Source organism: Rhipicephalus sanguineus, chromosome 1, assembly GCF_013339695.2.
Source record: "Rhipicephalus sanguineus isolate Rsan-2018 chromosome 1, BIME_Rsan_1.4, whole genome shotgun sequence".
Taxonomy (NCBI): domain Eukaryota; kingdom Metazoa; phylum Arthropoda; class Arachnida; order Ixodida; family Ixodidae; genus Rhipicephalus; species Rhipicephalus sanguineus.
Window position 1 is genome coordinate 171,882,679 of NC_051176.1, and position 144,179 is coordinate 172,026,857.

A 144,179-nucleotide genomic window follows, 5' to 3' on the forward strand; every position below is an offset into this window, starting at 1 on the left:
CGCGTTTGCTCTTGCCGAGGAGCAGTCCTCACGCCGCAACGCCAGCGAGCGGCACGATTCATCTATGAACTCAATCGCACAGACTGTGCACACACGCACGAAGAACTAAAGACCTAAAGGTTTTATCATCACGTGGCTGCGATGTCTCGCATTCAATTTCACCGCGCTCATGATGCACTACTCACAGCCATGAAGCAAGCGCTCCTGGTAGCATTTTCTGGGATAAATGTTACTATTTAATTGTTTGTGGAGACGTTGTTTCTACCGATTCGTTACTGCAGAAAAATCTTCAGACGTGTAATGTAAGTACCATGCAGTAACCTGTGCATTTATTCATCTGAAATATTCGAGAGAAGCGAAACGTGCCGCTAGCGCGCCGTAGTTGTCTTCGGAAGTGGAAATTTCCATGCTGCAGGTGGAACGAAAGAACTCGCCCGAAAGAGGGCAAACGTCCACGAACACGCCTGTGGGCGGCGCGATGTTCAGTTGGCAAAAATACAGCGCAACAATCACGCTGACGTCACTTCACTATTGAAATGTTGACTGAGTGGCCGCGCTGACGCATTCGCACCCGTTGTTTCTTTGAAAACCGCCGCAAATGCTGCACATGCGTTTGTGACGCCATGCTCGTTCTTGCAGCCGTTTTTATCAACGCTGCGATCGCGCGCTTCGCACTGTCTTCCTATCATGACCGCCGTAGTGTGAGCTCGGAGCAAACTCGTGTTCGCGAGAAGCTCGGGCCATCCTGTATAGCACTAAAGGAAGGTTACTTAAAGTAAGTATAAAAAGTAAGAAAGCGCACAAATTTTCCACCATGTCTTCGTTAACCTTGTTTCGTCCTGAAAGAATGGCTTGCGATGAAAGCGTAAGCTCGGCACCGGTGTCTGCGGAAATTCTGCTGTCATCTGAAAGTAAAGGTGATTTTTTTATTGTCTTGACCCCCTTTTGACTATTCTTATTTGAACACACCCTACTGTAAAATGACAATTTACTAATGCATTCCAAATTGTATTTCTTTTTATCATCTCTTAAGACAGGTCAAATTACATGCGTTAATATAGGCATACAGTTAAAAGTCGATCTAACGAAACCTGATTTTACGAAGCTCCCGGTCTAACGAAGAAATTTAGATTCCCCGGTAAGTACCCATAGGTTCAACGTTGTCATCAATCCGAATTAACGAAACTGATTCGACCACCAAACCTGATTTAACAAAGTTTTTCCTGAAATAAGTGAGTAATTAATTAACTGTTGGGGTTTAACATCCCAACAAAACTACTATTTGATTATGAGAGATGCCAGTGGAGGGCTCCGGAAATTTTGGCCATCTGTGTTTTTTAACATGCACCTAACTCTAAGTACACGGGCCTCAAGCATTTTCGCCTCCATGAGGCCGCCGCGGCCGGGATTCGATCCAAATTAGTGAGTTAAAAAAAATACGGTTTTCTTCGAGGGTGTGCTCTAACGCTGTCGCGTTAAAACATCTAGGCGCCCTAGACATGACCTTAATTTTCACGAGGCTTCACGCCGCACCCACGCACAGAACAATAGACTCAGCAGTAGGCAAGGCTCTTGCGTATCACGTGGTGCTAGGGACTGTCGTTGCTTACGTTATTTTATGGTTTATGCGACAGACGGCACTGGTCGTCTCCTCGCAACTTTCTTGCTCGGCCTTCTCGCACAATATATGCATTCGTTCTCTGCGTCTTGTCATATCGGCAACCTGTCACAGCTTCACGTGACCGTCTACCTAGCTTGACGACATCTTGATTTTAGCACTAAAAAAAAGGCGAACACAGGAGAGACCACAACACAAGCGCTACTAACAACTCATTTATTGCATTGGGTTGCGATGAGATGTATGTCATAGTAGTGTTCATACAAACCGCGAGCGCATATGTAGACAAAATGTTATCAAACTATGGATATGTTGCATGAACAATTCTTGCATCAAAACAACTTATATAAAGGGAGGCTGGAGTGTCGCTGACAAAATCAGTTCCTTTTTCTTTTCCTTATATGATACGCCTCATGAACGTTTGAGTGTGGTGGAGTCGTGCAGGGACCCAGGGGGCCTCGGAGATCCCAAATTCCCTCCCAATAAATTGTTTTGCGACTCGACCACAAGAGTTGGCGGTCTTATTTTCGTACAAATAAAAAAGGAAGTGAGTGCGTCAGTGACACGTCCGTCTCCCTTTATAACAGCGATATATAGGTTGTTTTGATGCAACACGTCCAGAACCTGATAAGGGGTCTTGTCAAGATACGGGCTCGGTTCGTCTACGCATTACTATACTATATATGTATTTGAAACCTAATGCAATAAACCAGTTGTTAGTAGCGCTTGTCCTGTCGTTTCTCATGTATTAGCCTTTTTTTTTTTTTTGGGGGGGGGGGGGCGCTAAAATCAAGATGTTGTCAAGTATGAACCAACTCGCCCAGCAACAAGTTCTTCCTGCATCGCCCGTACACGGAACCTCCCATGTTCGGGCGCACCCTGGGGCCGCTCCCGCGGACTTTTCGCGAGCGAAGACGTGGATTGGCGGCAAATACAATGCTCCGGTAGCGGTCACATAAGAAGGGGGGGGGGCACAAAGTTTGCCCCATACATTGATTTAATAGGGAGGGGGGCGCTGCGATGAACCTTCGCCCGCCTTCCTGAAGGGGAAGCCTGCGCACGCCTATGACTGTAGGTTAGCCGCGCGTTCAAATAAAAAAAGAAAAAAAGCTCAAGGTCATGACGCGCGCGTGACGTAACTTCCTTCCCCCCAGCCATCCCACCCTGCTTAGCTTCCAGCGCATTCGTCGGGATGGTCGGGACGATAGAAGAGAGAAAGCAATTACAGCGTGCGACAAATATTTGCATCTCCGCTCGTACTTGACGGATTCTAAAAATGTTTGCGGTGGTCGATTAGTGAGTCAATAAACTCCTTTAGTGAAGCCATTTGATGGTTACTTGGAAAAGTGTTGCAGGGCCCCTTTAAGTCGCAATTCTAGATTTCGAAGGACCGCAATATCAATTTCTTGGTTTTACGAACGAACTTCCCTATTTAACGAAATAATTCGAGCGCGGTCATCACTTCGTTAGATCATCGGCCTCTTTTATGTCCTCTGCAGGACGAAGGCCCCTCCCAATGACCTCCAATTTGCCTAGTCTTGCGCCTGCTGGCTCCATTTTTATTTTCTGCGAACTCCTTAATTTCATCACCCACGTAGCTTTCTGCCCGGCCTCGGCGGCGTTTCCCATCTCTCGGTATCCACTCCATCGTTCTCACTGACCATCGCTTATATAACTTACGCATTACGTAACCCCCCCTGTCTACTTCAACAAGGATATCAGCTAAGGATATCTTTCAGTTACGCGTATTTTTCGTTCGATCGCACGCTGCGTGGTCCTCAATTTTTTCTCGGGTTTACTTTGATCCTCAAAGTTTATGCCCCGCATATATTTGTAGTGGTAGAATGCAATGGCTGTAGACACTTACCGTTTTAGCGACAGCGTCAAGTTGTCGGTCATGGTTTCGGAATGTCTGCCATATGCGCTCCAGCCCATGCTTCGGTAAGTTTTCTTTGCATATGAGAAGGACCCCAAATATACGTATCAGGTAGATTAACCAAATATACACATACATTTTAGTACAGATTCTAGGGTCCAGTTGCCAATCGTGAACTCTAGTCTTGTCTTGTCTTGTCGCCTAGATCTTGGCTCATACCCACAAGGTGGATTGGCCACACTGTACTTTATAATGTAAATGGTTTACACAACGCTTGCTAAAAAATAAAAAAGAGAGAAATTAGATAAGAACTATAATAACATTCCTTTAAAAAAAGTGAAAGGGGCAGAAGCTTTCGATAAACCATAATATATAAACAAATTAGCAAAAATAAAGAAGGGGGTCAAAGAATTGGATGTAACTGGCGGTACCACTAGCAGCTACAGGTACCACTAGTTTTCTCGCAGCACCACCAAACATTATCTTCGTCTTCTGCACATTAATATTCAACCCTACCTTTTTCTGAAGAGCCCGACAATCGTCTGCAATGTTGCTGAGAAATTCTCTATTAATTTTTATTCCCATTTCTTTTCAATCTATTAGTAGTTTAAATACTTCTTCTGAGCATGCAATAAACTACATTGGAAAAATTGTGTCGCCTTGCAAACCCATTTCTGATCGCGATTTCCTTTTTTTTTTTCCTACTGGAGAAGCAGAGTAGCTGCGGACAGAAATCCGATAATGTACACAGCATGCGCAGTGAGAACACATTTCCTAACCTATACGTAATGCCTTTACCTTTGCTTGTATACGCTGTATACTCAAAGAAACTTAAATGGCCCCTCGTAAGGCCTAAATGCGCAGTTTCTTTTATTTGTAAAGCGCCATCTAGGGAATGTTTTACCGAAATAATTTTTCAATATGCTCATTATTCGAACAGTCACAAGAAATTGAACTGTTCTGCTATACCGTGCCGCCAGGAGGGATACAGCTACACTCTACCTCTTTGCCTCGACCAGAGTCCGCAAGTGCCGTGGGAGCACCTTCCCTGCGTTCTTCCATGTCAGTTGATTGGCCCTAGCCGGTTCGGAGCAGCTTTTAGAGCAGCTATAACTTCACTTTGGAGCAGAAAGTGAACCTCTTGGTGCAGATGCCACTCGTACATTTTCGAACGCAAATGCTTAGAGCTACAGCGCATTCGGTGTGTGTTCTCCAACAGTCGAAATCTGCGCACACGTGTACACATTACGCTTGTTCAGAACATCCCAGAGGATGATATTCACTTATTGGAAATACCTCCACTCTCCTGCGGAGAACGCCAACTTTAGCTCCGTGACAACAAGCCTTCTAAAGTACAGAACACAGTATTTGTGCATCGTTCAAGAACGCTTTCCCCGATGCTTTTGTTGCGAGGTCTGATAATAATAATTGTTGGTGTTGGGGTTTGACGTCACAAAACCACGATATGATTATGGGGGACGCCTAGTGGAGGGCTCCGCTATTTCGACCCCCTGGGGTTCTTTAACGTGCACTTAAATTAAGCACACGGGCCTCGAGTATTATCGCCTCCATCGAAAATGCGGCCGCCCCGACCTTCGGGTCAGCAGCGCGGAGCGCCGTAACCGCTAGACCACCGTGGCGGGTGTTGCAAGGTCCGAGACAAGACGTAAGCTGAAGTGATTCAGTATTGTGGCGGTCGCATTTTCGATGGAGGCGAAAATGCTTGAGGTCCGTGTACTTAGATTTAGGTGCAGCTTAAAAGAACACCAGGTGGTCGAAATTTCCGGAGCCCTCCACTACAGCGTCCCTCATAACCATACCTGTATAGTGGTTTTGGGACGTTGAACCCCCAACAATTATTATTGGAAGTGATCCGTAAATTTTTTATACATTATTTTTACTGTCGAACCCTGGTGACGTTCGGTCTTGTGATGCAAATATACAGGGTGCTCCAGCTAACTTTAGCCAGACCTTAAACATATGCGTACGCACTTGGCGACGGCGCTATGAAATGCATGTTGCTGACTATTGCACTGAGTAAGTCACATTATTTTTCGTGTTCTGCTTAACTGGGTTGTAAATCGGTTCGCAAAGCGTCCGCCTAGACAGTTCCCAACTTTCTATCAAGCCCGCGAAATACAAAAAATACCACGTGGCATGCCCGCTTGCGCGCTCACGCTCCGCCTGTAGACGACCATAGCTTTTGGCCACGTGTGCTGCGGCTTAAAAGGTCCTCCTATTACAGAAAGACACGCAGGCTTTCTGTAATAGGAGGTATAATTAGGTATTAAGATGTCTGATGGTCGAAATCAGTGTGGTGCCCTTCGCTACGAAACCGCTCATATGCATGTCGTGTCACGCGAGTTGCTTTTGGGCGTAAAAAGATATCATAATCTGACATGCAATATGACTTGACTACTGGCTTGGCTCACTTGGGGAAAATATTCTGATGCTCTGAAGTAAATTGCAAATCAGTAAAATTTTGTAGATTATTTGGTCACTAAGCATGACAGAAATGAGTGACGATTCGCCTAAGGCTGGCTATCTGACTAAAGTACTGCCTAATTCAAGCTTCGCGAAGCAACACGCACATATGTGGCGATGAAATTTAGTACTAACTCCTGTAACAGCGCTGCACCGCGACACCCTGTCTCAATACCGACGTTACCGCGATCTCTCGACACAACAATGCACGGGCCTGTCGAGATATTTTTTTTTTTCCTTCACCTGCAGGATAACGACCGACGCACTTCGATGATATGTGAGTGACAAGTCCTCGCCATGTTGGCATAGTTCGACTGGACAGCGAGCATTCTTCACCTCGCGCGCCAGTCGTTGCGCTTTTTAAATGCGAATGCATTTCTTAGTCGGGCTATGTGAGGCATCCGGCGTTGTCCGCGGCGCCCTCTCCCATAGCAACAGCTGCGGGCGCGCGCGCTTATCCTCGCCCCTAGCAATCGGAGCATATGGTGCGAGAGAGTGTAGCAGAGGGTAGGTGCAGCGCTTCACCGCTCCTTCTCTCGCCGTTCGCTCTCTCTGCTCCCTGCGCCCCACTCTCCCGTCCGCTCGCGCCTCACTCTCGACCGTTCGCTGGCTGGGCGCCTCTCAAGAACATCCGGAAATGTGTGCTCGAGACTCCGCTGTGAAACGCCAACGCCGAGCCGAGAACGCTGGCGCCCCACTCTCCCGTCCGCTCACGCCCACGGAGAAAGAAGTATTTGAGGAGGAGAATCTCTCGGCCGCGGCAGCGCGCGAGGGCGGCGCGATAGCGTCACGGCGGAATGCGGTTACGCCGAAGCACGACAGATGACGCTTTCGGCCTGTTGCCATCTTTTACATGCTCTTCTATGGGCGCGACGCATAAAAATCGTGACAGCGCCTCATACATTATAAAATTTCTAAGATTTCTGTCTGTAACATCAATAGGTAGATATGACAGATACTTTAGCGGCAGTTACTAATCGATATTGCCGGAATTATAGGCCGTACAGCGCTTGAAACGAACTGCTAGTAGCGGCCCATGAGCAGACGACGCCTGCCGCCGCATGCACACGCCCCTCGCTCCTCGCTCGCATGTTCTGCGCGCGCATGCGTATGTGGCCTTGGGAGGGAAAGTTCCCTTGGCGATTTGCTGGTTTTTTTTTTTTTTCTCTTTAGCGCTCTCAGTGGCTTCCGCGCGTTGCGCCAGCGGAGCCGACTCCTCGATGTTTGCCCGCGCTTTTCACGCCGCGAAAAAGGAGAGTGCTTTGCAGATTTCGACCAGTGCTACTTCAGGATGGGGCGGAAATGTGTCGTGCCGAACTGCAGCAGTGAGTACGCGTCCTGCAAGGAGAAGGTAATTACCTTCAAAGTTCCTAGAGACCCAGTGAGGTTGGAAGCGTGGGCTCGCGCCATACCAAGAAATGACCGACAGCTGACGCCTCGTGACTACGTTTTCGAGAAGCACTTCTCGGACAGTGACATAGACAGGCGGCGCTATTATGGAGAACTTGGTGGCGAAGTTCTCCTTGACAAACCGAAACGGCCAGTGTCGTTTCGAGACGCCGTGCCCTCAATCTTTCCGCGCGCTGTCCCAGATACTTGTCTCCTGTTCTAAGAAAAAAAAAAGACAATGTGAAATTTCAACCACCTGGGGTTTTGTAACGTGCACCTAAATGTAAGCACACGGGCTTTTAGCATTTCGCCTCCATCTAAATGCGGCCGCCGCAACAACCTAAATCTGAATTGATGGCATATAGGGTAAGTCCCATCATTCGTTGAAATAAATTATACCTAACTCATTGAGTTGACGTTATCAAAAATTATAGATTTTACGTTGTACAAAATATATCACGCTGGTAATTTTCCTGTATGTGACGCCATTTTTCTCGTTAATTTACCGAAAAAACTTGGAGTGCGCTTGAGCTTCGCCTTTGAGAGTAGAACGCGATAGCGTAATCGGGCCCTGTGCGCATCGCCTTCTCAATTGCTAGCCTCGCCGACACCGACGCCGACACCGGTATTTCTGCGAAACGGGCTCGTTAACGCTGTCGCGTTAAAACACATCCATTCGGGCGCGAACGGCGAATCGGTGACGAATGGCCTTGAACCGACGAGCTTCGTCGGAGAGCGCGGTGAGAGGGACGCGCGCATTTTTCCTTCTCCGCTGGCGGACTCTCACGACAGAGGGCGCGGGAGCGCTGTGCCCGATTTCGTGACTTTATTAGGGCGCCCGAGCGAGCGCAGTTTCGCCTCCTCAAGAATTCTTGCTCCGTGCTCACGCCTCACTCTCGACCGTTCGCTGGCTGGGCGCCTCTCAAGACGATGGCAGAAGACGGTGAAGGCGAATATCTGACGGCAACGGTACCCTCTCTCGGCGCAAGAAATGCATTCGCATTTCCTCACGATTCCCTTCGGGGAGGTGGGGGCATTTTAGGAGCTTGCTCGCCAAGTTTCTTATGCTCGCGCCTTGTCCTCACACGCGTGACCGTCGGCGGGACACACCACGCTCGGCGCAGCTGCGCTATCTCCGGTGATTTCAAGAATGCTCACTAGATGGCGCGCCGCCGCTCAAGGCGGCACACACCACGCTCGGCGCAAGCGCTAGTTAGGTGGCTAGGTGACTGCTCGAGGGCCGCACCTCTCGTTTGGCTCGCTTCCTTTCTCTTCGCCGGGAGCTCACTAAGTTAACACTCTTCGTTGCCGCTCCGCAGCATGAACGGCAGCAGCGCGACGTGCTCGCAACGCAGCAGCAGCTCGGGAAGATCTCGCCTTGCCAATAACCAGCCAACACATGATGTCACGTTACGCTCACCGATGCGTATCGTACGACTGCAAACGTCCCACCACCATCAGGGGCACCTGTCTCGATGTTGCCTTCTCGAACTTTCCATTGCGTCCCATCATCGGTGATCCCTTGGCAACATACTTTACTGATCATAAAGCAATCATCTTTAAAGGGAAACGAGTCCCAAAGCTCATCGAGGGACGCCCTTCTTGTACATTGTAAAAAAAAAAAAACATCTCTTGTGTATATGTAAAGCATATAGTTCATCCGCCATAAAGCAATCATCTTTAAAGGGAAACCAGTCCGCGAACTCATCGAGGGACGCCCTTCTTGAACTTGGTAAAACAACACCTCTTGTGTATATATAATGTTTATAATTCATCGAAATGCATATATAATTCATCAAAATGTATATAGTGCATCCAGCCTTACATTAATAAACATTGTGGATGTGATGTATGTATAACAACGTTGTCACGTCTATATATGATGGTAGAGGAATGTGCACGGAGCATTCGCGGGTTACCCGATCATCTCCGAGGAAGCTCCTCTAACGTCATTCACTTCGTGGATATGACGGTGAATTTTTTTGTTTTTAAATATCGTTGAAACTCGAGTTGAATGATAAAAGAATGCTTTAAAACTATTCTGTCATGCATAGTCTTACTGCTATCATGTTCCGCATCAATGTACCACGTTTAATGCGTAAAATATTTGTCCAGAAAAAAGTTTTCATTCGTCCGTGTGGTCCTTTTATTGCCGATTACCTGCTCATTGAATTCTGATTACAGAAACTAGACAAACAGTATCTGATTAGGCCGAGTTATTCATTTTGATGTGTACCGCTGCGAAGTACACACTACGCCATATTCTTTCTTTTCCGAATTGGCAACGTACCCACTACGCCTCCGTAAGGCAACACGCGCACCAGCACATTTTCTTGATGCTGTTTCTGCTGACGATGTTGATTAATTATAGCCGAGTTTGTAATCGATGGGCCCTGAAACCGTTTTAACGCTTCGACGCCTGGTGCGGTTCTACGCTTCTGCCACGCAAAACGCGATAGCGTAATCGGACCGTGTGCGTATCGCCTTCCCAATCGCTAGCCCGCCTTCGCTTCTCGGTGGATACCTAAACTGTCTCCTGCAAAAGCGACAACCTGCAAAAGCACGCAGACAAACAAAAAGAATTCGAGAATGATCACCGATAAGCGTAAACTCGGGAATGTGGTTGTGTCTTCAGGGGTGAAGTTACAGCCGCAGACACGTGGATCGTGGCGTTGAACGGATAGCGAAAGCGCGACGTTCATTGCAGCGACGAGCTGAAGGAATTCCCCTCGCTAGATGCCTCACAAACATTGCACGATGTCGCAGCTTTACAAGCCACCAATTGCTAGATATGTGGTACACAACACGGCTAGGGCAATTAATTATGTCCAAGAAAAGAAACCTTGAGATGAACACTGTCGCTCACCTCACGTCAGCACGGAGTACGTTGTAACAGAGGCAGACGACGCTCGCTGACCACATGAGGTTCAGTGACGTGTACTGGACATATCCAATCAGCCTGCGTGACGTCGCGCTTCCAATACGACGCGCTCTGGAAGTGGGCGGTTCGAAAACGCGTTTGGCTGAGCCGCTGTGATCGGTGGCGATTCGCAGCTTTAAAGCCTTGTGATAAATTACAGTTTACGCACAGAACTTAAATCGGTCTGTAAATGATCCAGGACTTGCTCTACCGGCCCAATGTCTTCTTACAATATCGTCAAAACCGTTTCAGGGTCCCTTTAATACGTCAGTCTGGTCCACCAGCGCAATCGCACTGTCATTGCAGTATTTATTTCATACGGTATCTACTATTCCATTTTTCGTTTTACTTATTTTTTATCATTCATTTTTCAAATTATCTTCTAAATTATACACAACTAATTCTTCGTCAATCCCTCAGAGTGGGTATGTGCCACAGTGTAGAAGAAAAAACAAAGCAACCAGGGGCGCCCTCCCCCTCCCCGTGCGCACGCCTATGAGTGCAACCATTATACGACAGCTGAAATACAACCACAAATCCCACCAAAAGTGGGCCGATTCTATAGGAGTTCTTAATCATTTTAGCGCGGAAGCATGCCAAGCTACCGAAAGCTGCGCCTGCTCGTCGTTCACAGCGACTGGCAAAATGACTGTAGAACAGGCGCGATGTGGGAGACTATACGCAGCAAAAGAAAGGAGCTTTAGCGGTACATCTTTTTATGATCCGCTTCACGCTCGAGGAAAAATAAGACATCATTCATGCCTTCGAACCTAGCAAAAAAGTACAAGCATACATACACCATTATCGGCTCGTCTCGCTGGCATTTAGGAAACGATACCTACGTTTCTTATTGCAGTGTTGTTCTGAAGAAATCTAAAGCTGGACAAGCGACCTATTTACGCAGAGGATGCTGTGGTTTCGTAATTAGATCGCGCACATCTGGACGCACGTCGTCACTTTTCATCAATATCGGACATGGCCACCCACAGTCTCGCACACAGGAAGACCACCTTGAATGATGACGCATTCAGTGATGCTACCGAGGACTTCTGATTTGGAGCAATTTTTGGAGCAGCAAAATTTCCGTTTTGGAGCACTTTGGAGCAGCAAAATTTTCATCTTGGAGCACTTTGGAGCAGATAATTTTGCATCTGGGAGCACTTTGGAGCAGCAAATTTTACATCCTGGAGTGCAATACAGAAGCATATTGCATTAACATTCAAGCACCTGAGTGTTATTATGGGGCTCTTATGAAGGCTAGAAATATTTCGATTCATTGCAAATCTCATGGAAAAAATCATCTCAGGAGCATAGGCGTGCGCACAAGGGGGGCAGGGGGGGCCGCCCCCCTTAATCACCTAAGAGGGGGGGGGGGGCGCAAAATTTGCCCCGTACATTGACCCTTGCGATAGCAATTATATGGACACTCTCGGCGGATTTTTGCCGTCGCCGTTACCGTAATTTTCCGTATAAAGTCCAAATTAATAACATCACCACGCGCATTCTGGCCGCGGGTAAAAACTCGCGAGCGCTGGCGACGAACGCGGCTGAAGCGGAGAATAAACTAGCCGGCCGTCTGTCTCCGCCGCACGGACAGCGCATGAGATAACATCTTCCCGCGTGCGGGCCTGCCGTCGATTGCTCATCAAACAGAGAGGAAACGCCCCGCCCGTCTTTCGTAAGAAGCATGAAGGGACGCCAGGGGAGCGGAAGGGGGGGGGGGGGGGGGGCGCATCTTTCGAAGGGCGCAGTCGCTTGCGCGCGCGCTATCTCGAGGCATCAGGAGGCGGCTCGTAAACTGGCTGTGCTCCCAACGCTTACTTCGCGTTTAGAGAACTCAGAGCAAGAAAACGCTTCGGTTCCTGGAGGGGCCATATTCCCTTAAACCAGCGTTTTGTTGAGTTACGCGAGATCGGATCCAAAACAGTTAGCTGCTAGTCTTACTTCGTTTCACAATACAATTTTTTGGTATCGCATTCATTGCTTCGCTCTTAAGCGAAACTGAGTTTTTTTAACCGTTAGCTATTGACCACCGAAAGCGAGGGGCGGACGTGTAACATGGCGTAGCCGCTTCACTGTGGGCCGTCAGCGACGGGCCCGCTACTGACAGCTGCGCATTTGCGGCTGCTCCGACCAGGAGATATGATTTTACTAATGAGATGACATTTTTAAAAAAGCAAGCAAAAAATTCTAATTGGAACCCTAGCACGTGAGCTCGAAAGGGCAGGGCCCTTAGGGGGTATTTACCGCAGAGTGATTACAAACTCGGACGTGCTGGCAGAAGGAATTACGAAAAAGCTGTTCTGGATGAAGATCCATGGATAAAGTATATCTGAGGAAAAGTGCCAACGCGTTTCCACCGTTCGCGTGCTCTTCCATACACGCGAAGCAAGGAAAATTCGATATTGTCCCATATATCTACTGCGAGCGATCCCAGATTTCATTCCGCGATGTCCGGTAACAGAAGTGACAGACATTTTAGCGGCACTCATGTAGTTATTACTGAACATTGCTTTCCTTACGTGCCGTGCGACGCTTGAAACGAGCTATCAGCAGCGTTTCTGGAACAGACGACGTCCGCTGATGAATCGCCGTCGCACTTTGTCGCTACCGATAGGCCTAGACGTCACGAGCCTCTGCGGAGAGCGCGTTTTGCTGTCGAGCCGACTAGCAGAACAGAAGCTGCATCGGCACCGTGCATGGCATCGTGGCTTACTCGGAACGCAAGCCCGAACGCTATTTATTCAACGGAATAATTCTTGGTCCATGATTGCGACTTTATTGGCAGCCCCAAGATCGAGCTGCACATGTTCTGACGCGCCGGCGGTGCGATTGCCGGTGATAGACGCCCCCAAACCCGAGACTTTGGCGCAGTTTGGCGCAAATTTCGTCGATATTATCAGGATGGCGCAGTAAATACAATTTGGCGCACTTTGGCGCAGTTGGCGCAGGAGTGGAATCACTGCGCATTCATTCCAACATATACTGAAGCTGACACATTTAAAGGAAAAGCTTCTGTTTATTTACACCGACAAAACAAAATCATGAACAAACCTGACCACCGAAGCTTGTGTGTGTGTGTGTGTGTGTGTGCGCGTCATCGTGAAGGTGCAAAAATCCGCACACCCGAGCATGAACAAGTACATACATGGCGCTTCAGCAGAGTGTCAAGGTTAAATAAAGAGAAAAAAAAAGTGAACGTGACATACACGTGTCCACAACCACGCTGGTACTTGCGGCCAATACTTGCGGCCGACCAATATTAAAAAAAAAAAATGAACGCGCTCTTTTTCTCGTAAACAAATTTTTACGTTCAATGGACTTCGGCGAATCCAATTTGATACTCGAAGGGAATTTACCACACAGCAGAAATGCATACACTACAGCTCATGCAAGTTGGCCGGCGCTAACGCACCGCGCTGCTGTGGCCAGAAAGTGCTCTACCGCCAAGTGCAGCAGTGGGAACTTCTCACAACAACCGCTCCTCGTCTACGCGCACAAGCCGCGGGTCAACGCCCTCGGGGCGATAAGCAAAGGCTGTCAGTCCCAGTGCCACACCGCTGCTGTACCGGCAAGAAGCGTTTGTATGGAGTGAAGCCGAAGCGGAAGCCGAAAAATTACGCGAGCAGTTAACTCGTCGGCAGTGTTCCCTTTCCGCGCAGTCTCAAAGTCACAGAAGGGTGTCGTGTTTTGCACCACAACCTGGGAGCTGAAAGACGCCTGCAAATGGCACTCGCGATGCGTTATGGCGCTCCCCGTTTCTACGACTGCAATGACCCAACGGAGTTCGCAGTTGAACCAATCATGTTGCTAACTTCGGCAGACGGCACCAGCGTGGTTGTGCCTGTCACTTTTCGTCAAAACAGGTACCTCCACTTGCCGTAGCAACACCCTGCATACTATTAAAACCTTGGCATCCCTGCAGAATGACACTTTTCACTTAAGTTCACCAAACGACACAAAACAAGAATACTGAATTTGGCTGCTTTGTTGCTATCTGTGTACAGAAAACCATCGAGCTTGACTTGTGCAGCATATTCTCCATGAAGCAATGCATTAACAGCTCAATGTTCATTCGTAAAATTCTCCATGCACACAATATGCAGTACCTGACCACCACCCCTGTGAAATTTCAGTATGGCAAAACAATACTGCTCGCTACATGCTGCTCCTACTTCTACAAAGCCACAGCATAAGCAGCTATTCTCATTAGCTTACTTACTACAAAGTTGTTTTCCACACCATAAATATTTTGATGACTCTAACATTGTAATTTACAACCAGTAGACCTGTCAGAATGGGTCACACAGAATTAGTCTTTAACTACTGCCGTAGTTTTCCTAACACCCAATTATTTTGCCATATCAAGAGGTTAACCTCCAGGACAAAACACGCCAAGAGTTCGCAGAAAAACCTTGCAAGTCAATTTGTTGGGAACCATTCAATTATGAGAATACAGAAAGCTGTCTACACAAAATAACACATGAACCTGGAATTTGCATACTTTCCATCTTACAATGTCGTCATTTTGTTTCTTGGAGAAATTATGCATCTGATATATCCATATATTGGAGCCTGATAATAGAGAGGCCAACCTTTCCTTATGTAGTATCAGGAGGGAATGCAGTAAACGTGTTAAGTACACCGAAACCTACCCAAGATGAAGACAAACATTTTAACAAAATTCTGTGTTTTCTCATTTCTCACTTTGCAATTTCTCCCCAAGGGCTTGAATAACAGACTTACTATAACAAATCTGTAGTTCCTCCCTGCTGATCCTAGCAAAGCTGTTCAGAAAGGAAGGCTTGATTATGCTTTAAAACGTAAAAAGGAACCCAAACTATTCTGCATATTCATGCCACTAACATGAAAGCCCTGTATTGTGTGCACTACTGATGAAAAATAGAAGAAATACATTCAGTTGAATGTGTTTCCAGTCTCAATCCCAGCTGCAGGAGCGGCACCAGGATTTTTTTTACTGGGGGGGGGGGGGGGGGGGCACCCGCGACAAGCAAGTTCTTTCAGGCGGGCAGGGAGGCTGGGAACATTCGCGCTGCGCTTTGAATGTGTTTGCTTTGGGGGGGGGGGGGGGGGCAAGGGGGCGGGGAGCAGGCGGAAATATTAGGGGGCATCTGCACCCCCCCCCCCCTTCACCCCCCGCTGGTGCCGCCCCTGCCCACCTGCCTGCTCATCCCCAAAAGAGAATGTCCAAATAACATAACAGGCCTAAATTTACAAATCCACACACTTGGACAAGATTTCTGTGCGTACTAGACAGAAATGTATATAGCTTCATGAACATGAATACGATGGAACACAACAACTCAGAATGAGGGAAATATAAACATAAACCGTGATGCATCACCATGCACTGAAACAGTGGACGTTGAAAAAAATGTGTAGTGTATATATAACATACTAACAGCAGCTATATTATAGCAGTATTTTCTACAGTGAACTCTGTAACATAACAGGGCTGCTACTTTAAGTTGTGCATGCATACACTGTAGCAGTCCCATAAAGTGAACAGTCATGTTCACTCTCTGCATCTCAATACAGTAAAATAGAACTAGTGTGCTTCACATAAATAAGTTGCTTCTAAGTGCATCTCAAAGTATCCTGTAAATAATTAATGTATCAAACAAAGTTAACACCAATTTTTTTTTAGCTACACATCATAACCTCTGAAAAATTAAATGCCATATAACCTCATGTTATTTTAGACACGAAGAGTAGCATATTGTCCACTGGTTTGGATAAAGCAAGCAATATAACCTTGCAAACAACTGCCGAAAAAAAAAAAACACGCAGAAAAAGAGCAGCTTACAAGTAAACAGGAAGTAGCTGCATGACTATGGATATGTCAAACATGTTCATCAAGAACTAGGCCACCTAAATGAAGCCATAACTTTGCATCGACTCAAAGCAAATGTGCCCATTTGCCTGTAATTCAAAAATAAATCTACCATATGCTGCTGTTACACTTCAGTAACAATGTTTAGGTTACACTTAGCTGCTTAAGGCATCACACAGATAATGTCTCCAGCATCTATGTACTTTATATTGTACTCAACTGCACAACCTTAAATTTGCAGCAAAACCGGAAAAAAAAAACCCTGACAGAAAGAGCTACCTTGGAATGAAAAATGCCTCTGGAAGCACACAAAGTGCCTTCTCAAGACAAGAAGCTGCTGCTGGGACAGTTACCAGTAAAGGCAGCATGTGGTGGGAATACCAATCTGCGCTCTCTGGCCAGATGTTTGCAACCAGCAACAAAGGCTCCACCAAAACTAATAAAATTAACAAGCAACAGCAGCCGCTTACAATGAATCTCAAAAAACCTCGTCTTTTTTTTTTTCTACAAAACAGAGCAGTACAGGCAATAAATTAAAAGTATGTTCTATGATCTGGCAAAATGCAGTGAAGCTAAGGCTGCAGTACTTTATTGCTGAATAATATACATACCCAGTGGTTGGCCAAATAATGCAACATGAAACATTTGGCCCATCCATAAAGACAGTGCCATAAAACCGTAATACAGTCCTTTAACACTGCACAATAGGCAAAACACTACAGTAGTTAATTCCCCTGAAGTACCAAGCACCCACGCACAACTGGCAAAGTGAATGCACATTTGGTGCCACTGGAGAAATTACTACAATAGCCAAATGCCCAAAAAGTCATTACGTTCAGTCATTCTATTCATAGCAATCCCTGCAACATGAACTTTGCAAATGGTCCAAATAAAAGGTGATGCAGATTGGCAGCTATGCCACTTATTATTTTTTTTAATCACCGCTCATACTAATATAAAGTGGAACTTCTTTGGCTGACACCAAACTGCAATGGTCCATATGTCAAGTTCAAGAACTTGTGAGCACATTATATTACAAAACCAAATTCGTGAATGAAACATAACGCCATGTTGAAATATAAATAAATCTAAAAAAGTAAAATATATAAACAGAAAGAGATGACCTCTAGAAAACACATCCCTGGGAACACATACACCATAGGCAGCTGAACTGGCACCAACTAAACTACTTATTAGCTTGCGAAAGTAGTTCCCAACTTGACTGAGACCTGCTAGGCAGGTGTGGCTTTGAACTGTGCAGCCGCAAAGCCTGTGTAATGTTGCTCAGGCTCTTGGACACATCCTCAATCTTGTCACGAAAAGCTGCATGGCACTGCAAAAAAATTATAATGCCAAATAATAAAATGTTGTGCAACACAACCATAGAAGTAAATGCTTCTTTGCTGCATTTCAGGATAATTATTAATTTTGAAATTCTTCTCAAAAAGAAGTGCAAGACTTTTTCAGCTCTTGCATTTTGATAAATAAGTATGCTCAACACTACTGCTTAAAAATATATTGCATATAATTTATGTTCACCCAAGACATTAAGAAGGTGAACTAGTTGAAAAAAATAGGTTTTTTAACCCTATAAGTATGCTATCATTACTTATATGACAGTAAAATTAACGTAAACTATCAAGCAAGACATACAGAGTATCTATACTGAACGACTCTCAATGAGTAAACAAGCGAGGTCTATTAACTGCATCTTAGTAATATACCACACAATGTACAGGATGACACTCCGATTGAACCACCCACCCCAACCCCCTCTCATGTGCCACCAGCATACAACACACTCCCTACAGCTATACTTTCCACTTATGAGGGCCAAATGCCTGGAATATTCGTTTTAGTAAACACTGCAACCTAAGCTTCTGTTCTTTTTAAAAACTTCAAAAGAAAAAAAAGTAAAAAAATCCTGCCCGTTCAGTTGCTTTTTTTGCAAAAAGACATCCTACATAATCACACTTCTTGATCTGGCTAATTCAGTATAACATTTAAACCATTGCTACATGTTCATCCATAAAAAATCAAAAAGTGCCATCATTTGGGCATAAGTAAGTTTTTCCATGGATGCAGACTGGTTTTAGCACCTGTCAACATGTAAAGAAAGTACTACGAATAACAATTGTGGATGGGCAACTTTGTGGGTTTGCGTTTTATGTAAAAATATCGTTTCATCTCACTTTGATTAAAATCACAAAACTGTCTTGCACTACTGAAACATGAAATACACGAGACGTTGCTACACCTGTTTCAGCAGAACCAGTCTACATTGGTGCGCCAGTTTGCTCATGCTCAGAACCAGGCAAGCTACAAAGCCGAGTGGCATATTGAATAATGTCAATCAAAAGATCATTTTTGCAGTAAAATTTCAGCACAAACAAGACAAGGGTAAATGCAATACCTTTCTCTAAAGTTGTTGGAATAAAAATGTTGGTCAAAGTATAGTCAAGTTGCGATTACTTCCTAATTTATGCGCCAATACATCACCTCGATGGCTCACACAAATTACAGGAGGCTTCCTTCCGATAATGACTCCCTACGCTAACAAAATTCAAGTCTCATATTCATACAGCACAAGAAAAAATAAAGCTTCCTTCAGAGGCAGCTCTGGCTAGGTGGATCCTACCTAAACACATGGGAAGAGACAAAGTGGTTTTCTTGGCAACCACTGCACCAAATTTTGATGAGGTTTGTTACATAAATAGTCACAGTTTCACCGCAAAGGCGAAACAATGAATGCGATGGAAACAAACTGGAATGTTATACAAAGTAAGGCTAGCTAACCCCTTTAGCATCCGACCTGGCGTAACTCAACAAAACGCTGGCATAAGGAAATGTGGCTGCTGCAAAGAGCGAAGCGACCGTGATGCTGTCTATTGCTTCAATGTAAACTGAGCGATGAGAACACAGCACATACAAAGGTATGAGCCATGTGCTGATCCATGTCAAGATAGGGTGCGCACAACCACGCCTGGCCACTGAAAGTACGCATTCCTGCTGGAGCCACGCTGCAGCCCCTCCTCCGGGAACCTCGATAGGTCATTCACGCAATGGAAGATGGCCAGTGCGTTTCCTCTCCACTTGAGCTGCAGTCATCAGCTACCCTCGTGCACTTTCAATCGTGCAAAGAACGTACAACGCGCGGGGCAACGTCATTACCTTTGGACTTTATACGAAACCTCACGGCGACGCTGATGGCGACAGCAAAAACGCACCTGGAGTGTTCATATAATTGCTATCGCAACACAAAAACAGCTTAAATCTAATTACTGTACAAAGCAGATCTTTTTTTTTTTTTCATTTGGACCATCAAATTTAAAATAAATATTGTTGAAAATTTCATAATTTTAATAATAATAATATCTGGGGTTTTACGTGCCAAAACCACGATGATTATGAGGTATGCCATAGGGGAGGACTCTGGAAATTTCGACCACCTGGTGTTCTTTAAAGTGCACCGACATTGCACAGTACACCGGCCTCTAGCATTTCGCCTCCATCGAAATGTGACTGCCACGGCTGGGGTCGCACCCGCGACCTTCGGGTCAGCAGCTGAGCACCGTAACCACTGTGCCATTGAGGCAGACAGCAAAATTTTGGAAACAGGACTACTATGAAGTTTACAACTCAGCAATTCGGCAATGAAAAAAATTACATAACTCTGTGAACGGCACCCAATAATACATCTAAAGCAGACAAAATTTATGTCTTTGAAATATACCACTCATATGCGAGTAGGACTTTACCACTCCCCCGTGTGCCCCCCTTTTGCAAAGGGGAGGTGCAATCCCCCCCTTCCCCAGGCCGCATACCTCAGAACATTGACGAAATGAAGGATGCATAAAGACCCTTCCAAATTTTGAGCCCAACAATGATGGATTTATTTTCAGTGCCTCCCTCAATGTGTACAGTTAGTTCAGCTTCCAAACACCCACCCCCTAATTCCTCCCCAGTACAGCCCTCATACTGCACAACAAATGTGTGCACAAGAGGAAGATTATATGACTTCTGAAAAAACTACTTACAATGGAACTCGACTTGAAATGCTCGTCAAGGGCGTTCTTCATATCAGAACTGAAAGACAATGTATTACACATTGACTGGGTGAGGAAAATAAAATCATGTAAACATAATACCTTTTACACATAAAACTAGCCCATTCTGAATATGGCAAGCAGATGTATAACAGTTTCATAACCACACTGCAATTTAAACGGCAGAGCTTCACATGAGCAAACTATGCATGCGGCCTGCTTTCTCTACACACACATATATGGTGACACAGCCAACTATAAAGAAAGTACCCCACCTTATAGTAACACATATGAAGTTAATTGTATGTTGTTTCCAGCTATGAAATGAACCCTACCTCTTGCATAGTACATGGGTCCAAAACAGGGATGGTGTACAACAATTCCAGATGCAATAGGTACAATCCCACCAGCAAATAGTTCTGTAATGCTGCAGAATGCTTAAAACTCAATTTCCACAGGACCTCTGGGCCAATGTAGATTTAGGGCCCATTTACCTGTAGCATGTTACACAGCAATGCTATCAAGGTGCAGAAGCAAGCAATCATGCAAGTGAGGAAGTTCTGTGGGCTCTTCTTTCAGAATGAAAAGATAGCAGCCCTACAGGTGGTAGTACTATAGACTACAAACAAGTGTAAAGCCTTCAAAATATATTTCAACAATGCTACTAGGAACACATACATATACAGTTTTCTGTAACTAAGGCACAAGTTTCTATATATCATATATCATTGATTGGTATGCTCAGACTACAACTGCTTGTAACCTACAAGCAGTTGTATTGCTATACTTTGGCGCTTTTTTTTTTTTTGAGCTTGGCACAAGTTGGTAGGTACACTCAACTGAGACAGCGCTTTTCTGCATAAACAGCAACTGAATTTTAAAACTGTCAAAGCACTTTCTCCAAATGAAGCCCATTACTAAATATACTGTTTTGCATTCTCCAAAGTTTCACCTGAAAAATATACTGGCACATTTTAAGAAAGTGTTGATACGTACACAAAAGGTGTGCAGCTACACACGTGATCCAGCAAGAGCATTACATGAATAAGGAAAAAAAAAAAAAGAGTTCAGCAATGAGCGATGAAATTGTAATGGCAATATTTAGGAGACAAACACAGGCAGGTGTATTCAGCAGCTAGGGCAAAGTGGTTGCATAGAAAAAGCACATCTTTCTCCTCTTTCACTACAAAATGCAGATATGACAAAGTAATGAGAAAGGCAAAATGGCTAAAGTGTAAACCTTGCTACCACATCAACATAACTCATGCTTCTTCTGTGGTGTGGTGGTATGTGTTCCCCTCTTCCCCATCCCTCACGCTTCCAGCATCTTCACATTTATTTGCTCATTTGTTTGTCTGTCTGCCTGTATGTCCGTCTGCTAGACAACCTCTTTATCCAGTCATGAGCAATTATGGATGCTAGAACATAAAACAGAAAATGTAGCATAAGCACACCTTACGAGAACGGATAACTGGGCTAGTTTGTGGGAACTCATGTTAAGGCAGGTAGCGCAAAGAGACACGGACACAAGCGAAGAATAAGTGCACAGGACAAGCGCCAACTTCAAACTAAAGTTTATTTCCTGAATCCTCGCCTATTTATCTGAGATCACACCATCACATTGTCACCATGGAGAGAACAGCTGATACTGCTGTGAATGTCATGACGCCAACTCATCTTGATCATCTCTTATACCTAAAAGTATAAGAGATGATGACGTTGACATTGTTTTCACTGCAAAAAACACGGCGGGCGCCATTTGTCCAAAGTTTCAGAGGCGCATGTGCAGCAAGGAAGATCACAGAACGGCGGTCTGCACCGTTAGGCACGGTATGCGGTTCGTTTCGTGCACTCGTAACGTTGTGTACTGCATTCCTTTTTTGTGCGGACGTAAATATATTGGCCAGACGGGCAGATGTTTGAACATCAGGCTCAGAGAACATTTCAGCTCTCTAAAAGGTTCGCCATACTCGCATCTCGCGATGCACTGTCGGCAGTGCGGGTGTGAACCACTTTTGTCTGACACGGCGGTGATGTACCGGAACCGGAACAAGCTGTCCAGAAAGATCGTAGAAGCGTTTTTAATTCTCAAGAGTGATTCCGTATGTGTTAGCCAGGCTTCACTGAGCCTACTCCCGTGTGAGATAGCTTTCCTTTCGGCCAACCTGCCTGCTACCCTTGCCGCGTGATAGGAACTTTCGATTCTGAGCATGCATGTTTTTATTGTGATGTTTTCGAGTGTATCAGTGTTTGACTGCGCGGTTTCGCGCGTTTTAGTGTTGTTATCATTTTAAGTATAAGAGATGATCAAGATGAGTCGGCGTCATGACATTCACAGCAGTATCAGCTGTTCTCTCCATGGTGACGATGTGGTGGTGTGATCCAAGATAAATAGGCGAGGATTCAGGAAATAAACTTTAGTTTGAAGTTGGCGCTTGTCCTGTGCACTTATTCTTCGCTAGTGTCTGTGTCTCTTTGCGCTACCTGCCTTAACATAAGCACACCTAATGCCCCCAACACGCATAGCATATTCCATAGTGACAACGTTCAGGGATAAGACTACTGCAATAATGATCAGGCCTTTGTCTGAGTTCCACAAGAAGGAGCTGCATGCCAGGGGCAAGCAAGCAAGCGAGCAAGCAAGCCAAATATAGTGCAAACAACTGTGCCACCCGTGCATCCATGTAATTATGTATACGCCTATGTTAGATAATTCACGTCAAGGACAGCTTTTACATTTCTAACTCCAAGCCAAAGGTACATTATCGGTGCAGCATGCCTTTGAATCAGTGAAGCTAACACAAAGCAATGTTAAAAAGGAGGAAGCTGCAAGGGCCAGACCCATCGCAAGATCTTTAGTCAGCCATGTGCATTCATGTAACATACAATAGGTGGCACACTGGAAAGCTCGCCTCAAAACAATATACACATTACAACACTGTCAAAAAACAAATAATGCTGAACTTTTCTCAAACATAATGCCTCCATACTCAAGTACCAAGAATAGATCCCCTGTTCTATTCAAATTAACGAGTGGCACATAAGCTGCCAATAGCTAATTGCCACAAACAGCAGTGCCACAAACAGCGACGCCCGTCCTGTGTCTTTCGTTCTAGTGAATGTCTGGTTTTGCGTTCTGATGTTCCCAAAGCTATGCACAATCTCACCGAATTTCAAGTTTTGTTGAACAGCAGTATGGGTACTGTCAGCCAATATATGGCACTAGCTGTCCGTGGTGGATGCAATGCCTAACAGTATACACAATGGGGAGAGGCTAATTAAATCTTGTAACTTATAGTTTCGCAAGCAGCACATGGAAGCTCATATATGTCAGATGAAGTGACAACAAAAAGCTCTAAAAACAATGTCTGCATGTACAATTATACTAGACACCAGCTTAGGAAACAGCTTGGTGGTCGTTTCCAAGTATATAGTACTGCAACTGCAGTAAAATACAAGAACTAAAATCCAGAATTGACTAGAAATAAATCATACAGTTTAAGCAAGTGAGCTTTTTGTTTTTCTGTTTAAACCAATGAACAGCAGCAAACTGCTTCACTCGCAGTTTGTTGGCCAAGGCACACATCACACCTAACAGCAACAATAAGCGAAGCCTCGCATGCTAAGGGTAGCCTCAAGGTGCATGTTAAATGTTGATTGTCCCCGAACACACTTGTGCATCTACAGTGAAAAGCAAAAAGTGAATGCTATCTCACCTTAAGGAACTGCTTATGCTTACAGCTCTAAAATGAGACAAAGTTGAACCAGTTGGTAAGGATCCTTTCAGCTGTGCCCACTTCTATGTAGGGCAGACAGGCCAGTGTGCTAATCAGATATTAACGGAACATCAGAGGTCATTAACTGGAGGCTCACCATCCACTCTATCTGTACATTGTCGAGAGTGTAAATGCACAACAAAATTCTATGAACGTCCAGTTTTATAGAGGCACAGGAATGAAGTGCGTCTAATGGTTGAAGCCTGGCGTATAGATACTAGTAGTGAAAGCACATGTGTGTGATTAACTTGCATAAACAAGAAATCAAATGCCAGAACAGTTATTTCTTCCTTAGACATCCACATGTGCCTGATGAATAGGTGGTAGCCAATGCCTGAGCAAGCACAGATAAGTTTTTGTGTCTACATTCTTTTCCACAGCTGTGCACTTTTTCAGTTGACAGTCGGCGTTTGTGTTGTCTTGACCTTTTCTCTTGTGTCCGTGTTTGTATGCCCACCATCTTTTATTAACGCTCTAAAACCACCACTGACTGCCCACAAACTGGTTATACTGGTAGGCCCTTGGAAAAAAGCAACAGCTGCAGCCTCATTCTGAAGTCATGATGCTGGGGCATGTCTGATGCTTATCAGCAACATAACCAAAACTTTCAGAATATAACAGAGAAAGAGAAAAAACAAACTTCAGCATTTCTACCAGCTCTGAACTCGTCTACTGCAACAGCAACGCGCATTAACAGAGGACACTGCCATCTTTTCAAAAACTTCTCAAAGCTTCTTTACAATGCGCACAATGACATCTTTGTCTTCTACAGTACTCCCAGTTTAAATCAGAAATTGGTCACAAAAAGTTAACTCTAACATTCCCAACAGCAATTATTCTAATTGAGAAGGATGAAGAACAAGCGGATGCATTAAAATAAACTTTTTTTTTTAACTAGGGGGTCTCCCTACTAAACAGCACGCCTTTTCAACTTCAGCATCTGTTACCACAGATTATATCAAGTTGCTGCCAGAAGCCAGTGTGCCATTTGGCCAATGGTTCAGTCCATACGAGTACCCCCTTGTGTGCCAAGCCCAGCTGTTTATAGGAACATGTTTGCATCTATGACAGGGTGGGCTTATGCAGTGATGCTACCGAGGACTTCTGATTTGGAGCAATTTTTGGAGCAGCAAAATTTCCGTTTTGGAGCACTTTGGAGCAGCAATATTTTCATCTTGGAGCACTTTGGAGCAGATAATTTTGCATCTGGGAGCACTCTGGAGCAGCGAATTTCACATCCTGGAGTGCACTACAGAAGCATATTGCAATAACATTCAAGCACCGGAATATTACTATGGGGCTCTTATGAAGGCTAGAAATATTTCGATTCATTGCAAATCTCATGGAAAAAATCATCTCAGGAGAACTCCATACTTCACTCGCTAATGAAAAAATAAGGGCTCATGCAGTTGAGTGTTCTGAATTAAACTCTTCGGCGATTATTTTCGACACTAGCAAATAAACAGAATACCAGATCAATAAAATTGCACTTTATGAAATAACACTCTAAATACATCTATGTGGTTATCAGCAGACAATGTAGACAAACGCCGTGATGTACAGCATTGCCTCAATGCCGAAGAGCCACACTGTCTCTAATGCATTCCCCTAAGAAAACTCCAAGGCGAATGCCAGGTTCTTTTTCTTCTCGATCGACGGGTTGATCCTCCTCCTCCTTCTTTGCAAGCTATCTGCACTTCACCTGGTTTTGCGCTAGCTCCATGATCGGCGCACCGATTACGGAAGCAGGGTAAAGCGACGATGTCGTGATGGCGTCATCACGTGACATCACGATATGACGCCATGATGACGTCACAAGTTTTGACGATCTATGACGTGATGATGACGCCATCACATGATTATTTTTTGCATCAATCGATTGACGCCACCGACGGTCAATTTTCTTGTTTGATAAAGCATCTGATGCTTTCGCATTAATATTGCGTATTGAACGTTAACAACCTGGCCTTACATACCAAACTGTCCTCCACCATGTCACCTCCTTGCCATGCGCGAAACAGCTTCGCTTATCATCCACTTCACAGAGTGAAATGGCTCAACTTTTTTTAAATGTTTATTGTGATAACAATTATATGGACGCTCTCCACGGATTCTTGCCGTCGCCACTGCCGTAATTTTCTGTATAAAGACCAAATTAATAACATCACCACGCGAATTCTAGCCGCGGGTAAAAGCTCGCGAGCGCTGGCAACGAACGCGGCTGAAGCGGAGATTAAGCTAGCCGGCCGTCTGTCTCCGTCGCACGGACAGCGCATGAGATAACATCTTCCCGCGTGCGGGCCTGCCGTCGATTGCTCATCAAACAGAGAGGAAACGCCCCGCCCGTCTTTCATAAGGAGCATGAAAGGACGCCAGAGGAGCGGGGGGGGGGGGGGGGGGACCGCATCGTTTGAAGGGCGCAGTCGCTTGCGCGCGCGCCATCTCGAGGCATCAGGAGACGGCTCGCAAACTTGCTGTGCTCTCAACGCTTACTTCGTGTTTAGAGAACTCAGAGCAAGAAAACGCTCCGGTTCCTGGAGCGGCCATATTCCCTTAAACCAGCGTTTTGTTGAGTTTTGTTGAGTTTTGTTGAGTTACGCGAGATCGAATCCAAAAGAGTTAGCTGCTAGCCTTACTTCGTTTAACAATACAATTTGTTGGTATCACATTCATTGCTTCGCTCTTAAGGGGGGACATGGGTCCTGAAATTTTTTTTTTAATTCTTTGTCGATTGAGATGAAACTTGCGGAGTTTATGCATATTTGTGTGCAGATTTCAAATATGCAATTATTTTTCTAGTATAACATGTAGTTTTTAAAATATCAAACATTTCATATGCTTTTTGGGAGCCCCAGTTTGCCTAAACTGAGAGAGTTACAAAGTAATTAGGCACATTAGAATCACCTGGAATGAGTACAGAGTGCAAGAAAACAAGAATGGATGTTCTAAACCCATTTGAACAAAAGTTATGGCACGATGAACATTCCAAATTAGTCTACTCCAAGCTGGGATTTCAGCCACAAATATTCAACATGCCACAACTTTTGTTCAAATGGGTTTAGAACATCCATTCTTGTTTTCTTGAGATAACTGATATTTATTCTCCAACCAAAGTTACGAAGACACGTAAAAACCCGACGTTTCGGAACCAGCTCGGTTCCTTCCTCAGGGGGGACTGCGGCGGCTTGGCAGCGGCCTCTTTAAGGCACTCTCGCGGCGGTTAACGACCCCACGCATTATCGAGGAGCGTAGCCCATGCGCATACACCGGGGGGAGAGTTCCGAGTGAACGGTTGATATTTGAGTGGTCCTCTGTATATGCCACGACTCCAGTAGTAACCTCCTCCTCCACTTGGTTTCACTTTCGAGGATGGCGGTTCCGTTGAAGTCTATTCTGTGGTCAAACGTCTCTGCGTGCTCGGCGACGGCGCTGCGTTCTTTGTTGAGTTTACGGACGTCGTTGACGTGTTGCCTAATCCGTTCGGGGAAGTTTTTGGTCTCGCCGATGTATGACGAGGGGCAGTCGGCACACGGTATTTTGTAAACGACGCCGGGCGCCCTGTCTTTTGTTGGTCGGTCTTTCGGGCGGGGGAAGGAAGCGGCCCAGCGTGCATGAAGGCACGTGCGCGATGTGCACGCCTTCTTTCCTAAAAATCCGAGCCAACGCCTCGCTGGCTCCCTGAACTCTCCCCCCGGTGTATGCGCATGGGCTACGCTCCTCGATAATGCGTGGGGTCGTTAACCGCCGCGAGAGTGCCTTAAAGAGGCCGCTGCCAAGCCGCCGCAGTCCCCCCTGAGGAAGGAACCGAGCTGGTTCCGAAACGTCGGGTTTTTACGTGTCTTCGTAACTTTGGTTGGAGAATAAATATCAGTTATCTCAGTTTACTTACCCAACCAGACAGACTTCTGTCTAATGTTTACCTTCAATTCTTGTTTTCTTGCACTCTGTACTCATTCCAGGTCATTCTAATGTGCCTAATTACTTTGTAACTCTCTCAGTTTAGGCAAACTGGGGCTCCCAAAATGGCACATGGAATTCAAAAACTACACATTGTACTAGAAAACAAATTGCATATTTGAAATCAGCACACAAATATACATAAACTCAGCGAGTTTGATTTAAATTGGTAAAGAATTGTAAAAAAAGTTTTCAGGCGCAGTGTCCCCCCTTAAGCGAAACTGAGTTTTTTTACCCGTCAGCTATTGACCCCCGAAAGCGAGGGGCGGACGTGTAACATGGGGTAGCTGCTTCACTGTGGGCCGTCAGCGACGGGCCCGCTACTGACAGCTGCGTATTTAAGGCTGCTCCGACCAGGATATATGCTTTTAATAATGAGATGACATTTTTCAAAAGCAAGCAAAAAATTCGAATTGGAACCCTAGCACGTGAGCTCGAAAGGGCAGGGCCTTTTAGGGGGTATTTACCGCAGAGTGATTAAACTCGGACGTGCTGGTATAAGCAATTACGAAAAAGCTCTTCCGAATGAAGATCCATGGATAAAGTATATCCAAGGAAAAGTGTGAACGCGTTTCCACCGTTCGCGTGCTCTTCCATAAACGCGAAGCAAGGAAAATTCGATACTGTTCCATATATATACTGCTAGCGATCCCAGATTTCATTCCGCGATGTCCGGAAACAGATGTGACAGACATTTTAGCAGCACACATATAGTTATTACTGAACATTGCTTTCCTTACGTGCCGTGCGACGCTTGAAACGAGCTATCAGCAGTGTTTCTAGAACAGACGACGTCCGCCGATGAATCGCCGTCGCACTTTCTCGCTACCGAGAGGCCTAGACGTCACGAGCCTCTGCGGAGAGCACGTTTGGCTGTCGAGCCGACTTGAGAACAGAAGCTGCGTCGGCACCGTGCATGGCATCGTGGCTTATTTGGGACGCACGCGTGAGCGCTATTTATTCAGCGGAATAATTCTTGGTCCATGGTTGCGACTTTGGCAGCCCCAAGATCAAGCTGCACATGTTCTGACGCGCCGGCCGTGCGATTGCCGGTGATAGACGCCCCCAAACCCGAGACTTTGGCACAGTATGGCGCAATTTTCGTCGATATTATCAGGATGGCGCAGTAAATACAATTTGGCGCACTTTAGCGCAGTTGGCGCAGGAGTGGAATCACTGGCTTATGAGAACCATCAAACAGACTTTGTCAAAATACTGCAGTGTTGTCAGTGTCGACACAATGTGGGTATGCATTCAGTCACAGTGTGGCACTTTGGTCACTGCAGCACTTAATCTCACTGTTCTTCTTACATGAAACAACCAGTCTGTGAAATAAGTCAATCTTAGATACTTTCAAAATTTTTCATTTACTCAGAATGATTTGGCAGACCGTAAACTTGAGCTCTCGCAGCTAATGACCCCATAAACCATGACACGCTCCTTACGTGACCCACTGTATTGAATGCTTCATATAAAAGAAACACCGCCAGTAGAGCCAATCATGGATGATTCAAGTGGGTCCTGACCCCCTTTGTGCTCAGCCTGTGGAGGGTCACCCCTGTTACAAAGCAGATACGAAGGTCCTGGGCCAGCTGTCTCCAAACGAGTTTTCCTGCTTCTTGGACTTCCCCCCCCCCCCTCATTTCGGAAAACGGATTAGACACCTACACCTGCTGTCTTTTCCCTGAACTGAGCGCTTCGGCAGAAAGCTGGCAGCTACGCGCGGGTCGCCTCCGTGGGACGCGTATTTGCATCGAGTGTGCTTTTGATTAAAGCTGGTGCCTTTGTTCGTAAAAGGATTATGAGTTCCCCGAGGTGGCATTGTTCCGCCCCTTTTTCTTCCAAACTGGTCGGACGTGGAGAGTGAGAGTGCAGTGGTCCCTGGCGTGCCATCCTAGGGGCGGTGACCTATGTGTCGAAGAGACGGACCCTCCAAAGGCATGCACGTTTGTGATTGGACATTTGCTAGTTATGCAGCTCCAAAGGCATGCACGTTTGTGATTGGACATTTGTCGATTAAGGAGTTTCCCTATATTGGGAAGGAAGCGTATTTAAGGAGCAGCAGAGCGTCTGCTCTGCACGGATCGATCGGACTAGATGTCGTTCTGACTATCCTGTCCTCTGTGATGTTGTAAATAAACGTCTGTTAAGTTTTCCTCAACGCCGGTCTCCCTGCCTCGGCTTCCTGCTGTTCTGGACATCCCTGGGCCTGCGGTACGACTGTCGCCGCTCAGCTCCACGCTACCCCCTGAGTCCGCGTCGGCCAACGACGCCGCTCGTAACAACTGGTTGAGGCGGTGGGATGGATCCGAATACCCACTCGTAAGAACTGGTGGCAGCGGTGGGATGGATCCAAATACTCCCCCGTAACACCCCTTGCAAGTGCAACCCCTTTCAAAGAGCAGAAACGAAGTACAAAAGTGAAAGGTGCTTGTCATTTCAAAAAGCACTGTAGAGCACAAGCTTCCTGAAATGCTATGGGTTACTTCTGATGTGCCACAAATGTTTATTATGCTGGGCTTTGAAATGCAAAGTAAATAAATAATCCCAGATCATCTGCCATTATTTATGTCGACAATTTGCTGGAAGCCATTCACTATGAAGTATAAGTGCAACTGCTCGACTATGATTGTGTTAATTTAAAAAATCACCAGTGAACATAAAAATGTTTTACAAGTTTCCAGGAGTAAATTGTGGGAGGCTATACACGATGGCAAATGGAGCTGAAGTTGAAAAAAAGCTGTGCCTTTATGTGTAATCACAAAAAAGTGGTAAAATTTTTATTTCATGCTTTAACCCGAATGACATAGCTGGAAATATGTTAGAGCATGCTTTTGAGTTATGATTAAAAACTAGCTTCGTCATGCAATGTCTGCTTATTGGCTGCTCAGTGCTGTTTTCCCCGACCCGGTGTCAATGCTCACAATCTTCTTTTTTTATGTGAAAGCACAATTATAATTTTTATATAATTAAAGATAAAGCATATTAATAAAAACAAAATGGCCACCATTGCAAGATGTGTGTCCCCCTGTGATTTTTCTGGATTTACGGCAGTGAACAACACTATCCAAAACTTCTTTACATGTGACTGACAAGTTCCAGGTTTTGAACGTTTTAACTTCAGACTTGTTCCTATATCTTAAGCAGACAAAAAAAGATAGAGGTGTTGGCATCGGATAAGAATACTTGTTTGTCTTTAAATTTTCTCTGTGTAAGAGCTTTCCTGGAGGCCGGTCTGACAATGGTCAGCAGACTATTTTTGCTGGTGCTGTCACACAAAAGCAGGCCAAACTAAGAATTCTTAAAGGGGTCCTGAACCACTTTTCCAAGTAATCATCAAATGATCTCAGTATCCGAGTTTACTGCCTCACGAATCGATTGCCACAAAAATTTCTTGAATACATCAAGAACGAGCTGAGTTACAGGGATTTGTCACATGCTTTACATGCTTTCTCTCTTCTCTCGCCCAGACGAGCATGCTGGAGGCTACAGAGAGAGGGATGGCCCGACAGAAAGTAACGTCAGCGTGTGTCATGACCTTGAGCGCACACAATGAAACGCAGTCGCTCTCTCTTGTAGCGATTCCTGTGCGCAAGTGTGGCTCACTGTGTAATGTTAGCAAACTATGCAGCACAGCGCTGACACGTGGCAGCACCCTGTGGCAAAAAGCGAATCTGAATCGAACGGTGCTCTTGGTTTATGTCAGATATCGGCAAATGGCAGTAATTTGCTCTATGATGACATACAGCAGGCGCCCTGCCCCACCTACCAAAGAGAGTGAGGACGGGCCTCTGTATGAAGAGAGCGTGCTTGAGAAAGTTGCAACTGCATGCTCTGCTTATAAATGCTCCTTGCCACGCATGACTGAAAGATTTGGCTGAGTTGTTCAGAGCAGCGCCTGCTTTTTGCAGGATGCGTTTTCTCAGCAAGTGCGAGGGGTGGTTCACGACCCCTTTAAACTTGTCAGTTGTGTCAGTGCAGTGTTGATGACTGCTGACAAGCTGCCATTCAACAATATGCCAGTGTCATGCTTGTCTGTGTCACTGATGCCCCAATGTAAGCAAAGTGTTAAAGTGGCACTTTGCAACTGATAAAAAAAAGTTGGTAATTGAGCTGAATTATAGCATTTGCTTAAATACAATTGCCAGCAGCTCAGTGTAGATGTACTATGAGTCCATGTGCTGCATGCATATGTGTTGCTTCATTCACACGTATTTTAGATAGGATCTACAAAGCTAAAGCTTCCTGTAAAGAATAAGATTGCACAGTGGCACATCTTTTCACAACAACGGTCTGTTCACAATGTGGCAAGACCAACACTGCCATCACTAAGCAATGAAACAATCTACCATTAAGAAAAATGACCCTTCTGCAGTGGAGATATTTTGTTCAAAGAATTTAACACCCTGCAGTCATTTAAATAATATATTTTAAGTACATGTATACTGTGCAACGTGCCCGTCACAATATCAATTTCCAGTCACAAGAAGCTGTTGTTACACATAAATAAATAGATATGCAATGTTAACCTTATCGAAAGAGGACTATTATGCACAAACGATAAGAATACTTAATCTTTCATTGAGGCATGAAAGTTATATCTTACTGCAAGACTAATTGCAACAATAAATGTTTTAATAGCAAGAAAGTAAATGCTAGCAAATCTATTTTTTTCACACAGAAGGTAAGTACTATTAGTCATATGTACAATGTCAGTGATCCTCACTGCATAAAAAGAATTAGACTTAATGCAGACGTTAGCAACAGAGAAACTTCTCTGCCACTAGCTAGCACATGAACTATTACGCTCATTGCTCCACTACACACAGATATCATATTATAGCAAATGCACAGAAAAAAAAAGCACACATTAAGTATACATAACATTGAAAAATGCCACATTTTACCACATTTCAGCATCAAAATGCCATGAACTTTTTGGAATGTGCACGTGCACCTAAAACAGGGCACAGAAATGGCTACACATTTTTAATCGGGCAAATTATATCTTTAAAATGACACACCTTCATCTTTGGCCCATCAGTGCAATATGACGCATTTTGAATATCCTTCATATCTGTGTGCATGTAACATTCTCAACAATGTGCACTACACCATGTTTAACCTCTCACCTCATGCGTGCAATACATAGAAAAGACACCATTAGAAAAAAAAACACAAAAGGAAAGACAGGAAAGAGGACACCAGCAAGGCTTGCAGAATAAAAATAAACATGCTCCTACAGCCCCTGACACCATACCTGTCCAATCCGGAAGCTGCTCAGAGGTAGCAGTAACAAATAAGAAAGAGAAGAGAAATGAAGTCACAGACAACTGGGTACGCTACCGTAAAGTAAAAAAGTTGCACAATAATGACTGGCAAGAATCAGTCTAAAAAGTACAAACGAACCCTGCAGCACTTCCTGCACATGGTAAGTATAAACCTGTCTAATAACTGTCATATTAAGAATACATGAGTGAGCCAAACGCCCAACACCCCTACACACAACAAGCTAAAAATGTTGTTAGTCATTCTTTACTAACATCAGAAATCCAGTCATCCGTTATATAAATTGCAAGATGACTTGACTAAATGGCTATATACCAGATTTAATAAGAAATTCAGCAGACTTCATCTACAATTGTACTACTATAAGACAAAGATATAAAGGCTGCATTTGTGAAGTTGCATACATAAAATGGATTGGTATCATTTCAAGCATGCTAGACAACACAATGCTTCACTTGACCAACCAGATCTTGCAGAATTATTTTATTGCTCATACACCAGTATTTCACTGGTGAAGAGGATCCTTCCAATTTAACCTTTAGTTTTCACATGGCCATCATGTTAGTCTCCCTGTAACTCAATGTAATATTACGTCCAATATCCTTATAACTCTGAACAGGTTTAATACCAATACAGTTTTTAGTTCGCTTGGACTCAGAATCGTCATTTGCTGAGCACACTTCCTGTGAACACTTTTTTACACACTTCATTGTGTTGAATTATAATTTCTCTGCCTTCACAACGTCTCCCTCACTAGTAAAAAAGCCTGATGCTTTAGGCATGCGAGGAATTAAAAAAAAAGTTTGACAATGACAAAGAGTGATGGCTGTTTTTCTTTTCTTTTTTATAATGCTTCTTCAGAATAAGCACAGAATATAACTATAAATATGTACAGTAACTCACAATAATTCGAACTCTAATAATTCAAACTCTTGCATAATTCAAACAAATTTCAAATTTTTGGTTGGTACAATGTTTTCAGTCCATTTCAAAAGCCGCTTAATTCAAACTGCTCTGTCGCGTAAATTCAGTTAATTAAAATTTTTTGCTCATCTGTGCCAAAAAATATCTGCTGCCTTTGTCGCTTCTAACTGAACATTTACGTTCTTATATCAATAACAGTCACGAAAAAAGCTGATTGCCTGCCTACAAAGCACCTAAACTAACCATACCATGCACAATAACAATTGCGCGTTGATTGAGGAGGGAAGAAAAAAAATTCGATACGGCCTTGCCTCAGTCTACCACATGCGGAACCATTAAGTTACTGTTACCACTGTACACAGATGTCATGCGGAAAGCTTACTAAGATTGGGAAGGGGCTACCAGCTATCACGGAACATACCCCATTTGTCTCTTAATTACACATGCATGCATGCGCCATGTAATAAATGAGAACTAGTATGATCGCTGACATCTAAAAACTTACTGGCAATTATTCAGAGCTATCTATGACATTGCTGCGGCCCTGACAAACAATAAAAATGCACACCAGTTTTGTTTTGTCGCATCCCCTCTCCTCCCTCGCTTTGCGAATCTTCCGAATTTCGGAGTCCACAGGTTGGCAGGTATGAATATGTGAATGTTTCGTTTCAACACATGTTGGTATGTTGCCCCGAGTCATATTGATGAGAACTTCTGATAATTGAAACAAAATTCCAGGGTCCCCTCAAGTTTGAATAATCAAGAGCCTACTGTACATGCAATTTCGAAGCAGTTTTTTTTTGTTTTCAATGATACCCTTCGAACTCGTCTGCAGTGCAACCCATGTAAATTCTGGAGTATGAGTAATTGGTACGAAAAAAAAATTACACAACATTGTCAACGATCATGGTTCAGTAATTCTAAGAGTCTATGCTTGGGCTTGCTAGTGCTGCATTTTAATCTAGGAGCACAAAAAACAACATACACGTTCGCCATTTTGTCCATCACTGTATAATTTTATTTATTTATTTTTCTGCTCTTATTTTAAGCAATCAGTTATTCCAAGTGAAAGGGGATGTGAAGCTCTGCTGAATGTGATTAAAAATACTTTTTATGTTGACCTCTGTCTTAATTTACCAACTGTAACTAAGTCTGCTTTCATGAACTCGATCATGGTCGATCATTTGGGCCTTTTAAATTTTATACTAAACAAAGATGTCAGCATCTGCCACCAACAGAATAACTAGGTTTCCAAAACAGACTGCCATTAAATGATTTTTTTCTGCAGTTTTCTACCCAGTCATTGGTATATGCAGCATTGCCTAATTGCCCAGCGATTGAAAGATGGGGCAGCCGATACCTGTCCTAAAGCAGGTGGTGCAACCAATCCACTGAATTACAGGCCGATCACCTTGAGAAGTATCCTGTGCAAGCTTTTTGAGCATATACTCCAACCAAATCACTTTTCTTGAACTTAACTTCTTTCACAACTGTCCGAATGATTTTAGAAAACAATATTCTTGTGAAACCTAACTACCCCTCTTTACCAACGATTTGCTTTCTGCAGCTGACCACACTTGTGTTACTGACTTCGTATTTTTTACTACCAAAAAAAAAAAACCTTTCAGTACCATTGCTACTTGTCTCCTTCTACTAAAACTAAGCATCTTAAACACTGACCCTAATTTATTGCAATGAATTTAATTTCCGTATCTAACAGGACCTAACATGTCCTAACATGACAGGCCAACCATTATAGCTCACAGATCTGTTCTGTCACTTGCAGTGTACTGCAAGGCTCAAGTCTCCAGGCCCTTATTATTTATCTATGTCACTGAATGCCCCACCTGAATTTCTTCAACAATGAGAACAGGACTATGTGGCCCACATAGGCTTGTGCGAATATTCGAGCGCTTCGGATATTCGAACCAATATTACATTATTCGAATTCGCTTCGATTCGAATTTAAATTCTTGGAAATTTCGAAGTATTTGAAATGAACGAATAGGTGTATATTAGTTCACATGTAACCCCCCTGTAAAGGTGGTTTCACTGCGGTGGAGGGGTGCTATAGCGTGAATACACCTTTCCAGGAAAAATCCGCACTGCCGCGAAGCCACACTTCAAGGTTAAATGAACATATTGCCCTCACATCGATTTATTTTTTTAAGTTTAAAAGCTTGTTATACCGGCTTATATGCTCTAAGTATAGTAAATTTTAAAACGCAACATATTTTACAGGTTATCACTTGCATACTACCGAAAGTCAAATTCTGCTACTATTCAGAGTTGCTTCCACTTTCTTTGAACCAAAAAGAATGACATTTGCGCATTCCTTGTTTCAATTTAAAAAAAATATTGTGCAGGTTATTTGGGTCATGACAAACATGCTCATTTTTGAAAATAGTATGTGATATATACCATCCGAATTCGATTCGAAATTACTTGACCAAATCGCTATTCACTTCGAACTTAAAATTTACTATTCGCACAAGCCTAGTCCCACACAATACAACTAAACTACACGGTTGTATTGCATTTCCATCTTATCTTGACAACATGAAATTTCCTGAAATACTACTACGCACATCATTACTTCTGTTTACTTGATTGACAATTTTCAGTTGTTTAACGTCAACACTTAAAGTGCCTTGACATCTATAGCAAGAATAATTCATCATGAAATATACATATTAACTATGTGATCAACAATGCTCAACCCATTCTCATTTTTAGTGACAATTTTTTTTCCCAACTTATGTTCAGTTAAAGTGCTTCTTAAACATTAGACATATTGTCACGTGGTCGTGACGTCGACGAAGGCAGCAGTCAGCACGTCCGAGGTGAAACTCTTTATTAGGCCGAACTTGTGGCCGGGAAAATGAAACTCCAGCTACAGCAATAAACTGATAGCGGCGAACAGAGCGTCGACCGTCGATCAACTGACAAGCGGTCAAGCGTGTCGGCTTTTATACAGGCGCTATCGAACTTTCCAGCGATATCGCTGGTGGCGGCGTTATCTCTCGACAAAGCTGGAACATTCGCGTGCGGCGCGCAATCTTAACAAAACGATCTACAATGATCGGGAAGTTTCGCGAACAATGTGGCGCGGTTTGCGCTGAGCGTTGCTGACAGTCTTGGAGCGTGTAGCTTCAACTCATGAAACATAAGACGCGCGGCAATGCCCCCCTCTGAAAAAGCATCGTCCCGATGCTTGAAAACAGAACACGAATAAATGCAATACTAAAGAAAACTAATAAAGAAAGCAAACATTAGAGTCCTCTGGTGCGTTAACGTGCATAGTACGGTTTAAGGCGCACCACATGCACGACCTCGGGTCGAGCTCGGCGCCTCTGAGAGTTCGTGATGCCGTCGGGGACAACCTCGTAGTCGAGTGCGCCGAGACATCGAAGTACCCTGTACGGTCCGAAGTATCGTCGCAGAAGCTTCTCGCTCAGTCCGCGTCGTCGTATTGGTGTCCAGACCCAGACACGGTCGCCGGGCTGGTACTCCACGAAGCGTCGTCGAAGATTGTAGCGACGGCTGTCGGTGTTCTGGTGGGTCTTGATGCGCAGGCGGGCGAGCTGTCGAGCTTCTTCGGCACGTTGTAAGTAAGCGGCGGCGTCGAGATTTTCTTCATCGGTGACGTTCGGTAGCATGGCGTCGAGCGTCGTCGCCGCGCTCCTTCCGTAGACCAACTTGTACGGCGTCATCCGCGTCGTTTCTTGGACAGCCGTGTTGTAAGCGAAGGTCACGCACGGAAGGACGGCGTCCCACGTCTTGTGCTCAACGTCGACGTACATGGCCAGCATGTCGGCGATGGTCTTATTTAGACGTTCGGTGAGGCCATTGGTCTGTGGATGGTAGGCGGTGGTGCGGCGGTGGCTCGTCTCGCTGTATTTGAAGATCGCCTGAGTTAAGTCAGCAGTAAAGGCGGTACCTCTGTCTGTGATGAGGACCTCTGGGGCGCCATGACGCAAGACGATGTTCTCCACGAAGAACTTGGCTACCTCGGCGGCACTGCCTTTGGGCAAGGCCTTTGTCTCGGCGTAGCGAGTGAGGTAGTCAGTTGCTACGACGATCCACTTGTTGCCGGAAGTCGACGTCGGGAACGGCCCCAGTAGGTCCATCCCGATTTGCTCGAACGGCCGGTGAGGTGGTTCGATTGGCTGCAGAAGTCCCGCTGGCCTAGTCGGCGGTGTCTTCCGTCGCTGGCAATCTCGGCAAGTCTTAACGTAGTGGGCGACGTCGGCAGCAAGGCGTGGCCAGTAGTATTTTTCCTGTATTCTGGCGAGCGTGCGGGAACCACCGAGGTGTCCAGCCGTCGGGTCGTCGTGTAGGGCCTGGAGGACTTCTGGTCGCAATGATGAGGGCACGACGAGAAGGTAGTCGGTTTGAAGGGGCGAGAAGTTCTTCTTCAGGAGAACGCCGTTCCGTAAGAAAAACGACGGCAGTCCTCGCTTGAATACCTTCGGAACAACGGTGGTCTTGCACTCGAGGTACTCAATAAGGCCCCCCAGTTCCGCGTCGGCCCGTTGCCTTTCGGCGAAGTCGTCGGCACTTATAGTTCCGAGGAAGCAGTCATCGTCGTCGTCTTGCGGCGGCGCGTCGACAGGGGCACGAGACAGGCAGTCGGCGTCAGAGTGTTTTCGTCCGGACTTGTACACGATGGTAATATCGAATTCTTGAAGCCTCAGACTCCATCGTGCGAGACGACCTGAAGGGTCCTTCAAGTTAGCTAGCCAACATTAAGGCGTGATGGTCACTAACAACTTTGAAGGGCCTGCCATAGAGGTAGGGGCGAAACTTTGACGTAGCCCAGAGGATGGCAAGGCATTCCTTTTCTGTTGTGGAATAGTTTGCTTCTGCCTTGGATAGTGACCGGCTAGCACAACTGATAACCCTTTCAAGCCCGTCAGTCTTTTGCACAAGGACGGCACCGAGTCCTACGCTGCTTGCGTCGGTGTGTATTTCCGTATCGGCGCAATCGTCGAAATGTGCAAGTATGGGTGGCGCCTGCAGGCGTCGTTTAAGTTCTTGAAAGGCTTGCACTTGCGCCGTTTCCCACCTGAATTCCACGTTATTCTTCGTGAGAAGCGTCAGTGGTTCGGCGATACGTGAAAAGTTTTTGATGAAGCGTCTGTAATAGGCGCATAGGCCGAGAAATCGGCGCACGGCCTTCTTGTCGGTGGGTGGCGCGAAGTCGGCGATGGCAGCTGTTTTCCTCGGGTCTGGGCGCACTCCAGACTTGCTGATCACATAACCGAGAAACAAGAGCTCGTCGTACGCGAATCGGCACTTTTCTGGCTTCAGGGTCAGTCCAGAGGCCTTGATTGCTTGAAGTACTGCCTCAAGCCGCCGGAGATGCTCGTCGAAGGTCGAGGAAAACACGACGACGTCGTCCAAATACACTAGGCACGTCTGCCACTTCAATCCGGCCAGTACGGTGTCCATGACACGCTGGAATGTCGAAGGTGCCGAGCAAAGACCGAAAGGCATGACCTTGAACTCAAACAGGCCGTCGGGTGTTATAAAGGCAGTCTTTTCTCGGTCTCTCTCGTCGACTTCGATTTGCCAGTAGCCGGTCTTGAGGTCCATCGACGAAAAGTACGTTGCGTTGTGAAGTCGATCCAGGGTGTCGTCTATTCGTGGGAGGGGGTACACGTCCTTCTTCGTGATTTTGTTCAGGCGCCGATAATCAACGCAGAAGCGCAGTGTCCCGTCCTTCTTCTTCACTAACACCACGGGTGACGCCCACGGACTCTTGGACGGCTGGATGATGTCGCGTAGCATCTCGTCGACTTGTTTCTTTATCGCGTCGCGCTCTCAAGTAGAAACTCTGTAGGGGCTCTGACGGAGTGGTCGAGAATTTTCTTCTGTTATAATGCGGTGCTTCGCAAGGGGCGTTTGTTGGACCCGCGATGACGACGAGAAACAGTCCTTGTATTGCAGGAGCAGGGTTTTGAGCTAGTCTTGCTTGGCCTTCGGAAGGCTCGGGTTGATGTCAAAATCCGGTTCGGGACCACTATTCGTCGAAGGAGGTTCGGCAGCATCGAAGAGGGCGAAAGCATCGCTGGCGGCTACACATTCGTCGATGTAGGCAACCGTCGTACCAAAGTTGACGTGCCTATATTCGTGGCTGAAGTTTGTCAGGACTACCTTTGCTTTACCGTCACGCAGCTCGGCTATACCTCGTGCGACGCAAATTTGACGGTTCAGGAGTAGGTGCTGATCGCCCTCGATGACGCCTTCAAGGTTCGCAGGTTTTTCGGTGCAGACGGAAATAATGACGCTGGAGCGCGGCGGAATGGTCACCTGCTCTTCTATCACATTCAATGCATGGTTGCCTGGCATCGCGTGGGGCGGGAGCACTTTGAGGTCAGTGTTATCGACTCAGACCTCAGGTCGATGACGGCGCCATGGTCACTTAGGAAGTCCATTCCAAGTATCACATCCCTGGAGCAGTTTTGTAGGATTACAAAGCTCCAGGATAAGTTCGGTTATTGATGGTGACTCTCGCCGTGCAGACACCAATCGGCGTTATCATGTGGCCTCCAGCTGTCCGGATTTCGGGTCCACTCCAAGCGGTCTTTACTTTCTTCAGCTTGGTGGCGAATGGCCCACTGACGACGGAATAGTCGGCCCCAGTGTCGACGAGAGCGGTGACGTTGTGGCCGTCGATGATAACGTCGAGGTCACTAGTTCGTCGTCTTGCGTTGCGGTTGGGTCGCGGCGTCGGGTCATGGCTGCGTCGGTATGTCCCGCTGCTTCTATGTTGCATCGTTGGGTCTTCTTCAATCCGCGAGGTTTCGTCGGCAGGGCTTCGTCTGCTTCGCGTCGTGTTCTGCAGGTCTCGTCGCGTTGTCGGCGGCGGCGGCCGCGGAGGATCTTCGGCATTTCGTCGTGCAGCAACCGCACCTCCATCGGTTGCTGCCCTTAGTTTCCCGGATACGGGCTAGGCGACCGGCCCCGGTTTGGGCCAGTGTACTGCCGGCGGTGCGGTGACATGTAACGGCTGGGCGACGGCGAGCGGGAAGGTCGTCGTTCTTGCCACTGTGTTCCGGTGAGGTAGTCGTTGATGTCGCGAGGCCGTTCGTTTGGCTGCGGGCGCGGCGCGTTGACGGCGAATCCGCGTAGCCCAATCTGACGGTACTTGGCAGCGGCGGTACGTGTGGCCGGCCTCCCCGCAGTGGTAGCAGAGCGGGCGGTTGTCAGGGGCGCGCCAGACATCGGTCTTCCTCGGGGTGTAGCGCTGGCCGACAGGTGGGCGGTAGGGCGTCGGTGGCGGCGCCGGCGTCTGGCCGACAGGTGGACGGTAGGGCGTCGGTGGCGGCGGCGTCTGGCGACGGTACTGCGGCGGTGTGTCGTCTTGGCGTGGGCGTGGAGGAGGAGCATGACGGCGGGCTGCAGCAGCATAGCTCATAGCTTGCGGCTGCGGCTCTACTAGCTGAGGCGCACCGAGTGAATGCTGGATCTCCTGGCACACGACGTTGGCGATGGAATCTACTTGAGGTTGCGACGAAGGTAGAAGTTTTCGCAGCTCCTCTTGCACGATTGCTCGAATCGTCTCACGCAGGTCGGTGGATCCTAGCGCTTGAACGTCGGCGTAGCTTGTGGTCGAGAAGCTGCGGTTGTATTGCCGGGCACGCATTTCCAACGTGCTCTCGATTGTTGTGGCCTCGGAGACAAATTCCTGGACTGTCTTGGGTGGGTTCCGCATGAGCCCAGCGAAGAGCTCTTGCCTTACTCCCCGCATGAGGAAACGGACCTTCTCCTCAGTCATGTTAGGGTCGGTGTGGCGGAAGAGTCTAGTCATTTCTTCCGCGAAGATTGTCACTTTTTCATTCGGGAGCTGGACCCGTGTCTCCAGTAAAGCGGCGGCCCTTTCTTTTCGCACGACGCTTGTGAATGCTGCGAGGAAGCTGGTCTGGAAGATGTCCCACGTTGTCAGCGTAGACTCCCTGTTCTCGAACCACGTCCTGGCGCTGTCTTCCAAAGAGAAGTACACGTAGCGTAACTTGTCGCTGAGGTCCCAGTTGTTGAAGGCTGCAGTCCTCTCGTACGACTCGAGCCACGTTTCTGGGTCCTCACATGATGATCCCCGAAAGATCGACAGCTCCCTTGGCTGCTGCATCACTGATCGCGGGCAGTGGCGCAGTGTCTGTCATCGTTGCCGCAGTCGTGGTCCTGGCCTTTCTGTTCCGAGTGTTGTCGGGTAGAGGCCCGTACTCCGGTGCTAGGCCTTGTTGCCTACGGCTAGCTCGCTGGTCGTGGTTGGCGTCGATGTCTTCTCCGCGCTGGGGGCTGGGTTCACGGCTTGACGGGGGCGTCCGGATCATGAAGGAACAGCACCTCCACCAGATGTCACGTGGTCGTGACGTCGACGAAGGCAGCAGTCAGCACGTCCGAGATGAAACTCTTTATTAGGCCGAACTTGTGGCTGGGAAAATGAAACTCCAGCTACAGCAATAAACTGATAGCGGCGAACAGAGCGTCGACCGTCGATCAACTGACAAGCGGTCAAGCGTGTCGGCTTTCATACAGGCGCTATCGAACTTTCCAGCGATATCGCTGGTGGCGGCGTTATCTCTCGACAAAGCTGGAACATTCGCGTGCGGCGCGCAATCTTAACAAAACGATCTACAATGATCGGGAAGTTTCGCGAATGTGGCGCGGTTTGCGCTGAGCGTTGCTGACAGTCTTGGAGCGTGTAGCTTCAACTCATGAAACATAAGACGCGCGGCAATATCAAAACACAAGTCTGCTTCTTCAATTTGGGACTCTTACTCTTTTACACCCGTAGTCGTTGCACTTGAAGCTATCCAACATCATACAGGTCGGTTCATTGCTACCAGCTATTCTCATAGCACCAATATCACTCCAATGAAATACTCTCTCGACCTCTCTTACTAAAGAAGAGAAATAGCCCACATTTACATTTTTTTCCCATAAAACCTTTTCTTACTAACCCTGAGCTGAAGCAATTTTTGTTGTCACCACCCTGCTATGTTCCTTTGGTGTAAATTACTGTTTAAACGTTTAGGTTGTATTCTACCAGAACAACATGTATTTCCATTTGCTTGTGCCAAAGATGTCTTTTGAATGGAATCACATCCCTGCCTACGTTGCCAGTAACGCCTAGTACACATTCAATGCTACCATTTTGAACAAGTTTTGAACTCTCAGTCGTCCCTGTAATTCTGCAATGACGCTGAAAGTATTTAAATAAGTAAACAACACTTTGAGAGTATACTAATGCAAGGGAAAATGAACAATCTGAGACTCTTCCAAAGCCAATACTTATTGAAACTTCCCTGATATGTGCTGCAGGGCCCTTATGATGCAAAAAAAAAAATTTCTAGGCATAAAGTATACTGCATACAGAGATAGAAAACAGCCATAGTTTTGAATCAAATAAACATAAACATGGTCAGAGAAGTAGAGTAAGATGGATAGAAAAATGTGAAAGAGAGGAGCTTCAAAGAAACACGCAACCTGCAGACAATGTAGTCCTCAACCCACCTGACTAAACGCCCCTGAGAAGAACCCTCTTCCGAAGATGAGATGCTTTGAAGAAATTTTGGCTGTACATCAAGGAGAGAAAGAGAAAGAATAGAAAATAAAGAACCACACAAAGAGAACATGCACAAAGTACCTACAAAAACATCTCCAAATGGTCATTTATACAAAAACACACGAAGCAGTATTTTTACACACAGAAACATTTCTGAAGCCCTTATTATGAGGTCTGCGAGGTCACCTTAACGCCAACAGGGAAGCTTAGCAGAACAAATATATCACAAACAGGATGCAGAAAGAGCAGCAGTATGAACGTACACTCCATGGCCTAGCCGTTTAAGGCCGCGCACTGCGGAGCGAGTAGTCGCTGCGACAAACTGAACATTCTTGCCATAAAAATAAAAATTGTGAACTGTAATAGCCAGTTCTCTCTGCAACAGTTTATATAAAAATCGGGGGTGGATAACTCCATGGTAAGGGGAGTCAACCCACACTCACTAAAAACCATCATCCTATAACATATTGAAACTTATGGCAGGATCCTTGGTTGGAACTGATGTTCACTCATTTCTAGCTACAATACAATATTAATCCTTTCTGAAACAAAGAGTTGCTGTAAATATGATATAAATATGCAACATGATAGTGTACAAGGCAAAAAGGGGCCAATGAAAATGCCGGAAATAAACTTAGACACTATTTTAGAGGTTCTAAACAAGTGATCAAAGGCCTGGCTTAAATGAAATAAACTTGAAACATTTGCTGTTGAACTTCAAGTTTGTCAAAAGCATGTTCTTGGTCTGTTTTATAAGCTTCCTTGCCCTAAAAAAACCATCACTAGATAATGCACCCCTCTGAAACAACAGGTGCCACAACAAAAACATTTTCCTTCAGAAATCTTTGGTCGCTGCTGCTTTTTTTCCCCCTTTGATATCTCATATATAACATGGAAATGGCACAAGTACTGAAGCCAAAATAGTGTTTCACAGGTTTTATAATGTTAGAGCCAAGCTCAGTAGCAAGCGGTAGTGAAATGCTTTTTGAGTTGTTAAAGGGACACTAAAAAGAAACAATGAATTGGTTTAGATTGATAAAGTGTGCTCGGAGAACTCTTGTGTAGTTTATTTCACCACCATAGGTTTATTATTAGAGGAGAAAACCAAGTTCAAAGTTTCATTTTTAAATTTCGTGCTGAACTTTGTAATTCGTGACGTAGAAGGTTTCAAAGAGCGTTTAACGTATTTTGGCGCCACTGGCTCGACGAAATTTCCACAAACTCGTTATGTCAAGTCTCTGGCCCCCTCAGAGGACAATATACTTCGATCTAACCGATTAGGAACTACGTAGGCCCAAGCAGGCGCCGTCAAAAATATGTGACGTCACGGCAAATGGTGCGGGAATTCCAAGGTGGCGTCGCCACCTGTATTTTCTTTTTGCGCGTTTTCTCGCTTATTAAGCGTCTTCTCGCAGCAAGCGTGGTGTTTTTGGTATCGTGGAAGACTACTTTATTAATGCAAGAAAAATCGTTTTGCTCTTTAGTGTCCCTTTAATAAAAAAATGCTAAGTCAAAGTAAGCTTATTTCTTTAATTTAGTACATATCCCCACCTAAGATGCCATCTTTCAGTTAGTTGTGCTAATTTCTCACTATTTACAAGATGAGCAGAACATCCTGAATGTTTGGTGGCCAGTACTAACACTACAGTATCACTCAACAAACAGAACTCTAGCTCTATTGCTGAGCATAGTTGAGCACTAGCAGAGCCATAATATAGAGGCCATGGAGGAGATGACGAAACAAGAATTTCCTTTCAGTCAAAGCATGCAGCGGAAAGAGTAATTCATAGGAGCCATATAGGCTCTCATATGCCGCTTTTCCATAGCACCTCTTAAAATTGCATGATACATGAACACTGCAAGAGAAGTAAAATCCATCACCAATAGCAAATGTAACATCCACGCAGTTCTCACTTTAAAGATTGCAGTAGAAGCATCAACAATCCCAGTCATGTTCGCCAGGTGTGAACACAAGATAAACCCATGCCACCAGCATTTTTAAAAGCAGCTTTAAGTGCTTGTAACAAACCAATCATATGAGGCAAAATTATGCAAGTAGGAACTCAGTTTCGCCTTTAAGGCATGAAGTCACCAGCAAGAACTCAAGCTCTTTGAGTTGTGTTTACAGCTTGCTCTACATGTTTTGTGTAAAAATCTGGTAGCAGTATATTAGGCGAACTTTTATTTTGAACCCAAAAATATTGGGTGCATGTTAGATACGAGCAAATACAGTACTTTTCATACTTGAACTTCCATACAGTTCTCCTTACCCTCTATTGCCAACTGTCAACATCTCCAAAATGCACTGGCTAATCATTAAAAGCATACAGTCGAAACAAACCACTAGTAAGCAGATTTCAGACAAGTTATAAACCCTTTGAGGGTCTATGCCGTACATGTACGGCATCACCTAACAGCAGTCATGGGCACATTACCAGTAATAAGTAGCAGTGTTACAGTTAGTTTTCAAAAATAACCTGTTACATGCCGTTACTTCTCCATTACTGTATAAAATAAGTAATAGATCACATACCAAATGATCGAATTTATTTAATAAAAACGCACAAAGGCATGCGGGTAGTCAACATTGCACTTCGTAAAACCCTAGACGAAGGAAACCTAGAAGGTGGCCTAACACCAGCATTCGTTGCATCAATTTTTTTGTTAGTGCACCATTGGTGAAAAGACCCCTTACATGCAAATAATAATAATAAACGTCTTAGGAATCTAGAAGTGGAAAACGTGGATGATGCACTGGAATGAGGGCATTATGCTAGAACGTTTATTAGCGATACCCAGAAGCGCATGCGAAGAGTAACGGGGAGTGCGTACGAGTGTAGACAACGTCCATTGTGTCTATTCTCTATGTTCAAGGTGTATCAGACCCTACTCGGAGAGGTTTGTGTCCACTGGGCGTAACGCTCTCCTTCGGACATGTATTCGTGAAGACCGCACACCTGCGGACGATCGATCACCTGCAGGTCATCTACAACCATGATGCAGGGATTGCGACGTGACATACATTGGCGAAACGGGCAGGAATGGATCAACGAGGCTTAAAGAGCACAAACGGGATGTTGCTAAAGCAACCGATGCAACGCATTCTAAGACGGAGCTTGTTGAACACTGCTGGACAACAGGGCACAGCTTTGACCTTTACTTTGGGAGGACGCTGGCTCGTGAACTAAGGTGGGGGGGTGTTGAGAAAACTCCTGGAATTGTGCTTCATTTGACGCGACGCATCGGCTTGCAACAACAACCACAGCCCCCTACCGGACGTTTAAAAAGACGTGCGACTAGTGGACTGGTCGACCTCCGCTCTTTTTTGTTGTTGTTGTTGTTGCCCGTGTATACTGAGGATGCCACCTGCATAGGTCACTTTGTTAATAATTGTTGTTTTAAGTCGGAGTAAACCTTTTACAATCACTTCCAAAGAGGTTTAAAAAATGTTTTGCTATTTCATGATATTTCTGGCTCTCAACAGATTCGCGCTGTGCTGCTTTCTAGCCGCCTGTCAAACACGATTAGCTCGGAGCCTCGGTTGAAGGAGACTTTAAACTTGGCGTCCTAATGATCCACCGGTACACCAAGAGCAGAGCTAGAAGCTCAAGTGACAAAAAAGATATATATATATATGCAAAAAAAACGGACGTTCAGTTGCAACCTGACTGATTTACAACGTGTAGTTTGGAAGTAAGCTTGAAGTTACATTAAATACTGAAAAAAAAAAATTGTAAAAACTGACGAAAACATCGGAATTCTACTCGGAAAACGCGACTGTTCCAATAAACAGAGTTTATTTCACCTATTTTTGAGCAGTTGGCTTTATTTTTGGAGGACTTCAGTGCGCGGCAGCTGCACACCAGAGCGAGCCGTGACATCACATTCACCGCAGCGCATGCAGGCAGGGTGCCTATCTTCCTGTCCTCCTCTTCCCTTTATCCACCTCTCCTTAACATCCCACTATCCCTCTCCCACAAAGGTCCTTAGGCGTGCCCCACCATTAAGGGGCTTTACGTCAGGTGGGACCATTGTTCGCTGCCGGTGCCGACGGCTGGCAGAGACGCGCGACGGCTGGCATTGTTGGCATGCTCGTTTCCGGTGCATGAAACGTCACCAAACGACACCTCCTCTAGTTCATGGCGTGGCCGCTAGACGCAGCAGTTTGTGAAAAACGCATTAAATCAATTATTTTCCTCTAGTCTATGTCTGAAATGGAGGTTGTGTCTATTGATTTCAGCTCCTAATATTTCAATTTGGCTGAAAATCTTGGCAGCAAAAATTCTGTTCAGTACCCCTTTAAAGACCGACCACCGACCTCAGTTTTCTGCAGGGCAGGTCTTAGCAACCTCCCCTCCTAAACTGCAAGGGGAGCAGTGTTGTGGAAACGTGGAGAGGTTTATGGAAAAGTAACTGTAACGGCATTTCCCGTTGCAGTTACTGTGTAAAAAAGTAACGGTGTTATAGTTAGAAGTTCCTTTAACTTAAAGTAACTAGTTACAGTTACAAGTTACTGAAAAATGTAACTACTAGTTACTGCCTAACAGGCACCAAAGGGTTTTCGCCGTTACGACATTGCCTGTACATTTAAAATGCACGCCTTTTTCAGGTCATTTCTCTTGCTTGGCATGTGCTGCCACACCTCGGGAATACATGGAATTTTTTCATGCGCCGATGTCTCTTCATTGTTTTTTTTTCTCTTTTCCAATTCAAAGTCACTGGGACTGTGAAAAATCTTCGAATTAAGTGGGTTTTCAAATTAATGAAATATACAAAAAAGCTGGATGTAAGGAACTCTGAATTACTGAAAGTAATCAGAGGTGGTCGTTTGCTGTGCCTTGTTTGCAGCTCCAAGGGTTATGCTTTCCAGCAATACCTAGACCCAATTTTGCCGCAAACCTGAGGAAACTGTGGACCTCGTTGCTGCCAGCGCAAAAAAGTCTCGTGATCAGCTGAAATGCGGACCTGCGCAAAAAAAGACATGCTTAATTACAACACAGTTGTGACACGCGGGCAGCATGTCTCCTGCTCCTCACAGCATCAGTGCGTCATGCTGCGACCATTCACCCATTCTCTCTGGTAATATAATTTAATAATGTCCAGTGTGACAGAATTCTCAATGTGTTCTGGATGGAAAACATGATCATGGAAGTTTTCGAAGTAGGCGTTGCAGGCATGAACTCCACCAGCAGTGCAAGTGTGCAAACTGCCGGAGCAACCGCCAATCAGAGGTTTGCATACATCGCGAATTCAGTTAGATCGTTACTATTTTTTATTTTCCCAGAAAGAATGGGTAAATCATGATGCACTGACATTGCGAGAGGCATGCGACGTGCTGCCCGCGTGTCACCGCTGTGTTGCAGAGAAGCACATCTTCATTTTTCCCAGGCGCACATATCAGCTGACCACGAGACTGTTCCACCCCCTTCCCCCCTCTGGCAGCAGCAAGGCTGGGGTGCTTCACCTGTCACTCATTAGTACGGCTACATTGCATTGCCTTGTGGCTCCTAAGGGCTGTTGTTTCCGTGGATTTGCGGTGAAATCGAGATCAGGAATTGGTACATGGCACCCAAAGTTTTCGAATTAACCGGGCTGGTGCTGACCGCTGCTTGAAATTACCCACTCAAATTTACATTTTAATATACGGGAATGCAGAAATCCTTCGAATTAAGTGGGATTTCAAAATAACCGAGTTCGATTTAATGAGGTTTTACTGTATTGGTTAAAATTTTTTTTGTGTTCCACCTGCTTCACCTGTCTGCTGTGTATAACATTACAAAACCATGAAATCCCAATATTTCAATGTGATGAGTAGAGGTCGGATTTTTAAGCATTAAAGAAGTGCATTTTAGGCACCAAAAATAGTCAGTCAAAACAATGTTTTAGGCCTTCAACATCGTATATATAGGCACAATAGATTTTTACATAAATGCAAATAATTTCAAACGAAGATGTGCGTGACCTGTATCAATGACAGGAAAACAAGAAATGTTATTTAGGATGGCACAAAGATGCCAACAGTTGAACACAGCCATGCCATTGTCCTTTTTTCCACACAGTTTGCAGAACATGGTCACTCAGTTTATTCTGTAGCATGGTGAGTCAGTTCCACTGTCGAATCAACACATTCTTGGGTGTCATTGAGCATGGCTGAGAAATGAAGAGCAGGAGCTGATATCCAGGCCGCTAAAAGGCCAGAACGGAGAGATGCCTCCTATTGACAGGGTCGAATCACGTAGAACCAATTTCTCCCTTGGTGGTGAACACCTTAAAAAGTAAATTACAAACAAAACAAAAGCCATGCGCACATCCCATTTTTCTTCCTTCTTTTGTTTTTCACTATCTTTTCCCCTGACAGCTCTCGGGGTTTTACGTTCGCCAGCCACTCGTGCCATGTCAGCGCAGCGGCGTATGCTGGCCGGCAAGTCCCACTTCACTGCTGCAAGCCAGTCATGGGCATGTTACCAGTAAAAAGTAACAGTGTTACAGTTACAGTTACAGAGTTTCCAAAAGTAACTCTGTTACAGTTACAGTTACAGAGTTTCCAAAAGTAACCTGTTACAGTTACAGTTACTCTAAAAAAGTAACGGCGTTACTTTTCTGTTACTGTACAAATTATGTAATAGATCACAAACCAAATGATAGGATTTATTTAATGAAAACATAAGAAGGCATGCGCGAGTAGTCAAAATTGCACGTGGTAAAACCCTAGACGAAGAAAACCTAAATGATGGCCTAACAACAGCCTTCTTTGTGTACGCCTCATTTTGTTGCAGCAATTTATTTGTTCATGGACTGTTGGTGAAAATGGACTTTATTTGCAAATAGTAATTATAAACGTCCTTGGACACTAGAAGTGGAAACATAGTTGATGCACTGGAACGACAGCGTTATCCTACGACGTTTATTAGCGATACCCAGAAGTGCATGTGAAGAGGAACGGGGAGTGCTTCACGAGTGAAGACAACGTCCATTGTGTCTATTTCCTATGTTTGCGTCTATTTCCTATATTTCCTATTTCCTATATTGTGACGTGACTTAACATCAGCGAAACGGGCAGGAAAGGATCGACAAACGGGACATTGCTAAAGCAACTCATGCAACGCGTTTTAAGACGGAGCTTGTTGAACACTGCTGGGCAACTGGACATAGCTTTGGCCTAAACAATGCGATGACGCTGGCTCGCGAACAAAGTTGGGGGGTGAGACAAAACTACGAGTCGGAGTTAACCTTTTACAATCAGTTCCAAAGAGGTTTTAAAAAAATGATTCGCTAGTTCACGGTATTTCTGGCTCTCAACCGTTTTGCGCTCTGCTGCTTTCTAGCTATTTCCCATTACAGTTACTTTGTAAAAAAGTAACAGTGTTACAGTTACAAGTTCCTCTAACTTAAAAGTAACTAGTTAGAGTTACAAGTTACTGAAAAAGGTAACTAGTTACCGGTAACGCGTTACTGGTAACTAGTTACTGCCCAAGGCTGCTGCAAGCAGTTGTTTCCGGGAGTTGGTTTAACTTGAGGAATAGGTTAACTAGGTTGAACCCCTCAGATTTCCGAACAATGCTGCCCTATAACATGAACAATCGGCCTCAAACTGTACCCGAAAGCAAAACTTAAGGATAAGTAGTGTTCATATAGGTGCCGAAATTAAAATAGGCATTTATAGGCATTTATAGGCGTTTAGGCAAAAATGCCAAAACAGGCATTTACAGGAGTTATAAAAACACTATAAAAGCCCTTTTTAAGCTCTAATTCATGCTCATGTATCAGTGGTGTGATAGAACCATAACTAACAAAATAGGCATTTGCCTAAAATCCGGTCTCTAGTGATGAATACGCAATAAGCATACATTACTATGATGAAAAAAATAGAATTTCTTTTCAATAGTTAGCATCAATAGTAGATTGTCCCCTTGTGAAATCGTTTCAACAGTCCCATTGTGAAAGCATAAGAAGGTCACTGCCCAATGATCACTCTGGCACCGACTACATGCCGATGCCAGTGAGAATGGATTTCTTTGCATATAATAAATATTCTGCATTGTAGTGTAATGTTGATGAGCCTTTTCAACACACATAGAAACGACATTTCTCTGCCCAGGCTTCATCACTGCAAGTTTAATATGCTGCAAGCACACTATGAAAAGCAGGTTGCAACAAGAACCTTTCTAGTTAGATAATTGACAAGTAAAGGTATCTGTCCTCTTTACTAGTAAAATTAGTTACATTAAGAATGAATATCTATGAGGAGAAACTATTGCAAGACTAAAGCTTGCATAGGAAAGCCATTACTGGGCGAGTGCAGTCACAGCTTTCATTTGATCATTTTGAAGAGAATCAGAATATTCATTAATTATCCACTTATGTAAAAATTACAGGCTAACAGTGGCAGTGGCCAATACCAGCAGGGAAAGGTTATAAATACTGTTGAGCACAGATATATTGAAACACACAAAAAATCCTGTATGTTTTGTCTGTACCTAAAGGTTAAGCATGTTATACCTCGGTGGCACAGGCAGAGGCACTTTATTTTATGTTCTTTTTTAAAAGCCTCACCATAACGTTTGTACCTAAAGGTTGCAACATCCCCTTAAAAACCCCATACAAAAGTATAGCAGTGTACCAAGCATATATCAGAAACCTTCACCGTCACTTGTGATATGTTGAACGCGTGCCCCTGCAAGTGCACCTCTCCTAATTGAATTCAATCACTTCTGGAAATATTCATGCTGGAAATATTCATGCCGATGAAACTGAACTGATGTGGCAAATGAGAATTCAACTTGCAGCACACAAAAACAAGCGACAAGGGAGAGACAGACAAGGACATCCCCCGCCTTTCTTTCGCCCTTTGTTTTTTCAGTTCTTGAATTCCTATTAGCTAAGAAGCAACTGGCTAAGTTGAGTGCAATTTTGTCTAAGCAGGTGCTGTCAAATAAGGTGCTCAATCTGAAGGAAATTATGTGCTATGATGAAAAAAATTAGCAATGCACGGCAATCAACATATGGATGGCTTGTGCAACAAAAGCCTTATTTGTGAGCCTTAGCAACATGGTTTGCATTAGAAAGCTTCACTGCATAACAGTCATCCAATGCTGTGAGACAAAATAACAGCCAAGCAGTGAAGTTTATTACCTGGAGCCTCCATCTTTACATCAAATTACCAGTCCAAACTATTTTGTCATCCCCTTCAGACTTCAGATTCAATATATCTAAGTTTGACAGTGGTAACTGCTCATATATAACCAAGAAAAGGGATGGAGGGACAGCCATTAATACAGCTAAATCAACGTGGCCCCATAGACAACATGCTGAAGTTGTGTTTGGCTCCTCATGCCAGCTGCAAACTTGCCTTTTGTTTCCCCCTTTCCTTTTTTTTTTTCACACAAATATAAAGATCATTGCAAATTTAACTGTCATCTGTAATTAATTATAGCAAAACAACTAAAGTACCGCATGCTTTTTTTGGCTCATTGGTTTCATACAGTTGGTATTAAAGGAACACTAAAGGCAACTATTAAGTCAACATGGATTATTAAAATACCATTTCAGAAACCTTACAGTGCTTATTTCATGCCACGAAAATGCTTAATTTAAGAGACAGTCACATTTCCATGGTTTGCATACCCTTTGCACAATCCAAATTCCCCGTTCTCAGACAGGAGAGAATGACATATCATATGCCTTCACTGCCCAATAGATGGTGCTACAGTTTTTTGTGTAAAACATGCCTAAAGTGCCAAAGCGCAGCCAGAAAGAAAGCTGGTGACATCACACAAACACTGTCTTTTCTCTAGGTTGCAGTTAGAGTTTTGCGACTGAGTAAAGCCTTATACGTTAAAGAAGGTAGTGAAATCGGAGAACACGGACGGCGAAACTTTTTGACCACCTACGTCACCCACATCATTGTCAATAGATGGTGTCTTAAACGTTGCGGTTGTGACATGTTTCCAGCTCCCCGCTATTGAATTTGACACTTTCACTATCTAAAAGCATGGCCTCTGAGATAAGTAGTTGTTACTCAAAGGAAATTGTCGCTGGGGTGCAAGTTTTGGCAAAGCCTGGGCTAACACAGAACAATGTTTTCCCCAAGAAGAGGATACAACTGCATAGCTAGCATTTTATGCCATATTACAATGCGCTGCAAATGACAATTTTATTACTATTACGAGTGGATGAGTACTAGTCACACATTTGTACCGAGTATGCACCATGTCGTCAGACTAGTACTCAAATGTCCTGTTGGAGTTTCATTTTGTGTTTTAAATTAATTTTAACATCTCAATTACTGAAGCACTGCTGTCCGAATACTGACACTTCAGATGCTCTAGCATTAGTTTATCAGTTCAGTTTAAATTGTTATTTGCCTTTAGTGTTCCCTTCCCTAAGCTCCTTTTATTCTGCTCATACACTGTGGTAATTATTCCCAAGCAGACAGACTGGAAAGAAGGGTAGACTTAAAGCACAAGCAACTGTGTTTGCATGTCTTGCTTACTTCCATGATGAATTCGTACTAACTAGTTTAACTTTCTGCCATTCTAAGCTGATGAACAATAACATCTGGCATAGCAAATGGAAAAGATGGCAAATTCAATTAAAATGCATACTGCTATGTCAGCCTTTATGAATAAGCCAAATCCATGAGTAAAACGAAAAATGCTGCCTAGCTCAGTAGTACAAGGAACCAAGCGTCTTGACACAAACTTCAGAACATGTCCAACACTTTTACAGCTTGCAGCAAGTGTGCGTCTCTACACATAGAAAGAAAAATTAATGAAGTCCAGGTTGTCGAATTCCTCTTGCCAGTATCTTTGTCACAAAGACGACTAACAACTTCCTGGCCACCATGCTTACTAGCTTGTACTTGAGAATTTGATCATAAGCTATCCACAGCAATTTAGTTTCTAGTGTTGATTTACCAGTCTTGTAGCACCCCTTCATTGCCCTAACATTTGGCTTACCCTTTCTGTCTGTACTGCAGCATTGGCTTTAACAGGATCCTTTTCAACATTTGTAATATCCATGTACTTGGTCTGAAAGGACAAATAAAACATCAGTGCAACAATGAAGGAAGCAGCATTTGTTATTGCAACTCTTTCAATTTAGAGGTTAGGAGCCCTTTTAGCAAATGTAACTGTTAATGGAAGCATTGCACTTCATTAGGAGGTACTGCACATGGTCTACAAGGGAAAAAATATAGCACCAGGTATTTGTGATTTCTATAATTTGCATTCACATTTCTTACCTTCTCATTTTTTGAAATAGTACCTTAAAGGGGCTCAGCACTGTAAATTTCATCGTCCATTCACTTACTACGAGACTTGATAACTGTAGCACTTGTGAAAGCAGCAATGCAAAGTGTTTGATATTTTAATTTGTAGCAGAAGTCAGTTTCAGCACCGAAATCAGCATCATGCATCAACATTTTATGGAGGCAGAGGTGAGATATTATGCTGGGGGTGTTGATTGGTTGGGAATAAACAATATATTGCACACGCTTACGGCGTGCCTACTATGAACAACTTAAAAACCTGCCGGCGGCAAGTTATCTTTTCGCCCACTTTACTTTCTTCACACTTTATCCTAATTACAATGAATAACATCCCTTATACTTTCTTTGGCATTATTGTCTGCTGGTTCTCATTAATATTGTGTCTAACGAAGAAACGAGCCCTTAAAAGTCATAGTCTTTCCTCCATTAAAAACGGAAACATGTTTTATTTTAGGCTTGTTAGAGCGATGAAAAAGAGACAAATTTATGCATTACCATTTCATTTTCTGTGCAACTCGCATAAGGACTGCTGTCCAATGGCCTACACAAAGTGCAGTCTTCATCAATATTGTCAGGTTGTGATGACGTTACCCATGCAGGAAGACAGGTTTCGGCGAGCAATCAACTGCACCATTTTGCAAAGTGAACTCTTGTCCGAACCGAATTCAGCAGTGGCGCAAGCCAAACGGTGGCAAGAGCAACCGGCACCATCAGAATCCATCAAAATGAGAACCCCGTGCTGGCCTGCCTGTAATGTTTCCAACGGCAACCCTCCTGCAGTGGTATGCCACCAGGGAACCGGCAGGCTAGGCATGACAAGTGCCAGATGCCTTATTGGTCGTGGCCGCGGGTGACTAAAGTTGTAGTTAAGTGCCAAGTCAACGAAACACTTTGCAGTCATTGCATTTGTAAAGTGGAGACACCACACCGACAATGAAAGCAAGGGCGTGGATGGCATGCACAGCACTTGAATGGAAGCAACTTGGTTCAAAGTCGCCATGTTTTTGACATTGCCCACGCACCAGAGAAATAGAATGAAGTACCATACAGTGTGTGGAATTTCAGCCGTCGTTCTACACACTTCTGTGTAGTCTGTGGTGGTGCCACGGGGAAGTCGGCATAATAGAGGAAGTCTGAAAACTTAGTCGGCGACTCTACTAATACAGCATCTTTTTTTTCCTACATTCATTTTGTCGGCACATAGCGGATCCTAGGACATTAACCTTTAAACATTAGGCAGTTTGTGAGCAACAAGCCAGCTTTGCAAGCAGCTTAACATAGAAAAATTGACACGTGGTGTCAGGAAGGCACAAGCTGGCGCCTTAAAAAGATGTTTTTTTTTTTAATGCAAAGACACACAAACCTGGCACACCTGTATGATCTCGGGACGAAGAACTTGGCAAAAATCCATTGCAATGTTCTTGCAACAGCAGTTTCGACTCCTGACCGTTGATGATCCATTCTTGCGCAAAAATTCTGTGCCACTAATTAGCTTTCTAAGGGAGCAGTCTGCACTCGGATTCAAGGCACTTAGCGTCAATATCAAGGATGCATACTATTCAATGCCTCACAATGAGCTCATGAGTTACGTAGAAGAGTGTATTGACACTCTGGGCAGTAGTGTTCAGAACGTAACAAGTGTGACCACTGGTGGTTTCCTAGAGCTGGTTTCCTTTTACCTGCAGTTGACGTTCTTTGAGTGGTAGGATCACACTTTCATTCAAAAGCAGGGCATCTGCATTGGTTCCTGCGTCGCCCTTGAGCTCAGTGACCTATTTTTCGCAGCTAGACCGCAGGTTAGCATGCCTCTTGGACAGGTCAAATGTGCTTTGAGTTTTCTGCTATGTTGACAATTTTCTAATTACCCCCATCCTTCCGTCCACTGCATTGACTCCTATGTTTCACTGATACTTGGATTGTTTCCGATGTCCCTCGATCCGCTAGTACTTACCCATGAAGTGTTGGAAGGTAATCCGCTAAGATTTCTTGGTCTCCGGCTTCACTTCATGAATAACAATGTCAGCTGGGAGTATGAGCCCCATGACAAAAAGCCCCTTGTGCCTTACTCTTCCAGTCACTAAAAGTGGTTAAGCATAGTATTGCTAAAACGTGCTTCTTGAACTCCATCAGGAGAACTTGCTTCCACAGGTGTAAGGTTAGTGTGAGCACAATATCCACAACCTTCGTCCTTCATCTTCTTCGCCTGCATATAATCATCATTGACTCGGTGAAAGTCATCGTAGCGAGTTTTTCGATCCTGTTGACTTGCCTCAGTGTTGAGGCGGGCGCGGTGGCGACCAGCGGCAAGGCGAGGGATTAAGTGCTCACTCTACGACGCCGACAAGTCCACGGGGACGTCAAAAAAAGAGACGTCGAGCGGAGATGTCAGTTGACAGCCGTAAACAAGAAAGAAGGGTGAGTAGCCAGTAGTGCGCTGTGTATCGGTATTGTATGCAAAGGTCACGAATGTCAGGATGGTATCTCAGTTGGTGTGGTCGGTGCTGATATACATAGAGGTAATTTCAGAGAAAGTTCGCTGAAAGCACTCTGTGAGGCCATTGGTCTGGGGATGGTAGCTGTAAGTTGTCTTATGAATGGCGTTACACTTGCGGAGAATGTCCTCGAGCAGTTTCAGCGCAAACATCCTGCCACAGTCACCCAAAAGGATGCACAGTGCGTTATGTCACAAAAAGATAGCTTCCAAGAAGAAAGTCGCAATGTCCTCCGCGGATCCTGAAGGCAGTGCAGCTGTTTCGGTGTACCTTGACAATAGTCTTGAGAATCAGGTTGACTGTCTCGACAAGGCTGATTACCCGCAGCATGTCGTTGCATTTGCTGCTAGTCAGCTCCTTAAAGAAGTCAAGTGCCCTTTTTGTGATGTCCGTAATGAGGTGGGTAAGAGGTCGAGAAACCTGGCAGTTGTCCCTTACATTCACCAGGTCTCATACTACCTTAAAGGGGCCCTGCAACACTTTTCCAAGTAATCATCAAATGGCATCATTAAAGGAGTTTACTGCCTCACGAATCGACTGCCGCAAAAATTTTTAGAATTCGTCAAGTACGAGGGGAGCTACAGGGATTTGACGCACGCTTCAAGTACTTTCTCGCTCCTTTCATACCAGCAAGCGCACTGAAAGCTACGCAAGGGGGGGGGGTCAAGGGGACAAGAAGATGCATCCGTTCGTCAGCACGCATCATGACCTTGAGCACTGTCTTTTCTTTTTCTTCGAATGCACGGCTTACTTTCAGCATGATTGTGAACGAGCATGTGGGCATGTCGCGGTAACCGTGGTAACTATGCAGCTCACGATGCTCAAATCAGCCAATGGCTGTGGACATTGTACTTATGGTGCGGTCATTTGGGTTTATGGCATCATTTGTCAAGAGAAGAGCGAGACCTGAAGGCGCATTAATGTGCACTTGTGCGAGCACCTTTGGAATGTGTGGGCAGGCAACACCGGGCATTTGAGTGCACATTGTAAGTGCTGTGGCTGTGCTCCCGTGTATAATAATTGTGTGGTTGTTTTTAGGAGTGGAAATCAACTAACAAGAGAGATTGCTGAGGTGGCAGAGATGGCTCGACTTGGTGACGCCTGTGCATGCTTTCTTTCTTTCCTTTCCTCTAACGAACTTGATTAATCTGTTTTCGTCACCGATATCTCCGGGATAATGGCTCACTTTTGGTGTCGCAGTTGTGGTTTTTTGTTTTTCGGCAAATGCGCAGTAGCACAGTTTCACTTATGCGTCATTACTAGAGGCTGGATTTTTAGGCATTAAAGAAGCTCATTTTAGCGCTAAAAATAGGCAGGCAAAACAACCTTTTAGGCCTCAAATATCGTAAATATAGGCACAATAAACTTTCACATAAATGCAAGTAATTTCAAATGAAGAGATGTGCGACCTCTATCCACGACAGGAAAGCAAAAATGTCATTGCTTAAGATGGCACAAACGCGCCAACAATTGAACATAGCCGTGCAATTGTGCCATATCCCGCACGGTTTGCAGAACACGGTCTCTCCCGTGTTCTGCAGGGTGTCAAGGGTCCACTGTCGAATCAACACACTCCTGGGTGTCTTCGGCATGACTAAGAAGGGCAGAACAGGAGCAGACAGCCATATCACTAAAGGACCAGAAGGGCGGGATTCCTCCTATTGGGCAGGTCGAATTGCGTAGAGCCTATTTCTCCCCTGGCAGTGAAACACTGGCGTAGCCACCAGGCTTTTCAGTCTTGCGTGTGTGCATATATACACGCACACATACAAACGCAAGCACGAAGATACATGAAGTATGGTTGAACCCCTCCCCCCCCTCCCCTAAAGAAATTTCTGTCTAAGCTACGCTACTGCAGTGAACACCTTAAAAGTAAATTACAAACAAAACAAAAGCTGCGTGCACAACACATTTCTCTTTCTTTTTTTGCTCCTCATTCTTCTTTCCGCTGAGGCTCTCTGCGGTTTCGCATTTGCCAACTGCTCGCACAATGTCAGCGCAGCGGTGAATGCTCACCGGCGTGTCCTACTTCACTGCTGCTAGCGCTTGTTTCCGGGAGTTAGTTGGACTAGAGGACGAGGTAGAACCCCATAGTTCCCAACAGTCAATGTTATGCGGTAACATGAATAACGGTCTCAAGAGCACCCAGAAACGAAACTTGAGGCTAAATAGCGTTCATATGAGTGCGAATTTTGAAAATAGGCATTTATAGGCATTTGTAAGCATTTAGGCATGAACACCAAAAATAGGTATTTATAGGCACTATAAAAACACTATAAAAGCCCTTCTTAAGGGGGGACGTGGCAATGAAAACTATCTTTGTTATTTATCGAGATAAAGTGATGAAATTTTGCAAGCAGATGTGATATGTTGTGCTGATATCATAACTGAAATCGGTTTTGAGTTATCTTTTGTAGTTTTTGAGTTACAACACTTGATAGACTCTCAATGTCATCCCAAAATTAATTAATTAATTAGGCATAAGTTCATCAAGATTTTTGCATAAGGATATTCACAAGGGCCCATTCTGTGCCATAATGCTATTGGTTTATTTTTTAATGTTCAAATAAGCACACACAAAAATTTTTGAAATTTCTTGTACATATTGTCTTACTAACAACTTTTACAAAAAGCCAATTATAAAAGTCTGTATGATGTGCAGACAAATATGGACAGCTTTACGGCACTCACCAATGTCTCAGGATCTAAGCACAGAAAAAGGAATGGTTATATCTTTATTTGTTGTGAAATGGGACAGGGATGACTGACAGTAACTGTTCAAAAAATGAAAGCTGAGAAAATGGAGCTCAAAGAAAATGGAGCTAAAAGCTAAGAAAATGGAACTCGGAAGGAAGCTGGTTTTATTTTTCATTGGAGAAATGCAGCTTTGCGGCTATCTTGAGCTCTATCTGTCCTCTTTATGATGACACCAATATGGTGGCACTGTGCCAAGGGAAAACTTCAATTTGCATTTTCTAGAGCCCAATTTTCTCATAGTTTTCGATGACAGCACACTAGTAAAATGCTTTTTTCTTCAACTTCTACTGCTTATCTTGGTCTAATATTTCACTGTGACTTAAAACATGGTCTCAGGATTGCAGAAAAAAATAAATTGAAAAATTGAACAATTTGACCAAATTTACCATTCCCATTGCCACGTCCCGCCTTAACCTCTAATTTTTCTTTCTTTTTTTGCTCTTCATTCTCCTTTCCGCTGATGGCTCTCCGCGGTTTCGCATTCGCCAACTGCTCGCACAATGTCAGCGCAGCGGCGAATGCTCACCGGCGTGTCCCACTTCACTGCTGCTAGTGGTTGTTTCCGGGAGTTAGTTGAACTAGAGGACGAGGTAGAACCCCGTAGTTCCCAACAGTCAATGTTATGCGGTAACATGAATAACGGTCTCAAGAGCACCCAGAAGCGAAACTTGAGGCTAAATAGCGTTCATATGAGCGCCAATTTTGAATATAGGCATTTATAGGCATTTGTAAGCATTTAGGCATGAACGCCAAAAATAGGTATTTATAGGCACTATAAAAACACTATAAAAGCCCTTCTTAACCTCTAATTTTTCTTTCTTTTTTTGCTCTTCATTCTCCTTTCCGCTGATGGCTCTCCGCGGTTTCGCATTCGCCAACTGCTCGCACAATGTCAGCGCAGCGGCGAATGCTCACCGGCGTGTCCCACTTCACTGCTGCTAGTGGTTGTTTCCGGGAGTTAGTTGAACTAGAGGACGAGGTAGAACCCCGTAGTTCCCAACAGTCAATGTTATGCGGTAACATGAATAACGGTCTCAAGAGCACCCAGAAGCGAAACTTGAGGCTAAATAGCGTTCATATGAGCGCCAATTTTGAATATAGGCATTTATAGGCATTTGTAAGCATTTAGGCATGAACGCCAAAAATAGGTATTTATAGGCACTATAAAAACACTATAAAAGCCCTTCTTAACCTCTAATTTTTCTTTCTTTTTTTGCTCTTCATTCTCCTTTCCGCTGATGGCTCTCCGCGGTTTCGCATTCGCCAACTGCTCGCACAATGTCAGCGCAGCGGCGAATGCTCACCGGCGTGTCCCACTTCACTGCTGCTAGTGGTTGTTTCCGGGAGTTAGTTGAACTAGAGGACGAGGTAGAACCCCGTAGTTCCCAACAGTCAATGTTATGCGGTAACATGAATAACGGTCTCAAGAGCACCCAGAAGCGAAACTTGAGGCTAAATAGCGTTCATATGAGCGCCAATTTTGAATATAGGCATTTATAGGCATTTGTAAGCATTTAGGCACGAACGCCATAAATAGGCATTTATAGGCACTATAAAAACACTATAAAAGCCCTTCTTAATCTCTAATTCATGCTCATATATATAAGAATGGCGCGTAGGAGCGCAAGTAACAAACTAGGCATTTGCCTAAAATCCGGTCTCTAATCATTACTTATGAGTGTGTTTTCCGAAAGAGATTTTAGTTGGAAGTCAGCGCTTCTCTGTGTCCCCTCGCTTCGTCCTTGTTTATTTTTTCACACTGCTAATGTCTTGTGCAATGGATTACGAACTCGCCCAAACCTTCACGTTAATAAGTGTACTTAGCAACATTATGTACAACAAAAGATGTAGTCAGTGGTCAGTTTGACTTATGCAAGGTTTATGACACAACAGCCAGAAGAGTATGGGCAGTACTGGTGAAGGAGGTTACACATGCCTTTCAATTTAAGTGCAGCAGTACAGGCAGTTTGTCTGGAAGTTCACACTGCATTGAAAAAGCAGGAGTACTGCCCAACACATACAGCCTCCTTGATGAGGCAGCACCAACCTCTTCTCCCACATTTCCCGTGTATTACTGAATGGTTACTGTAACACTACCCTATGTACAATGCTTGCTCAGCCTAAAAGTGTGGACAATTTGTATGTTCTGAGAAAATAAAATGTGATTTGATGTGACCATACTCGTTTCGCAGTTGCTGCCTGCTCCTTGTTCATAAAAAGAAAAAGAAGTCTGGTGTGATTTCAAATGCCCGGAAGAACATCGGCAATACATGATGAAGTTACAATACACTATCTGGAAAACTTACGGATATGAAGCACCAATAAATAAGCAGTGGAGATTACTACAGCCACATAGCTACATTGTTAGGTTCAGGAAGCTCCTGTGTGTTTTTTGGAAACACCTAATGTGTTGGCAGACATTATTTTGAAGAGCAACGTCCGAGTGATGCCCATGTAGCACTGCTTTCCCACCTCAATAAATGACAGCACCAGCTTGCACCATACCACAATCACGGCTCATAATGCAGGGGCACACTTTTCCAAAGGAAGTGCCATAAAACAAAAGTGAACTGAACTGACAACCACGTCAATGTCTCCAAACAACATCCCCAACAATAATACAAAAGGATATATATAAAAGGCCACCTCTAACAAAAAATGATGGCAGGGAACACCTGGCCCACTTACTAAACCCTGGAAGGCCTCACAAGACATGAAAAGAGCAGTTTCTTAGGTCTTCTGGACTATCAGATTTCATACCTAAGTGCAATACACCTGATAATGATTAAAATTTTATAAGTGGTCTAGTCTCATTCATATTATAAAGTGCTTTAATCATATTGATGCCTTGTGAAACGGCAGAAAAAGAAGCTTAACTTCACGAGGCATAGACACAAATACTAAACACTAGTGTTCTAAACAAAGTGACATCGATGAAAATTACCATATTCCCATAGGAAAGCTGCACGCCTGTAGTAACACACCACAAAAGTTATCTGGCTGCTTTTGTGCCACACTGCAATTTTTTTGTGTTGTTGTTGTTCAAACTGTCAAAAAGGCACTCTTTTTTTCTAACAGATGAAAAAGCAAAGGGTACACCACGTTGACAGTGCATTTCGTGCTGCTAGTATGGTCAAACGGGCACCTTCTTTACTCACTTGTGGGCCATCTAATGGTCTTATCACTTGCTCATCAGGCTGCAAAGTAACATGGAAGTTAAGAATTATAGCAACCGCGCCGAGCGAGCGTGCTCGGCGCTCGTAGTCCACGTTCGCATCGTGTTGTGTTTACAACACCCGGCTGACCCGGCCGCCGTAACTCGAGTTCCCAGGCCACTCTCCGTGACCGCACAGTAAACACAACACGATGCGAACGTGGACTCCGAGCGCCAAGCACGCTCGCTCGGCGCGGTTGCTATAGAATCATTGCTGGCGAAAATAAGCAGAGAAGACATCCCAAGGAAGGCCGCAATATAGGGAACAACAAAGGAGAAGGAAAGGAGCAATACAGAATACTGGGAATGTTATGAACCTATAGAGTCATATAATGCAACAATGAAGGACAGAGAGTAGTGCCAGTGCTACCATTAAAGCTTTAAATACACAACAACATGCAAGGCACATCTTACCATCTGCTGCTGAAGAAGGTGAATTGTGCGGTCCTTGTCTTCCAACTGCTGCTGCATTAAAATAAGTTGTCGCTTCAGGTCCATATTTTCCTGTTGGTCATAACAAAACCACAACATGGAGCATTCGTGCGGCAAGCAAGCACGTTGCAAAGAAGTTTTCAATGTGCAATAGGACAAAAATAAAGCAGCATTTTACAAAACCTTACATTCAGGGGTGCAACAGCTGAAATACGATTTGGAGCAATTTTTGGAGCAGCAAAATATTGCTTTTGGAGCACAAAAATCCAAATCTGGAGCAGGTTACGAAACAAAAACTGAATTTTTTAGCACGAGATTCAAAATTTGGAGCATTATAACAAAGAAGGCTTACTTTTAGAAAAGAAAACAAAAACGCATACAAACCATTCAACATCAGCTCACTCGTGCACAGTCCACATGAACACCACTATTTCAATAAAAGTAGTGTGTTGAGCCACCCCACAGTACGAACAATGACTAAGTCCACATTAGCATTTGCAGCGCCTGTCAAATAATTCGACAGGCACTGCAAGTGCTAATGTGGACCTGCAAACCTGGCAACCTCGAAATTGAGGAAGATTCGTCAAGCAGGAGCAAGTGGGGGTGGCGAAAAGAAAACTGGCGTACGTTTTTTGTCTATTGCTTCTCTGGGCCGCAGAAATGCCATACACAGAAGCTTCAAATGACTGCCAATAATTTTTTAGACGTCAGCGATCATACTAGTACTCGTAATTACACGGCGCGTGCATGAATGCGTAATTAAGGAACAAAATGTGGTGTCCCTGACAGCTAGTACCCCCCCTCTAACTGCCCCTTCTAAATCTCAGTATGCTTTTCTGCAGGACACCAATGTGCTGTGGCAAAAGTGGCTTAAAAAGCGTTCTGCACGCAGTAAAACAAGCATCAGGAAATTTTAGAGCCACTGTCCTTTTTTTATTGCGATAGCAATTTATATGGACCCTCTCGACGGGTTTTTGCCGTCATGTTTTGTATAAAATCCAAATTGATAACACTCCACCCTCCCCCCCGCGCATGGTATGCTCTACGCAGGGTAAAAGCGCACGAGTGCGCTTTTACCCTGCGTAGGCTTATCTAAGCTTAAAGGGGCCCTGCAACACTTTTCCAAGTAGCCATGGAATGGCTTCATTAAATGAGCTTATTTCCCCACGAATCGACCACCGCAAAAATTTTTAGAATCCGTCCAGTACGAGAGGCCACTAGGGGGCCAGAGAGTCGGCTCTGCAGTTTTTCTATGGTTGTGGCGTAAATTCAGATCTTCGATCAACAACATATCCCTCGGCAGCATCGAGAAGGTCAGCGAACGCTGTCGATACCAAGTTTTTTGCAGGTGAGCCATTTTTCTGGTCACTGCAGCGACCAACGTTACTAGACTAGGTTCAGTTTACAAACTCTCCGCCGCCGCCGTGCTTCGCTTGTGTCTCCGTTTTCTGTTTGGCTGACAGGTGGCGCGAGCGTTCCATCGAGATCCACCCTAGCGGCTCGCAAGGCTGCGCTCAGGCGCCCAATGTGCACGTTTATCTACATTTAACCGTGTCGAAAACCTCAAATGTATCGCTGCAACATATCTTAGCTTATCTTAACATATCCAGTCGTTGTGTGTGTCACTTCTATCCCTTGTCCGGCGTCTTCTTGACTGGTTTTTGCCTCAGCGTCATGTACCAACTGACCCAGACTTCGACCTTATAACATATCTTAGCCACTGGCGTTTTCTGTGCTTGCTTCAAAACATGTGAGCGGCGCATGCTTTAGTCTCAAGTCCAAAGCTCCTGGAACATCAGGCGTTTCTCATTACGTGCGTGGTTTCGCTACCATTTAGTAACCTTGTTCGCTACTTTCCCGCATGTTCTGCTTTTTTGCAATTAGCCTAAGGTTATAACGCGCGTCATACGAACAAAACATTTTGCATTTCTATTGCTATACAAACTATTCGCACAAAAACCTACGCGCGTCGCAACTAACGGCCTGGCTTGCGTGCTCGTGAGTACCCCCCTTTCAACGTAAATGCTGCTTCATGCTAACTCGGCGGGCAAATCGTGGCCACTGTACTCACTAGCGATTCAGCATAGATTAGAAAGTAACAAAGCAACAGGGCTTTCATTCATCAGTTTATTCAGGTGTATTCTCCTCTGTCTACTCCTACTGCCACGAAATAGAGGATAAATGCGCTGGTTATTGTCCTCGCACTTTTAGGTAAACTCAAGTTCGCACTCCACAAATCTCAAGTACTGGCTGGTACATATGTCCACCGCAGTGGTATAGCGGTTACGGTGCTCGGCTGCTAACCTGAAGGTCGCGGGTTCGATCCCGGCTGCGGCGGTCGCATTTTGATGGAGGCGAAATGCTAGAGGCCCGTGTGCTGGCGATGTCAATGCACGTTAAAGAACACCAGACGGTCGAAATTTCCGGAGCCCTCCACTGAGGCATGCCTCATAATCATATCGTGGTGTTAGCACGTAAAACTCCAAATATAATTGCTTCGGCCGGTACTTACAAGAGCTTTGCACACTTTCTGGCAACTTAAACTTATACACTCGTGTCTTTGCGTTGCCGTAGAAACCTTGCATTGAAATGCATGCGAGTTGCTCAACAAAGCTTTAAAATACGTGCAGAGAGCTAGGAGCGGAAAAGCAGTGACGGACCGACCGGCTTGTGTCGTTCCGGTACCCGCTCGTACAACCGGGCACACACGTCGGCATTACTTGGTCGGCTTAGATGCACACACACAACACTTCATAGAATTAGCAGACATGTAAACACATCAGCTACGGAGCAATGGCAAAGTTCCGAACCCACGGCAACAAAAGAAAGAATGCTGGAGGTTAACCGCCACAAGTAGTTCCAACGGAGACTACACGTAGTACTACCAGAGAACATCTACTCCACTTTACTCGAGCTAACTGCAGCTAACTGCGCAGCGCGGGCCACCCTAGCGCGGGATCCCGATGCGACTGCAGCGCCAGTCGAAGCGGAATCGGTGGCGGTTCCGCGCGACGCGGCGCAGTTTGTAAACTGAACCTGGTCTAGTAACGTTGGCAGCGACTTTATTGCGGTGCCTCACCGGCAGACGAACTAAGCCGAACGCAGCACTGGTCGACGTCGTAGCTTGCGCCGCAAACGCGGCCGGCAACCAGGCCGAATGCGGCGAGAAGTGCGACGCCCCTCACTACTCATCGCTTTGCGGCCTTGTTTACGACCAAAATGGAAGTGGTTACAACACATGCTGTGGCTATGCCCTGCGTTGCGCGAGAGCAGCGAGTCTCCCTCTACGGAAGCGGACTGGAACTATCTGCTCACTAGCCAAGACAAAGGAGACCAGCTTAGGGCCATCCAGAGGTCCCGCGACATGGCCGTGGAGTTTAACCTCCCCGTCCCGTCGTGGGAGTGGCCCACTGGTGTCACCCCCTAAAGGGGGTCGAGCACCGCCTCCGGATAATAATAAAGTTCTTTGCCTGCCTGCCTGCTTACAAGTGGAAGGCGAAGAAATATCGCCGACAGAGCTCCATAAAGAGAATGGATGGCTCGACGTACGCGCCAAATGCAAGGAACACAAGACGCTCGTCGGGGGCACTGACCCAGTTGAGCAGACAGTTGACACGCTGGCTAGTGAAGAAACATATATAAGAAGGGCAGCCAGAAACGTGCGAAGACTGAACATGACGATCAAGAAACCAAACCTGCCGGCGGACGACATCAAAATCATCATGCGCCCTAGAGATGGCTTCTGTACCGCGACGCATCGTGCTACTCGGATCGGCGACAGCATACGAAACGCGGCCAGACTGACGCAAGAGGAAACAAGAGGTGATATCTTTCGTGTCAACGGAAGACAGAACATAATAGTAGTCAGCACTCCATCGGAAGAGAGAGCCAGAAGATACTGTGAAATCTGCAAACTACGCATGGGAGACAAAGAGTACGAAGCGAGTGCATACACAGCGGCGCCGGAAAATACAACCAAGGGCATCATCCGTGGGATACCCGACGAAGACTCCCCTGACAACATAGAGAGACACCTGGTCAACGAGCATAACCCAACGTTGTTGCACGCGAAGAGGATGGGAAAGACGGCAAACGCCATTGTCGTATTCGAAGGAAGTGTAGTGCCGCACTACATCTACTACAATGGAACGCAGCACCGTTGCGTGATATACAAGAAACAGTACGAGACGTGCTACACATGCGGCCGACTCGGACATCGATCCGATGTTTGCCCCAACCCACAGAGTAAAAGATGCAGAGGTTGTGGCTGCGATGATCCAGCGGAAGACCACCAATGCGAACCCAGATGTCGACTTTGCGGCAAGGATCACCCTACCGGATACAGAAAATGCCACGCCAAGTACAGGACTCCTTATATAGTGAAGAAACCACTCTGGGAAAGGAGACGAGAAGAAGAAGAAACAGCCAAAGACCAAAGACACAACGAGGAAGGAGGAAACGACTTTTCGGTGTTGGAGGGAGAGAGACGTGGGCAATCCACCTCGCGCTCCCGTTCTCGCTCCCGCTCTCGGTCGCGGAACGCCAATTGACAGCCTGCGCCCGGAGCCGGAGCCAAGGCTGGACCCAGGTCCCGGAGCAGGTCTACCACCAGTACCGGCACCACAACGACGCGAGCTACCGGAAACGGAGATAAAGACGGGCTACCCAAAGCCTTCAAGGTGAGCTGGGCACAAAAAGCCGCCTCCGGTGCGCACGCGCGGTTCGGCACTGCCGCTCCTAACAGTGAAGGGTAAAACGACATTATCATGCAAATCCAAAAACGACTCTAGCAATTGGAGAGCGATAACACCAGATACATCAACGTAATAAAGGAACTCAGAGAAGAAAATGCCAAACTAAAGGACGTGGTAGCTAGGAAGGACGTAATCATCCAATTTGAGGAAAATACAGGGGAGGTACTACCTGGGGAAGAAACGGTGCCCACACCCACGAAACGCAGGGCAGTAGAAGTGGATTCGGCTCAAGCCGAGAGTAAAACACGGAAAATAGAGGAAAAGAGCAGGAAAAGACAGGATAGACGAGAAACTCAAGTCGAAGCAGACATAAGGACAATGCGGAAAGAAATAGAGGAGGAACAGAATACGCGTAAGATGGAAATGGAAGGAATGCTTAGCCAGCTCACTAACGCGATGCAGCAGATAACTGCTACAATGCAGCAAATACAGCAACAACTCACAGCCTTACAGATGAGGGTCGAAAACACAGAAAGAAGATTGCCAGCTAGCAACTGTGGGCCCGTCAAACCGACAGGGAAACCGTACCACAGATCAGTGGAAACAGAGATTTGGGATAGCACTGGAAAACACTAACATTCGCTGGCACCATGGCTACACATGACACGAAAACTTACATAATTTGGCAGTGGAATTGTAGAGGTTACGCTAGAAAGCGGGGAAACCTGCAACAGTACCTTATTAACAAGGAGCAACTGGACGTGATACTCCTACAGGAGACTAACGTTAAGGCTAAATTATCGGGTTACAGGTCATTTCACGATACCGCCCCTTGGGACAAACCGGCCATCGCGACGCTAGTCAAACGTAACCTGACCGTAATGCAACACGAGATTAAGGCAGACACAATACCGCGCTTGCTGGTGTAGATAGTACACACGAAGAACCGGAATGACAGTCTTTTCATTCCTAATGTGTACAGCAGCCCCCGACTTAGGCACCGCTTTCGCATGTTACTCAAGAAAGCGGCTGGCATAGCGGGTAACCGAGCTCTCCTCGTAGCGGGAGACTTTAACGCTCACCATACAGCATGGGGCTACAAGTATGAAACCTTGAAAGGCAAGAATCTATGGGAGGACGCGCAACAGGAAGGTCTCACTCTCGTTACTGACCCCTCTACACCTACGCGAAGAGGGAACAGCGTTTGTGCAGACACCTCACCCGACCTCGCGTTTGTTAAAAACATAGAAAACGTATGGTGGACAAATACACAAGAGGATTTAGGCAGCGATCACGCCATTGTAGGAATTCAAGTCGACGCGGGGCCGCGCAAGACGAGAAGCAAGCGACTCAAGCTTGTCGAGTGGGATAAGTTCAGACAGATCAGGAAAGATAGGTTTAACTCCTTGGAAAATATCGACGATATTGAAAGGTGGACCGAAACGCTGAAGCGGGATGTCGCGACGGCAATGCATGAGGTCCCGCCCGAGGCGAACCTCCAGGTCTTAGACAGTAAACTTTTGCACATGTGGGAGGCTAAACGTAGCCTACAAGCCCGACGGAAGGCAAAACGACACAATAGGACTTACGTAGGAAAACTGCCAAACTAAACAGAGACATCGAGGAATATGCGTCACAGCTCTGCAAGTCACAGTGGGAAGAAACGTGTAACAGCATGGATAGTCAGCAGGGGTTAACCAAGGCGTGGAATCTCCTCAGGTTCCTACTGGAACCAGAGGAGACAAAAACGGCACATAGGCAAAAGGTCAATAAGATTATAAACGAATACAAAGGGACCAACGAAGAACTCCTGCACGAGCTCAGAACGAGATAAACTAATCAGGCTAGACACGTACCCCACCCCGAATACAAAGGCGCTGTGAACGAAGACTTAGATAGACCGTTCAGCATTGCTGAAATACGCGCAGTGTTGCACAGACTCAACACAAAGTCGGCACCCGGACCAGATGGGGTTACTAACAAAACGCTTAGAAATCTGGACGACGCGTCGTTAGAGCAACTCACGAATTTCGTTAACGAATGCTGGGAAAAGGGACGGATTCCACGACAGTGGAAAACCGCCCGCATAGTTATGATACCAAAACCGGGAAAGTGCCTAAGGCTGGAAAATCTAAGACAGATATCGCTGACGTCTTGCGTCGGTAAGGTCATGGAGCACGTGGTCCTCGCGAGACTAACCAACTTTCTCGAGGACTCGACCTGATTCCTCACACCATGCTGGATTTCAGGAGGAACCTCTCCACACAGGACGCCATGCTACAAATCAAGCACCAGGTAATAGACAGCATGACCAGATCCACCAAAGCAGTATTAGGCCTAGATCTTAAGAAAGCGTTTGACAACGTCAAGCACTTAGCTATACTGATCCGAATAATGGAATTAGGACTCGGTAAACGGACATACGACTATGTGCGTGATTTTCTCATGGACAGGACAGCGAAGATCACGCTGGGCATTCTCGAGTCTGGAGAGATAGAGATGGGCAGCGCCTGCACCCCTCAGGGCTCGGTGCTTTCGCCCATGCTCTTTAACCTCACACTCGTAGGGTTACCGCCTAAATTAGAGGAGATTGACTGGCTCTGCCACAGTCTGTACACAGACGACATAACCATGTGGGTAACACAGGGATGTGATGGCCAGATCGAACAAACGCTACAGAGAGCCATCGACACGGTTCAAAGTTTTTTAGAGGGCACGGGCCTCACCTGCTCGGCTGAGAAATCCGAGCTACTAGTCTACAAACCTACGCGCAGAGGTCGCAAACCCAAAGAAAGCGAACAAAGCGGAAATAATGCACAAGAAGAGATACGGCTGACAACTTCGGAAGGACACGCAATTCCCAAAGTAGACATTATACGCGTGTTAGGCTTGCATCTCGCAGCCAATGGGCACAACGGTGAAACCATTCGCAGGTTGGAAAAAGCGGTAAATCAGACCATCAGATTGCTAAAACGCATTCCAAACAGACACAGTGGTATGAAAGAAGGCAACACCATTAGGCTTGTGCAAGCCTTCGTCCTCAGTAGAATCACGTACGTTGCCTCTTACTTAAAGTGGCAGGTAGCCGAGAAAGCAAAATTAGATTGTTTAATCAGGAAAGTTTATAAGCAAGCCTTAGGGTTACTGAAGAACACAAGCACGATGAAATTGTTGGAACTAGGTTTGCACAACACGCTCGATAAATTAATAGAAGCGCACGACATAGCACAATACAAACGACTTTCAAAGACAAAAACGGTTAGGCACATCCTTGAAAAGCTAGGCATAGGCTATCACACGCAGCAAAGTGAAAAAGCAGACGTACCCGCGATGGTGAGAGAAAGAATAGTAGTTCTGCCGCTGCCCAAAAACATGCACCCGGATCATCACGCCGGTAAAATAAGAGGGCGCAGGACTTGCACAGGAAATTCGGGAATAACAAGGAAGCGGTATTCGTGGACGCGGCCAGATACGCGCGCAGGTGTGGCTATGTGGCCGCGGTGGTCAACTGCGAAGGATTATGCAAGACGAATGTTACGGTGCAAACCACACTCACCGAGATGGCCGAGGAGGTGGCCATCGCCCTCGCAGTGGCCACCACAGAGGCCAAAGTAGTAATTAGTGACTCGCAAGCGGCGATACGTAACTATGCTAACAGCCGGGTCTCCCGAAAGGCGCTGCGAATCCTAACGAATAACGAGCAAAAAATCCGAAACAAAAATGACACTTTCGTTATATGGACGCCCGCACACACAGAAACCCCGCTGGCCGGCAACGAGGCGGCACACGCGGCGGCTTGAGAGCTCACGAACCGAGCCGTTGCGAACGCCGATGCCGCTTCGACCGAGGTCCCACGCGGGGAAGAGTGGGAGTGGGAGGAACGTAAGACTAGCTACGATGAAATAACGCAGCACTACAAGCTAGGAAGACGCAAATACCCACCGCCACACAACAGATATATAAAAAGCAGGCAGTTGCGTGGCGGCAGCTGCAAACACACACTTACCCAAACCCAGTTATCTTTCGTCTCTGTTACCCTGATCTCTATTTGACAGACAAATGTAAGATGTGCGATGCAAGGGCAACACTGGGCCACATACTATGGGAGTGCTTGAGCTTAGACGACAAAGCACATGGAAACCACGAGGAGGCAGTATCGAACCGCAGGGTGCGCTGGGAGGAGGCTCTGCTCAGCTCCGCAATCGAAGAACAACTTTGGGCCGTCCAGCGAGCCGAGAAAGCCGCCCAAGCCCAAGGGCTCGCGACCGATGCCTAGGCCGGGGTTGAGGCCTACCCCAAGTCAAGTTCACTGGACTTTATTTATAAAGTTATTTCTCTCTCTCTCCGTCCAGTACGAGTGGAGTTACAAAGATTTGTCGCACGCTGTAATTGGTTTCTCTCTTTTCTCGTACCGACGAAAGCACTGGAAGCTAAGCAGGGAGGGATGGCACAGGGGGAAGAAGGTATGTCACGCGCGCCTCATGACCTTGAGCACTTTTCCTTTTTTTTTCTTCGAATGCGTGGCGCACTTTCAGTGCAATCACGCGTGCCCGGGCAAGTGACGGCTTCCCACGGCGGCCGCAGTAACTACCGAGCACGCCATGTTCAAATCAGCCAATGGCGTGGTCAGTGGCAGTGATGCTGTAAGCACCGTTTTTGTCGAGAGAACAGGAAGCGCTTTTTAGCTGACTGAGAATTAATTGCAAATCCCAGGCTGCGTGCTGCGCTATAATATTTGGCTCGCGTGTTCTCGGGAGCCTCGGCTAGTGACTGGCAGCATTTTCTGACCATGCTGAAAAAGTGTTGCAGAGCCCCTTTAGGTAGTTGGCTTAAGTAGTCACAGGCAATATGGGCTGAATTTACATGGACTCCAGATGGCCTAATGAAAACTTAACAGTTCCTCTGTAATAGCAGCCTCACACAATGATTATGCTGTGCGGCTACAGTAAGACAAGTATTCAATTCGTGCATGAATTTGCCCAAGAGCATGTTCACGGCCAGCGATCAAAATGCACGGTCATATGCTGCGACAAGTCAAAAACTAATCTCGGATATCTTGGTACTACTGTCTGTCGCATGCCAGTGGTCACGTTGTACTTGCACCTCCCATTTTTTTCTTCGCTAGCTGTTACCGACGGAAGCGAAACACCCGTTGGACTTTCGCATGTGAAACAGTACACAGTGGCACACAGCAGCGTGTCATAGCAATCAAAGAACTGATCTAATAACTTAAGCACCAACGCGTTTACAGCACCATCCCCATGCTAGCCACTGCACTCCGCCAGGCACTTTAGAACCAATATGACTCCCCTAGAAGAAATGGCGGCGGCGGAGTGGGTCAAAAGGTGTCTCTACCCTGGAAGCGGAGGCGCTCGCATCGAGGCACACTAGCCCCCACATGCGCGAGGGCACCTCTAGTGGTTGCTCCTGTCCCTATATCAAACTTTCGCGGAAGCTTCATGACGAGTAAAAGTATTGAAGGACCCTGGTATAGCACCGTTCAAGAAGCTACTTCGCAGTTAAAACATGTCCTAAATACATTATGAAATTTTGGGGATTTGAATATTTCAATAGTCTTTCCAATCAAATCAAATACCACACGATTGTACCGTAAAATGCCGAGCGTGCGCCCCCACCCGAGCAAGCGCCCTCCTTCCTTTCTCGTTTCTCGGGAGATCTGAAATAAGCGCCAGTGACCGAACAAGCGCCCCCCCGCCCCTGCGGCCACCTTTTTCTTTTTAAGACGAGCATCGCTTGTGTAAAAAGAACCACAAGAATGGGTACACTCAATGCGTATCTAATGTTGTTTATGAAATTCTGTTGTCATGTGGCCTGTCGTGTATTGGTCAAACCGGTCGCTGCTTCAATGGTTTAGCAGTGACGAGGGGGAATAAAAGCAGTAAATAAATAAAGAATTTCATTAGAAACATGCATGGGCATGTTTTATTTTGAGCAGCTCTCCCTCCGCCATCCTGAATTTCGGTCAGGGACCGAGCAGGCGCCCCCCTCCAAATCTGGTCAGATTATCCTTCACTGTAGGGGGGGCGCTTGCTCGGCATTTTACGGTAATAGAATATCTAATGTTTTTAATATTTGCATGTCACTAATTTTAACCAGCATCTGTAAAGTTAGAGATTATAGTATATAGGTAAAATTTGAGAAGTGAAGACATACCTGCATAACATCACTCGGATCAATGGGGTTGAAATCAGGCGTATCACCAGTTGGGGTGTGTGCAAAACCATGAGGCAGATCAGTACTAGCCAGTGCATGATAGAAATAGTTCTGGAAAGATACATTTTTGTTTGTCCTTAAGCACACAAGCAGACATGGCACTCTCTTCAATTTTGAACAATGATGAACCCTTTCACAGCCGTGAAAAAAGAAAATTGTACCAAATTTACCGGATTATTTTTTTTTCTCAGTTCGCAGAGCTTTTTTTTTTTCTTAATAAAATGGCACCACTATTTCAGTTTAAAGGATTTCCTTTATTTCCTATATTGCATAAAGAAAAAGCTTTAAGAAGGCTTCACTGCATGACTCTAATGTCATCAGACTCCTCAGATGAGAAGACATCGCTTTCCATTTCTGCTCAGAATTCTACAGAGCTGTCATCTGACAAGAAGTCATCGTGACACTTTCTTTTACACTCACTTTCATTCCCTTGCACCGAGGAGGCAGCCATGTTAAATGTGGGGTTCTCAGAGGTGGCAATATAATTAAAGGTGAGACACAAACGGCACAACATGGACACACGTGTCCATCTAGCATCAGGAATCAGAACTACATGCAATAGGATGAGTACCTATAGCAGAGGCTCACCCTGTGTGACAAATATTTGTTCTTGATAACTATAGCTGTCATTGGTTATGGTTAGGGGTGTGCGAATACTTGAAAATTCGAATATTTTTCTAATAGTGCTTGCTATTCGATTCGATTCGCACTGGAATTTTACTATTCGAACTATTCAAACTTCCCAAAAACAAATACAGTCAACGTCTGACTGAAAGTGACCCCTTCAGATTTTTCAATATGCTTCACCTCATTACACTCTCGTATTGCGGCAAAGCTGCCTTTCAAGCTCCCTTACGGTCGAATTTAGCCAAGAGAGAGTCAACTTCCGATCGTAAGTGGTCCCTAGATTTTCAATATGCTTCACCTTATCACACGCCGGTATTGCGGCAAAGCTGCCTTTCAAGCTCCGTTACGGTCGAACTTTACCAAGAGACAGTCAACGTCCGATTAATAATATCTGGGGTTTAACGTCCCAAAACCACGATATGATTATGAGAGACGCCGTAGTGGAGGGCTCCAGAAATTTCGACCACGTGGGGTTCTTTAACGTGCACCTAAATCTAAGTACACGGACCTCCGACATTTTCGCCTCCATCGAAAATGCAGCCGCCGCGGCCGGGATTCGATCCCGCGACCTTTAGGTCAGCAGTCGAGCGGCATAACCACTAGACCACCGTGACGGGGCTCAACGTCCGATTGGAAATGGTCCCTAGATTTTCAATATGTTTCACCTCATCACATTCCGGTATTTCGGCAAAGCTGCCTTTCAAGCTTCGTTACGGTCGCACTTTGCCAAGAGACAGTCAACGTCCGATTGGAAGTGGTCCCTAGATTTTCAATATGCTTCACCTCATTACACCTCGGTATTGCGGCAAAGCTGCCTTTCAAGCTCCGTTACGGTCGAACTTTGCCAAGATACAACGTCCGATTGGAAGTGGTCCCTAGATTTTCAATACGCTTCACCTCATCACATCCCCGTATTGCGGCAAAACTGCCTTTCAAGCTCCGCTGCGGTCGCAAATGTATTAACTCAAGAAAACGCTGGTTCCAACATGGAGATGAAAGATGTGGCAGAGTTGGGGGCTCAATTAATGCTGTTTTGGGCCTGAAATTTGGGCAGGAAGTCCGAAAAATTGGACGCCGAAGCTTTTTAGCACCCGAAATTTCAGATGTTCTTATATATCGACGTCTACGAGGCAGATTTCGAACTTCGGACTTGAAGGGAGCACACCCTTGTCCGCCACATCAGTTGGGCTTCCACAGAAGTTGAAAGAGGAGGAGAGGCTGAGCAAATGGCATCTTCGCCTATCACGTGTAAAGTGTTGTCGGCAACACTTTGGTTGCACCAAATCATGTACATAAATAGAATTCGGCCTCTACATTGCCTCATTCTTGATAAGACAACTATGAAACACCACCCCGCCAGTGCTTCATCAACCTAACGAAAAGAAATACTTTCATGTTGCTATCTCATAAGAATATGCTTAGGAATCCTCTCTAACTTTTTTTTTCTGCAATATCGCTTCAAAGTACTAGAAAAATATTCTAGAAATATTTGAGAAATATTTGAAAAATATTCGGTTCGATTCGCACTCACACTTAAGTATTCGAATTCGCTTCGCACCCAAAATTTTGCTATTCACACAGCTCTAGTTATGGTATAAAATGTCATGATGACCACACTCGTCAACACTTGTTAAAGGGTTCATGCTACAACAAGCCTAAGCAAATCTTTGGGTAAACCAAAGAGAGAAGCCTTCAAAGAAGCCTGAAACAATTTTCACAGTAGTGTGCATTTCAATTCAGTGACTTGAAGGGAGAAATCTGCTAACAATAACTAATTTTAAGAGGACCAACAAGCAACCATAATGGTACCCATCTTTTCGGATGCAAAAAAGAAAAGCTTTCCAATGAAAGTGTCTAATACTGCATTGGCCAAGTAGAAAACATCGTGGAACATATTTACTCATAGTTTTCCTACCTGAAGTCACAATCACGTTTATGAATTACTATCCTGATACAGCCTTTGCTAAAGTGCACTAAGTGAGCCAATCAAAATCATAACAGAAGTGACTCTGCGTTTGAAACATGTTCTGAATATATTATGAAATTTTTGGGGTTTCAAATATTTCAAATATTATACTGTAAGTGCCTTTTGAATCAATTTGAAGGCGCGATTATTTGAACACCATTAACTTTAAGGAACATCTGTACAGGTAGATTGGGGCCAGTTGGGAACTACAAATAATGCCCCTACATTTTCCTAGGCTACATTATATTTGTTGGCTTCATTAGGTTGTGTCAAACAGAGAAAAAGCCTCAGTCCATTCCCCTTCTTTCATTCATTTCATTGTGAGAGTCTCACCGTGGCAGATTTCATGCCTTTAGATGGTATTTATTGTCTAGGTAGGCTTATTGTTCAGCTGCTGCCTTATAAAGATCACATGCTATGTGATGCCAGTTGGAAAAAAAGAATGTTCCACATTCGCCGCCATGGCTACAATTGACACTTGCTAACACTCCTTTTTCACCAACAAAAACTTCAGGACAATCTTACCTTAGTGTTTGAGAGTTCAAAGGGGTTTAGTGTTTCAGCCTGCAAAAAACAGAACAGGAACCACAGAGTTAATAGTGGCAGAGTTTCAGAACACATTCTGGCTTTGTGATTATTTACAACCTTTTCTTCTCATCTAAATCACTGCATCAGTCCACATAGAATGCCCAAAATGTAAAAGATGGCCCACTGACAAAAATGTTATGCTATTTATCAAGCATAAACTCTCATCACAGGAGCTTTGAATATGCTAGCTAATGAGCATATCTACTCATGACTGAAGGTACTTATGTTAACATTACAAAGTTTCACTAGGCCCAAAAAGCAGTACATAAGGCACTGCAGGCAGGGCAGGGGTAGGCAGTAGGCTCCTTTCCAGCACTTGTCTCACATGCAGCATTCCTTTCATGTGTCTTTTACAAAACGTAATGACATGAAATAATGACATTGTTTTAGGTTAGGTCAACACCCAAAACATTGCCAAGTTTCACGCCATTTTGTTGAGCCATTCTCGTACACTGCAAATGCAAAAGCAAAAATGTAGCACTGATTGACCACAAGACCGGAATCTTCTTGAGTGTTTGCCACATCCACAGTGTACAGAATGCTAAAATTTCAAGGTCACATTTCAAAAGAGCCCATTTCTTCTAATGCACCTTTCAATAAAACACTTGGCATGTTTGGTTCGCCTGCATAACTGAATTGAAATCCACTGTTATATGCACATGTTGCCATCAGAGAAGCAAGATGCTGAAAAGGTATGGACAGTTTTTGTAGCCTGTTTTTGCAGTGCAAGATGGAGAATGGCACAATTCCTATGCATTCACAACACAAGACTTATGTGATGACACTGAAGGTTTACCACTGCAGAGTCAACTTTGTGTCTAACAAGGGGATCTCAGTAGAACACAATGCGACTCAAGTTTCACTGAAGCATATGGGACCTTTCTTTTTGATAAAATGTGCTTACAAGAATTCATGAGCTGTTTTATTACTCCTCCTGAATAGTACAACAATGCACAAAATGCACACCATGTGCTTTGACATCAGAGTGAGCTCACAGCAGCAACGTTTGTGTGCAAGCGTTTAGTAAAGCCTTATTACTGTCAGGGCAGTAGGACTCTTCACTGTACATTGCTTACACCCTGTAACCATGGAGCCTCTAAAACAAACCTTTGTGCCTGGAGGTTTCACTGCCATTATAAATGGCTGGCTGAAGCACTTTAACATTTTAAACACAGCCATGGAGGCACAGCTCCAAAGCACGCAAAGTCAAATGGAGCACACTTTGCGTGACAGAAAATGTTCAGAAAAATGTTCAGGAAAGACAGCTACATGTGCAGTGTCATGTACAGTCGCAATCATAAGTTTGGAGACCATGCGATCGCGTGGCAGTATGTATGCACGCGCCATCTAACGGCTCGTCGCCTGCAATCGAGAGTCCCACAATGCACATGCACGGCATTCTATATCACCGGCTTGCTCACTAGCTTGCTGCACGCCGGCGCGCGGGCCAATTATCGGAATTTGTGGCTGCCGCCACCAGTAGTGCTTTATCACAAAGCAGCGGCGCAGCAGCCTGGAACTCCTTGATCCGATCTCGACACTGTTTCCAAACAACATAAAATTGAAACATTCCCAGCGCAGATCGCTATCACTAGAATGTCATGATCGAAAAAGTGCAAGCCTTTCACTTGACTATGCTCACGTATTTTCACTGTGTCATCGCGTCTCCCTATTGGTGAACAAACACGCTCTTTGAAAAGACTTGAAGGGACACTAAAGGCAAATTACAATTTATGTCAGAGTGAAAGTTCAATGTGTGAGAACGTCTAAAATGTCAATATTATCAACAGCAGTGCTCTACCAATCAAGAAATTTAAGTAAATGTAGGACACGATATGCGCCAGGAGTGGGACATTTTGGAAATGATCCCGATGATGTCAAGAGTCCCGAGTACAATTAGCCAAGAGTAAATCAAAGTAGTTGCGATAAAAAAAAGAACCTTCCGTGCATCACAAGACGTAACAAAATGCTACTTGTTCGTTTCTGTTTGATTCATGGAAAAAAGAACCTCGTTGGCGTTGCCATGGGGAACGGCGCGCGTGGTTCAAAGGTTCCGTTTTCGCCGAACTGCGCTTTGCCCGGCACCCTGCTTCGCTCACGCGGTCGCGTCTCAGTGGTAGTTTCGGTATCGTGTACTGCCGCGTGTGTTTTGCGCTCGTGAAAGTTGCTCTGACAGAAAGTTCAACAAAATGCAGCATGCATGTGAAGTTGCTAGATGCTCGAACGGCGCACGCCGCCAGTGCCCGCCGCCGCGCAGTAAAGGCAGGTAACGTTGGGCGCGGCAGCAGTGACGTGAGAAACACCGCTTTCAGGCGGGTGATTTGAAGTGCGCTAACGTGATGCGGACCACTAAAACGTGATTTTATTTCAAAATAAGCACTTCCTTGGCACAAAAGTAGCACTACGAGGTTTCTGGACCATTATTTCAACAATCAACGTCGACTTAGTATTTTCCTTTAGTGGGCCTTTAAACAGCGAAAGGTATGCAGTGGATTTTATGTATTGCCGGTTAGTCTTCTGCAAGAATGCCGCCACGAGTGCCGGTCGAGGAAAGAAACCGAAGAGTAGTTATTTCTCAAGGGCCTACCACAGCGCCAGATCTGCAATGTGTTAAGCAGGTCTCTGAGAGCACGTAGAGTAACAAATATAAAGTACTCTTTTACAAGCGCGGCGAAATGTTGCCGACTCTGCAAATGTCTGAACCCCCATTGCTAGGAGACGCTTCCATTTATCGCGAAAGGGCCGAGTTTGGGCCGTGGCTGCTGTGCCGTCAGCGGTATTGGCGGCAGCGATTGCTAATTCCGATAATCGGCCCATGCGCCAGCTTGCAGCAAGCGAACAAGCAGGCCAGCGAGATAAAATGGCTGCGCATGCGCACTGCGAGAGTCTCGACTGCAGGCAACGTGACGTTTAGACGACGCGTGCATGCACACTGCCAAGCGATCGTGTGGTCTCCAAACTTATGATCGCGACTGTACAATAACATTTCCACAGAATCAATACACAAATTTCTATGTACTATATGCCTTCCATCAATTAAAGGCAGAAAATGCATCACACATACAGTGTTTTCCAAAGTAAAAGGCTACATCAGGGGTAGCCATTGTCGCTGCTCCGCACAGTGAGAAAACTTCCTATCTTGTATTGAAGCCAAAACAGACGCTGCTCACAAGCAGGAGTCTTAATATCAAGGGCTGAAAGTTTAGCCTCCACAACCATACCAGCCCTACCACTGTCACATATTGGCAGTGTTGCCAGGTTCGGCTACATTGCACCAATTTGGCTACACTTTTCAGGCCAGTGATGGCAGAAAAAACGGTTTGGCTACTTGGCTACTTCCTGGCTACTTTCTTGTTCTCTCAATTTTAACCAAATTATCACTATATGGTGATGACGCAGCCGCTGCCGTTCCGAGTATATGGTGTCAACACAAACCGGCCAAAGCATGTTCCCAGCTCCCAAAATTGCATTTGGCACTTGCCTGTGTTACACAAACGTAAGGACTTTTGGATACGTGGCGGGGACTCAGAAAGACTGCTGCATGAAGACTGCTCAATTTGCAGACCACCTATATTCCTGAACACAACTTTAAAGTCTATTTGGATGCGAACAAGACAATGGAAAGTGCTCCACATCCAGGTTGCTGCTCTGCACACAACTGACATTAGAAATCGCATATTCGACAAATGAACTGCTTGCATCATTTCTTAATGTTACATGTGGACTGCGACTCGTGAATATAAACTGCTCGCACTTTGGCATCACAGAAAACATTAATGTGAAAATGACTACTATTTAAGCTTCAAACCCTGCAACTGTGATTTTGAGCACTCTCATGTCGTACTCATTTGCATACTCGCTGCATGGCTGTTACTTCTTGCCCTTCTAAGAAAAGCCACACAAGACACGTTAAGAGTGCCATTTCCACAACAGCGCAAATAACTCCGTCATCCTGCATGAAATGATAGCTAAAATGAACAGCTGAGGCTTGTAGCTCAGCAATTCTAATTGTGAAAGGTTCAGGCTGTGCTTTTTTACATTTTCATAAAAAGGTTTTTTTCATTTAATCATTTAAATTAAAACGTCGCAGTCCTTTTCACGCACGCGTGGCTACATGTGGCTGCTTTTGCTGCCCTTTGCTAAAGTTGGCTACCTTCTGGCTAGATTTTACAAAAGGTTGGCTACTTTTCGTCTTTTCAACCTGGCAACCCTGCATACTGGTATACTGCTTACATAAAACAGTGGCAGGAAAAGCTACTACATTCAGTATTAGTTTATGTTAGAGAAGATTAGCAAGAGCTAAAACATGGTTGATCCCTCCATCATAGGAATCGGTATAACACAAAAGTGGACTGTGTCTTCACAGAAGTAGTTGAATGTTCATTGTACATTGATGTAAGAAAGCTTGCACAATGTCTATTGGTGTTTGGCAGCTATAGCACACAGATGAACCCACATTGACGCCTAGTAGCACATCTCCATCTCGACGACTAACCTCCATGATTTTGACTTAAAACCCTTGCGGTAGCTGTAGTTAACATACACCCGGACCCAGCATAGGGTGAATCCCGCGCAAAGATGGCATCAACAAGCACGTAATGAACAGTGGTGCTCAATATGCACCGATTCAAAGCGTCGTCATCTGATTAGACAAACGCCAAGGCGTGCACTCCCTAGTAAAAGGGTAGCCTACGCCTGTGCTCATGCATATACCACACAGTGCTTCAGGAACACGAGAGGCAGAGCTTGTAGCTTAAGCCGTGAACGTGGAAAGACGTTCTGCTAACCGCTGGCGTCTCTCGCTGCACCAAGTCACTCACTGTGCGACATTCGCCTGTCGACGTCATTGCCTTTCTGTGCTGCTTATTGCAGCAGTTTCATTAGCAGGTGCTATCACACTAGAAGCAGTAGGCAGCGGAGAAATGCTGTTGGTGCATGTGGAAGCTGAACTACTCTGTCAACGAGTCATCATGCTAACACGACCCGAAAGGCAAAGCATGTACTGCATCATCACCAAACCGAATCATCGCGTATGGCACATTGCACCGACCATGGAGTTTCCTACAATAATTGAAAACCTCCATTGTGCTGAAACTACCAAACTACAGTGGCTAGAGCACCAGGCACCTGTTGTTCTGGACTGAGAGGTCGTGGGTTTGATTCCCAGGTCATCCAAATCAACGAAACTTTTTCTTCTGGTTTTTCTTTGTCATCTGTTCGTGTACATTTTACCAACGCCACTTCTGTGACAGAAATGATGTGAGCCAAGTCTTGGTGGACCCCAGCATAAAACACTTTCGTGTTAAAAAGGATGTCCTTTTGCTGTAAACTCATGTGCTCAAAAAAAAAAAAAGCCAAAAAGTCATGTAGTTGCTTATATTTGAAAGTCATCTAGTGCTCAGCAGCATCAGATGTATGTGACAGTTTGTCATTTTCCAAATGTAAGCATTATGAATAAAGAAAGAATATCCCACTGAATATCAGATAGCCAACACAAAGATATTTAAGAAATGTTCTGTGCATGCTGCAGGAAGGGCAACTGGGTTGGCGATTCCTGCCAAGTAGTTTTGGTTTCTGGACGGTAGGGCACTGTGCATGTGCAGTTCAGCGTTGCAAAGGCAGAGTGGAGTGTTATCAAAATCCCTCAGAGACTGCAAGGAAGCACATGTGAATGAAGTCAAACTTTCCTTACTGAAGTTAGCTCTTACCCCTTTAACTGCATTGAATTTGCTTCAACCTATACATGCTGACTCAGCACTTGCATGGGAACTGCTTTTGGACATAGACATAGGCAAAATCTTCATAGGACAATTAAAATCAGAGCTGTCAAAATCATCCCTGCAAAAGACTGCACCTACCTTCACTACACAGATGAAATCGTTATGTGATAACATAGCAGAACTGCACAAAATGTAATTTGTCATTTTAACCACTTTCTTCCTACTGTTAATTCACCATGTGCTGTGCTGGTAAAATTAACTTCCTTGACACAAGAGCTTAGGCTTAAAAAGCTAAAAAACTAAAACTATACAACTAAAAACTGTGCTTTACAGAAAGCCAACTCATACATAACCAGCAATATTTTGATTAAACTGATCATCACCTGGAACACTGCAAAAGGGGGATCTTTCTGGGACAAGTACAATGTATAAGAAGGAATTGATGTAAGGACAGCAATTCTGTTTATCACATAGATCATCTACTAAAGGCAGTGCTAATTGAAAGAAACTGTCCGCATAAAACCCTAAACAAGGTCTACAAGAAGCCAGAAATAACTAGAAAAGAGCCTACAGTACAGTCTGACTGGTCCCAGCATTCATAACAAAGTACTGCAATGTGCCCCTAAATACAGACAAACCTCAATATACCTAAGTTTGCAATGTAAGGAACTCTGCTGATTTACATTTCATGCTTCCACTTAAACATATGCATTTCTTCTTTCGATTTAGCAAAGCATTTCACTGCTACTTCAATGCCAGGTATTAAAGAACACAGAGAATTAAACACAATCACAGGGTGATGAGCATCACCCTGTGAGTGTCCCCATGTTTCTTTGTTCATCAAAAAATGCCACCGCTGTGTTATGTCAGACCAACTTCACGTGACGAACTTTGAAAAAAGGCGCTTCACACCCATAGGCGTGCGCATGGGGGGGAGGGGGGGCCCTAATCACCTAAGAAGGGGGGGGGGGGGCAAAATCTGCCCCGTACATTGACCCTTCTAGTCACCTAAGAGGGGGGGGGGGGGGCATAAAATCTGCCCCATACATTGACTTAGTAGGGTGGGGGGGCGCTGTGACGAACCTTTGCCCCCCCCCCCCTGATGGGGAACCTCGCGCACGCCTATGTTCACACCAGAATCTGGTCAGGGAAAATGTCAAGTTGTCTCAAATACATAAGTGTACCGCTTATTCTTTGCATATGGTGTGAAGCGCTTATCTGTTTCTTTCTTAAACTATAAATAAGTGCAAACAACTCTTTCGCTTGTCTGCGAGAAGTGCCACAATGGCAGCTCCCTAGTTTCCCGATGCAGAGTGAAAAAAAAGAGGAAATTACGGTTTTCTTGGGTGAGCATGAAACAATCAGATAAGCACAAAACATAACACACAATGAATAAATTTTTCATCAACTTTTGATCTATGCAAGCCTCCATTTTCTCCCTGTGACGTTCTGTCTGAGCGGTTTGTGGTGATGAGTGGTTCAGAAAGCCATTTCAGAAAGTGACAGAAAACAAGGCCTCTATGGCCCTGCACCCTTTCAAGAAAAAGACTCCTAAATGGCCTGTTTGGACCATTTTTACTTCATTTCCTTTACTGCTTGCAACAGTATGATTTAATACATTCATGACACACGTTCAGTAAGTCTCACCAAGAAAAAAGTATTAGGCTTCATATGAGCCACCATATGGCAAAACACACCCTCCTAGCACACAAGATGGATAAATTGAGCAGAAACAATAATCTCCCTGCCAAGAGCATACACAACTGTACACCTATGCCAGGAACTTGATCAAATACAACGGGGTAAATTATTGGCACAGACCATATAATTTTATCTGACAGTCCAACTTTTCATACAGCAAAATATTTGTAGCAATGAAATATAGAGGGTTGCGCTTTGAAGTCAAATAACTCAGAAGCGCAGCTTTCTTTGCCTCCATTGCTTTTTCACAAAATATATCTCGAAAAAATAATCGGAGGAGCAAACCCTGGCAAAATGCCCTTCTGAATTCCTTTCAATGAGACACCATTCGCTGCCACTGAGGCACAATGCATACATTTGTGAAAGTGAGAATCTTTTGCAAGCTCATGTAAGAAAGCACATTCATTACAACTAGCTGTTACGACTGCCTTCGATATACATCATGACTTCCTTCAATATACATTTTGCTTGTTTCTCCTCCTTTAGGCACACTTCTTCATTTAAGCCTGAAGATGCTATTCTAGAAATTAGTCACGCAGGAATATAAGCAAATATGAGCTTGAGGCTTTCATTTTTCTTTTACCAGGTTTGTACTTCTTTATCGCCAAGCGATCCAGTGGACCATGTTTGAAGTGCAACAAACACACTCACATCCTGTAGTATGCGGCGTAGCTTGAGGAGCATTGTCTTCAGTCCATTGAGGTCCTGGCACACTGACCGGTATGAAGATGAGTCTAACTTCACACTGCCATCATCACACTCCTGCATCACCACCTGACGAGGTGGCCGCAGTGGCAAGCTGACAGTGCGCGGACGTGCTTCACCTGCAGTAGCACCACTGGATGGCGTTTTCAGTGGCCATCGAGATGAGAGAGAGTCAGATGCTCGGCGCAAGGCTGCCCCTTCACTGCAAGGACAGTGAAAGGTTGAATGCTCAGTCTCTAGTGTTTACAGCCCAATAAATTCTTTGCAGATTGAGGCAACAAAGCTTGTTCCAAATCTGCAGCTCCTTTTGCAAAGTAGTCCCTAATTATGTCTGTTTATCACAAAATATGTACATTACAAAAATTAAATACTACTTAACAGCCTTTACTCAGTTCTAGCTCCCTGTCACTTCATGCCTTTCCTTCTAAGGCCACTGCAGACACAGTTTGACACAGTTGGTCTCTTAAGCCATAGTTACTAAAACTGCCCAAACCATGACAACCAAATGTAACAATAGGGTTATTCCACGCCAAACGTTCCAGCCGTTCTGGCGACCATCTCAAATGTATTTTAAAAAATCTTGATTTATTGCTTTGAAAACAATAAATTGCTAGAATATTTCGAAGAGAAAAAATTTTTTGGTCATGTGGGAGCCTTCCAAATTTCGCGGAGTGACATCTGACTTGCTTGTCAGAAAACTTATTAAGTGTCACCTCTCGTTTCAATGCTAAATTGGTTGATGTATTAAGCAAAGGCGTTTGGGTAAGGCGTTTGAAACTGAATCATATTGCCAAAATTTTTCTGCCATATGCACCTCCAGAAATATTGCCGAAATGATCCATGTTTGCGTTTTTTTTTTTTCCTTGTAATATGGTGATGTGTATGAATATCTGAGTAATAAATACTTACTATACAGAAGGTATATTGTGTGTTTAAAACATTTTCAGACCGCAAAGGTTTGTAAATATTACGAGAAAGAATCACAAATTTGAGAAAATCATGATTTTGGTCCACAATGAAGCGCAATTTACACGACGTGGTGCTCCAGTTAAAAATCAGCTTTATACCTTAGAGTGGCCCTGCAACACTTTTCCAAGTAATCATCGAATGGCTTCACTAAAAGAGCTTATTGCCCCACAAATCTACTGCCGCAAATGTTTTTAGAATCCGTCAAGTACGAGCGGAGTTACAGGGATTTATCTCACACTTCAAGTGCTTCCTCTCTCCTTCATACCAGCAAGCACATTGAAAGCTACGCGGTGGTGGGGTGACAAAAAGATGTGCCTGTTTGTCAGCACGCTTCATGACCTTCAGCACTTTCTATTCTTTTTCTTTTTTTTTCTTCGAATGCGTGGCTTACTTTCAATGAGACTGTAAGCGCGCGCGCGGGGGCACGTGGCAACATCCCACAGCGGCTGCGGTAATTATGTACTAGCTCACTACTAGCCGACTTTGAGAACTAATTGTCAATTCCAGGCCGCTATAATGTTTGACTCGCATGTTCTCAGAAGCCTCGACTACCGATCGGCAGCGTTTTCTGACCAAGCTCAAAAAGTGTTGCGAGCCCCTTTAATCAAAAGCAAATGCAGAAGAACTCCACTGTTACGTTCCCTGGTGCTGCATTTTTCTGGCTGTTGCATCGTTTTTGGCCGGCACTGGCATAGCTCCCATAGGATCCAATGGCTGTTACGCCACAACTGTGGGACCACTCCCGCATTGTGCGTTGCGAACCGGCCCTCCGAGATGACCCAGGCGGCAGTGTTGACTTTTCACGTGGCTTGGCTTGATCCACTTAGTGGCTTGACGATCAAATCAGCCGCCAGAAGTGGTGAGGGTGACATCTATGATGCATTTTGAAGTCTCGCCACCAGAAACATGACCTTCGAGATATGTATTTTTCATCTAAACATGGCATCTGTGATGTGTTTGGGTGCTAAAATTTGGTTCTGATCCATTCAACGGCATCGCATACAGCGATTACGCTTCCTTTGACGACAACGTTGTCACCTCTGCTGTATTGTTCGTCGAGAATATTGTGGCTGAGTGTGCCAATGTGTGCGTCAGTGATGACAAAGTTGAGGTGGAACAGGTGCCGGAGCAGTTGCTGGAACCAACGGCTTCATTGGCCATAACAGCGCTGAATTTGTTGCAGAGATTTGCACACAATGACGATGCCGAAAGCCACATGGCACTGCTGGTGCTTTATAGACACCTTGTACTGATCGGGTGTGAGAAAATATACCAGGTGACGCTGCTCGATTTCTTCAAACGAAAGGTCTGAAATAAAATTGGGGCTTCTCTCCACTACTCAAATTTCCAATTTTTTCCCATTTCTCGGTTCTTACGTTCTTTTTTCATGGTCCCGAGAAAAACGTATCAGTGGGGTTCTACTGTAATTAGTTCATATATGGCAAACTTTATCATCACATTTTTTCTTTTAAGGAAGAAAATTTTTGAAGTTCACCATTGACCGCTATTTTGCCATTTGGTCATTCATACCGCAGCTTCCTCAATGAAGTTGCCTATCGCCATCAACGGGGAATTTCAAAAATTATTTTCTTCCTTACAACAAAAAAAGGTAATGATGAAACTTGCCATAAAAGAACTATTTATTGGCTTTTGATTGAGGTATAAAGCTGATTTTTAACTGGAGCACCACGTGGTGTAAACTGCATCTCAATGTGGACCAAAATGATGACTTTTCTCAAATTCGTGATTTTTTTCTTGTAAAATTTAGAAACTTCAGTGGTCTGTAGATATTTTTAATGTGAAATATACCATCCATAGAGTAAGTATACATTACTCAGATATTCATACATAGCGCAATATTACAAGGGAAAAAATGCAAACATAGAACATTTTGCCAAAATTTCTGGAGGCAATATGGCAGAAAAATTGCAGTAATATTACTGAGCTTCGAACACCTTACACCAGTGGTTCTCAGCAATGGACATTACGGGGACCCTTTGTGGACCGGTGGAAGTGATAAGGGAGCCCTTGCAGTGAGAGAAAAGGGAGGGGGGAGGAAATTATAACGCAACATACAGCGTGAAATAGGTGCCACTTATTTCTCCCTGCCAAAGAATGGTCAAACTACAGTGTCCAGCTGATTCAATCTCAACACCTTGCCAATAAGTTTTGCAGTCTGCAGCCATATTGAACCTGTTTCCAGCTATGTTTCCTCTTCAAATATGCGAGCCTAGAAAAGGTATGCTCGCGTGCATATGTCGTAGAAAACTGCAACAAAAGCTTTACAGCCATCTCATGGAGAAGGGGAAGCATAGGTCAGCTCTGCCGTAATGCGGCGAAGCATACCAAAAATCAGAAGGGGCCGCTGTCACGAGACATGGTGTGGCTCCAAAAAACTCGTTTTTTCTTCGTGAATGGGTTTCGCGGACCCCCAAACATGGCCTTGCGGACCCCCATTTGAGAACCACCGTCTCACACGAGTGCCTTTGTAAACCAAATTTGGTATTGAAACGAGAAGCCATACTCTTGGAATAAATTTTCTGACAAACATCACTCAGACGACACTCTGTGAAATTCAGAAGGCTCCCACATGACCAAAAGTTTTTTTCTCTCTGAAATATTCTTGCAATTCATAGTTTTCAAAGCAATAAATCAGCCCAATCTTTTTTGAATAGATTTGAGATGGTCGCCAAAACTGCTGGGACGTTTGGCGTGGAATGACCTAATAGTGTATACTATACTTGCTATCACTTTTCACTGTGGCTATTATCAGACGTATCTATAGTGCACAATATCAAAATAGGCATTTTGAATTTGCTCCAAGCACGTTATGCTCAAGAATGAAATATGTCACTTGTGATGACTGCCAAATTACTAGTTTCTTTCTTCAAGAAAAAAAAATGCGTTGTGTGCTAGCACGCTGACCAGTTTCTGGATCAAGCAGTAATTTTAGAGCAGAGTAATGTAACTTACTCCGAGTGATTACTGTCCCACGAGTTCCTCTTTTCTGCTTGGGAAGCAAGAGATGGACGTGCGACCCTTCTCAGTTGTGTTCCAGCATATTTAACAGGACTGGATGCACTGCAACGTACATATACACAAAGACTGTCAAGATATCAACAGCAACAAAAAAAACCTGTGCAAAGCAAATTGTTATGAAACATGCTAAGCTTTAGAAAATTTTTTTTTTCTTCTATCTCCAGCGAAAGTCATGACGTTCTACGCTGTCCCACATAATACAATCTTACAGCTGTCCCACATAATATGATCTTTCAGTTTGCATACAAGGTTCAGAGTCACACACACATCTGTGAAGATCCAAAATTACAAACACAAAATAAGTCGTTTCATTTTTACTTCAAGAACTATATTTAAGAAATTACCTCATCAGTATGGATGGATATACAAGAAAATTATCAACATTGGTGGCTGTCCATAGAGCAAACTGTCCCTTAGGTATGAACAGGACTTAAAATTTCCCGCTGTAAAACAACCAGCAACTGTGATGGCCCTGCACTTTTTGCTCATTCATAAGCGACACATTTCAGTGCAGTCATGTACTGTATGAATTGAAGCACTTTTTTCTTTTGTGGCATATTTTTTTGTAATTTTAAAATAATTTTTTATCTAAATTGCATATTCAAAAAAAGATAATCAATTACTGCATGAATGACTTTTTCAAAATATTATTGCGTCCTACTCCTTTTATCCCTGCATAGAACACTTGTCAACATAAAGCTGTTGCCAGCTTCTCTGTTTTTATTGTGTCTTATTAATGAGCAGGAACCAGCAACAGTTATAGCAGACAGAACCTCTCCCAAAATCACGTTTTATCAGAATATTCTGAGAAAGCTTTAGTTCTATGCCACCTACAACAGCAATAAAAAATACTGTGATTATGCCCACCACCACATTGCACAAATGAAGCATGCCAAAGTTAAAAGAGATCATCTCAAGAAGGCAAGATGGTGGGAGGAGATGGAGAAGGGAGAATAACAAAGTTGGCAGTGATGAGATGACACTTCTTTATTTAAAAAGGGATTGACAAACATTTTTAAGGGCCTAGCTTTTCTATGGGACAATGAAAACCTCAACTTCAGAAGTGTTTGTACTTGTAGCAGTTGCTATCAAAAGCACCAGACAAAATTTTTTTCTATCTGAGCAATTTCTAAAAATGTATGTCCTCATTCGAGCAACACTGAGAAGCGAGGGCAATGCAAATAACCCACCTCGCCATTTGAGAAAATGAAATGACGGGTGGCTTTCACAGAAGTGAGTGCAACTTTCAGTAACTATTTTCCTTTCCAGCCACTTTTGAAAATAAAGAGACGATATAGTAAGTGTGCATTGCTGTACTTGCCTTTCTCAAATTTCTATTTGCTTGGTTTACTAAAAGGTGACATCTAAGACATCGTGTCTACAATGTGTTTCCAGCTCTTGAACTGATTCTGCCAAATGCAACATGATGGCAATGCTCATTGCCATTGCAATGGTGGTGACCCTGTTTCTTGGTTATCAAGACTCTGTTTATTAACTGTAGACCCTGTTTTTTTAAATGATTGTGATGTTATACAGAAGCTCATCCGTGGTTTGAAGCCAGACTAGTTGTATCATGTTTAATGAAATTGTTTATGCGCACAGGCACGCATACATATTTATTTTCCCAGAAGAAATTGACTAAGTGTTCCTCATTTTCCTGCGGACAGCCAGTTTCCTTAGTTCTGTGACTCCAGGCCATCTAACGTTACCCCGCAATGCTGCAATGCATCTCATATTTGTATTCCAATAGTGATCTCCCTGATGGTTTAGTTACAGTGTTCAGGGCAGAAGCTGCATAAATCTTCCACGTTTTCTTATCACCATTAAAGAGAAGTGTTCTGATCAAGTCTTGTCACGTTACTACAACCTAAACGTTCTAGTTGTGTGGTGAAAAACCTGCTGTCACACTTTACGAACAGAACTGTCAGGCTCCTGGTTCGTGGACAGTTGATACATGGTTCAATAATTATGAAGTTTGCTGTAATGGAAGGCTTCATACTTATTTTGACAAGTTCCCTTAACGTGACCTTTTGCTATCACCAAAAAGCAGAACCATAACACCGCGAAACTGTGACACCGTGATTTCTCAGCAGAATAGCACAGCCCACTGCAGTGGGTGGAGTTGCTGATAAATTCAGACCATTGTATAGTACCAAAACTTAAGTACCCCACATAGTCTTCAGGAAGCCAATTAGAGCAAATAGCAATAGAACAAATGTTTGCAAAACAAACACAGAACGGTCTGTCTAAGTACATACATGTACTATTCACCGTAATTAATGTAATCTGTCATCACGTAAAAGACTGCAGTTTCACAAAACTTATAAATGCGTTAAGTAGAAGCTCTCGAACTCTACAACGCTTAAAAACTATTTATGCAACTCGATAATGGGTGTGTCTATATAAGATCGAACATGAGGTCCCGGTCACCATTCCTGATTTTGATGAAACTTACTTTAGGCCTAGGAATTAGACCCGCAACAATGGTATCGAAGTTAGTTTAGTGAAAAAAAATTTTGTTCGCCTGGAAAAAATATATATAAATTTTGGCCGCAAAAACCACGTTTGCACCAATTTCGCGATTCCTGAATTTTGAAAACTATGCACTTTTTAGTCATAATATTTATTCCCCTCAAGAAACAAGGGTAATACAATCTTAAGAGTCTATTACTTTCTCTACCTGTCGAAGCACTTTTGAAGAAAAAAATCACGACTTGGCAACTCGCACAAAATACCTATATTTCAGGAATTTACTGCTACAAACAAGTCAAACTGAGGATAACAAAAATCGGCACATATTAATTTTGATATTAGCGCTCTCTTGTAAAATAATTTTCGTTGCTTTATTGCACTCCGTTTTATTCCATAATTGTGCTGAAACGTAAGTGATTTACCAAAAACGTCGAAGTTTGAAAATAGTTTTCTCAAAAAGGTCATTTTTATTTTCTTATTTTTTTTCAAGATCCCTCTGATTCAAGCCAAGGACATCATCTACCATTGTGTGTAAAGAAATGTTGCATTATTTTGGTTGCTAACAGGTTATAATGCGTCACATGTGACCAAGTCAGCCAAGCGGCAGCGCCGTTCGTTATGTACTGAAAATCGAATACATGTTGTTCAAAATAATTGTGCGCGACATAATCACAAAGCAGCAGCTTCATAACAACAAATTCACAGTCCGCTGTCATGGTTCAGCAAGCTTTGTGTTGCGATCAGCCGCTTGACAAACCCGCAGCAGCGGCCGCTCGATGCTGAGTGCGTTCACATTACGACTGCAGCTTCGACTGCGGGCAAGTTCCGCTTGTGCACCAAACTACGCTCATAGAACAAACAAGAGTTTTTGTTGTATAGTATGGCTTTTGTTGGCACTTAACAGCCTTCACCTTTCACAGTGATGCATTTCTTATCTAGTTCGTTCTATGAACATAGCTTGGCGCGCAAGCGGAGCTCGCCCGCAGTCGAAGCTGCCGTCATGTAATGTGAGCGCCCGCAGCATCGAGCAGCCGCTGCTGTTTGTCAAGCGGCTAATCGCAACACAAAGCTTGCTGAACCATGATACATGGCTGCGAATTTGTTGTTGTGGAGCTGCTGCTTTGTGATTATGTCGCGTACAATTATATTGAACAACATATTGATTTTCAGTACATAACGAATGGCGCGGTCGCTAGGCTGACTTAGTCACATGTGACGCATTATAACTTGTTAGCAACCAAATTAATGCAAAGTTTTTTTAAGCACAATGGTAGACGACGTCCTTGACTTGAATCAGAGGGATTTTTAAAAAAAATTAAAAATGGCCTTTTTAAGAAAACTATTTTCAAACTTCGGCATTTTTGGTAAAACACTTACATTTTAGCACAATTATGGAATAAAACGGAGTGCAATAAAACAACGAAAATTATTTTAAAAGAGAGCGCTAATATCAAAATTAATATGTGCCGATTTTTATTATCCTCAGTTCAACCTGTATGTACCAATAAATGCCTGAAATACAGGTATTTTGTGCGAGTTGCCAAGTTTGTGATTTTTTTCTTCAAAAGTGCTTCGACAGATAGAGAAAATAATAGACTCTTAAGATTGTATTTCACTAGTTCTTTGATGGGAATAAATATTATGATCAAGAAGTGCATAGATTTTTCCCTAGGTGCGCTCAAAATTCAGAAATCGCGGAATTGGCAGAAAAGTGGTTTTTGCGGCCAAAATTTATATTTTTTTTTCTCAGGCGAACAACATTTTTTTTCACAATACTAACTTCGAAACCACTGTTGTGGGTTTAATTCCTAGGCCTACAGTAAGTTTAATCAATATCGGGAATGGTGACCGGGACTTTGCGTTCAATCTTATCTGGACACACCCTAATGCAATCTCTATGTAATGGACCAGTTATCATATTTCATTAGGGGTGGGGTGAGCCCCACTTGTCCTCCCTCTTCTCCTCTCACAACCTTAACATTCATAATTGCTGGCTGAAATGATGCTAGACATGTAGAAGACTGCTGGAAGTAAACCTTGCATATATGAACTTAAAATTGTGATTAAAAAAAATTCGGTAGCTCCCACTCCTTGATGGAATCAGTTTCATGAGAAGCAGTCAGCGAGTAGTTCTATGCTGCATTTTTTGGCTTTGAGGCAAGCATTATGAGGTAGATCGAAGTGTTTTTGTAAGTGTAGTAGTGTGCACATAGTGGGCTTACCAGGCACGTCGACAACACTGGCATTAAAGGGTAACTTATGGTCTTATGTAACGTCAGCACTAACGTTACAGTACATAAGTCAGTATTACCGAAACGAAGTGCACTTTACGGTGCAGTGATGTAAATGTCCAATGTAACTTTCGTTAGCATATTCCTCTGGGGGCGAGCAACACTGAAGATAGCTTGCTGAGTCATAGGAATAAAAATGTAATCTTTATTAGACCGCTATAAAAGCATAGCCAACACTGGAATCACAGACGTTAACCTGACATGACACCAGTATCACAGGAGTACAAATGTAGTGTTTATTGGTTTGTTATAAAAATAGCCAGCACCACAACCACAATTGACGTTGCAGCGACATTACGTCTGCATAGGGTGTTTTTCCGAAGTAGTTTCTAGACCTGGCGTGGCTCTGTGGTAGAATACCTGACTGCTACGCAGAATGCTTGGGTTCGATTCCTCCTGGGATCCTAATTGTTATTCTTTGCATTCGTCGGGTCAATGCTGCCGATGCGAGTTTTTGTTAATGCTCTCACATTTAAATTACCAATGTCTGTTATCACCGTTCGTGGGTAGATATAAACTGTCAATCACCTGTGGTGCATGCCCATACACCGCGGCCCGTGGTAAACGGTTATGTGCCACACATGCCTGGAGGAAAGGGTTTGACGACGTACATGACAGGATTTTCACATTATTCATGTCCTGACCAGACAGTCATATTCGTCAAATACTCTTACCCTCCCATGCCAATTTCGGTCGATCACAAAAGAGTAGGCAGCCACAAACAGACACACACACACACATACACAGAGACAGACAGACAGACAGAAACACTCAAAGTGACTTGGGTTCACTACGAAATGCTTCGCATTTAAAACTTTGAGGACGCTTGAGCTTCGCCTTCAAGAGCAGAACGTGACAGTGCAATCGGGTCCCTGTGTATCGCCTTCTCAATTGCTAGCCTAGCTTCGGTTCTCGGTGCATGCCTCAACTGTGCCGCAAGGAAACGAATGTGTGTGCATATAACATTAGCCATTTCAAACTATGCTAGAATGCCTACTGCAAGTACAGTTGCACAGTGCCCACTAAATCATAATTCTTCCTTTTGCGAATCAGCGAAGGGCCCACTACGTGTCCGTAAGACAACACACGCCAACTAGGGGTGTGCGAATATTCGAAAGTTTCGAATATTCGTCGAATATTACATTCGAAATATTCGTATTCGATTCGAAAATCGTGTATTCGAAAGGTTTCGAACATACGATAACTTCGAATATTCGAAAAATTCGAATATGCGATTCGATTATCATGCACAAAATAACTCGTCTTCCACATTTCTGCTGCGTTCGTATAGCTAAAAACGTTGCCGAGACGAGCGATAAACATCGTAAGTACACGGAGGCACGATATCTGCCTGCGACGAGCGCCCCAATACGTATGATTTATTGCTGGTGCATCTCCGACGTGCAGCGCTGTTGGCGATCATGTAACCGCACATTTTCAATATTATGCGGCCGTAACGTGCCGCACTACCACTCGTTCACTATGCGGGACCACTTCTGAAGATAGACAGTGACCCGGCATGTGACTGGTGGCAGACTGTAGGCACCTTCAGATACCCCAGTCTGGCAAAGCTTTGCCCCATGTAACTCCCTATACCAGCCACTTCTGTTCCAAGCGAGCGTGCCTTTTCAGTGGCGGGGGGGGGGGGGGGGGGCGTTGTCTCTGTTAGAAGGGAGCGCCTGCTGCCTGATCATGTGGAGCAACTCATATTTCTTCATGATAACATTTAGTCATTACTTTCATTGTGCCGTGATATCTGCTTGTGTTGTGATGTGCATTGTGCTAGTCTGGACATTGTGTTCTGGAGATAGCAGTGTATGTTGTGTTGCCAGTCAGGCTGTTAATGTTTTTTTTTTCAAATAGCTACATGTTAAATCAAATATTGTTACTGTGGAGGCATTTTTCCTTCGATATTCGATATTCGATTCGATATTCGAAGGTGGATATTCGTATTCGATTCGTATTCGAAAAATTTGATATTCGCACACCCCTAACGCCAACCTATGCAGCTGCTCACTTTGTTGATGCTTTTGCTGATAATGATGATTAAATATGTCAGAGCGCTTTGTAATGGGTGGGCCTTTAAAACACCCACTCGTTGCGCAATTCACATGTTTTGACGCCTGGCGCGATTCTACGCTTCTGCCACGCAATATTACATGCATTGAGGAGACTCCTTCCACTACAAGACATTTATAGTGTTTTTTTCAAAGCTGTTTCAAGCAATGGCATGGCTCTATGGTAGAACACCTGCTTGCCACGCAGAAGGCCTGGGTTTGATTCTTACTCGAAACAAATTTTTTGGATTTGCATCTTTATCGATTTTTTGGTCACGGACAACGCTGATTTTTCGCTCGCAACTAACAACGCCGATGAAAACACCAGAATTTCTGCAAAACGAGCTTTTTAACGCTCTCGCGTTAAAACAATTCTTACAAATGCGTGCCTCTCTGCATACACCGCGACCACTGCTTCCCACACCTCTTCCCCCCACCCTCCCCTTCGTGGGCGTCACCATCTGGGTCAGTACATACATCAAGCTCTTGTCCAAGCTTCAAGGCTACGCATGTTTTCACGTGAAAGCTGCATGAGGAACTTTCACATGTTGCTCAGCAATCACACTGTTGCTATATTACACAAAGGCAGCACCACTTTTCTATTCAAAACAAATGAATATTTAGCTGTCCATTGTAAGCTATACAAAAAGACCGATAACATAAAAAAAATGTGCAATGCATTTAACATTAAATAAAAGTCCACGAGCTCCATAGACTAATGGAAGGCCACATGATAGGATACCGTGCCTGGTTCTGCCCATGTGGGGCACCAAACGTCATTTTTTCCAATGAATTAAAAATATAAACCCCCGTTGAATGAAAGATAGAGCGTTGATCTCAGTCACCAAAAAACACACACTTTCTAGCTGTGGGTCTATCTCAAATGATGCTCTATCCCTTTTATATGTGGGCCTATTACACCAAGTCAGGCACACTCACCTTGTGGCACAGCCTAAACAAGGCACATGTGCACTGAAAATGTTTTGGGAAACAAAATTTAGTAAAGGTACTGTGTTAATAATGGCTTACTATATGAAAAAACTTATTAGAAAGCTGTTGTTTTGCCAGAATGCCAAAACAATACAGGTTTTAAAGTACTATATCATCAACATTTTGTAAAATCAGAGCATGATGCACTGATAGATGACAACAACGTATACAAAATACTGAAGTGTGAAGTAACATATTGGATACATAGAAGTTCAGTAATCAAGCAGAACAGGTAGACCACTCACACTTCTGCGGAATCCTTGCATGTGCTAGTTTCAAAGTCCAGCATAAGGTCATCAGAACCCAGGCTTGAACAAGATGATCCAGCATCAGAACATAAGGGGTGGAGGTCATCCAATGTTCGGTCAACTTTAGTCTGTCGTCCACTAAATGACTGTAGAGCATGCAGCTCAAAGATGGACTTCTTCACTGACGGTGCCCCTCTTCCTCGAGACCGCTCCAGGGCGATCAGCCCTGGCTGATCAGAGATATCATCATCGATTAAGAATCCATCTGACGTGGGGCTGAGGAACCCAGCACTTTTCTCTTCCTTGCTTGGGCTGAGTGGAGCCGACGGCAGAGAAGCTCCTTTTGCAACTCCCTCTCTCTTCCGCTCTGGTGAGCAATCCTTTGCTGCATGAGCTGCCTTGGCACCCTTGGTCAGTATTCCCTTGGCAATGACAGCCCTAGTTGGGCTACTGAAACCCTTTGTGTTCTTTGGTTCAACAGTTCGCTTCCACTGAGGAGCCTCTGAATATTTTTTTAGCGGAGTGATGCGCCGATAAGACAGGATTCCCCGGTATGCCGCGTAGGAGTCCGGCTGGTCATACACACCCATCTTGGAGGCAGTTCCATCGACTGTAGCCAGTTGTGCTCCAACGGGGAGCGTTGTGGGCAGCACAGCCGAGTCCAACTCATTTTCTACACCCACCGCCTCCTTGAGAACAGGCGACGACTCCACCTGTAGCGTCGTGCTGCTGCTCTGAGCCTTCCCGCCACTCTCACTGCCAGCAGGTGGGTCACTCAGAGAGTGGCCCAGACCAGAGTCGTAGTCGGTGCTACCGCTGTCTCCGCTGTGGCTCCTGTCTGAAATGCTTTCCTTGTCCGGCGACACACGGTGCTGGCAACCAGCCCGCTTTTCTGCAGCTTCTCCCACTGGTTGGTTAGAGATACGAGCTGCTGCATGTAACTTCTCACTCGTAGCCCGCTGTGGTACAGGTGGCACTCTGGTTGTAACAACAGCAACCTGAGGCTTAGGAAGCCCACTAAGGTGTGCTGTAATCTTGGTTGGGATTTTGGTGGCTCCATATTGTATGCGTTCAGAGTTCTCTGAAGATGCCTTGGCCCCCTCTGTTCTAAGCTGCAATGAGCAACTGTCTGTTACATTATGTGTACCACTATCAATGACATCCTTCTTAAGGTTTGTGAAATCTTGGGACGAGCTTCCATCCTCAAAGTTGTTATTGAAGCTGGGATTGTTCACATCAGCATTGTCAGTCACAGCTCTCCTGCTCTTCTCCGCAAAGTCTGTTGTAATTGTAGCATTGGCTTTGCCTTGCAGATTTCCGGACTGTAAAGTGTTGGCACGGTATTTAGTAGGGGGAGGAATACAACGTCGGAAGTTCACCTCCGACGTATCTGTAGGTGCAACTGTTCCCCTGGTGTAAGGAGTGGCACGTGGTAGACGTAGCGCGCTATCTTGCGAAGAGGAAGCCGACATGGGAGCAGAGGAGTACGGCTGTGATGCTGACTTGCTCTTACTTGAGTAACATGTGCCCATCAAGGCATGGAACGGTGTACTTCAACTCGAAATTCTGAAAAAAATTTGAAAGACAAATCTGTCACAAAGCGCCTCTCAAAGAAGCTGAAGACTGCATAAATGGCAGCAAAAGAGTTTGTGAAATCGCACTGCACAATGAACTAGCCATTCAAAATATGTTCCCAGCCCCAAGTGTGTGCATTTCTTATGCAGAGGCACAGACACGCCAGGTGACATTAGCACAAGGTAGGTCACCTTAATTGCAACTAATCACATTTTTGTGCTATGCCAAAACAAAGGCCAAGTTCATCTGCAAGTGTCAATAGGAACTTAACCAATTTAAGATCCAAGAAGGATGTGGCATGCCAACACCTGAAGTGCCCACTGCCTTAAAATTATATGAATTTGCCAACAGTAACAATAAATGATAGCCACAGAAATTATCTATGCATCTTCTAATGCATAAAACAGATGACAAAAGGAAAAAGCTAACTGCATAGAATTTAAGTGCAAAGTATGCAATACTTGCATTCTGCCATTACTAACAGAAACTTAGAGAATAACAATGAAACTCGAGAAGAAGTTAAGGACCACACAGCATGCGATACAATGGAAAATGATAGGTATAACATTGAAAGCTGGAAGACAGCATAGTGGATAAGAGAACAAACAGGAGTAGCTCATATACTAGTTGACATTAAAGGGGTCCTATTGGGCTTGGTGAAAAAACATGCTTTACAAGTAGTGAAGGCTGTTATCAACAGTTCAGTCAAATTTTGTAGTCGTGCACAGCACATAGAGTTCACAAGCGGAGCATGAAGTTATCGCTTTCTCAAGCGCCCTCTCTTAAAAGCTGCTCACAGTCACCAGATTTCATCATTTGGCAGGTTGCTACTAATGGCCAATAGCTGACATAAATCAACAGCACTGCTTGGATCAGATGCACTTTTTCCTGTTGTTACTGTGTATAATAGTTGTATTTAAATTAACAGGCTGAAGTAAGCAAACACTTCGTTTTAAGTTTTGATATAAATGACACACTTCTGGGGGCAGGTAACTGTTGTCTGCTGAACTCAGTGTGTCCGTGCATGCTCGAGCGAAACTAGACACACAGCCTTTTCGACATCACCACCCCTTGAGCTTCGTATTTTTTTATTAGTTTTAAATGCCATAAGTGACCTCAAACCTTACAAATTATGTGCAGCACCGAGTTCCAACACTAGGCGCACAGGATTCATCAGCATACTGCTATACCGGCTGCTGACATATGCATACGATCAAAAACAAGCTCCGCACAGTGGACATAAAGGTTCATATACGGCTTGTTTTCAGGCAATTCAAGCAGGACTAATACTTCAGATGCATTTATCATCATTACTGCACGTAGCAGTCAAGTGGTGGGGCACATGTTATTTTGTGTCATAACTGTGTCAAAGTGCAAAAGGATAATAGTACAAGAAAGTAAGGCAGAAAGGACATGTGCTGGCCTGTCTGCACTAGCCTGCTTGCCTTACCCCCTAAAGTTGTCGTCCTTTTGCACTTTAACAGCATTACTGGAATCTGATAAACTCACACAAATTTCAATTCTTCTAAGTTTAATTAGGTGGTGGGATCGAGATTCATTACTGAAAGGATTGCTAAAGGTTCATTTAGTGTCATGTTCGGAAACTGATTTTTTGTTATCATGTGATCTGGTTTAAAGACAATAAGAGAGAATTGATGGAGACACTGCCAAACCATTTGAATAACAGAAAGCTTAGCTAGTTGGCAGGGATTCATGTTAAGAGATGGGGCGTGCAAACACGGACACAAGAGAGAAGTAAGGACAACACAAACGCCCGACTTCTCCCTTGTGTCCGTTTTTGCACACTCAGTTTTGCATGACTGCCTAAACATGCCATGAATGAGCCACGCACTGCCACTGGGCTTTCTTCTAGCCTTTTCCCCTGACAGCTGCATCCCCTTGTGGCATACAGAATGTCCCCCTCCTATAGTAGGGCCTCCAAGATTGCACTGGTAACTTAACAATGAGTGTTCAAACGAGGAGAATAAATCGCTCTTTGCCAAGCTTGTGACCATGGCCAAGTAGATACAGCGTCGGGACACAAGTTCAGTAGCAATCAGTATCAGTTTTCAAGGCTTTTTCTTTATTAGAAAAAATACCAGAGTTAATGTACTAGAAACATAATACAAATTGCAATGTGGGCAAGGAATGCTCATTGCATTTTAGAAAAAGGAGACTGGGCTGGCAATATAAGTGTGATGAGGTCCTCCAGTTCTTGTAAAGGAGGAGAGTAGGGTATAAATGTTGATTGTCTAGGTAAATTAAGAAAGCAACTAGAGTAGAGTCTCAGTGAATGGGAATTGCTTAAATCAACCTGCTGCTTCAACAAAAAAACAGCCTTTCAATTGGTTAGTTATGTGCACGACTAATGCAAAAGAAGTTTCATTAAGTGGAACAAAGTTTTCAAAAAGATCTGTGAATGGCACAATAGAAGCAAGCTCTAAAGGAGTTTTATCCAAAGAGGGCCAAATCTGAAATATATTTTTGTGACACCCATCTTTTATACAGAAAATAGCCTCCAATAAGTACAGACAAAGATTCTTCAAGCACAATTACATGCTATTCAGGTACCAGTTGGGGCATTAAGAGGTGAATTTCATTTTTAATGCGCCACAGGTGCCTCCTTGAAACAGGAACTAACAAAGACTAGTCCATCCAGCAGCTGTCAACTATTCCCCACACCAGGGCAGCCGATACATTTGCTTCTTTTACTTAACGTATCAATAACATTATGAGGGTATATTACATATAGTGCTGCACATATTTATTGGTAAATGAAAATCCTGTTAACACATTTTTTGGTCCCTAGATGTTCTAGTTAACAAGGTTCCACTATGTTGCCAATGGAGCTCGCCTCCTAGCAACATAGCAACAGAAAATTTTATTTTTCTTATAATAATGAACAAACTTGAAATATTCTTGCAGTAAAATGCTCCCTAGACAGCCACTTAAAGCTTTCCATGTATGGCCATAACTTGTGAAGATGCCTACTGAGTGTACCTTTGAAAATCGAGAAAGATCAACTGAAAAATAAGTTTCCAAGTCCATCAAATATACAGAATCACTTGCTTTAGGAACGACTGTTTGTCAAACCGGGCAAGAGAAGTAAGCAACAAATGCAGATTGTAGATGTACTGAGAGTAAACACATAGTGCATGGTCTACAGATTCAGGTACATTGGTATCTCATATACTTCACAGTATACAAGGAGTGTGCATTGTGCAAAGTCATACGAAAACAGCACTTCCTGCCTCGGCCAGTACAAGACATTGACACTGCTGCACCATCTCATGGGTGGTAGCTTAAACAAAATTTTGAGGCCTGGTCTCAGGAAGTGGCTGTAAAGAACATCCAGACAGCACCAGTCGTTTTCTGTCACCTTCAGTATAACACTACAGAGAAGGTAATAAATGTCATATATGAAAAGAGGTACCATGAGTACTTGCTCTGCATCAAGAGAACTATTTATATTGGTGTCAGCAACTTGACGAAAATATGCTGACCCCAAAGCCCAAGGATCCATTGATGCATTCATTATATAGGGTGTATGCACTGAGCCTTGATCCGCAAGGCGGCAACACCATTGCCGCGCCATCTTAGAGGTCCGTTCGTACATGCCGTTCGTGCCGTCCACGCGTCGGCGTGCAGAAGGTGCTCCGGATGTCTCTAGTCATTTGTGCAGTGCCGATCTCGGGCACAGCGCGTGCAGCGAGTCTTTTTTTGGCATGCGGCGAGTGCACGGACCGTCAAAATGGCGACCCCGCTGCTAGCGCTCCTCACGGATGACGTCAAGTGCATACCCCCTATAGTTATAATGGCCTTTTCCTTCAGCTAAGTGCAACTTAACAGAGCCAGAGATATATAGGACCTTTCTCCCATTACAAATTCAAGATGTCGCACTGCTGATTTCACCTAGATTACTACTGTCTAAACTTCACTACTACCACTGCTTTGACTGTCCAGACAGCCAATGCAGTAGCTAAGGCTACAGCACTATACCTTCCTGCTTGCCAGCACACAACTGCATGCATTATTATCATAATGCTGGACATCTGGCCAGCATTAGAATATTGCTAACAAATTATTTTCTTTATCACCCTCAGTGGCAGCTACTTACTTCACCAAATATATCAAAAGGTAACTTCTCAAACATTCTACGTGGGAAAAAAACAGTGCAACAAACTAAGACTGTAAGAAGTCTCGTAGAAAAAGTTTGGCATGTAGACATTGGCAAACAGACAAAACAAACGTCGACTATCACCTGAAAGGCTGCACTTTAGCGGAAAAGAAAGCATACACAAAACTTATCTGTGCTTGCCCAAGAATACCAGTGCTACCTGTCAATATACATGTGCAAGTCTATGCAGAAGGTAATTTTTTAAGCCTGACATTTCATCTTTACAGGTGTTAATTGAAGACTGGCTAATGTACACATTGCTGCTAATCCTGATATCAAAGCTTCAACCATGAGATAAAGATGTCAAGTCATCAAATTGTGACAATGGAGCAGAAATTAGGCAGTGATCTTCTGGTTAATGTCATTAGTGCACAATTATCTCCAATTTTTACAACAGCCTGATCATACAACCAGACAAGGTGTTATATAATCATTCTGCCATTTTAAAAAATGTTTTAAAAAACACAGCTTTTTAGGAGCTCTGAAATTCTTCATAAACAGTTACAAACACATATACAGTAAATACAGTAGACACAACACATCCAATGCATTGGCTTACTTCACTATTACTGCATCACCACCATCTATGTTGAATGCTGAAGAATGCATTGGTGGCGTGCAACCCAATACCGAACATACCGAAGATTGCTGAATGTCCTGCTAAATACTGCTCTCAACATGTTAAAAACCACGAAGCCAACACACTGAAATTTTCGGGAAAAGAATCAAACTGACAGAAATTAAGAAATTTCCGTTTCCGAGACTGTTGATAAATGTGACGAGTAAGATTATTGTTTCCTTACAATGTTTGTAAGCATCTGCACCACCTGCAATACACAACATGCATTAACCAAACGAAAAACTGACCAAACACTTTGTTCCCATCTTCCACTACAAATCATTCTATCTGCACCAGAAAATGAATCTAAGTCATTCTACTCCAATAGCCCAATACAATAAATAAACTTTGTGTAATACCAACTCAATATTAACATTAGATCGCCAGAACATTAATCACAGCCCCTCACTCGCCCATGCTACGAACAATGCTTGTTCCCGGAGTAGCTGGTCATGCTTTCTGTCAAGAGGTACTGTCTTGTTCACAGAGCAGTACTCAGTGAAAGATCATCACCAGACCGCCTATATAATGGCACGCACTTCCAAGTTTTTCGCCTAAATAATAATAAAACACAGGACAATAATGCATTTATTTTGCAGTTTCGGAGCACTACAGACAGCGTTAGATCTTCAAGTATTATACGCAAAGCTTTCCGCGTCCATCAAGGCAAAGGACACAATTAACCACGCGATTTTTCTTTAAGTGAACTAATAAATAGTGACTGTTGTGATAGACAGGAACGTCAACAACAGATATAATGCTCTCTAAAGATCGAAGGCTTACTGCAACTAAGATCCGCACATAAACATCTACCCTTGTGACTCGGGAAATGAATACAGCAAGGCATAATTCTCTAGTATAAGCGTAATTTAAAAATATGGCAATGCTGTGTTTTGCGGGCGCCGTGTAAAATGCAGTAAACAGGTCCAACCAGAGGTGAGCGAAATCAGACACGCTTAAAATCCGATAAATTGATGCGAACGCGTCATCGGAACTCCCACCTGGCCAACGCACTCCTTATGCGTTGCACATTTCTACCGGCATTGCGGCATTTCAAAGCGTGTGCACGTTATACGAACTGAGTAATTTCTATGTGCGCATACTACAGTGTGTTGATATTTTGACAGACGCCGAGATCGAATCTAACAGTGCGGAGGCATCAAAACTAGCGGTCGACGCCGTGTGCCGACGAGTGATACTTTAAGAATACTTAACTGCGGCTCTTCCATTGCTGGTATTTGTAGCACTACATAAATGTTTCCATACGATCATTCAGGTGCTGCTACGAGCAAGTAAAGTTTCACTTACATTCATTAAGAACAGTGCCCTTTCAGTAGACAGCTTACGTCCACTAGTAGCATCCCATCCGAAGACGACAGGCGATTAAGAAAGATTACAAGTAAGAGTGAATCACAAATTTCCGCACTACCGCATATCTGACAAACTTTTCCCAAGCAAATAGGCTGAACAACCAATAAGGTACAAACCGACGGATTAACTGACTGCCAGATCGTCGTAAACGGCCCACTTCTTTTTATTAGCGTTATCGTCGCTAGATGGCTCTAGTGCTCAGATAAAATATATCGTTTGCTGAAAACTCCGCTGAACAGATTTTCAACTCCGAAAAACGTCGACGTGATTTTGCATAATGTTTACGTTACGCGACGATTGATGACAACAAAAAAGTACACTGATGAACTGCACAATCAACATATTCTGAGTGTTTCATTCCTCCCCTCCACTCTATGCTCCCTCTCTTCCTCCATACTTTCAGTCATGTAATTTACCATGATTCGATCGTTTAATATATGAGCTCTAGCTGTTAGGTAGTTTTCGCGGCGTCGTCCTCCCTGTAAAAAAAAAGATAATAATAAAGACAAAATTTTGCGTGGGCCGATCCTGGAGAAAACGTGCCCTCGGCGAAGGTGAAGCCGGCTTCAAGCAGTTCTGCACCTAGCTTTGCCTCAGATTTTGAGGCTAAAACCTTATATGTCTCATGCGAAGGTGACCTTGAATGAAAACACAAGGGAAAACACGTCGTGAGCGTGAGCACGAAATTGTGCAAAAAATATCACGCAACCACTCAAGCTTTGCTAAATGAGCGCGAGCTGCGCGTTCACTTCGTCATTGTGTTGTTCGCGTGACCAGTCTGGCGGGACTAAAAAAAAAAAAAATCACAGCATATCCACGGAGTGAATGATGATGAGTGGGCGAAGCTGCGGAGGTTCATCGGTAAACCGTGAATCTTCCGTGAATTCTGCCCAGTACATCATCACCGACGTGAGATCGGGCGCGTTTATACTAAAGGTTCGATGACTTATGACGACTTGCAGCTCACTTTAATTTTACATGTACGCTGTGAATTTTCATTGTTTAGAAAACCATTGCTTTAGAAAAATCTGGCGTCTTTCGTGAAGCAGCTGGCGTCTTTTCGTTTTGCTTTAGAAACATCTGGCGTTCTTTCGTTTTGCTTTTACAAAACATCTGGCGTCTTTCGTTGGTTTATTTCATCAATCAACGGCGTTTTGAACAAAATTTTTATTGTTTAATCACGCACAGGAGAAATCTCACCAGGCACTACCTTGGAGGTAAACAATGGCTGCTTATGGGAATGAGAGACAGAAGAAGTCGGCTTTTAGCTAACACTTACACTTCTACTTCTACTAACGTTTCCTACTGGAACATGCCAATGGCTGCTAATGGGGAATGAGAGACAGAAGAATTCGGCTTTTAATTAACGCGCACGCTGCGAATTTTTTATTGTTCAACAACGCAGAGGAAAAATCTCCCACCGGCACCACCTTGGAGGTCAAAGCGTAAGACTGGTTACGGACTACTACGACTGCGACGACCAAGGGTCGGTTTCTTCGTATACCTCCCATAGGACGCGAAATTCAAACGCTCCTCCGACGCAAGCGCCGACAGCGCCGAGAGCGCTATTGAGTTACGCCCCTTGCAGAAGGCCGCCAAGCTCAAAGGGCGATGACGTGGCGATTACGTTGCTTACGTCGTCAGGGCAACAGTAACAACAGCCGCTCTCGCCTCCACCCCCTCTCCTCCCTCTCCGCGCGCCGTTTTCTTTCTATTTTTTTTGTGCGCTTGCTTTTCCTCCTCTCCCATGCCGCGCACCGTTTTTTATTTTGTACGCTTGCTTTTCTCCTCCTCCTATGCCCCACGCCGGGATTTTTTTTTTTTTGTTCGTGTGCCCTCGCGCGCGTGCTGTGCTAGGCCGCGCATTCGCGTTTGCCCGCAGCCAGCATGTGCTAGAGCATAAAGGATGAATCCACCTACAACATTTCTGTTACCACTTTTATTGTTCTGTTTCCGAAACTCAGGATTTGCATGTAATGGGGCACGATACAAGTTCAGGAGAAGAACAGAAGGGAAGAATTCACAGTGTGTGCATGACTAAACACAAAAGTTCATTGTAAAATTTAGAAATTAAAAAATCGAACACATTGAAAAGTGTAGGCCGTTTGACGTACACACATATAAGAAACACGATTTTCATTTGGTGCAATACCCAGCAAAGTGCAGAGGAGCCTCTGATGAGAGGTAATCATGTAGTTTAAAGAAGTGTCAGTGCATGACAAAAACATAACGAAGAGCAAATATGTAAATATGAAATAATATTGCAATTATTTACTTATTAACCGTTGAAATGATACAAAACACAAAACAACCACTTACATATTTGCTCAGATTTTGCACAAATATACATGAAATGCTGGACAACCTTCACCAGATAAACAAAATGAAAAAGATAAGATTTAGCACAGTAAGTAGTAACATTGCGCTAAAAAGAGCAAGACAGAATATATGGTACTTGAACACTACTTGAAAGTTAGTTGGTGGCAACGGGATGCAGGCCATGGTCAGTTTATGCAGCAGCACATGACATTCGAAGAAAAGCGTATTACTCAACGACCAGGTGAAATAAGCATATACGCAGCTTTTCTTTCACCGCGAATACAATGCCTAGCTGAATATAACGCCACTGAAGGGAGGACGTCATGTTGGGTACACTGAGCACTTCATTGTGATAAACACAAACAGTAAAATTCTGCATACAGGACATGTCTCATGCCTACACATGAATCCTTAGAGCGGTTTTTCCATAGGCAATAACAGAGACAATATATAAACACACAAACTACTTCTTCAGCCGTAAGTACATAGCATATTCACGCACCGAGAAGAAGCACTGGGGGCAGGGTAGAAAGCTGGTCCACTTGAGTTGCGGATCGGGACTTCGCAGAGCGCTGATTCTACAGCTGTTAACCCCTCCTTGGGCAAACGCATCAGTTCTTGCCTTCTCGATACTCCGAAAACGTTTCCGTCCTGAAATAAGCAATTAAAAACTATTAATTCCAACGATACAAATTACGCAGTCGCATGAGGCAAACGTAGTTTCGTCGTCTCGGCTCAGTGCAAGCTGCGATACAGTCTCAGGAACGCGTACTTAAACGATGGCGAGTGATAAACAGGCAAAAAAAGCAAAACGCACTTCCATCACGCAGTTCTGTCATAGACGCAAAAGTTAAACTATGAGTCTCAAGTTCTTCATTTCATTCCTTCTAGAACAGCGACATTAACTGCAACATCGTGCTTTTCATGATTCAGCCGTAATTAAAAAAAACAATAACTGTGTTGTCCAACTGCAATTCGTAAATGTGTGGCTGCGAACGCAAGCCGCATGCTCACCTTTAGTTTTTCGGAACCTCGAAGAATCTTGCGGAACTCGGCCGGTCTTGAAGTATACGTGCACCGTTCCATGATGTACGAATGGTGCGTGCCGTTAACCACCACGGCGGCAAGAGCGCACAACACGCAACACCACGAAAACTCCACACGCCGGCCAAAGCTCGCTTCATGTAACGGAACATCACGAAACTTCATATCAAGGCCGGCGACTAGGACGGGCTCCTGTATGGCGGCGACGGAGCACGGCTGACATAACGACCACTCCGATAAGTCTCAAGAGCGAGCAATGACCCGCTAACCACAACGGGAGACTTGCAGGTGTCCGCCAAGCATAGCCTCCCTGCACGGCCAGCCTGGTGCCCGCTCTCAGCACTCGCTCCATGCTACAACGGAACTTTCGAGGAATTCAAAACTAGCGTCGCGGCGCGCGCGCGGCCTCCGCGGCCGGCGCGGGGTGCACCGCTTTGCCGGCACGGCGGCAGGCTGCCATTGGCTGCTTTAATTTTGAATCTCCATGAACACTAGCGCCAATTTCACCTTCAGTTACGGCCCCTTTTAAAAGGCCGCCGAACTAGCAAATTATTCAAGATGGTGTCGGTGACGTCATCATGACGTAATTCTTTGGGACGCCGGAGCGGCAGTGTTTCCGGGTATTGCGACGACTACGAGGGACGAACGGGTGCCGCCTTAAGGAGCTTCGCCCCTAAAATAAAAAGCGGCGTTCCTCTCGAGAGTGTCTCGAGGCGCGCGAACTACGCGTTCACTTCATCTCTGCGGCGTTCGTGTGAACAGTCTGGCGTGACTAAAAAATAAGAAGCTGCCTTCCTCTCAAGAGTGTCTCGAGGCGCGCGTTCACTTCGTCTGCGGCGTTCGCGTGACCAGTCTGGCGGGACTAACCCCCGTATTCAGAAACGCTCCTCGACTTGAACTTGACTTGCCACCGCCTTGGGCAGCGCGTTCGAAACGCGTTTGTGCTGCCGTGGCACAGCCTAAAGGCAGCGCGTTCAAAACGCGTTGAAGGCGGTGTCAAGTCAAGTTCAAGTGAGAGGAGCGTTTCTGAATACGGGGGTAAAAAATAAGAAACGGCGTTCCTCTCAAGAGTGTCTCGAGGCGCGCGAGCTATGTTCACTTTGTCTTTGCGGCGTTCGCGTAACCACAGTCTGGCGCGACTAATAAAAAGCGGTGTTCCTCACAAGAGTGGCTCGAGGCGCGCGTTCACTTCGTCTTTGCGGCGTTCGAGTGACTGGCCTCCTGACAGCTGGAGTAACACGGAAAGAATGCACGATGGAAGGCGCTGAGCCAGGGGCTAGAGGATTGTGCAGGACGCCGAAGAGGTATGTAACGCCAGCAGTGTTGCGGAGTTGCCACTCCGGAATTGGAATGACTCCGGAATCATTCCACATTTTCGCGACGCGGAATGGAATGCGAATGGAATGGGGACAACGCTTGGAGGATATGAATGGGAATGGAATTAAGCGCCTTTTGCACGGAATGGAATGGGAATGGATTTACGTCTTTTTCCGAAAATAGAGCACGTTTTCGTCTACGCGCTGTTTTTCAATCTTCAAACATTAGTAAATCAGAGCCTCGAATTTAACAATAAAACAGCATTTTAAAAATGGCTTGGCTGATTAGAAACACGCTACATTTATAAGCAATGCGCCTACTACAATTATGTCCATTAACCAAAAGTAACGTGTTTTGCGTACTTTTGCAGTTCTTAATGCATCTGATGACATCAGCTTTATGGGGCGTTCATTCTTAACTCGATAAAACTATCAAGATGCCTTTCCTACGTTGAGGAATTACGGGAATGAAATTGAACTCCCCGCCCATTCCCTGAGTGGGAATGGGTTAAGTTTTTTCATTCCGAGGAATTGAAAGGAATGGAATTGCGGCAAGTTCTAATTCCGGGGAATGGAACTGGAATGGAATGGACGCGCCCATTCCGCAACACTGAACGACAGTGGAGGAGGCTCGACAAGCTAGCTCGAGCCTCCTCGATATCATGGGCGTCTTAGGTATTTTTTCTTGGGAGGTTGAAAAGCGTGTTGCATCGTGGTGGGGGAGGGAAGGGGGGTGTACTGGTGTAGCTTGGGTGGGGGGCAAGTGACCCGCGCCCCCCTGCCGACGCCCATGCTCGGATTCTTCTTCTTCTTCTTCTTCTTCTTCTTCTTATTATTATTATTATTATTATTATTATTATTATTATTATTATTATTATTATTATTATTATTAAAGCGAAAGCCTTAGATGCCTCATTAAACGCGAGAATATACCCTCAGCGTCCCGCGTCGGCGGCGTCGGGAACACGAGTGATACAAAAAATCATCATCACGAGATGACGTCATCATGACGTCACAGATAGCCAGAATTTGTGATGTCACATGATGACGTCGTCACATGACATCGTAGCTTGGTCAAATGTGAGCCGATCACGGAGGCAGTGCAAAACTAGGTGACGTGCCTCCGATACTGGAGGCAGTGTAAAACCACGTTAGGTGCAGAAATCTTTCGGAGGGTGGCGGGGCATGACCAATACATAGACTTAGACGAAAAGGAAGAAGGCTTGCGCCTTCGAGTCGTCTTCGGTGAATGCATAAGGGACCCACTCTGTGAGTTTTTATTATGGTGTTATCAATAAATAATGGTGTATATGCTTCAGAATACACGCTTTGAAAATTCTGGTCCGTTGCCTCAACTCCAGTGATGGGTAGCAAACCGGATATTGATATTTGTTACGGTTATTCTCGCCCCCTTTCTGGCCCATATATATATATATATATATATATATATATATATATATATATATATATATATATATATATATATATATATATATATATATATATATATATATATATATATATATATATATATATTGTTGGACCTCTAAGCCTTCCAACTGCGGCGCGGTTAACATCGAGCCAAAAACACGTCTTGCAAGATGAACCGCTTTAATGGAACTAGAAAAAAAAGAAAAGAAGAGGGCGAGCCAGCGCTGCCACGTGAGCACGCGTCAGCTCGTGAGGAGCATCCATAATGATGATGTTTGGTCATCTGTACGAATGACGAAGACAAGGAAGTCACAACAGTCTCCCGCGCCGACAGATGACGTTAGTTGGCTTCCAACGGGTAAAGTAGCTGTACGGGCCGCTTCACAACAGAGCCGTCGGGCAAGCATAAAGAGCAGGTCCTGACTATAGTGTACTAGAATAATCTCCTAGTGACGCGTCTGAGAAGGAGCGCGCGTGCCCGTTTGTGTAGACGCCACCAGGCGCCGCCACTGCGCCTTTTTCTAGTCGTCTGCTAGCGTAGATGCCGCAGACCGGCGGATTCATTGCAGTTCGGGACATGGCCTGCAGCAGTATCTATTCGCATTTTTTTATCATCCATTTGCACAAACCCATCATATGAGTAACTCTGCATGTTTTGCTTCTATTGCGCAATACCTAGCACAACATTTAAATCGCATGCTCATCACAAACTACACAAAAGTGCTCAGCAACGTCTACGCTGCGTTGCTATGCCAGAAGGCGTACGATGAAATAACGGCCTCGACGGACGCATATTGATGGTGGCAAACTTTTTGTGATTTATTCTCGGTTACAGAAACGCAGCTAAACAAGATTATTCCGGCGTTTCCTTACCTCATTTTACGGCGTGCAATGAGACGTACTACATGGAAGCATCCCACATGTAAGCGTCCGGAGAAAAAAAAAGTCATCCACCATTTTTTTTTTTCACAAGAACTGCGACGTTGAACGTAGCGTCGCAGGGGACGCGCACGAGGCAAGCAGCTGCAAAGCGCGTGTCACGTATCTCGGGAGCGCTTGCAATATGTGATGGAGTTGGGAGAGTAAGTGAGGCGGGAGACCGTGGCGTCACAGCAAAGACCCTTTATAGAACACAACACTGCAAACAAGAAGTTAACACCAAAAAATTTACATCAAAAAGTGACATTAGAAGAGGAGACGTTATAGCGCGCAATCACTAATAAATCGCAAAGCCTACAAGCTATGCTGGACTTCGACACACTCTAAAGTCTGGCCACTATGGCGCCTCAGTCTCGCTACGCGAATCGAACGTTCTTACGGTTCGTGTTGCCCGTCGCCTCGATTCGATGCGAAGATCGACGCCCTGCCCAGTTGTCGCCGCTGCTGTCGACGTCTTGGGGTCGTCGTCATCGATCCGCTGCGTAGCTAGTCTTCCTCGTCGCCGATCCTCCGGCCCTTCGTCGAGAACATCCGTCTCGTCCAGTTAGGCCTAACTCCTGGCCTCCCCTTGGTGCCTCCGGGTCGAACTGTCGACGTGGCTCTCCGGTGATTGCTGGTGGGTCGCCGTCGTCTTGCCGAGCTGTGGTAGTGCTGCAGGTGCCTCGAGAACTGCGTACTGAGGCTGCCGCAAGCCCGGGACGCCTCGCTCGGTAGACCCCGAGGTCGACGGCCACCCTCCCGGGGCATGCACAACGCTGCCTCCAGAACTCAGCCCTGCTGCTCTCGTCGCGGACGCGACGCTGGCTTCCACCACCTTGCTCCTCGACGACTCCACCGAACAATGACTGCTTGTTCCTCTGGGGTTCCGCACCTCAGTTCGGGTCGCGTGGCACGCGCCTTTCTCCGGCCAATGGCTTGCGTCGACGTGGCGGGTGGTGCACACCATCGGGTACTTTTCCATTCCCCGCACACCATCGACGCATTGCGCTGTCCGGCACGCGCCCCGTGCCCCTTTTACTCATGACATTGGGCCCCCTTTTAAGAGTTTTTTCTTAAAAAACTGCTTTGGTCCTCCTCTTCAGGGTTATGGCCCTCTGCTCTTCTGATAGTGTCTTGTAGCTTGTGCTCCTCTTTCCTTGCTTGACCTATGCACACCTTCACTTCCCCACTTTGTCACGCACTTTCACTCACAATTTACTTCACCGCACATAGTTCCTACAACACCACTATCATTGGTTTTACAAACCACATGTTCATTGTCCAGAACACCATAATCTACCAGGTACGATACTCCACAATGTCACAATCGGTCGCTTCATTGGTGACTAATCACAAAGTGCTTGACATCTTTCTGTATGCCTGGCCAAAATGCCTCCTTCGTCACTTCCCTACGCAGGTTCTGTGTATCTCTGAACCCATTCGCATACCAATGTTCTAATATGACCCGTCTATAACATGCGGGCACCATCAGTTGTCTAATTAGTGTCCCTCTTTTCCAAAACTTACGGAAAATTAACTCTTCGACTGATTCGTAGGACACTCCGTCTCTACATCCCTCTCTTGTTGGTTTACGGCCAATTCTATCTATAGCGTGCCTCAGAGTTCTGTCCCTCCTTTGTTCATTTGAGAACTCCTCAGAGGTTACCCCTACACACTCCAACAATGGCACTCTATTCTTGCCTCGTGCCTCGCTATTCCCACTTCCCCTACTAGCTTCAATGCTCTCGGGGCTTCCAGTTCCCGGTCTCCTTTGTTTAGCATATTTCTCACGCTGTACTGGGTCATCCACCCTTCTTACCCCTGGCCTATTTCCCAATATCACATCATAGATGGGATCTTCCATACATTTTACTGTGAGTACGCCTACGAAATAAGGAGTATCTAACCTTATTTTCGCCTCGGGTAACTCCTTCTTGGATCCATCTACAAAGACCACTGTGCCTATTCTCCCCGTGAAATCCTTTTTATTCACCAGACTTCTCCTCACTAACACAGTATCCGCTCCTGAGTCCCTCAGCACCGTTACCCGTTTGCCGTTTACTTTACCTTCCACAACTGGCATATTAACACCTTCCGACCTATCTATCACTGCACCAACTATCTCTTCCTTCCCTTCTGACCTCATTGCACACGCAGTATGCTCTACCGGTCTATTCCTACACTCGTTCGCTTTGTGCCCTCTTTTCTGACACAATTGGCAGGTAACGTGGGATTCTTGTTGACTAGTGCTGGTGCGGCAGTTCATAGCTATATGCCCTGGTCGATTGCACAAGAAACACCGCTGCTGTGCCCTTTGTTTACCCCTTGGGGCCTCACTGTTGCTCTCTTCTTCCTTGTGATCGTCTCTGTCACCTTTTTCTAAGTTCCTTAGACCCTGAGCCTCTACGAACTGGTCGGCTTGCTTTGCCATCTCCTCTACTGTGCTTAGCTTCCTCTCCTTCAAAAATACTGCTAAGCTTTTGCTGCACCTGTTGAGGAATTGCTCAGCAACCATTCTGTCGCGGACCCCTTCATAGGTCTTTTCTGTCTCCGACAGCTCTATCCAGCGATCAAAATAGTTAGCTAGACGACACGCAAACTGCTTGCCAGTTTCTGAATCCTCGGGCTTACAGGTTCGGAACTTTTCGCGAAAACCCTCGGCAGTTAGCCGAAACCTCTCCAATAAAGTCTTCTTTACTATGTCATAGTCTAGAGACTCTTGAGCTGGCATGCGACCAAACACACTCAAGGCCTCTCCCACGAGACACAGACTCAATGCATTTGCCCACTCGCTTCTCTCCCAGCCTTGCCCTACGGCGATTCTCTCAAACCGATGCAAATAGGCATCGAGGTCGTCCCTTCGCTCATCGAAGGGTGCCATTAGCTTTCTTGGGCAAATTTGTCTCGGCGTGGGAGTAGACGAGTTGGCCAACGCCGTCGTCGGGGTACTCGCGCGACTAGCGTCGTTGCGCGGAGCGACATTTATTTCGGCTAACTTCAACTTGAGCTCGAGAATCCGCTTCTCGCGCTCCTGCTGCTCCCGCGCCTCACGCGCCCGCTCCTTCTCGCGCTCGTACTCGGTTTCGCGCTCTTTCTGCGCGTTCTCAAAAAACTTAGTTGTCTCCTCCTTGTTCATTCCTAAGTCTTTCGCCACGGCCGCCAACTTCTCCCAATCCATCCTTGCAACCCCCGACGATACGTGACTGGGCCAAACGCTGGAAAAATCCTGGCACAGGCTCGCCACTTATTATGTCACGTATCTCGGGAGCGCTTGCAATATGTGATGGAGTTGGGAGAGTAAGTGAGGCGGGAGACCGTGGCGTCACAGCAAAGACCCTTTGTAGAACACAACACTGCAAACAAGAAGTTAACACCAAAAAATTTACATCAAAAAGTGACATTAGAAGAGGAGTCGTTATAGCGCGCAATCACTAATAAATCGCAAAGCCTACAAGCTATGCTGGACTTCGACACACTCTAAAGTCTGGCCACTATGGCGCCTCAGTCTCGCTACGCGAATCGAACGTTCTTACGGTTCGTGTTGCCCGTCGCCTCGATTCGATGCGAAGATCGACGCCCTGCCCAGTTGTCGCCGCTGCTGTCGACGTCTTGGGGTCGTCGTCATCGATCCGCTGCGTAGCTAGTCTTCCTCGTCGCCGATCCTCCGGCCCTTCGTCGAGAACATCCGTCTCGTCCAGTTAGGCCTAACTCCTGGCCTCCCCTTGGTGCCACCGGGTCGAACTGTCGACGTGGCTCTCCGGTGATTGCTGGTGGGTCGCCGTCGTCTTGCCGAGCTGTGGTAGTGCTGCAGGTGCCTCGAGAACTGCGTACTGAGGCTGCCGCAAGCCCGGGACGCCTCGCTCGGTAGACCCCGAGGTCGACGGCCACCCTCCCGGGGCATGCACAACGCTGCCTCCAGAACTCAGCCCTGCTGCTCTCGTCGCGGACGCGACGCTGGCTTCCACCACCTTGCTCCTCGACGACTCCACCGAACAATGACTGCTTGTTCCTCTGGGGTTCCGCACCTCAGTTCGGGTCGCGTGGCACGCGCCTTTCTCCGGCCAATGGCTTGCGTCGACGTGGCGGGTGGTGCACACCATCGGGTACTTTTCCATTCCCCGCACACCATCGACGCATTGCGCTGTCCGGCACGCGCCCCGTGCCCCTTTTACTCATGACAGCGCGTCTGAACCGGCCCAAACCGGCGCGAACTGGCTCCGCGACTAGAAAAAAGCGCAGCAACGCCACCAGTGGCGTCTACCGGCGTTTGCTTCAACCGGCCACGGCCACCTGGATCGGGGCGCGCGGCACAGCAACACCGCCGCGCGCCCCGATCCAGGTGGCCGTGAACCGGCCTATTGTCCCTGCCTCCTGGACGCGTCACTAGGAGATTATTCTAGTACACTATAGTCCTGACAATGCTGTCGCGTCCGCTGATCAGTTCCTCTATGCGGGCCAAACTCCACAGTTGCCTTGGAAGCTGTTTATCCCCGAGTAGAACTACGTTGCCTTTCTTCAAAGAGTCATTTCTTTTGGCTTGGTTGGATGTAAAGTTCCTGAGTTCATTAAGGTACTCTTTATACCAACGAGACCAAAATGCTTTCAAATCATCTTCTCGCTTGCTCCAAAGTTTCTTCAGTGCATCGTTGGTAGACTCGGTGTTGATTTTCAGTTCGTAATGTGGTAGCGTTGTCAGTCTCCTTCCAACGAGAAAATCTGCTGCAGATAGGGGGTATGGTTCATCCACGTCGTTGAACACGTAAGTCAAAGGTCGAGAATTCACCACGGCCTCCACTTCTGTTAGTAGAGTAACTAACTCTGTCCGACTGACAAGCCTTCGCCCAAGCATCTTCTTCAAGCAGGTTTTTACAGAACGAACGAGTCTTTCGTAGAACCCGCCCCACCAAGGAGCGCTCGGGCAAATGAATTTCCATTGGATCTTCGAGGAGGAAAAGAAGGCGAGTACGTCGGGGTGTCTTATCGTTCGCCAAAGCTTCTGTAGGTCCTTGGACGCTTTGACGAATGTTCGTGCGTTGTCGCTGTAGATAGTGTGACAGAGACCCCGCCGTGATACGAATCTCCGTAGGGCGCAAAGAAAATTCACTGTGGTCAAGTCTTCAACCAGTTCCAAGTGAACAGCTCTTGTCACCGCGCACGTAAAAAGAGCGATGTAGGAGCGCTCGTGGGGATGCCCTTTGATGTATAGTGGCCCCGCAAAGTCAACTCCACTCACGAGGAACGGAGGGGCTTGAGTAGCACGATCCTGAGGCATACAAGGTGAAGATTGCTCAACAGGTTTACTCTGTAGGCGTTGGCAGATGACACACCGTCTTATCGTTTTCTTCACAGACTGTCGTGCTTGAAGAATCCAAAATCGTTCTCGAACTTGAGTCAGAGTGTCTCGAACTCCCCCGTGGAAGACCTTTGCGTGAGCATGATTGATTATCAGCTTACTGAGGTGTGAGTCTTTTGGTAGGAGGATGGGATGGCGAGAACTGTACGAGTCGTCAGCCCTGGGAGCTTTTCCTTGTATCCGAAGAAGCCCGTTTTCGTCTATGAACAGTCTAAAATGTCCAAGTGGACTTTGTAAAGGGAGCGGTTTCTTGCTCGCGACACAGTCTGCTTCTTTACCAAAGTGAGATCTCTGTTCCTCTCGAAGCAAATAGCACTCCGCTTGCTGAATTTCCTCAGCAGACAGCTCCCCAGACCTATCATTTTCCTTCTTCAACCTTTTGGCATAACGGAAGACCCATGCCGTTACTCTTAAAAGTTTGGTGAGGCTGCTGAATCGTTCAATTTCAATCAGCGATGTCAGCAATGGTCTCGTATTAACAGCATGGGTGCTGACCTTTAGTTCTGTCTCAGCTGCCTCGAGCTTTCCGTTTTCGATGTCAATCCTTCCCCCGTACACGGGCCAGCACGTATCAGACATTGCAAGCCATCTAGGTCCAAACCACCACAACTGCGACTGGCTCAGTTTGAGTGCAGACAAGCCTCGAGTGAGCAAATCGGCGGGGTTTTCTTTTCCAGGACAAAATAGCCATCTGGTATACTCAGTCAAAGTTCTGATTTCTTGCGTCCGGTTCCGCACAAACTCCTTCCAGGTAACGGGATCCTTGTTAATCCAGCAAAGTGTAATCTGGGAATCGGACCAAAAAGTTGCTTCACCAATACCAAGGTCGCAATTCTTCTCGATGTAGGCGTACATTCGGGCTGCAAGCAATGCTGCCATCAATTCCAGCCTCGCTAGAGTGACCGTTTTTAACGGCGCAACTCTGGTCTTAGCCATCAGTAGCATAGTCCGGACGGTGCCACTGTAGTCGACCGTACGAAGGTAGGCTGCAGCCCCGTATGCCGACTCGCTTGCATCAGAAAAGATGTGGAGTGCTGCCTTTTGGTACGGGCCTTCTCCGCCGGCTGCTAGGAACCTTGGAATACTGAGGTCACTAAGCATGGTTACCTCCTTGCTCCAATTTAGCCAGACAGCAGACAATTTGGGTGGCAATGTCTCATCCCAGTCGAGGTTTTCCTTCCATAGATCTTGTAAGAAGATTTTCGCCCGTACTAAGAAAGGTGAAAGAAACCCCAAAGGGTCGTAGATCCTTGCAACAGCCTGAAGCACAAAGCGTTTTGTAATCCGATGCTCCTGTATGAACTGGACGATATCCTGGGGCTTGAACGAAAAGGTATCCGTCTTCTTGTTCCAATGAAGTCCCAGTACTTTCAGAGGTCCAGAAGGTGAGCAAAGAGATTTTTCCTGTGAAGTGATTCCTTGTTCGAAGGCGGCAGATACTAGAGGATCGTTGCTGGCCCACTTGCGAATGTTCATGGAAGCTTGCATGAAGATCTCAATTATTTCTTTGTGCATCTGGATAGCTTCTTCAGCTGTGTCGGCTCCAATCAGAAGATCGTTCATATATATGGAGCTTTGCAATCGTCGAGCTGTCACAGGATAGAGGGTTTCTACAGACCTGAAGTGGTGTTTCAATGTAGCAGTCAGTAAGAAAGGACTTGAAGTAGCTCCGAAGGGCACTCTAGTCATTCTCCAAACTTCTATTTCCGGCATTGGGCTGTTCACTTGTGGGGAAGTTTTGAACCACAAAAAGCGGAGCGCATCTCTGTCTGGTTCTCTCAGGCCAATCTGTAGGAACGCCTTCTCGACATCGGCATTCATCGCTACCTTGTAGCGTCGGAAACGAAGCAGTAGGGTCACTACGTCAGGATTTAGATTTGGGCCAGCTTCCAGGTTATCATTCAAGGACTTTGAACCAGATTCGTGAGAGGATGCGTCGAATACGATGCGTACCTTCGTAGTAGATCGGTCCTCTCGTATTACAGCTCGATGTGGCATATAATACAGGGGTCCAAGTGGATGCTCTTCTGTTTCCGGTACTCTTTCAGCAGATCCTTCATCGAGGTACAGTCTAATAGTCTCATCGTATCTTTTCAAGAGCTCGCTGTCCTTGTTAAGTTTCTTCATCAAACTATGCAGACGTTTGGTTGCAACTGCATAGTTATCTGCCAGGTCAACCCTTTCCTTCCACGGTAGCGCGACTTCGTACCGATTGTCTTTCTTCTTGATGTTGTTCTCGAAGTTTTCCAGCACTGAATCGGCGACCTTCGTTTCTTCGTGTTCGGCCTTGATCCCGATACTTTCAAGATCCCAAAACCGAGTCAGAAGTTTCGAGATGTCTTGCTCTGTCACCGTGGCTCGAAGGACTACGACACTGGCACTCTGTATTACGTTGGTTGTAGCAGACAACGGCCCGTGAACAGTCCATCCCAGTCTTGTCTCGACAGCTTTCAGCTTTTCGTGCACAGGCTTCACGGTACCAGTTACTAGCTCCCAATAATAGTCTGAACCAATGAGGACCGCAATCTGTTTGTCTTCAACTCCTTGCAGAGAGAGAGCTTGCGTATCCAATTGCATCTTGTTCATTTCTCTCAAAACGTTTTCTTCTGGTACCGGAATGCATTCACTGCATATTGTGTCCACCACCAGCGCATCGATTGAAATCGGAATTTTCTCTTTCGCAGGGAGAATCGATACTCGCACCCTCTGCATGGTTTTCCGCGCGTTTTCACCACCGAACACGCCTACGGTCAACTTCTCCTCTTCTATTACTTCGCAGCCAAGTCTTTGGGAAGCTTTCGCCGTAATGAAGCTCCGCTGACTTCCGCCATCGAAAAGGACTCGGTAGCGACCAGATGTTTTGGTTCCTGATATGGTGGCCGTCAGAGTCTGCAGCATTACGACTGAGCTTGGCTGCTTAGAGATTAGATTTACCGATGCAGATAGCACCTTCTCCTTGTCGCTTCTGATCTCTTCCGATGCGCAAACGGATGTTGCGTGCCTTCTCGCACACTTTCCACATTTCAGCCGGCTTCTGCAATCTTTCGCCAAATGGCCCTGCTTTAGACAACGGAAGCATCTTCCGGCTTTGGTAAGCGTCTCCTTTTTGAGCGAGAGGCTGATCTCCTTTTTATCACAAATTTCAGCAGAATGCTTTTCGGAACGGCAAAACAGGCACTTCTGCGGACTACCAGCTGAGCTTTGTAGAGCAGCTGTCGTGGAAACGTCTCGTGGATGGCTGGGATTTAGTCCTCCTTTCCCTGGTGTGCGACGACTTCTGTGTATCTCTTGTTCGGCCACAGCTTCCCGACAAGTCAGTTGAAGGTCGAAGAATTCCAAAAGCATTTGAAGCTCGTTATCTTCTGTATTCGAAGAAGCTGCAGCTGATGATGATGCCTTGCGCGCCTCGTGAAACCGAAGTACCATGTCAGTCGGGAGAACTCTTAACAGGATTTCTCGCAGCATGGTGCAATAAGTTGTCGAGTTCGTGCCAAGCGCCTTGAGGCTTCGAATATGAACCTGTACTTTGTCGTACAGTTTCCTCAGCTGATGGACGTCTGCTGATGATGACACCGGTTTGAGATCCAGCAAACCTTGTAGATGATCTTGAACGATGATCTGTTCATCTCCAAAACGTTTCTTTAAAATTTCAATGGCGTCTGCATAGCACTCTTCCGTAGCTTGCAATCCCGATATAGCTGAGGCGGCTGCTCCGGTCACCAGACTGCTCAAGTAGTTGAACTTGTCAGCTGTGCTCAGCTCGCTGTTGTCGTGAACTGCTGATGTAAACTGGGTCCAAAATCGCGGCCACTGTCTGCGGTTCCCGTCAAATTTTAGGAGTTCTAGCTGCGGAAGCTTGCTCTTGCCGGAAGGTAACGGGTGAACGTTAGTAGGGCGTGGGGTTGGAGGCGACAGACATTCATTCAGTTTGACGCGTAGGTTCGCTGTCAGGGTAACAACCTTGTCACGGTATTTTCCAGCGTCTAACGTCTCGCTGTCTAACAGGTCGTCTGGCGTCTCTTCAAAAATCGCCTCATCAACTTTCTCTATCTGTCCGTAAAAGGAGCTGATTCGATCGAGGAGTACACTTACAGTAGCTTTCGTGACCTCTCGATTCTCTCGCAAGTTGCCTTCCGCCTCGGCCAACAGGACATCGAGTTGAGACCGCAGGCTGTTGCGTCGTCTAAGCTGTCGTTCCATTCTGTCGCACGCAGTCGGGGAATCTCGCTGAGGTCGCAAGCGCCGCGTCTTCTTAGCTGTCGCGGCTCCGTGCGTCGATGATGTCAGCGGTGTCTAAAGGTCCCGGGTTTTCGGCACCATGTGTTGGACCTCTAAGCCTTCCAACTGCGGCGCGGTTAACATCGAGCCAAAAACACGTCTTGCAAGATGAACCGCTTTAATGGAACTAGAAAAAAAAGAAAAGAAGAGGGCGAGCCAGCGCTGCCACGTGAGCACGCGTCAGCTCGTGAGGAGCATCCATAATGATGATGTTTGGTCATCTGTACGAATGACGAAGACAAGGAAGTCACAACATATATATATATATATATATATATATATATATATATATATATATATATATATATATATATATATATAGTTTCAATGTTTCAATAAATGGGTCGATTTCCAGTAAGCGGGCGCTGGTAATTTTAGCAGAGCGATGATATCTCACCGATTTTGCCGGTGAACCAAAACGCGGAAGAGGGGTAGTGACATTCTCTTTCGAGGCGTCCAGAATTGAGTGACAGTCGTTACGTCAGCCATCCATCGACTTCGCTTCCTTGGTGTGCGGGCTGTGCTTGCGATTATAGCACGTGCGCAGATATGTTAACAAACAGGGGCGGGGGGGGGGGTTCAACCATACTTTATATATGTTTAATAAAACTCAATAAAACTTCTTGTTGGGCTAGTTGGTTATTCGACATAGTGTAGGATGATCAGCGCAACCTTGACTCCCGCAAACACTCACACAAACACTCACTCATCCACCCGAGGAACGCATAAGCGCTGAGTGTCGTGTGTGTTCCTCGGGTGGATGAGTGAGTGTTTGTGTGAGTGTTTGCGGGAGTCAAGGTTGCGCTGATCATCCTACACTATATATATGTTTAGTGCGTGCGTTTGTATGTGTGCGCAAGCAAAATTGAAAATCCCCCCCCCCCCTGGCTACGCCCATGTTAACAAATGAAGAACTAACAGACGTGATGAGTGACGTCATTCTGGTCGTCTGCTAGTTGCGCTCGTCTGCGCTTCGGTTTCGACTTTGCCGGTGAACTGGGTCGAATTTCATTACTGCGCAATAATTTGAAGAGGCTGGTTTTTCGAAATCTTAAAGCGGCAATAAGTTCTTCGCAGGAAGGAGTTCAATTCTCTCATTTGACCCGACCGCCTGTATCTACTAAATAAAATTATAATTATTTCATTTCTATAATTACTGCCGTAACTGATGTGTCTAGTCATCTTAAGGTGTTTGTCGCTATAGAAAACGCATTTATGAAGGTAGCGAGCAAATATGAAATCTTCCTTTGAGGATTTTCGGACACGTACACGTCGTACGTGTTTCATGTAACTAGAACCAAATATTTTTTTAAAGGGCGTTAACCGCAAATGAAATAAACCAACGACATGTGGTTTGCCGTGATATGGCATCTTAAGGGTATTTTTTATATTGCACTGAGCTAATTAACTAAGAGCAGCTGTACAAAATTTTTAATATTCACTTTAGGGCCAAGTGCTTTTCGTCACGTTGTAGATAGAGCTAGGGCATTCTGAAACGACCGATCCAATTTTTGTGGCAAAGTACGTGCTGCGTGGTGAATTTTTTTTTCGGCGTTTAAAAAAAGCCCGCGATATATGAAATAAAACCACGTGACTGCGCTCATGCGCTGCTGGAGCGCTAGCTCCCAACGGTGCTTCGAGCGAAACAGCCGGCGCGCCGCCGCAGGGTTGCCGTTAGTGGCTACTTTGAGCCAAATTGGCTATAATAATTGTCACCCAGTCATACGTGCGTCACATCAAAATTCAAACCAAACTGAAGAAATGAAAAAAAAAAAAAAGCTAGCTGGCGCTGCTCATCCACAATACCACGGGCGTACTTGCCTTTTCTTTTTTCAGGACCTGCATTCGTTGCATTATAAGTGACTGAGGCGCACATCAAAGTAAGCTGGAAGAATAGTGCCTCTGCAAGCCGCTGTTTCAATGTCCAGTAAAACAGCCAACGGATCCTGCGAGAATGCTACAGCACGGTAAGGGAAATGAATTATAGGCGACACGTATAAGCTCTGAATTCCACCTGAGGTTGATTTGGGAAAGCATGCACATTAGCTCAATTGGTAGAGCATCGGACGCGTTATTCGTAAGTTGCAGGTTCGATCGGTCCCTGCCAGCGGCAAGTTATCTTTTCGTCCACTTTAATTTCTTCTCATTTATATCACATTTACTACAAATAACATCCCCTATACTTTCCTTGGCTTGATTGTCTGTTAGGTCTCCTTAAAGGGGCCCTGCAACACTTTTTCAGCATGGTCAGAAAACACTGCTGATCGGTAGTCGAGACTTCTGAGAACACGCGAGCCAAACATTATAGCGCAGCACGCGGCCGGCCTGTAATTTACAATTAATTCTTAATTAATTGTAAATTAATTTACAATTAGTTCCCTCTTCTCTCTACAAATGATGCTATATACCCAAATTACTGCGCCATATACCCAAAGTCTAAGGACGTTGGCTGATTTGAGCATCGTGAGCTGCATAGTTACCGTGGCTCGCGATCACACTGAAATTATGCCGCACGTTCGAAGAAGAAAATTAAAGTGCTCAAGGCCATGACTCGTGCTGACGAAAGGACGCATCTTCTCGCACTGGTTAGGACTAGGACAACAAGGAAGAGGCACTGGACACATGGGCGCTACTCACAACAATCAAGTTTATTCCTAGATCGGATCGAACAAAAGCGCCTTTCAGATACACGTCACTAGATCATGTGACCTTTGAAACTAAGCTGCTGCTTTTCACTATGCACCAACAAGCCCACATCGCTACATCCTGCAACTCCGCTCGTATTTGACAGATTCTGAGTGAGTGAGTGAGTGAAACAACTTTATTGACGATCCGGCATAAAGGGGGGAAGGGGTAGGGGAATTAAAGCGAGACACTAGCGTGCTCGAACGTCCCGGAGCAGCAACCTACTCGCGTCAAACCTGTGGGGGCGCCGCTCTCGGCCGCTGGCGTTCCAGGATGCTAAGCACGTGCTGGACCACGTCTCTTTGTTTGTCTGGCTCTCGGCTGATGATCTTGCTGCTGATGGCAGTTGGCATTGCTTCTTCTTGGTTACCCGGCGGTAGCGCACAGTCCCAGAGGAGGTGTCTCTGGGTGGCTCGCGCCTTGCAGTGTTGGCATATATCCGTGGTGTATACCTCCGGGCAAACGTGCTTTGCCCAGACGGGGTTCCATGTGGCTTGTACTTGCAACTGCCGTAATGTGGCTGCTTCGCTGCGTTCGGTGAGGCGGTGGGTAGAGGCGTCTGCTCGTTCTGTACCACTGCAGAACGTCGCCGTAGGTTGTGATGGAATACTCTTCGTCTTCGGCATCGGGTCGTTGCGGCTCCGAGGAATGCGTTGACGGAGACCCGCGGCTAGTTAGCGCGTGTGCCTCTGTATCTGCCTCCTCGTTGCGGTTCTGGCCCGCGTCCAGCTCTCCGGCGTGTGCAGGGAACCACTTGACGGTAACGTTGGTTTCCGGTCTTGCTATCGTTGAACATACTCTTGCAGTGGTTCCATGGACGTTGTTTGTAGCAAAGTTGACTATTGCCGGCTTCGAGTCACTGAGGACCGTGCGGCAGGCAATCCGGGATCGCTAGTGCCAGTGCGATTGCAAACTCTCGGCTTGCGTGGGCGACTTGCACCGTATGCTTCCCGACACAGATTCTAAAAAAAAAAAAAAAAATGCGACAGTCGATTTGTGAGGCAATAAGCTCTTTTAATGGAACCATTAGATGATTACTTATAAAAGCGTAGCAGGGCTATATTAGTAGTGACACATATCTGTAGTGACACAAATGCGATGCTGCGCAAGCAAAAATATAGAAAACGCACAAACACTGCGCGAAAAACAAACTGATATAATCCGAGCGCTGACTGCCCTGCCTGTGGACTAATAGCAACATTGGACCATGTGCTATGGGTAGAGTGTACTATGGGAGTGTGAAGCCATCGGCTCCGCCCTCAGCGAGGACAGGTGGGCAGCGCTCTTGCGCAGCCCCGAACTCAACGAGACCAAACCCTGGCCGTTCAGAGTGCCGGCGATCGGGCCGCCAAGCTCGGCTTGGCGGTTCCTATACGTGGGATTAGCCAGGTGGCGCGGGGTCTTCCCTGCGTGTTCTCTAGACCAGAATAAAGTTAATTCATCATCAAGCCTCAGTTGGAAGCCAGCGCCAGTCAGTCCGTTTGCTTCTTTAAGTTCTCGCTTTAAATTTCTTGTGCAATGAAGTACCAACTCCACCAAACATTCACGTTAAACGGATCCTAACAATCACGACAAACGCGACAGAGAAGCTGTATCATCGCACATAGTTGTTCGCAGCGGAGAGCAGACCGAATAACAGTTGACAACGTGCGAGGGGATGGAGTCTCAGCAGAACATGCAGCATATTGAGGACAGCCCCATTTTTATGCAATGCACAAACAGCAGCAAAAAAAAACGTTGGTGAGCAGGCCGGAAGAATATTTAAAATGCAGCATGTGGGGATGCTTTGATACGAGAAATAAGAAAGGCGCTAAACCACACTGGTGTTCGTCGGAACAAAGTTCTTTCAAACGTTGGTTCTTTCGGCCAATGTTGTGCAGCTACTCCTTCTTGCGCAAGTCATTGCGCTTACCTTGAGGTATCATGAAAAATGCATAACCGTTTACACGCTTGTTGCTGCAGTTTAGGCGCCACAGCACGGCGTAGCGCCAGCACAAGCGCAGAAAACAAAGCGCGCGCGACGTTCGCTACTCGAAGCCGAGGCGAAAAATGGCGCGAACTAACAAGAAATCCACAAGCAAAATGCAAGATCCGTGCGTTTCCTAGGGCAACTGCACAGGAGGACAATCGTCGTGCAGAAAAAAGCGGCGCAGAACGGCGAGGACGCAAAAGGGGCGAGGAGGAGGAGACGAGGGGTCGCGCGGCAGCGGCTTAGTACAAGGAGTAGCGCTCCCTAGCAAAAATACCAATAGGATTTCCTATTGGTCCAATAGGAAATCGCTATTGGTTCTATAGGACATCTATTGGAGCTGTATTGGTTGTATAAGACTTCTATGGGTACCAATAGACACCAATAGCCACCACCGATTGGTGTCTTATTGGACCAATAGAAGTCGTATTGGTCAAATAGGGGCTGCCTTTTGGTGTCTTATTGGACCAATAGGAGTTGTATTGGTCAAATCGGTGCTGCCTATCGGTGACTTATTGGGCCAATAGGAGTTGTATTGGTCAAATAAGTACTCCTATTGGTTTCTTAATGTACTAACAGAAGATGTATAAGGCCAACAGGAGTTTTATTGTTCAAACAGCTGTTTATAACATCTTATGACTGATTGAGCGCGTCGGACCCGATCCCGATCAAATTTCTTGATCATGATTGGCTATATTATACGCAAGCTGCAGACGGGATCAATTCACTTTTGATAAGTCTGATCCCGATTGAGCTTAATCGTACACCGTGAGACACCGTGTGCAGTTAGCAACTCACGCGACTTAAAGAGTTATATAAAAAGGCTGCGTGTCGACCACGGCGGTACGGTGTCTCCGTACATGCCGTGCGGTAAACGGGCACTATAGTAAAACACGCTAAAGAAGAACTTGCGAAGGAATCGACAACACAGACACCACAGAATAATAATAAAGAAACCGCCATGAGATCACAACCGGCATAGAACCAGCCAGGTGACAAACAAAAAAAAAAAGTGAGACGGTGCGCGGCGTGGCGATGCTGCATGTGTGAACATTTTTTTTTTACACGTTCCTTGGTTAAGCAGGCTAAGCCATGTGCTAAGCTTTAAGATAAGCTTTGGATAATATGTAAAGTTTATAACTATTTATGCTAAGCAATATAAGTAGTGCTGTAAAGATACAGGAGAAAGAATTGTGGATCTGCAAACGCGACCGACCGTGCGTTTGGCGCGCCATCCGCGCTCGGCCGATACGAAGACAAGCCCAGCCTGCGGCCAAGCTAAGCCAAAACGTTCTGTGTCTGTCGCCAAGCGCGCGCTTTGTGTGATCTCGATGCTTCACGTAAGCCTGCTTACACGATGTTTGCTTTAGTGTGCTTCCGCGACGATAACGTGAAGACTGTGTTCAGCGTGCACCAGATGGAGACGTTCTGAGCCATAAAAGCATTGGGGTTTAGGGACAGTGAAGGCAAAATAGACTTTAAACGAGTAGAAATAACCAGAGGAGGCTAACCGATTGGTGGCTACAATCAAGGCACGAGTGAATTGCAATCCTTCAATACATAGTGATAGTACTTAACTTTATGGCTAGGTGGCGTGAGCCGCCGCCCGATCTAAAGGGCACAGCCGTATACATCCATCCATCCATCCAATGTCTTGGATTTCGACCGATTTCGACTCTGCAAAGTGGCACCAAGAATAATGGCAAGACGAGCAACAAGGCCCATATGTGCCCCGATTGTTTGGTGAGTTGAGTGGGCATGGTAGTTACTCCTATTTAGTATTTATTTGATATCACCTTTTTTTTTTGTATTCAAACTTGGGACGAAGCTGAAAGGTCGGGAAAACGAGTCCCTCGTCCTTTGTCTCCGGTATTTGATGACAGCGAGACCAGCGACGCCTCGATTGCAAGTCCACACGCTCTCAGAAGTTGAATGATTGAGCGCATATATTATTGCAGTTTGTTTTTGTGTTTGTCAGTATGCACAAAGAAACGTAGCATAGATTAGAGGTAAAGGACAGGCGCCCTGCTCGTGAGTGTAGTTGGAGTCTCGCAAGCCCTTTGTAAGTATTTACAACGTGCGTGTTAAGCCGAAAACGCGTTTATCGCCTCATAGTAAAACGCTCTAGTCGATGCGGTTTGTGTGTTGTAGTGCGCGCCAATCGGCTTATCATACTTGTTCGACATAATGTCACAAGAACCACAGAAGGCCACATGATAATTCATTATACAAAATGTGCATAGCATATGTACTGCACTGGTGCGATTTTTTATTTCATATTTTTTTTATTTTTACATACTGCAGCCCAATTAGGGCTATCGCAGGAGTGGGTTTATTAATGTTGTTGGCTTAATTGCATAAGCACGTAACATGCAGCACGTGTGTTATATCCAACTCATTGCAACCATGACTGCTGTGTTGGGCTTGCAACGATATGGAATCTAGGCTGCCTTTACTACTGTCTTACATATTACCGTTGCTTCATCGTGAATCTACCCTAGCTTAATTTATTTCATGCCATCTTTAAGTTGAGATTTAGTGGCATGCTCAAGGTATGATAGTCGCACCACCATCGTGAAAAAGAGTACGTCACAGATAGTGATTATTGAGTTTGCTGTAATTTAAGGACGAGTTTGCAGTTCATTCTTGGGTACAGCTCAAAAAAACACAGGACGCAAGCGTGTAAACGGGATAAGGTGCTGCTTAATTAAAAAAAAAAAATTGCCCCTTCCTTTTCCTTCCTTTTTTTGCCGCAAAATTTTGCCGATATACTGTTTTCTTCCACGCAATAAGCCACAGTTGGGTGTGTAATATTTCACTCAGTTTTTTGCTATAGTTCAGCTCCTGCAACATTGTGAACATGTGCAGTGAATTAAGGTCTAGATAATTTCTCACTGTGCCGCCTACTTTCTATACATTGCTTCGAAGGTAAACTTTAATTAAACATGTGTTGCTGTTTTCTGATTTCATGGCTCTGTTTATTTACAGAATCTTTCAGGCACTTCCTCGAGTGCGGATGAGGCAGTCCAGAAGAAATTGACACAATAGTCGCCCGCAAGATCGCCAACATCATCAAGGGCCAGAAGAAGCACTTGTAGTTTTGATTATGAGAATATATTTGAACATATGCCTCATTCATCCACTGTGATTATCATTGCAGGGGCGCTGCCACAGTGTGGGCCTTCTGCATGACGACAAGACACCCATAAAACACTTGCGCAAGACTAATTCTAATGGGGCTGAGAAGTGGGCAAATACAAAACTAATACAATGCCAGCAGGCAAATACAGAACCAATAGGCCAATATAATTCCAATTGGCTAATAGAGAACCAATACACCAATATAGGTCCAGTAGGCTGATATAGAACCAATAGACCAATAGCCAAATACAGTTCCAATAGACCTATAGAACCAATAGACCAATAGGTGTCAATAACCCAATAGGCTATTGGCTTTTTATTGGGAATTTTTGCTAGGATTACCAACATCGGTGGCGCGATTTTGTACGCGTTCTTAAAGGGACACTAAAGGCAAATAACAATTTATGTCAGAGTGAAAGCTCAATGTATGACAACGTCTAAAACGGCAATATTATCAACACCAGTGCCCTACTTACCGAGAAATTAAGCTAAATGTGTCACACGATGAGCGCCACGAGTGGGACATTTTGGAAGTGATCCCGATGACGTGAGAGAGTCCGACTACAATTAATCACTAGTAATCAAACTAGCTGCAATAAAAAAGAACATTCCGTGCATCAAGAGACGTAATAAAATACTGCTTGCTCGCTTCTGTTTGATTCATGTAAAAAATTGGCCGCGTATCTGCGTGCTTCGCTGCAAATGTCGTCTAAAGACGATAGAAGAGGCGCTGCGTGGGATATGGACGCCATCTGGCAATACGTCGGGAAACATGAGTGCTGTGTTGCGGGCTGCTAGTCCCGGCGCAGCAGCAGGCGGATACCGGCGGTGACCAACGCGACCGGCGGGGACGCCAGCCAGCCCTAACACGCGGTTTGGGGCGAAGCACCGAAGCAGAAGAAACGTCCGCACTCAACGAGTACTCTCCACACACTTTTATTTACACGTCGCCTGGGTAAAACAGGAATGCCAGAGCGGCGCCCCATGGCATTCGTACAGTGCAATACTGAACCGAAACCGAAACACAACAATGAGCTCGTGCAGAGGGCACGGAGGAAGGCAAGTTTCAGCGCAGTCGCATTTTCAGCGCAGCTTAAGAAACTAGGGTCGCTAGAATTACGCATCTATGTATTTTCTATCAAAATAACACACACCTAATACTTACCTAGTGATATTGCGCCTCAGATATGCGTAATCTTCACTTTCTGATCAACAATGTACACAAGTATGAACCTAGTCAGCCGTTCAAGATGGCTGGCCCTTGGGCAAGTGGTTCAACTTTGGCCGGGTGGCTGAATCGAGTGACGTGCCGACAAACAGAAAGACAGACAGAAAGACTGCGTTTAAGTTCCCCAAGAAAGATTATCGTCTTTAAAAGAACCTCTTTGGCGTTGCCATGGGGAACGGCGCGTGGTTCAAAAGTTCCGTTTTCGCCGAACTGCGCTTCGCCCGGCGCCCTGCTTCGCTCACGCGGTCGCGTCTCAGTGGTAGTTTCGGTATTGCGTACTGCCGCGTGGTTTTGCACTCTCGTAAAAGTCGCTCTGACAGAAAGTTCGACAAAATGCCGCATGCATGTGATGTTGCCGGATGCCCGAATGGTGCACGCCGCCAGTGCACGACGTCGCGCAGTAAAGACGGGCAACGTTGGGCACGGCAATAGTGACGTGGGAAAGACCGCTTTCAGGCGGGTGATTTGAAGTGCGCTAATGCGACACGGACCACTAAAGCGTGATTTTATTTCAAAATAAGCACTTCCTTGGCACAAAAGTAGCACTACCAGGTTTCTGGACCGCTATTTCAACAATCAACGTCGACTTAATATTTGCTTTTAGTGTCCCTTTAAAACGGACGGAGGTGGTCCGTTACATCCATCCGCACGCGATTGGTCAATGCAGTGCCGTGACGTCTGTCGCGGTTCACATTGGCCATTCGCGTGCGGTTGGACGTAACGCCACGTCTCCGTGCTTATTTGGAATGCGTACAATATCGCGCCACAAGGGGTTTTGGCTTCTGAGGGATGACGGCGCTTCCTTGCGGTGTGCCGTAATGCCCCTTGATCTTGGGAAAGTACCGCTATTCATTGTACTTTCTTCAAATTAACAGCGCATCAACAAAACGAGCACACTGAAGGGAGAGGGAACAACACACACAACAAGCGCTGACTCGCAACTGAAAGGTTTATTCCGCATCACACACACACATACGTATACGTCACATGCAGTACACGTGACATGGATTGCCGCCGCTGTCTTGTCTAAGTAAGATGAGTAAGATGACCTCATGGAAACACCTCAAACTCGCCCAAGTTGCCATTTTACTTCATTGTACTTGCCGCCGCGCGCGCGTCCTCCTCTCTCCCTCCTCGCCCCTTTCGCGCCCTCCCGTTCTTCACCGCTTTTTCTGCGCGACGATTGGTCTCCTTCACGGTTGCCCTTAGAGACGCGTGGTGCTTGCGTTTTGCTGGTATTTTTCTTTTTCGCTCGCGCCATTTTTCGCCGCGGCTCCGCGTATCGAACGTTGCGGGCGCTTTGTTTTTGCGCTGTGTGCTGGCGCTACGCCATGCTGTTGCGCCGATAACTGTAAAAACCAACACACAAATGGTTATGCACATTTTATGATACCGCAAGGTAAGCGTGATGGCGTGCGCAAAAAGCCTGCACAATATCGGTCGAACGCACTTTGTTTCGACAAAGAACAGTGTTCTTTGCGAGGTAAGGCGCCTTTCTTATCGCTCGTGTCAAAGCATTGCTGAATGCTGCGTTTTAAATATTCTTCTGGCTGCTCATAAAAATTCTTTTTCTTTTTCGGCTATTTTTGCGTTGCATAAAAATGTGGCTGTTCTCAATATGCTGAATATTCTGCTTCGCACGTCGGCGACTGTTATTCGGTTTGCAATGCACAACTGCATAATCTGCTTTCCGCTGCGAACATGCAAATACGTGCGATGATACAGCTTCTCGATCGCACTTGACGTTCGTTTCGGTGTTCTCGATCTTGTTATCACCATTTTTTTTTCATAGTTTTGTACACCACTGGGGCGCGCAAATGGCTGTAAATCACGCGCCTCCACTGAATTCTGCGGCGCCTCCGCGGGATCTGCGGCGAAAAATGGCGCCGTGCGCAGCGCGCACTGGTGGCGGGCGAAGAGAATCGAGGAGGAAACGCGCGCGCGGAGAGTGTCGTTACTTTCCTAGATCAAGGGGTTTTAGTGTGCCGCCTAGAGCACCGCGCGGGCTCGGGCCTACCCAAAAACCCGGGCCCGGTCCGGCCCGTGGACCGAGCCGGGCCGGGTAAAGTAGTTTTCACAGTGGGCCCGGTCGTGCTCGGGCCTGAAGCTCCGGGCTTAGGGCCGGGCCCGGGTTTGAGGTAACGGGCTCGGGTCGGGCCGGTCTTGGACTTTGCTCCGTTCTTAAAGGAGTACTGACACGATTTTGAAGTGCAGCAAAACGGACGCTTTTGGTTTCCTTGGCATTTAGTGTTAACGCTCACCCCACACCGCATCCGGGAAACACGTGCAAATATTTAAGTTTGATTTTAAAGTTTTCATCTCCCAGCATCTCTGCAAGGCAGCTTCACCGCATGGAGAGCCCTATGACGTTTCAAGTCAGCTCACTTGGTTTGCGAAGTCTGGGTTCTGCATGCAACCTAAATCACAGAAATCGCTGTCGGAGGCACTGGGCGACAGTTCACTCATCATGAACCACGTTCGACTGACAGCAAAGGACAGCAGGTGCATATTTCGTGGGTTGCAGTCTGCCTGTGACGTCACGGGCAGACTTGACACGTCACTATGAAGCCGCCCTCTCGAAACCAAAACCGAAACTGCTGGTTGAAAGAAGCGGTATTAAAAATATATGCAATGCATCCCCAGGCACCACGACACTCTTTTTAGGGTTCTCGACACCCGTGCTTTCATTTAGAGCAACAACCCGAAAAATTTTAAAATTCATGTCAGTACTCCTTTAAAGGGACACTAAAGTCAAACACTGAATTGGTTTAGACTGATAAAGTGTACTTTGAGAATTCGAATGTCATTCATTTCACCATATTGAGTTGATTAATTGAGAGGAAAATCAAGGTCAAAGTTTCATTTTAAAATTTCGCCCTGAAAACTTCGCGCACGACGTCACAGACTTCAAACTGTATTTGTCGTATTTTGAGGACTTTGGCTCAATGAAATTTCCTGAAACTTGGTATGTTAAGTCTATGGTCCCCTCAGAGGTCAATGTACTTCATTTTTACCGGTTAGGAACTACGTAGGCCCCAGTAGACACTGTCAGAATCTATGACGTCACGGCGTCTGCTGCGCGAACTACAATGTGGCGTCGCCACCCGCATTTTCTTTTTGTGCGTTTTATCGCTTACCAAGAGCGTTGCCGCAGCGACCGTCGTGATTTTGGAATTGTAAAAGAGTAATTTGTTGACAATAGTAAAATAGTTCTTCTCTTCAGTGTCCCTTTAAGTTTGTTCCACATACGTTGTTCATTCACGTATGCCTTCCCATTTTATCTCGAAAAAAAAAAAAACGCTTTTTTTATGTGGGGCAAGCTATTTGGACGTTTTATGAGGGACAGGTACTGAACATTTTTTGCTTCTTGCATTTGGGGCTACTTGATTTATCTGAAACAGGCGAGCTTAAAGTAAATAGACCAGGCGCTTCCATAGATAACATATCGCTATTCGTTATTATTTTATGTTCCAAATATCATTTTGTAATCCCAGTATTAAATCTAATATTATAAATTTATACCTCTAACTGTGATAGCAAGAGCGATCACAGAGCTCCAAAGCGGGGAAATGTTCTTGAAAGTTCCAGCCCTCCACTTAAAGGGACCGACAACTGCCCAGAATATGAAATGAGTTGACTCCACTGATGTAAAGATTGTCCGTCGCATTGACTCAAACCAACCCTGTTTTTTTTCATGAGAGATGGATTTATATTTTTATTTCTTAATTGAAATTTGCGAAAAATTACCTGTGGCGCCTCTGGCGGCATAAACGTGAATGATCCGATGAAGACTGGCCACGTGACCGTTGATTGCTGTACGCGGTCGACGATTTTTTTGTTTGTATTGAAATATTGTTCGTTTCTCTATATTAAAAGGTATTGCTCCATAGTAATGTACATATAGGCCTGCGTTAGTAGTATGCATTAAAGTGGCGCTGCCATTGATCCCATGCTCGTCAGCGCGTCTTGAGCAACTTTTCAGCGTGCTCATGCAACCGTGCACGCAGTTTCCAGGTCGCTAAGATTTTGGAGCGACATAGTTTTGCTACCTACACCTTGTCTCAGAAATGACGCGCGCTGCTACTCGGCACGGCCGCGCATATGCGTAGTGACGTTTTCGATGACTTGGCTTGGCTCGTGCATCGAGAGAGTAACGACGCCGGGATAAGCCACCCATGACATAGGCGCAGACAACTTTGGACGCATGCGCACACAATGCAGTACAAATACAGGGAAGGTGTATAATGCCACATCATCTCATTGTAACAGCTTGTTATTTTGAAAAATTGTACAGGAACTCCCGCGAAAGCAGAAAAACGATCGCTTTCACAAATCGCTGGCGGCATCGCTATTAATTCTCAGCGTTGCTGGAGGAAAGCTGCATCCGTGTTTAGAGCCTCTCAGATCGAAAAATACTGCTTGTAAAATAACTACGTGCTTTTGGGATTAACTACTGCAGCTACAAACACTGCGAAGGGTGAGCTTTCTGTCGTGTCGTAAAAAAATGGGTCAAGAAAAATCAGTTGTCGGTCCCTTTAAACGAAAGAAGTGCACGGAGTCTCGTTACATACATTCTTTTTCCGTGGTTCCGTCACGGCTCCCACTGGTCATGTGACGCGAGATAGACATGCACAGCATGCTTTGTGAGCCCACATTGTTAACGTCTGAGCATAGGCGTGCGCAGGGTTCCCCATCAGGGGGGGCAAAGGTTCATCGCAGCGCCCTCCCCCCACCCTACTAAGTCAATGTATGGGGCAGATTTTGCGCCGCCCCCCCCCCCCCCTCTTAGGTGACTAGAAGGGTCAATGTACGGGGAAGATTTTGCGCCCCCCCTCTTAGGTGATTAGGGGGGGCAGCCGCCCCCCCCCCCCCTGTGCGCACGTCTATGCGTCTGAGCTTTCGTCTTGATCCGCTGTATCAGGGATATCAAACTCAGCTTAGCTAACGGGCCGCATTCATGAATATTAGAGAGTTTTAGCAAGTTACGGAAATACGGTACGCAAATACGGTAAGGACGTACGGTAGCGTTCCTCATTTCCCGGTCGTTGAGCGGCCAAAGCACACCCAGCGGGAAAGGAGGAACGCTACCGTACGTCCTTACCGTATTTGCGTACCGTATTTCCGTAACTTGCTAAAAGACTCTATTTACTCACACAGCGGAAAGGACAGCGACGAAGATAAGAGCGGGGGAGGTGGGGATAGGTCGTACCAAATGTCAGCTAACGTTGCCATTTGAAAGAGCTTTTCCATATCTCTACATGGGTCATTTCTGAAGGATTTTCGGCGGCAGAATTCTAAAGACGTATGGATACATACTCCAAAATTACTAATATCTAGGGGTGTGCGAATATTCTAGTTTCGAATTCGAATAGAATAATACCTTATCCAATAATTCGATTCGACTTTGGAATCGCTAGTATTCGAAGTTTCGAATAATTCGACAGGACGATTATCTGAAACGCGACAAAGGCCAATAGTGCAACTTAGGTTAGGGTGGGGTGGCTAAAACTAACGCTAACGTCGTTACAGCAGGCCTTTCGTCAGAACATTCACTGATATCCATGTCCAAAAGGGAACCCATGTTTATTTTAAAGAAGATTATGTGATTTCCTCACGTAAAAAAAGCACATGAGAAAACTGTCAAGCGCTTCACAACTTCGCTTCCGGAACGAGGGTATGGACTTCTTGAGTAGTTCGGTCGCGTATGCCTCAAGCGCCGTAAAACCGCCCGACTTTGGCCCGCGAAACCCTCGGTGATTGGCTTCACATGTGAACATTTATTCACCACTGCCGCAGCGCACCGCTCGTTCAGAAACTCCCATCGTTCCGGCGGGCAGTTAAAACGCTGCTGTGAACGGGCGCCCGAGGATTTTGGGGCCCGGAGCACTCATGACGATGAAGCACATCACCGTTGTCAGATGAGCCAAGGCTCCGTGCAGACGTAACTCCGTCCCTAGCGGCAAGAAGCGGAGATTTGGCGGAATGCTCGCAATGAGGTGAAATCAAGGAACTATGCCTTTTACGATGACTATACTATACTTTTCGTGCTTTTCGCGCTTGGCCAGTGACCAGAGCGACGGTCCGTCCGCGTTATCAACGCGATCAGTCAGCCGCAGGGGGTGGACGATAAGAACAATATAGACGGTTTCAAGATTGCGATAGCAGGAGCACGTGGTGTACCCCCAGAAACTTCCGGTCACCTCATTTATTATTCTGCAACACCGAAGCGTAAAGCGTTTTTTTATGATTTGTCAGAGTAAGGGAACACTCTTTTTCCAGTTTCACATAAAAGAAAGGCGCGTATAGTTAAAGACTAAAGCCTGTTTCACATGCGAGCGATTTTGCTCCAAGAGCGGAGCGGCTGCCGTCGCGGGAGCCCGAAAACAGGTTTTAAGAGCGACCAGTGGACGCTCGATCGAGATCGCCGGAGTTGGAAAAATTCGCTCGCGGCAGAGCGTCTGCCCAAGGTCACCCAATGGGAGAGCAGTGACGTGGGGAGCACGTGATTGCAGGGGCGGAGTCGAGGAGCGGGCGCGTGCTCCAGGAGGAACTCGGTTTCCTAGCAGACGACATTCGATGTAACGAGCTGGCAGTGTAGAAACGCCGTTCTTTTCCTTTTGTTGTTCTTTACTGCGCTTCCATCAAAGCAGACAAATCGTTTGCACGTGTCGTTTTGTTCTTTTGTATCTTTATCGAATCGTGGCACCAACACAGGTCCGTACATGGGGACCCTACGGCACTGCGCACTTGTTGGTCGCAGGGCATGTTTCAGTTTTCTTTTTCTTACTACTCTGGCCCAGCACGTTCGAATAGTTCTCCCAAGCTCGGCCAGGGGGCGCTGCGTCGCACGCGTTTCGCCGCCTTTCCGCCTTTCTAGCAAAAACCGGTCGCTTCCCTTCCCGCGCCTGCCTTTTGACTGCGCTATCTCAGCACGTTTCCGCACCCTGCACGCGCTGTTCTCTGCTCGCCGTGCACGTGCAGCTTCACGTGTCGCTTCCTCTGAAGGTTTAGAAAGATCCCAGAGATGGAAAAAACGTTTTCACGGTGGGAATCTCACCAGAGGAGAACGGTTGATCGACCACCTTTTCGGGACCGAGCAGGTCGTCAAGGGCGATGCTGTTTGTGCGAGCGCTACGTGCGTGCTGATGCTGAACGGGCACATTTCTTTGACATGAATAGGGAGGTGACTGCGCGAGTTCTGTAATTATGTTACCGGTAAAAAGCACATTCGTTGCGGCAGTCGTGTCTACTCGGATCTCGAGCTGTCATTAAACACCCAGCACGCTTTCGCGTGCGTTTTCTATTGATAACTTTTCGATCGCATGGATGCCAAGTTTGCCGGCCGGCTTTAAATTTATTATGAGCTCAGTGTGAAGAGCATTAATATACATCTGTCCTGTTGAGTCACTGGCTGCATCGCAATGCGCAGTGTTCAGTTTCGTGGGAGTTTCACTTTTGCCGAGGTTTGCATCGAATGATAACATCGTCGGATCGCAAGTTTAATGTCACCTTGGATTTTTTTAGAGCTCCCTTTGACAGCATAATGATACGCTCAAAAAAAAAAATCATGCCCACTTCGACCATGCATGTTTCTTGCAGAGGCGTGTTTCATTTCGAATAATATCGACGCCTGATCACGCACCGTGTTCGCTTATTCTAACGTCGCTTTGGTTGTTTCGACAGCTCGCTTGGTCAGCATCATACTATACAGGGGCGTAGCCAGGGAGGAGGGGGGGTTGGGGGGGGGGGCTCAAAAACCCTCCCCGAAAGTTTTCAATTTTGCTTGCGTATATGTACACGCACACATACAAACGCACGCACGAACATAAAGTATGGTTGGACCCCCCCTCCCCCCCCCCGAAAAAAATTTCTCGCTACGCCCCTGATACTATACAATACCCACTGGGATTACTCATGTTTATGATTATGCCGAGATTTGTGCCCAATGATAAACGCATCTGAATTCGCGAAGCCATCGAAAATTTAATTGCCGCCTTGGTGGGGGACTTCGGATTAATTTCGGCCACCTGGGGTTATTTAACGTGTACGTAAATCTAAATACGCCGTTGTTACTGCATTTCGCTCCCATCGAAATGCAGCTGCCGTATGCGTGAATCGAACCCATGACCACGATCTTAGCAGCGCAACACTTCAGCCTGCTAAGCAATATAATAGACGCTCAGTGCAAACATGCAGCTTAATTCTGTTTACAGGGAGCCGCGACGGGAAATGTACCGCAATCAGCTGAATTAAACACTTAGTACTCACGGTACGTTATTTAAACTGTGGTGTAATAAGCCCACATGCTCCGCTGCTGTCACAGTACAAATGGTTGACTCGGAAAGCCAGCGCGCAATCTAGAAACGTACAGCGGCTGTCTATTTGTTGTAGCTTCGGTTCACAAACGCACTTCCCTTTCAAATGAGCACGATCATGGCGTTTCTCCCCGTTAATAGTTCGTAATACTGTGTACGACAAAAATTGCTTCAAGGTGACAAGACCGCGAAAGCATCGCGGCGAACTGCCATAATCCACTCTTGACGCCTCTGCTCCTCGCACTGCTTGCATTGGAAACGGTAGAACTTGACGGGCAGTTTTCGGCCCTTCGTCATTTTTAAACGTTAGTGACAGTTCACAATGCAGCAGGACTGCGTGCCTGCTTTCGAGTACGACGAAGGAACGGCACCCATAGCGTGAAAAAAAGCGAGATAAAAGCCTCGGGGAGCACGTTCTCCGCGCGCGCAATGGGAAAACCAAGCAAGAGCGACCCGTCCGAGCTACCGGAGGCTTCCTTTCTCTCCGCTGGGGCGGTGGACGGCGCTGCGCAAACTTGAGCGTTCGCGGGAAGACGACAATTGAGGCCGTAAAGGGTGATATGGGATGGACAGGCTTTGAAGTGAGGGAAGCTCAGAGCAAAATGAGATTAGAAGAGAGGCTGAGGAAAATGAAGAAGAGTAGATGGGCAGAGAAGGTTTTCAGGTATTTGTATAGAAAAAGCGTTGACACGCAGTGGAGAAAGAGAACTAGGAGGCTCACCAGTAAATATACGGCTAGCAGTGCGGGCGATATGGCAACAGGGAGCATTAAGCGGAAGGTCAGGGAGGCGGAGAGGACTTATTGGATGACAGCGATGGAAAAGAAGCCGGCTCTGAGTAACTACCGAAAGGGAAAAAACGAAATAAGGAGGGAAAGGTTTTATGATAATTCAAGGGGAAGCGCTTTACTGTTTGAAGCAAGGTCGGGCTGCCTTAGAACGCGAAGTTATAAAGCGAGATTCAGTAACGAAGACGAACACTGTACATGCTGCGGGGGAACTAAGGAAACGATGGAACATGTACTGATTGAATGTGGCGATATTCACCCAGGTATACTTGTGGGCACGAGTCTACAGGAAGCCTTGGGTTTTAGGGACAACAATGGAAAGCTGAACACGTCCGCGATAGAAATAAGAGACGGTTAGAGTATTGGTGGCAGAAGAGTAGAGATAAAGTACAAAAATAAATAATGGGGGGGGGGGGGATAAGGTCATTCTGCCTTAAGAGGCAGAGAGAGAGACCGTGAATTTATAAATTTTTTTGGTATAATAAGATAGATTTAATCAATGTAGACAAGGTATTAGGCCAGCATGAAACAAGGAAGTTTTTCTTTTTTCTTCGAGCATGGTGGCAGACATGTCACCGCCCCGTTATAAAGGGGACGCTCATAGCATCCATCCATCCATCCATCCGTTGGGGGCCTATGGTCACGTACCCCGAAGACGACAAATGCGAGCCCCCCAGACGACGACATTGTGGGTTTGCAATGGTTGCCGGCCCAGACGGCGCACCAACGCCTTGCGGCATTCGAGAGCAAAAGCCACCGAAAGCACTGTGAAAGCTTAAAACCACAAAAACCAATTCTTTCTTACGCTTTTCCGTGGCCAAGCGTATGAGCGTGCAAGAAGACTTGCGTGGTAAAAAAAGAAAGCTGGAACAGAAGTAAACATGACTACTGAAGTTGTTTATTTGCACTCTGATACACTGCACATTTTCGTCATTCAAGGTTTAGGCGCGTGAAAATCGAGCACCGAAGTAGAAGGCTGGTGAAACTCGCAACCCAACTGCACCAAAACAAGCGATCTCGGAGAAAGGAAACCTGCGGGTAACGGGCGCTTTCCACAACCATCACTCGCATCGCATAGGCGCGCGCCGCGCAAAAGCTGTGCATGTGAAACGAAGCCGCGTCCGAGCGTCCTGTCGCCGCTCAATCGCCGCGGGCCCCGCCGCTCAGTCGCTCGCATGTGAAACAGGCTTAACTCTTTTAATGTTGTGTGTAGCTTAGAAGAATATTTAATTCAAATATTTTGCTAGACACAGGGAGAAAAGTGTTGAAACTCTATGGGCTACTCGCCAAGGCTTTTGTTCCCCGCCAATCCTGCTAGCCTACGCCAGCGCAGGAAACCGGAAGCGGTCCAGGGCCTGTGTTAGTAAACAGTGAAACCCTCTATAGCATGAGCCATAAAGCATCGCTCCGCGATTGCACCCCTGCTCGCTCCACGCTCCCGCTGCGACGGTATTTTCGCGGGGAGTTCGTTTTGTGTCGGTTGCGCTACTCGTAGGAATGCTGAACTCCAGGAATAATTGCTGCGTTGTTGGGTGCAATAACACCTACAGGAATTCTCCGGATACGCGTTTTTAGCAGTTTCCATTTAGAGAAGTCGGCGCAGCAAGTGCAGTACCATGGCCGTTCGATGGAAAGCGTTTTTTTTTTTTTTTTTTTTCATTCAGCGGCCGTGACAGTGCTGGTATCGCGAGTTTCAAGCTGCCGCTGAGTTCGCTGCCGAGCCCGAAGGCGATAAGCTGTGATTGTTTAGTGAGCGAGGCGGCCTGCGTTACACGTGCGCCGTTTCGCTCAACGGGCTCGTCACCTCCGTTGTCTTCCCCCAGCTCATGCATTTTATGTTGCCGCGTTCGCGTGAGGATACCCGAGGTCTGGCGAAAAGAAGCACGCGCGCTAACGCTACGTTCTCTGACAGCTGCTAACAATTTGACGTCTTTTGAAAGCAAACGGGAAAGAAAACGCCTCAAGCGAAGCAACAAAGCACGGCGCAGTGGCTTGCCGCCGCCTGCGTCGTCTGCTCCCTTATCCCGTCAAATCTGCTGCCGTTGCCGCTTTGGCGCTGAAGGCAGCGCGCGACTGTGGCGGCTCCTACCACAGGGGAAAAAACGAGCTACCGTAGCCCCATCTGTTAGCCGAGAACGTGAAGCCAGGTCATGTGGAACAGCATTGTGTTTCTGCATGACAGTTTGTAGTCTTTCGGTAGCAGTCACTCACAGTGTTATGTGTACGAGGACTTGAGCAGATTTCATTTCGTTGTTATTTTCTTTGTTTCAACTTTCAATAAGATCTTTTATATTCGATATTCGATTCGATTTTCGATATTTCTGGGCACTATTCGGCGCTATTCGATTCGAATTCGATTTGCGATGAAATTTCACTATTCGCACACCCCTACTAAAATCTGAATGCCGATTCTGAAATGTAGAGTTTTGTTAACGGTTATGTATCAAAAGATGGTGGCCGCAGGGGCCGCCTGATGGGAAAAAAATGTTTTAGCCCTGTCACGCCTGTGTACCTTAAGAACATACTTATAAAGAAAAAAAAATGGGACGAAGACAGTCATGTGCGGGCCGGGGGCCGCTATCGAGAGGTTTGCGAGCCGCGTGTTCGAGACCCCTTCGCTATATAGTGCGAGAGCTACATGATACTGCCGCAACAGCGATGGAGTGTGCAGGAATAGGCCCATTAAACAAGCCGTAGGGCAAAGTACTTGAAGAAATATCTAGCTTGAAAAAAGACACGAATTCTGTGCCTGGTGATGTCCATTTACCTCGAACCATATACATCCAATGAGTAAGCGTCGAGAAGCTTATTCGCGCCTTTATTATCAAACTGGTAACGGACCCCGAAAATTGATCGAAATCGCTTCGTGCACCTCCTGCCAGTCCTACCCGCGTAGTCCAATGACCACCTTCTACTAGTACAACATCATTAGGAAGGCGCACACCCTTATAATATGGAAAAAAAAAAAACGAGTACGGTGCTAACCGTGCATAACATACACTGCTGAAAACTGCAAGGAGAAGCCCCCAAAGAAGAGTTTTATAGATCACATTGAAGAGTGGCATGACGTTGGAGAACGAAAGAAATGAAGGGATGAGATGGACAGCTATGTTCATTTTGCAGAGGTCCACAAACATATTCTAAATTTGCTCCAGTGGTGGAAGTTAAGAACAACGACTGCAGACGCCTTCAGAATTCGCAAGGTAGATGTGCGCCGCTGCGGCTAGCGCAATCAGTGCGAGAAACATTAGCGCGGCAGGATCAATCAATCAATCAATCAATCAATCAATCAATCAATCAATCAATCAATCAATCAACCAATCAATCAATCAATCAATCAATCAATCAAATCTTTTATTTTCACCATTTCATACATGAGGTGAAAAAGGGAGAACCGGAGAAAAAGCCGAAAGTTCTTCGGCTTGACAAAGCTCCGGTCCCCCAGGCAGACAGTGGTGATGTTGGTTTCAAAACAATGGAA

The 144,179-nt window shown here is 45.5% G+C and overlaps 1 protein-coding gene across 4 annotated transcripts; it reads right to left on the reverse strand.

Annotated features, from left to right (window-relative positions):
- Positions 1-16,843: 16,843 nt before the first annotated feature.
- Positions 16,844-106,088, reverse strand: LOC119402309 (uncharacterized). 4 transcript variants are annotated; one of them, XM_037669467.2, is made up of 13 exons: positions 105,852-106,088; positions 98,170-99,738; positions 90,049-90,156; positions 86,053-86,308; positions 77,918-77,956; positions 74,740-74,850; positions 63,854-63,943; positions 54,666-54,737; positions 43,656-43,717; positions 33,181-33,196; positions 21,184-21,198; positions 20,179-20,227; positions 16,844-17,474 (listed from the first exon to the last, which is right to left on the reverse strand). In XM_037669467.2, the coding sequence occupies exons 2-12, from the start codon at positions 99,702-99,704 to the stop codon at positions 20,222-20,224; spliced, it is 2,310 nt and encodes a 769-aa protein (XP_037525395.1). In that variant the 5' UTR covers positions 99,705-99,738; positions 105,852-106,088; the 3' UTR covers positions 16,844-17,474; positions 20,179-20,221. The 4 variants fall into 4 exon arrangements, with proteins under 4 accessions (XP_037525395.1, XP_037525390.1, XP_037525407.1 ...); XM_037669473.2 differs by lacking the exon at positions 21,184-21,198 and having other exon boundaries at positions 17,371-17,474; XM_037669462.2 differs by lacking the exons at positions 21,184-21,198; positions 33,181-33,196.
- Positions 106,089-144,179: the final 38,091 nt, after the last annotated feature.

Bases quoted from the DNA above. Each gene is read 5' to 3' on its own strand.
- LOC119402309 (XM_037669462.2), bottom strand. From the start codon at position 99,704: ATGGGCACATGTTACTCAAGTAAGAGCAAGTCAGCATCACAGCCGTAC. The intron at 77,957-86,052 runs GTGAGTGTGTTT...TGTTTTTTGCAG, and splicing joins TACGCCGCATACTACAGGAT to GCTGAAACACTAAACCCCTT. The intron at 17,475-20,178 runs GTAAGTAGTTTT...ATTTTTTTGCAG, and splicing joins ATTTCAAGTCGAGTTCCATT to TGCCATGCAGCTTTTCGTGA.